General features: G+C 41.0%; 17 protein-coding genes and 1 non-coding gene across 25 annotated transcripts; 8 read left to right on the forward strand and 10 right to left on the reverse strand.

Annotated features, from left to right (window-relative positions):
- Positions 1–2,518: 2,518 nt before the first annotated feature.
- On the reverse strand, positions 2,519–4,744 carry LOC104418796 (protein JINGUBANG). The gene has a single exon (XM_010030238.3). The coding sequence runs from the start codon at positions 4,572–4,574 to the stop codon at positions 3,117–3,119; it is 1,458 nt and encodes a 485-aa protein (XP_010028540.2). The 5' UTR covers positions 4,575–4,744; the 3' UTR covers positions 2,519–3,116.
- A 6,577-nt stretch (positions 4,745–11,321) lies between these two features.
- Positions 11,322–15,494, forward strand: LOC104418797 (proteasome assembly chaperone 2). The gene is made up of 7 exons (XM_010030239.3): positions 11,322–11,471; positions 11,734–11,899; positions 12,092–12,150; positions 13,068–13,186; positions 13,294–13,531; positions 14,008–14,128; positions 15,323–15,494. The coding sequence occupies exons 1-7, from the start codon at positions 11,412–11,414 to the stop codon at positions 15,397–15,399; spliced, it is 840 nt and encodes a 279-aa protein (XP_010028541.2). The 5' UTR covers positions 11,322–11,411; the 3' UTR covers positions 15,400–15,494.
- An 846-nt stretch (positions 15,495–16,340) lies between these two features.
- LOC104418799 (cold-regulated 413 plasma membrane protein 1) lies at positions 16,341–17,976 on the forward strand. Its single transcript, XM_010030240.3, is given in 5 exon segments — positions 16,341–16,695; positions 17,203–17,273; positions 17,276–17,309; positions 17,413–17,483; positions 17,622–17,976. Coding segments are annotated over 5 exon segments (606 nt in total). The 5' UTR covers positions 16,341–16,519; the 3' UTR covers positions 17,876–17,976.
- LOC104418798 (RING-H2 finger protein ATL65) lies at positions 17,465–20,703 on the reverse strand. 4 transcript variants are annotated; one of them, XM_039302095.1, is made up of 3 exons: positions 18,615–20,703; positions 17,611–17,969; positions 17,465–17,521 (listed from the first exon to the last, which is right to left on the reverse strand). In XM_039302095.1, the coding sequence occupies exon 1, from the start codon at positions 20,552–20,554 to the stop codon at positions 19,211–19,213; it is 1,344 nt and encodes a 447-aa protein (XP_039158029.1). In that variant the 5' UTR covers positions 20,555–20,703; the 3' UTR covers positions 17,465–17,521; positions 17,611–17,969; positions 18,615–19,210. The 4 variants fall into 4 exon arrangements, with proteins under 4 accessions (XP_039158029.1, XP_039158028.1, XP_039158027.1 ...); XM_039302094.1 differs by having other exon boundaries at positions 17,611–17,989; XM_039302093.1 differs by having other exon boundaries at positions 17,611–18,535.
- A 3,388-nt stretch (positions 20,704–24,091) lies between these two features.
- Positions 24,092–24,552, forward strand: LOC120288098 (mitochondrial import receptor subunit TOM6 homolog). The gene has a single exon (XM_039301441.1). The coding sequence runs from the start codon at positions 24,171–24,173 to the stop codon at positions 24,333–24,335; it is 165 nt and encodes a 54-aa protein (XP_039157375.1). The 5' UTR covers positions 24,092–24,170; the 3' UTR covers positions 24,336–24,552.
- Positions 24,553–29,421: 4,869 nt separating this feature from the next.
- Positions 29,422–31,813, forward strand: LOC104418803 (CASP-like protein 5C1). Its single transcript, XM_010030243.3, has 3 exons — positions 29,422–29,959; positions 31,147–31,279; positions 31,355–31,813. Exons 1-3 carry the CDS (start codon positions 29,829–29,831, stop codon positions 31,547–31,549), a joined length of 459 nt encoding a protein of 152 aa, XP_010028545.1. The 5' UTR covers positions 29,422–29,828; the 3' UTR covers positions 31,550–31,813.
- Positions 31,664–34,181, reverse strand: LOC104418802 (pentatricopeptide repeat-containing protein At2g15980). Its single transcript, XM_010030242.3, has one exon. It carries the CDS (start codon positions 34,174–34,176, stop codon positions 32,716–32,718), a length of 1,461 nt encoding a protein of 486 aa, XP_010028544.3. The 5' UTR covers positions 34,177–34,181; the 3' UTR covers positions 31,664–32,715.
- A 5,200-nt stretch (positions 34,182–39,381) lies between these two features.
- On the forward strand, positions 39,382–40,511 carry LOC104418804. The gene is given in 2 exon segments (XM_018863028.2): positions 39,382–39,747; positions 39,750–40,511. Coding segments are annotated over 2 exon segments (756 nt in total). The 5' UTR covers positions 39,382–39,563; the 3' UTR covers positions 40,322–40,511.
- Positions 40,512–40,643: 132 nt separating this feature from the next.
- Positions 40,644–42,327, forward strand: LOC108955365. Its single transcript, XM_018863030.2, has one exon. The coding sequence runs from the start codon at positions 41,532–41,534 to the stop codon at positions 42,177–42,179; it is 648 nt and encodes a 215-aa protein (XP_018718575.2). The 5' UTR covers positions 40,644–41,531; the 3' UTR covers positions 42,180–42,327.
- Positions 42,328–53,572: 11,245 nt separating this feature from the next.
- LOC104418805 (hemoglobin-2) lies at positions 53,573–55,275 on the reverse strand. The gene is made up of 4 exons (XM_010030246.3): positions 55,066–55,275; positions 54,825–54,939; positions 53,968–54,084; positions 53,573–53,854 (listed from the first exon to the last, which is right to left on the reverse strand). Exons 1-4 carry the CDS (start codon positions 55,167–55,169, stop codon positions 53,723–53,725), a joined length of 468 nt encoding a protein of 155 aa, XP_010028548.1. The 5' UTR covers positions 55,170–55,275; the 3' UTR covers positions 53,573–53,722.
- Positions 55,276–57,176: 1,901 nt separating this feature from the next.
- LOC104418807 (non-symbiotic hemoglobin 1) lies at positions 57,177–58,865 on the reverse strand. Its single transcript, XM_039301837.1, has 6 exons — positions 58,616–58,865; positions 58,362–58,514; positions 58,155–58,278; positions 57,914–58,028; positions 57,677–57,793; positions 57,177–57,497 (listed from the first exon to the last, which is right to left on the reverse strand). The coding sequence occupies exons 1-6, from the start codon at positions 58,650–58,652 to the stop codon at positions 57,354–57,356; spliced, it is 690 nt and encodes a 229-aa protein (XP_039157771.1). The 5' UTR covers positions 58,653–58,865; the 3' UTR covers positions 57,177–57,353.
- Positions 58,866–59,729: 864 nt separating this feature from the next.
- Positions 59,730–62,628, reverse strand: LOC120288225 (plastid division protein PDV2). The gene is given in 3 exon segments (XM_039301836.1): positions 59,730–60,392; positions 60,394–60,468; positions 61,877–62,628. Coding segments are annotated over 3 exon segments (864 nt in total). The 5' UTR covers positions 62,108–62,628; the 3' UTR covers positions 59,730–59,834.
- Positions 62,629–63,604: 976 nt separating this feature from the next.
- LOC104418808 (probable E3 ubiquitin-protein ligase ARI1) lies at positions 63,605–69,283 on the reverse strand. Of its 5 annotated transcripts, XR_001981460.2 has the most exons (8): positions 68,893–69,283; positions 68,418–68,450; positions 68,043–68,325; positions 66,680–67,160; positions 65,638–66,186; positions 65,411–65,565; positions 64,892–64,959; positions 63,996–64,128 (listed from the first exon to the last, which is right to left on the reverse strand). XR_001981460.2 is itself a non-coding variant. In XM_039301814.1 (7 exons), the coding sequence occupies exons 1-7, from the start codon at positions 69,013–69,015 to the stop codon at positions 63,998–64,000; spliced, it is 1,746 nt and encodes a 581-aa protein (XP_039157748.1). In that variant the 5' UTR covers positions 69,016–69,283; the 3' UTR covers positions 63,605–63,997. The 5 variants fall into 5 exon arrangements, 4 of the variants coding, with proteins under 4 accessions (XP_039157748.1, XP_010028554.1, XP_010028552.1 ...); XM_039301814.1 differs by lacking the exon at positions 64,892–64,959 and having other exon boundaries at positions 63,605–64,119; XM_010030252.3 differs by lacking the exon at positions 64,892–64,959 and having other exon boundaries at positions 63,605–64,165.
- Positions 69,284–71,230: 1,947 nt separating this feature from the next.
- On the forward strand, positions 71,231–71,304 carry TRNAN-GUU. Its single transcript has one exon. It is a non-coding gene; the product is annotated as a tRNA-Asn (tRNA).
- Positions 71,305–71,885: 581 nt separating this feature from the next.
- On the reverse strand, positions 71,886–74,344 carry LOC104418809 (EEF1A lysine methyltransferase 4). Its single transcript, XM_010030260.3, has 7 exons — positions 74,194–74,344; positions 73,984–74,080; positions 73,438–73,576; positions 72,774–72,856; positions 72,515–72,649; positions 72,324–72,428; positions 71,886–72,203 (listed from the first exon to the last, which is right to left on the reverse strand). Exons 1-7 carry the CDS (start codon positions 74,277–74,279, stop codon positions 72,075–72,077), a joined length of 774 nt encoding a protein of 257 aa, XP_010028562.2. The 5' UTR covers positions 74,280–74,344; the 3' UTR covers positions 71,886–72,074.
- Positions 74,345–77,056: 2,712 nt separating this feature from the next.
- LOC104418810 (4-hydroxy-3-methylbut-2-enyl diphosphate reductase, chloroplastic) lies at positions 77,057–80,797 on the forward strand. The gene is made up of 10 exons (XM_010030261.3): positions 77,057–77,439; positions 77,902–78,098; positions 78,205–78,384; positions 78,509–78,640; positions 78,763–78,837; positions 78,915–79,020; positions 79,103–79,197; positions 79,708–79,893; positions 79,984–80,070; positions 80,468–80,797. The coding sequence occupies exons 1-10, from the start codon at positions 77,160–77,162 to the stop codon at positions 80,531–80,533; spliced, it is 1,404 nt and encodes a 467-aa protein (XP_010028563.2). The 5' UTR covers positions 77,057–77,159; the 3' UTR covers positions 80,534–80,797.
- A 477-nt stretch (positions 80,798–81,274) lies between these two features.
- On the reverse strand, positions 81,275–84,646 carry LOC104418811 (protein DETOXIFICATION 33). Its single transcript, XM_010030262.3, has 7 exons — positions 83,889–84,646; positions 82,743–83,284; positions 82,541–82,627; positions 82,386–82,442; positions 81,991–82,229; positions 81,677–81,882; positions 81,275–81,584 (listed from the first exon to the last, which is right to left on the reverse strand). Exons 1-7 carry the CDS (start codon positions 84,213–84,215, stop codon positions 81,498–81,500), a joined length of 1,545 nt encoding a protein of 514 aa, XP_010028564.2. The 5' UTR covers positions 84,216–84,646; the 3' UTR covers positions 81,275–81,497.
- Positions 84,647–86,868: 2,222 nt separating this feature from the next.
- On the reverse strand, positions 86,869–101,568 carry LOC104420540 (phospholipase A-2-activating protein). Its single transcript, XM_018862425.2, has 23 exons — positions 101,393–101,568; positions 100,870–101,198; positions 100,215–100,318; positions 99,219–99,287; positions 98,630–98,690; positions 97,595–97,734; positions 96,781–96,970; positions 96,161–96,222; positions 95,343–95,431; positions 94,160–94,232; positions 94,015–94,074; positions 92,915–93,061; positions 92,791–92,829; positions 92,657–92,694; positions 91,709–91,795; positions 91,244–91,409; positions 90,536–90,613; positions 90,223–90,359; positions 89,660–89,736; positions 88,443–88,512; positions 88,270–88,335; positions 87,650–87,800; positions 86,869–87,286 (listed from the first exon to the last, which is right to left on the reverse strand). The coding sequence occupies exons 1-22, from the start codon at positions 101,450–101,452 to the stop codon at positions 87,666–87,668; spliced, it is 2,277 nt and encodes a 758-aa protein (XP_018717970.2). The 5' UTR covers positions 101,453–101,568; the 3' UTR covers positions 86,869–87,286; positions 87,650–87,665.
- Positions 101,569–110,102: the final 8,534 nt, after the last annotated feature.

Genomic DNA, 110,102 nt, shown 5'->3' on the forward strand with positions numbered 1-110,102 from the left:
TCTTGATCTCTAAAAAAAATTGGAGCGCGAGTCGATGGATGCCAAGTCAAAAATTAAAAATGTTTCTAGAGATTATAAAATGCAATGGAAAATCAATTACGCTGACTGACCCAATTTATAAAAATTTAAAAAAAAACAAAAAAAACAAGAAGTGAAAGTGAGTGTGATGAATCAATGATCGAAAACGATTTCTAAAATCGACTCCAGAGTTGGAGGAAAGCGATGGGCATGAGGGAACGACACAACTGGCGATCATTATCTGCGTTTTATAAGGGGAAAACGACGCTGGAGTAACTAACGCGGTACGACGTAAGCCTACCTCACGGTTTGAAAACGAAGAAAATTCCCCCAGAAAATCACGGGGAAGAGCGTATGGGTACGTTCGTGGATTTCATAGCCAAAAAGTTGACTTCGACCGTTTCAAATCCTAAGCACCTTCTCCGTCCAAGGAAAAAAAAAAAAAACAAAACAAAAAAACATCATCTTTAGATTATAAGCCGACCTAATCTCATATGAGCTATGGTCTAATCCCAGACTTCGAGCATAATTCATAAAGCAATGGAATCGGTGAGAAAAGACCGAGACGTTTGTCAAGATTTAGAGTACAATGTTAGAATACCATTTAAATGCGAAATTAATCTATAAGAAGAAATCTATATGAATTGACATATGTTCATCGATTTCTATCGAGAAATGCGTTATGGCGACATGCTATAATGATAGGAATTGACATGGGGATGATATCGGAAGAAATATAAAGTCAACTTAACTAGAAGTCGCTCCCAATTAAAATGTATATATCAATATTCCTCAAGAAAAACACTCTATTGACATGCTTTATCAATACGAACCAATAAGGGACAATATAAAAAGGAAAAATCAGTGTTAGGTCTAGATAGGGATGGTCAAAGATGGAATTTGACCACTGAAATCGACTTGCTGTTGAAGTGCTGACAGGGAAGTGACTCTCGAAATTATTAAATGGCAGGACTTGAGCATGTCCTTAAACTGCTCCTGTTATCGGAGTCAACCCTAACAGTAAAATGGGATAATCATAATCGGGAGAGTTCAGACCACCTTTAACTGGGTCTCCCCGCCTTGATTCCCGTGAAGCCCTTCTCCTAGCGTATTAGGTTGGGTTTAGGAACATTATAAGTAGAAAACCTTGAAGTTCCTCGAAGTCTTTGTGAATATGTCTCGTAGCTTAACGATCATCTCAAGCTGATCTAATTGGAGTATAGTCTTTGGATATTTTCTAGTTATTTTTCTTTTGGAAAATTTAAGATGCCCATCTTCTGCTAATGTGAAAACCAGAAAAGGGTTTATGCAAAAAGAAATCCCACATACATTTATAAATCGAACAATATAGATTCCTTATATAATTCGTGAGTTGTCTAGAGACTCGAATAAACTCATAGAATATCTTACAAGTCACATGAACCAATTAAATTCGAGCGTTTAACTTATGCAGGCGGTCATGATTCAAACTCGTATATAGATGACCTCCGATTACTAAACTATAAATTTCCCTAGCCTTCAACTGGCCGCGTCAATTCAAATTTTTTCTTTTTTTTGGTCAGAAAAAGGAAACGACTTTCATTACCGGGAAAAACCCAATTTCGTGATAATTTGTTTTTGCTCTGGGCTCTAACAACCCCAATCAGCAATCATATTGGATTCTCTATTAATATGGGCTAACTTTATATGTGTGAAAAGGCCTTGAGAAGTGAGTGGGCTTGTTTGATGAGCCCTTGACCAAATGATCTGTGCTCCGCAAGTAAGTGCGTCAATTACCATGGCATTTATCAATTTTTTCCCTTTCGGCTCGAAAAACAATCTTTTCGTGGGTCAATAGCAACTGAAAAAGTTCAAACTCTAACCGGTGACTTTGATTGCGGGAGAAAAACTAGAGTCCAAAGCCCAACCAATTGCTCGCCATGGACGGGCCCAAGACGTTATCAATGTCCAATCCGACAGGTGAGCAGGAATCGATTCGGACGGCGAATCAAAGCTTGGAACCAAACCATTCGAATTGAAATTGGCTACAGTCTCTGCTAAAAAAAGAAAAAAAAAACTGGCTACGGTCAATTCACTTCCATTTCAAACCAAACCAAGTCGGATTTTAGGTTGGAATTGGACGGTATAGTCAAAGTTGCGCATGTGCCATCAATGCTTATGATAAAGGTAAAGGGGGAATTTGGAAGATAAAAAGGTTTAATTTTCGTCGGTCTAACAACTTAAATCTTATTGCGACGCCCCACAACAGTCTATACCCATGTGATGAGCAACTCAAGGTGGGCACGTGCCCATGAATAAAGCTACAATGAGAAAGCACTTATGCATTTCTTCATGTACGAAATAACATGTGCCTACTGAAAATCACTAAATTAGCAACGGATCACTTATTTATGCAAGAAATAGCGCTCGATAATTGGACAAATCTTAACACATTTTCATTTGGAACATGAATTCTAATTGATACGCAGCAAAAGAAGAAGGAAAAAAGAAAAAGAAAAGGTAAATTAAACACCACATTTTGAAAAGGGTAATGTGTATCAGTATATATGTACATTTCTATACTGTCGTCTTCTTCTTCCGCAACCTTTCCATCCGTTTGTCCGGATTAAGGAGCGAATAAAAACAAACCACAGTGGGAAAAGAAAAAAGAAAAGAACAAAACAAAACAAAAGCGCGCCAAAAGAATGGCACGGTCCCCATCTGAGCTGGATTTCTAGAAGTCTCGTCTCGTCACGTTGTTGAATGTGGTCGCGAGATCGCCTGCTTTCTCGTCCGTCGCTCCGTATGATGGAAGGACTGACTTCATCACGAAGCAAAACCTACGTGGACCCCACCCGACCGACCCCTCAACGGTCCTCCGCTGCCCCCCCCATCCTATCCTATCCTCCACGCTTTCTCTCTCCCCCTGCTGTGGGGACCACCGGATCGGCAATCGGACACGAATTCTTTTGGCCTCTCCCCTTTCGGTATGGTGTTGACCCCAGGGAAGCTTCCCCGAATTTTTATTTTATTTTAATGGCGCTAGAATCTGCAAGTATCAATTCGAGCAGACAACGTCGAATCCGCCGGATCCGAAGTGACCGTCACTGCTTTTCCGATCACTCCGGCGAGCGCCGGGGACTCGGGTACGGCCTCATCTCCGGCATCTGCTCCGACACGGTCCATATCCTCACCGACTTGTCCAGGCTCCCGCTGTACACGATCCACCGCCCGTCGTTCTCGTCGCCCTCGTCGTCGTTGTCGGACCCGGGCGGCGTCGGGTCCTGCTCCACGGCCAGGCATTTGATGGGCCCGCCGTGGCCCGTCAGGACGCTCAGCCACGAGTGGGCCCCCGTGACGGGGTCCCTCCGCCACACGGAGATGCTCTTGTCCGCGGAGCCGCTGAGCACCAAGTTCCCGGCCGCAGCCATGCACAGGACCGCCAGCTTGTGGCCCCGGAGCGCCCCGCCGTGGGACAGGTGCTTCTGGCGCGTCCAGAAGTTGACCACGCCGTCCGAGGACCCGGAGTAGACCACGCCGGAGGCCTCGCTCACGGCCAGCGACGTCACCGCGCTCTCCTGGTCCAACAGGAGCCGGATCAAGAAATGCCTCGTCCCCTTCCCGTGCAACTCCATCCTCCACACCTTCACCGTTCCATCGGCCGAGCCGGTGAAGACCAAGCCGTCAAACCCCGAGGCGATCGAGTTTATCGCATCGTCATGAGCATCGACCGATTCCAAGCACTTGGAATCGGATAGCCTCCACACCTTCATGGTCTTGTCCCAAGAGCCTGAATACAAGATGCCCGCTTCCTGGTTCAGGCTCAAGCACGACACCGCGTCGAAGTGCTTGATGCGCAAGACCTTGCTGTGTCGGCGGACCTGAACGTAGTTCTTAGGGTTTACCGAGCTCTTGATGTAGTCCTTCAACGTGGGCAAGCTGCCGATGCGCTTGTGCGGGGCCACAGACAAATTATCGAGAAGGCGATTATCTTTCGAGGGCTTTTTCCAAACTCGGATCTTGCCATCTTGGTGGCCGGTGAAAACTCTGTCGCCGGCGACGACGATGGCCTTGACCAATCCGCTGTTGGACTTGAACCCCGAGAATTCCCTGAAGTTCTTCCACACCCGGATGTTCTTGCTGTCGGAGCCCGTGTACAGCAAGTCGCCGGTGGCCGCAAGGGAGTACACATGGCCCTCCTTGCGGATGAGGGACCCGACGAGGCCGTTGTTCCCGGGGAAGCCCCCGAGGAGCGGCGACGGCATAATCCACGGGGATTTGGCGTAGGGAGACAGCTGGTTCAACGGCGACATGAGGTAAGGGCTCGGCGAGGACGTGGAGTAGCCCGCGGAGGGCGAGGCGAAGTAGTAGCGAGCCGGGCTCGGCGTGGCGGAGGCGTTGCTGAAGCGGCGGTTGCCGTTGGCTGCGGCGGCCACGGCGTGGTACTCGTTATCTTGGTCCTGAGGGAAGAGGGTGGGTTCGGAACGCAAGAACGCTCCGAAAGTCGGTCGGCGACTGGGGTTGGCGTTGCTGGCCGGCTCTTCCGACATTACCGTTCCTCCTCTATCTTTCCTCATCTGGCAACGACGACGCTGAACTCTTCGGAAAGACGAGGAATTGCGGGAACGGCCGGCGAGGAAAGGGAAATGAAAAGACGATGCAGGGAGCTTATCCAGAGGCTTGAAGGAGATTTAGAGTGGAAGAAGCAATGCTTTTCTTTGATGATTGAGAAGGTATACTTGAAAGGGCGAGCGCGAGGGAGGAGATGCGTATAAATACTGGGGAGAGGGGAGACAGGAGATGATATGTAGGTGGGGGAGGATGGGACACGTGGAGGACGGAGACGCGAGGCTTACGAAGGTAGAGAGAGACGCACCTTCTACAATCGTGGAGACCGGGAACCGGCTGTGCCAGTCAGTGGGGGAGCGTAAACGATTTTGGCAAAATTGAATTATTCAATTGAGGCAGGAGCTCCACGCGCTCACGAGTCTGGGGATTTTGCGCATGGGAAAATGTGAGGAAAAAAGGGCGCGAACCGTTTTCAGACCGGACAGCTTCACGTTGGGTAAGTCGTTGACCATTGACTTTTACTCGGTGAGGAGACTTTTCTTAAACGACGGCGCCCTTTGCGTGCCTCGCGAGAACTTCGTGGTTCACCATAATCCCCAAGGACAGGCCGGCAAGTTGCAAAGGACCCAACCACTGGGATTCGCCCCAGTGGCTACCCTTCCCACATGGAAGGGGGAGGTGAGAGGTTCAAATCCCTACCTTCTCAGGGGAGATGGGGTGGGGACGCGTAAATTTCAGGAGTGAGTTTCGACTCCCACGCCCGCACTGTGAGAGGCAGAGGCAAAGTGCGAGTGAGTGTAGAATAGGCGTAGAGTAGACTCCACGCCCGCAAGAGGCAAGGCAAAAGTCAAAAAAAAAAAAAGTTGCAAAGGACCCTTTATTTGTGTCTTTAGAGTCAGTTGAGGAGGTTATCAATTAAACACAGGGATTATTGATATTAAATAGCCGTCAAACTAGGTTATATTTATTTTACGAAACATGGATGATTTGAAAAAAAATTATATAATTGATGAATAATGTTTTCCAAATCATTCATCTTCATTGAAACGTATAAAGTTCTAATGTGATGAGTTCTTTCAGAGTTTTATCACTAGGCGCACACATGTAATCCAAGAAACGATTGGCCTCGCATAACAATTGATTGATTCCCTATCCAATTGATTAAAGTCCTGCCATTGTATACGTCAGTGCATGCAAACTAGGGTTAAAATTGTCTAAATTTAGTGAGAGTTAATTGAATTAATTTATCTGCTCGATATCACAACACGTGAGTACCTTCAAATATCTGATCCCTCGTCTATTTCTTTAATCTTGAAAACCAAAGTTGAGTTAGGTAATTTTTTTTTTCTATTGGTTGGAGAGCCAAGCACTTTTTTTGACTCGCTTCTCTCTTCTATGTAGATGTTTATAGTAGTCACGGGGATCGAACTCTAAATCTAGTTCTCTCTAGTGCCATCTCCCCAATTCCTTTACAAACAAGGCCGCATGCCTGTTGGTGGAGAGCCAAGTACTTGATATGGGGAGGTTTGCATTCATGCACCCAGTGCTATTTGTTTTGGTGAAAGAATTTGTGTTATATAGCTTGATAACAAACAAACGAGAATATAATTTCATTTGAAGAAAAAGGTTGCTATATTAGTAAGTCTATTAAGCCTTATTATTAGGGAAAATTACAAAAAAAGGAAAGTCATAAACCTATTGACTAAAAAGACTTGCAAATCGTCAAAAAAATTTAGAATTGAATTAACCATCGTTTAATATATTTTGGACTTTTTCTTTTTTTTTTTGCAATTCTTCCCCTATTATTGAAAGCCGATTGAGAATTGACCCCAACAGAGTAGGTTTCATATTCCAAGTTCCAAGTCCAAAACCTACCCCCCTATTTCCTCTACTTGTAAGTGTTCCATCATTCATCTATTTCTTCAATCTCAAAAATTGAAATTGAGCCAGGTCTTGAGACAGGAGGGTTTGCGTGCAAGTGGCGAAAGGTTCGTACAACCAGTGTAATTTTGTCTATGTAAACTCTTTGCGTGTGTGTATGTTTTGATAACAAACAAACGAGGAACATCATTTCCTCAAATATGAAAATGAAAAAGAAAAAAGTTGAGATGTTAATTAGTCAATTAAGCCCCATCATTTTCCGACCCAAAAAAGAAGAAATTAAGCCTTATCATTGAAGGCCAAAAGTAAGCACCATCATTGTCAAGGATCTCGTAGTTAAGCTGAGCAGATAGATCTGGATTGGGGAAGAAAAAATCCACGTAAAGCAACCAAAACGTTGATGTTTTCCGCTCCACGACAGGCAAATGCATGCACCATCTCGCCTCCACAATCTCATCCTGAAGACCACAGCTATGCCCTGGACGATTGGTCGTTCCTGATGTGATGGAACGATAGAAATCGTGTGTCCGGAATGGCAAAAGATAAAACGCAGAATGAAGATAAGAAAGTCGTAATCAGACGGTTGCCCCAGGATGTTTTCTTGTATGGTCCTGAATCTCGAACGAATGGATGCACGGAAACCCTCGTTTCTTTTCCACTCCAGCACCACTAGAAATGCCGTCCCTTTTCCTTCACATGCGATATGATTGAACATTCTTCTTTTGGGAATCCCATAATTTACGTGGCCAGTGAAGAAAGAAACGATTCTTGTAAGCATCTGTAAGTTTGCATCCGTGTACACATGACGGTCTTGGCCTATACCAGTTTTAGGAACCCCTAGCCCGGCATTGGGAAACCTAACTCTTTTCCTCCTAGAGTGCATCGAGTATTTTCTTTTCTTGGATATGCACTTTGTCCGTCCAACTATGTATGATCAACCGATGGGAAACGAGTGACCGAAGAATAACCAAATCTATGATGGATAAGTGGAAAAAATGTAGCCTAAAGAGAAGTGGTCTTCAACTCCATCAATCCTTTCTTGATTGTGCAATGTAGCTGGCCAATAAAGGAAGGAAGAATCAAAAGAAGAAACCTTCTTTGACCATCAATTGCTCGTTTTCAGAAGCGAAGGAAGGATCCGGTCCATCGTTTACTATATCAATTTCACATGGCATCTCTCGAATATCCGTAGCGCAATCGAAATAATATATTCACACGGGCAAAAAGACGTTTTTTGTTCTGAAGGCGGTTTACCCAGCAGCAGTCCCATTCTCTATTCTACTGCCAATCTCTGCACTCCCAGCTTTCCCATTGGCAGATTTCTTCAAGAGCTTTTACGCGCCAAATGTCAATAACCCTTAATGGCTGCCGCCTACAATTCAGCGATTCGCAGCGAATTGGGTGAGGAGTAGACTTTGCAGCGAAAGCGACGTCTGCAATTCAAATTTCACAGTTGACGACACGTATCGGTTGTCCCTTCGACGTAGAGATTAGCTACTTATCAACGACGATACCCTGCCTCTTTGACACGTAATTAAGGGTAGATCAAGATCGGCCAGTTGGCTCGAGACACGTGTCTCTGCAATGCATACAGTACGTACGCACGTTAGCATGAGGAGAGCAAGAACTCAGAAAGATTAGGGTTTTATGTGATGTGCTGTGCTTTTGAGTTCTTCGAACTCATCCTCGACAGCTTTACGGTTGCCAAACTTTCGCCTTGTCAATCACGACACGGGGTCGGTAAGAATAGTTTCGTTCTTCGTCTTCACTGATATACAAAGGTTCATTAGCCTTCAGAAGATCATCCGAGCCCTTCATATCCCTTCCAGGAAATGCTTTCTGTACATAAATGAGAAAACATCATGGAGAGAGAGAGAGAGATCTTCATGAGGTGTAATCACTAAGCGAGAACTGCTGCACACGAGGAAGACAAGTGACTAGTAGTCGAGCTAATCATCGAAATCATACGTAATAATCGGGATGCAAGCTCATTAAACATCTGTCCCGGCCCTGGACACATGGGCGAGCTTGTCGAGTGATCTCATGCACCAATCATAACCACTGTCTCCCCCTTCTTTTCAAATGATAATTTGCCCGAAATAGCTCTTCTTTCGCCACCTGAAATTATTATAAAAACCCGAGTGGATTGCGAGCAAACTACTCGTTACATCCACGCACCTAAACGCCGAACAGCTGTCCCTAATAATGGTTCAAAGCGGCACTTGTCTTCAGCTTATCGTATGCACATTCCTTGTAAAGATTAAAAACTCGAAAAAAAAATTGTTGAGTGCCCGTTTGCATCGCATCTATAATTTAATTGATTATTCCCTTGCAGTATTGATTATGCACGGGGAATCATCAGCAGGCTCGCAATGGAAAGGTCTCGTGGCTTTTGGAGTCAATGAAATGATTATCGCGGTGGGGTTTCACCTAATCGAATCGGACTTTATGTTTGTCCGACCACCATCAGGCATGCACCATCTGCACTAGTTCTTATCACACTACCGCGATAGTCAACGTAATGGGCAATACGCAAATGCAAATACATTGTATATAATCGAGGAAGTGGCGGCCCCTCGCTGGCGTTTCATTTACTAAAATGCTTTTCATGTGGAAGTGGGTGTCTTAGGATCGCCCGACACGTAGCCAGACAACGTAAAAATGAGGCTTGTTCAATGTTATTCGCTGCTAAAGAAGGGCTGACGTATAGTTGTGTACATGGGATCACATGAATCCACGATTCTTTCGTATTCGTTTTACGGTCTTATAATGCAGGAGCACGTTTAATCTGAACCTCGCCCAATCTCCACGTTGCACGCTACGGGGGAACAAATAGATAATCCCACTACATAAACTATAGTCAGCTATGCACATTATTTTATAGGTGAAAGCTATATAATGACTAGGCATGTTCATTGAAGGAAGCTTCTTTCAATTGTTTATAACTTTTAGTTTGCCACCCGTCTTCTGTTGAGAAGAAATACGATTCTGTCGTAGATTTTGCAGTTTAGCGACAAGCCAAGTGTCTCGGAGTTGGAAAGGTCTTTGTTGACAGAGAAAGCATGCTTGATTATCGGGAGTTAACTTGTTGTTAGCAACCCTAATGACGTCTTCAGACCATTAAATTTTGGAAAATTAGTGAATGACCGTACGGTCATTTCAGAAAATGGATGGTGTGATGTTAGCCACGAGTTTTATTATTGGAAATTGGCATACGGGCTTTGCCGGTTTCCTTTTTTTCTGTCAACGAATTAGTGGGATTTTTCCACTATTTTAAAAAGGAATAAAATACTTTTTTTTTGGAAAAAATCAAAGTTATTATATTTGGATAATAGTAATATGTGCAAGATTCACTTACGACTTTTAAAATGAATAGATATTGTTCTCCGGCCAAAGAAAAAAATTTGGTAGACATTGTTCCTCAATAAAAGAAATTCATGAACTCCAAAAAAAAAAAGAAAAGGAAATGCGATTATCTATTATACTTTGAACTTCGAATTATTTTGGGATTTATAAAACGATTAACACATAACTATAGAGAAAGGGTCATTAATCTCTGCCTCTTTTAATTGCAGGAAAGTAAAAGGTATTCATTATGCTAATATTTAGTTTGTATTTGTTAATATATATGTATGTATACGTAGATATATGACTTAATTTTTTACGTTAATATCATTTAAATGGATTCTAATGAAAATCGATTTATAGATGAATACAAGATGAACAATTCAATTTAAAAAATTAGTGATGAAAGAGTCATGATGCCAGAAAAAATAAAACTTGTGTCGCCTCGCTAATAATATTAACAAATTCTTTTTTAGTTAGTGATAATACTTTTCTACTCGTATTATCTCTATGTTGCTATTTAATTTTGAAATTTTAAAATCCTCTAATTTTAAATTAAGCCAAGAGAAAAATGGAGACAATGGAAAGTGAAAAAGATACAAAAATCGGTCAAAGGGTGTCCTAGTTTCCTCCTTTGAAAGTTGGGGTTGGCATTAGACGGTCAGAAAATTGAAATTACGGCACCGTCATGGTACCCAAGCCCTTAAATTTTTACCATAAAATTTCGTGAATGTTTGTCTGAACTCTTAGCTAAAAACGAGTTTGATTTCTCAAACACACACTAAGCGGGTAATGTAATTTTCCAGTTAGACCATCCATCTAGGATTTTAGCCCTCGTCTTACCTAGTTCATGAGATAGCAACGGTTCATGATAAGCCAATTTTCATACCTAAGCTAGATTTCCTCTCAATCATAATTATTATAATTAAATTATATAGGGAAAATAATACAAATGGTTTTTGAACTATGACTCAATGTGCAATGCAATGTCTGAAATTTAGCCCAATACACAATATCTTTCCCAAACTTTTAATTTGTTCAATGTGGTCCATAACATTTCGGTACATGTTCAAATTAATCCCTAAAATATATGAAAATATTTAATTTCATCCCTGAATTTAAATTAATGGAAGGATACCATTAGTTATTTTTATGTAGTTAAAGAACTAGTTTGAATAATTACCAAAAATTTAGATACTATGTCAAATGAATTAAAAGTTCGGAGACGACACTACACGTTGGGTCAAAGTGTAAGCATTACATTAAACAAATTGAGAGTTCGAGAACCACATTACATATTTGGTCAAAGTTTATAGACTACCTATGTGATTATTCCAATTATATGTCACAAAATCACAAAAATGAACAGTAAACATACAGACCCTCACACCAGTACCCGGCCTCCACCATCAGCAATGGGCTTTCAGAGCCCAGCCCACTGCCATCTCAGTCCCAAACGAAGAAGCCCACAGGCCCAAAGCTGTCTTGTTCTGCAAGTCCCTCTTTCCAAGAAGCAACCCTGCGACGTGCGAACCCTCCATTTCCAGACCTCACGACGACAACGACGACGCTGACGACGACGCTGACGGTCATCAGCAGCTGCCGTAGACAAGCCAGCAATGGAGTTCCTTCCTGGAAAGGGCAAGGCCGTCCACGGCGACTGCACCGCCCTCGTCCTGGTCAGCTCCGCGTTTCACCCTTCAAGCTCTCGACTTCTCTTTCTCGAATTCCTTTTCTGTTTCGGCTTCCTGGTCTTCGGTGCAGTCGTAGTGAACTAGGGTTTTTGCGAATCGTACCTCTTCGCTCGAGTTCTTACTTCTTCAATTGCTGCGCCGAACTTCGGTTTGCGTTAGGTTTCGCGTTGCTTTTCTTTTGCGTTTGCTTTCTCGGCAAGCTAAACGGAGTGTTGATTTGATCGGTTCCGATCTTTTCTGGAGGCAGCCTGCGCTGTCGATTGGGAACGTCGGGCAGCTCGCGGTGGACTTGCTGGTTTCGACGCTGCGGGCGGAGAGGATCGGGTTCCTGGATGATCCGAACGTCCTTCCTTGCGTCGGCAATGACGCGTACGGGCCGGTTCCGTCCGGGGAGCTCGCGCTCCCGCTCGAAGGTGATTTGTCCTCTCATCTTGTCTGCTCAAGTGTTTTCGGGCCTTTGTTATGAGAAATGGATTTAGAGACTAGAGGGCACTTGGTTGGTGAGGAGTATGGGCTTGTTCTTGGTGATTTGGTGGTACTTTAATTTTGTGGATCAGATCGATGGAACATGTCGGTGACGGTTGATATTGTTTTCCTGATTGCAGCTTATGATTCACCTTCCAATGCTGCTACTCTTGTCCAACAGAGGTCTCCAGTTGTTAAGGTATTGGAAATCGCGCGTGGTTTACGATTTGTCTTGTCTTCTGCTTTTTCTATGTTTAGTTTGTCCCGTTGATCACCTGAAGTGAAGATCTATGGGTAGGTCTTTTTCCCAATCTAAGATGCATGAGTTGTGGCCAGTTAAGATTGGCATTTTCTATATTGCTCTGCGATACTATGATACAGGTGTAGTTTTTATTAATTTGTAATATGCTCTGAATTTGTAATATGCATAAGTCGTGGCCAGTTCAGCCTTTCCAACGTGAATGTCCTTTCTTTTGTTAACTTTTTTGAGATTTTGGACAACTGTAGACATGATTTTTTTTCCTCAAAGAAGATAGACAGATGATCCTTTAATTGATAGAGCTTTTAGTAATATGGTTTGACTCTATATTTTGACTGAATAGAATAGTTGGTTATAAATATGACGACTTGGTATAGTGGAGAGATCTTCATGGAGGTAAATGCATTGACAGACATTGTGTATTCTGCTGGCCTTGATCTCTCTCATGCAAATGGCTAGCACCTTCATGTACTTAGCTTGCACGTACACACACATAAAGGGAGAGGATGGTTACCATTGGGAATTGCGTAATGAGTAAATTTCTTTATGTATTAAGATGGTATTCAACAATTTCTTTGTTTGTAATGGACAAGATTATGAACACCTGGTTCTCTTCTGCTTCATGTTTTGGATTTCACCTGAACTTTGGACAGGGCTGGAGTCATTGTGGCATCAGCCACAAAGGAGAGAAAAGAAAACTCATGAGCTATTATCCATTTCCATTTTTTGTTTGTCAAATCGAAGCAATTATAGGTGATTCATAGGTGACCTTGGTTTCACTTCCCCCTTTTCCTTGATTAACCTGTCTTGAATCTCCCATGTCCATCTGAACGTTTTGGATGTGGTCATTCAAACAGGGAATGATGATTGAGTTTGCAAAGAATTTGGCTGATTTTGCTGTTTCAAGTGGAAAGAAGCACATTGTGGTTCTATCTAGCTTAGATTTTGGGAGATGGCAAAGAATTGATACATCGAGGTAAAGCGGGAAATCGCTTCTGTAAGCTATTTCGTACTGGGAAATGGCAAATGACTCCAGAAATTTTCTGGTGACTTGATTGTTCATTGATGCTTTGATTGTTTCAGTGGCTTGCAGACATATTACCTTTCCAGCAGTAGCTCGGATGGATCAGATGATCAATGTGAACAGTTTGGTTGGAAAAGATTGCCAGAGTTTAACCCTGACCAGAGGTGTTGGAAATATCTTAGCACTTTAGCTGAAGGAGGTAATGCAGCACAAGAAGGTTTGCCTGCTGAAGATGATCTTGAAGAAGATGACTACTACCCAAGTTTGCCTTTTGCTGCTCTTTTTTCATTCTTCAAGGTGATCATTTTGCTGCACAAATATTCTTTGTTTGAATTGTTTCTGTGCATGTCTTGGGAAATTGTCATCCAATGCCTTTATCTACTAGGTGCCTGGATCTATGCATCTTACTGCAGCCAGCCTGCATTTACGCAACAGATAATGCTTCAGAATCGTTTTGCTCCACTTTTCTCAATAAAAAAGAAAAATTGATAGGCTTTCTTTGTGGAAGCAGAAACTGAATTGGGTTTACAGTTGCTGGATACTTTCCTTGGTTTCCATACTTGTAGACTAAAAGGATGAAAGTTTTAAGAGTTTAGGTTCTATTTTCTAGGGCACACTGCATTGATTATGTCAAAGTCCTCTCAAAATCTAGATGATATTTTTTTTCTCTTTTTGTCATAGAGCTTCACATTTAGAGACATCATATGAGCTGAATTAACATCTTTTTTTTGTTGACTCAAATAACTTATAAAAGGTCCATCTGTTTTGATCAGGCCAAAGGTTTAAAGGTCACTTGCTTGCTGTGTTACTGCTCTGAAGGAGACAACATGTCCGATGCTTTTCATCTTGCTGAAGCAGCACTCAAACTTTTGGGGGTGAGGACAAATTCAAGTGGTAATTTTCGCTCCATGCATTGATTTTTTTCAGCACCCTCCACTTAATCAGCTACAAAAGAACCAGTATTTCCTGTTTCCGTAGCATGCATATAAATTTCTATCATGTATGTCAGTCTAGGACTATAACTGATATTTCTTTGATCTTTGGAAATACTCTATTTTTTATCTTTGTACTTCCACTACTTTTCTACTAGATCCTTCCACTTTAATTTTCCTAATCAAGCCATTCTACTTACAAAAAATGTCTAATCAACTCTCTCTGGCTCAAAATCCACCCGAATCGACCTGACATGGCTATTGGAGGACATTGGAACATGATGTGGACTAGATACTGCTTGTGTAGACACCCACCATAGGGTGTGGATAGCTAATAGATTAATTTTTTTAGTCTGTTCTGTTATTCTCCTGCTAATTCACTGTCCATGATGGGTTTCCACGTAGACAATATTTAATCCTTGTCACACTCCAGCGGCCTCCAACAGCAACATGAACTGAATTGGGCCAGATTTTGTGCCAGAGGGATTTGATTAGATATTTTGTATGAGTAGAACTTGATCAGAAAAAAATTAAAAGTATAGGATCTTGATTAGAAAAATGGTGAAAGTTCATGGACAAAAAGTAGTATTTTTCCTTGATCTTTCTTTTTTCAAGAAAAATATGGTTTTCCATAATAAATCAAAAGCTGTCTGATGAGATAATTTGGAATCAATCTTCAGATTCTTTATGTTTTAAACTACTCGTATGTCATAAAAGTTTCTTTTAAGTGTTGCCAAACAATTCGTTTCTGGCTGTCTCTTATTTCTGAATATCATAAAATGTCGAAGAGACAGTCACAGGTTATGCTTATATGCTATCTTTTTGGGTTATTTCAAGCAGAATTGCCAGACATCTTAGTCACCTTATATATTCATATTCTGGTCATTAATCAACTGGACTTAGAGTGTACTTTTGTTATACTGAACGAGTTCAAAGACTTAAACAGCACTCCTAAAATTTTCGTGGGTGGTATCAAATGGCAAAACCATTTGTTCCATTAGATTTTGCTAATTAAGCCCAACTGTAGTAGTTTTTTGAGGTCAAGAATGCCTCTTTCAATACAACCTGTAGTTGGTTCAATTTGAGTAAGTTTGAACTAGGAAATATAGATGCTGATGATGATTCGTTTGTGGCAATGGCTTCGGCCTTTGGGCAGGTCACGGAGGCGACTGGATCATCCCATATTCTTGGAAGACTCTGTATGGACCTCCCCCCGATATATCCATCTTTTAGGTCTGTAATGACTGGTGTAAGATCGATGCTTATGCATTCAGTTTCTGTAATGCTGTTGAGGATTCTTATGGCAAGTTTCATTTGGTCCGGCATTTTTTCTCGTGCGTGTCCAAATTGCTTGCTTTATCCAGTTCAACATGCCTCAGTGCTTTCCATACCAAAGTGATACGCCAGAAGAACCCCTAAGCAAAATGTTAATGAAACTTTCAAGCTGAAACAGAGAACGGACATCTGCAATAACTTGACTTTGGACCCCGATTCTTGATACTAATCAATGATGATAAAAGATGGGCTTCAGGTTTCTTACCGAACGAGAAGGGGAGGATTCAAGATCAGCATAAGGGCGAATCCTCGCGTTCGCAAGATGAACCTCTTAGACTTGCATGCAAACTCATGACCACGCGCAACGTCGTGATTGTACTTTGCCCAAGGACCGACGACGGAAGACCATTCGCTCACTCATAACGCAAAGTAAGAAAGAGAACGCATGTCATCGATCTGCTGTAATCATTATCGGATCAAGAAGAAAGAGAACGAATGTCAACGATCTGCTGTAATCATTATCGGATCAAGTATTAATATAGTAAAAGCAAGGTAGCCGACAAACACGAAATACGAACTGGCACGCTTCATCCAAAAGAAAATGCCAGAGGCAATGAGTCGGGCTAATGGAATGCAGACCAGTGGCCAGGCCATGCTTGGGGACCCAATGCTCATTCGAGAACGAGAGAGCACGCGACGTGGCAATGCGTGGATGGATCCAAAACCGCAATCCATCGAACGTAGATCAAATTTATCCATTTAGTTTTCAAATACCGTCAGATCCTTCCCACATAAGTCTTGACTCTCCACCGACCAAAAAAAAAAAGTCTTGACTCTCCACCAAATCTGGCAAACTGGCGGAATTCAAACATAAAGAAAGTCCCCCAAAACCACCCGTTGAGGCCACGTAGCGAAAATGACAGGGCGATCCCAATTGCAATAATGCTACGAGATCAACTACTGCGATCTCACTAGCTTCTCGTAAGCTCCGCCTTCTCTATAATAGACCATAAGAGTTGTTGCGTTGGGAACTTTGTGCGGGGGCGTCTGCTTGTGTTGCTTTTGTGGGAGGAGAAAGATGGGCAAGTCTGGTCACTTGGCGATGAGGACGGACCGAGTAGCGAGCGATTCGATAGCTTCGGATCTGAAAGAGATGGGGGACGCCGCCAAGAAGCTCGCGAATCATGCGATCGAGATGGTGAGCTCCGGACTGGGGACTACCATTCTCGAGTGGGTCGCTTCTTTTGCCGCCATGTATGTACTCCTCAACCCGCTCTTCAAACCTTTTTTCTGTTCCAATGATAGGTTATATCGCTCTAGCGTCTGTGCTTTGTGACATAAAATGCATGTGCCTAGTAGCTCGGTAACCTCGAACATCGGACGCCATTACACGACCGAATTCATGCGTTAGGAAGCATTTCTTCTAAAATGATGCACCCTGATTTTCCCCCCACCTGAGCATCAGCATACTCCGGCGATTTGCATGAGAGAAATTTAATCCCACCCTAGGGGAGAAAATCGCTAGGTCAACTCTCAATACTATTATTCAGTCAAAAAAGGAAAAGAAATGTCAAATTCACTTAATGGGCCGAGGCGATCCAGACCGCGCCTCGCGAGATGGGCCGGCCCGGCTGTGCCCTGCTCGAACATGCGATTCCATCAAACATGTTTCGGCAAAACACGATGCGATCTCGAACATCACCATGTTGTGAGCAGAAAAGAGAGTTCGTTCCTTCACTTTAATCTTGTGCATAATGGCAGCTACTTGCTGGTCTTGGATCGGACGCACTGGAGGACGAACATGCTCACGTCCCTGTTGATCCCCTACATCTTTTGACCCTCCCTTCGTGGCTGTTCACCATACTCAGGTGATTCTTCGCCACATGAACGTACACATCTGCTGTCCTCTCTAACTACTAAACCGGACTGCAATAGTAATTGCTTGAAATACTTTGCAACCCCGTGATGCAGGGGAGAGATCGGCAAGTGGATCGCTTTCGTCGCCGTCGTCCTCCGCCTTTTCTTTCCCCGGCACTTCCCAGGTATGTATAGGCTTCGAGCCATCGATCCTTCAATCATCCTGCACGTCCGCACATATTTATTACACGTCCACCATATGGTCATATCCCTGAGCGGACCAAAGAACTTTGATATAATTGATGTCATTACCGTTTTGACAGATTGGCTGGAGATGCCCGGCGCTCTGATTCTCCTGATAGTGGTGGCCCCGAGCCTGTTCGCCAGCACCGTAAAGGGGGACTGGATTGGGGTGGTGATCTGCCTTGCCATCGCGTGTTACTTGCTGCAGGAGCACATCCGGGCTGCTGGCGGGTTCCGCAACGCGTTCACGAAAGCCAACGGCATCTCCAACACCGTCGGGCTGATCATCTTGTTCGTCTACCCGGCGTACGCACTGGTGCTCGACATACTGTAGATTGAATTTTTTTTAGTCCGCCCGATCCCACCGTGGTGGTTGCCGACTCGTGTTGCTCTTTTGATGTCATTTTCCAAAGTGCCTCGTTTGACCACTGTTCATATTCAATTTGTTCTGTAAAAAACGTGTGGACCGGTGATTCAGGAAAGGGACGTTGGTTTTTACGTGGGGGTGGGTGGCTGTGTCGCACTGAAACAAAGGCGTTGAATTTTTCGGGACTAATAAGCTGATCAAGCCCAAACGCCAAGTTTCATTAGTTGGAAAATTCAAGTTAGTTATAAAATTTAATAATAATAATAATAATAAAAAAAGAAACTGAGAGAAAGAGTGATGAGTTTGGGAATTCCAAGGTTGTCCGAACTGAGATCTTTGACTAGCCCAAAAGATTCCAACAGTAGTTTTGTTCTCCCCCCAAACGTAATGATTATGAGCTGATGGAGTTGTGTAACACATGAGCTGATAATGATGATGATTATGATGATGGGTTTTAACACAACAGGTGCAACAAGGACAATAAATCCAAGAACGTAACAACACAGAGCACATAGAAGCAATCAAATCCCCTCCCCTTTTTTTACCGACAGGAATCTAACACCACGACCCCTTAACAATTTTCCAACTCGAAAGAACTTTTGCAAAATTCATCTCGAGGCCGGGCGGCTGGCCAAAGCAAAAGCGAGAACTTTAGTAAACTCACTGTCCATTAATTTCTACAAAAGACGGAAAGAAAGGACTTCACCTTGTGCCGTTCGTTTCCTCCTTTAATTCCTCCCGCCAATTGCCCTTCGCCCTTTGGCCCCAAGGAAAATGCGCATCTCGTCGCGACTTCACAAACCACAATTCTCAATCTCAATTTCGATTTCGATTTCTATTTCGATTTCGTCTTCAAAAAGGACCAAAAACCCAGTAATAATCAATGCACCAATCGCCCTCCCCCTCATTGATTACCTCCCCACCTCCCTCCTCTGTCCCCCACCCTCTCCACCTCCCCGCCATTTAATGCTTCCCCATTAATTCGACTCTCTTCTCAAAAAAACAAAAAAAAAAAAAAAAAAATTCAATTCAATATAAGTTAAAATTTTATAAAAATTAAATTCTTTTGCAGACACCCCCATTTTCATCTCCCTCAGTCGTGTCCATTGAAAGCACTTCGTTGACCCCATTTCCCACTTCCCCCGCACTCCCCCCGGTCCATCACCCGCCGTCCCTCCCACCCCGCACTCCCCACAGCATCGCATCCTGGCCGTCCACGTGTCGGCCGGGCTTGAAAACCTCCGCTCCGGTCGCCGGTCTAAAATTTGAAGTTCCTCCCCAGTCCCCAGTCCCCCGTCCCCACTACCTCCTGCTGAACCGCTCCGGCGACAGCAGCGCCTCGGGATCGCCGCACCTCAGCCGGCTCGACGAGAACGCCGCCGACGGCCTCGCGAACATGGGGCTCGTGATCGACTTGCTCCGCCGCGACGATCCCCCTCCTCCTCCTCCGCTGGCGCCTCCCGAGAACCTCACGCTCGACTCCGACAGCGGGTAGAAGCCGCCCCCTCCTCCTCCTCCTCCGCCTCCTCCGCCTCCTACTCCTCCTCCTACTCCTCCTCTCCGCTTGAAGAACGGCGACTTCATTCCCCTGTAGTATCGGAACGAGAACACCCTGGGCTTCGGCAAGGACCCGAACGGCGACAGCCTCTTGCTCCAGAACGCCCCGGCGCCCCCCCGTCGGTACCTCCACGGCGAGGCCGTCACCGGCTCCAGCACCAGCCTCTCCGACGCCAGGCTCCTCTCGAAGCCGAACGAATAGGATCGCTTCAGCAGGAAGTCCCTCGTGTTGCTCGCCCGGTCCTCCGATAACGGGGTCATCCTTCGAGGCGGAGGCGATTGCTCTTCGACGATCTCCGTGACCGTCGTCCCGTTCGCGTTGTTGCTGGGGTGGCCGTTCGGGTTGTTTGGGCTCGCTTCCGTCGCGGCGGCGAGCGGTTCCTCGAAGATGATGTCGCGGAGGATCGCGTCCTCGTCGAGGCTCGGCCGAATCCTCGCCGCCATCAGAGGCACAAACGGAGAAGCCGGCGGGAGGAATATCCCGGCGCGGCAGAGGGGGCAGTTGGCGTGCGATCGGAGCCACATGTCGATGCAGTCCACGTGGAACGCGTGGGCGCACGCCGGCAGGGTCCGCACGTAGTCGCCCTCCTCGAACTCCAGCAAGCAAACCGCGCAGTCCCGGGCCCGGTGGTCGTGGCCCTTGGCGGTGAACAGGGAGAGCGGGATCGTCTTGATGACCGCGTCGTCGAGGCCGTACGGCGAGTACACGTGGAAGGCCCCGCCGCCGCCGCCGTCGCCGTCGGGCGAGTCGAAGAAGGGCGGGGGGGAGCTGAGGTCGAAGGAGGAGGCGGACGACGGGAGGTAGAGCCGCCGCCGCCGCCGCCGCCGCCGGCGTGAGGAGAGGCGGCGGTGGAGGCGGAGGAGGTGGCGGGAGATGAGGCGGGAGTAGGAGACGACGAGGAAGGCGGCGGCGACCACCGCGACCATCGCGATCAGCGGGGGGCTGAAGCTCACGGCGGACCTCGACGGCGAGGGGGACTGCTGCAGGAGGGTGACGGTCCTGGGGGCGGGGGCGGGGACGGGGGCGGCCGCGGCGGCCAGGGACGGGGACGGGGACGGGGACGGCGAGATCGCGATCGACGAGGCCATGGTGGCGGCGGTTATGGAGGGAAAGTGGAGGAGCGGCTCTGGTTTTGGTTTTGGTTTTGGTTTTGGTTTCGGAGTGGAAGTGGTGGTGGTGGTGGTGGTGGTGGTGAAGAATGCAGGCGGGGGCGGGGGGTTGACTGCGGGCACTGTGCTGGGCTCCGATTTGTCGACCCAGTTGGTGGGTCGGTCGACACGTCAACGTTTGTGAATTTAAGGCGACCCCCGGGGAGGGTTTCGTTCCCCTGCTCCGCCATCCCACCTGGTCCCGCCCGCCCGGGTCCGCCACGTGCACGCGCCGCAAACGCATCCCGGCCGTTGCGCCGCGCGGGCCCCCGACGCCATTCGACGGCGCGCACCGACCGGTCTCCGGTGCTCGGGTCCCCATGGGATCGTCGCTCACGTAGGGCGACGGAACTCCTTGTGGTACTGTTTTGAAAGTGGGGGCTTTCCATGACGTGGCGGGAGGGCATTGGCGGGGAGGTAGAATTGGGCGGTGGGCCCCCGGGGGAGGCTTTTGCAATTGGGTTTGTTTTTTTCTTATACAAAGTCTTGCCGCGTGGGAATGTAAGGATTTCTTTTCCCTACTCTTGATGTGGGGGTCCGCAATGGGAAAGATAGGTGCTAGACGGCTCGAAGCATTTGGTTTGAAACTTAGGTTATAACTGTTCATCGGCCACCACATGGAATCGACCTTGTGTGAGTTCTAGATGATGACGATTTGTCAAATTCAATCGATCCATAAATTCAAATTCGTATAAAGCACTTCACACGTATTATTGAGCCGGTCAAGCCTTGTTTAATGAAGTCGAGTGATCTGTTGATAATTGAAAATTATGATAACAATTCTCAATTCCATCTAATATTTGTTAGGTTTTCAATAGAGTATTGAGAGCAACTTTATAAACTAGTATCGTTAGATATCAATCGAGGGAAATGATATGCTTTTAAGCTTGTGTTTTCAAGACACCTTGATGAATAATATGCAATGAATTTGCGCACATAGCCCTCTGGAGCTAGGATAATTAACGGGAGAGGTCGGGGAATTCCCTTGTCCTTTTATATAGAGCTCCCCAAATGTATGCAAACTAAAAGGATCACGGGCACATGCTGAAGTCTTGAATTTATCAGTCTTTGTGTTCATTACTCCTAAATTGTCATCATTAAAAAATCGACACGCGTCGAAACTTATGCAGCAGCACATTTGTTTTTTTTTTTCTTTCGGGGAGGGGGACACAAAACTTACCTTATTATATATTTTCAAACCATATTTTATCTATGGCTCTCGTGGTGCGGGAAGCACCACAGCTAACAAGATCATCCTAGAATGCACAGGAAGACAAACGAGTCCTGATGTCGGAATTTGGACTCTTGGAACATTCGACGCCGAAATAATTTCCACTGCAATATAAAGTAACAAAAAATAAAAATGAAGAAAAATCAACGGAAAAGAAAAATCGAGAAAAACGAACCAAAGTGGGGTGTCCCTCTTTTTCTTTTTCTGTTTCTTTTCTTCCCCGCATTGGCACATGATTGACACGTAAGGGGCTCGCCACGCTTGCGTCAGCAAGCGTACTTCGATTTTTCATTGCACGGCACTGCGATGTGGATTGCGGGGGGATTAGATTAGTTCTTGCCTTTCGTTAATTGGTCGTCGCTAGTTCGCGGAAATGCTGATTAGTACGCGTAATCGACGTGATTTGTTTCTACGGCATGATGTCGTTTTTCGTGCGACTGATGTGTCGATGCCAAAGGTAAAAGATTTCTTTAAATGCCTACCGGTGCAAGAATAATTATAAGAACAAGACTTCACTGTGAAGATTGAACTCTACGTGATCGAATGCGGGGAAAACGCTTTTGCATATGGTGTTATGAATATTAAAGATAGATGATTACAAGAACTTTCCATCTTGTCCCATATCTCGATGAGCAATTAGTAGGTACGAAATTTCTATTATTGTGTCATCTTAGATTTGCTAAATATGTATTGGTATTTATAGTTTAATTGCACAATGATGTATTGTCGATTGATGTATAATTTGAATTTGTAGGTTTACTTTTTTAGGAAGTATAAAAAATAAGACGAAAAAATTATCGATCGGTCCCTAAGGATTGGCCTGGAACCCGACCGAACCCATTGGGTCGGTCCGGTCCTTGGTCCCAGACTCAATAGGGTCGGTCATCGGTCCTAAAAATTGAGGACCGACACTGTACGGGTTGGTCCTAGGGTTAAGGGGTGGCCCGGACCAACCCGGACCATGCTCACCCCTAATTGGGAAGATGTAAAACTGTATTGTACTCGAATGAATTTTTTTCACACATTTGATTTCTGTTTTTACAGCTTCTATTTATGAGAAATTGTGCAATATTCCTAGGGCTCCTGATGTGGAAGGTATATACAAAAATTGGAGCAACTAAAGTTAGGGATGTAAACTAATCAAGAATAAATCATAATAAACCAACGAGTGATTGTTAGAAATCTGTTAAATATCATGTTCCAGTCAATGAGTGATTGCTAGAATCTGTTGAATATCCACTTCCAAATTTGGTATCCTTTGATATTCATAACATGTTCGTGAAATTTGTTTCGGATCATGTTCGAGGAAATGCTCAATTATCTCTAGTGTATCGACTCATGGTCTTTGTTTTTATGGTAAATTAGCAAACTTTAATAAAAGCATATGGCTATGAGACTCTAGTTGATACCAAATAAAGATGGTTGTTCAACTGATGTGGGGAGCATCAAGATTTAATTTCTACATGTTATTTGGTATGCTTAGGATCTCATTATATTATGTGATATTTCTTCATGTAGATTGATTCTCATAAGGTTTAATGGGTTAGATTTTCTTATTAGTTTATCTATTTCTTATTTTAAATTTCGAATTTCAGTAGAATTATATAAAATTATATGTAAAAATTATGTTATCTTATAATTGACATGGGATATATCCAGAGATAATTCTCATTCACTATTTGACAGATTTAGGATGACATCATGTGATGTAAGCTTTCTTTATGTAACATAACTTCATAATTAGATCAGATTAGATTGAAATCTTAGTAATCCGCCATGTGAACTGTGGAAAAGACCCTTAATTTAGATTCACCTTTTTCTCGCCATAAACGGTAACCCTAATTTCCTCTCCCGTTTTTATTATCCTTTCGGTACGAGATATGATGATTAATGCCCCCACCAAGTTTGGAGCTTTGGAAGTTCGATCCTAGTGTGTCTCTCAACGGAATAAAAAAAAGGACTCAATTGCTAATCTCGAGATCTTTTCGGCACTCTTTATGTCCATTCACCGTCCACTTAATTCGTCGATTTGTCCCTATCTCGGTGCCAAAACGAGAGGAATTTAGGTAAAACGAAAAAAAATCTCGACGTGGGCCCTAGCGTCTAAATTTGGGCCGACAGAAAATTCTTTGGGCTCAGTGAAAATGGGCTTTCAATTTGGGCTCTAAGATTAGGCCCAGTAACATCTTTTCGGGTCTCTGTTCCGTTCCGTTCCGCCCCTTTCCATGGCTATAAACCCTAAACCCCAAATCAACTCAGAGGGATCAACCGCAAGAAGAAGAAGAAGAAGGAAGAGAAGCGAGTCGATCGATCCGCCGACCAGACATGTTTCCCGGAATGTTCATGAGGAAGCCGGACAAGGCGGAGGCCTTGAAGCAGCTGAGGGCGCACGCGGCCATGTTCGGCGTCTGGGTCGCCGTGGTCCGGGTCGCGCCGTTCGTCCTCCATTACTTCTCCGACGAGAAGGAGGAGCTCAAGCTCGAGTTCTAGACGATCCTTCTCTCTCTGCATAGAATTTTAGGTAATCGATGCGTCGCCCTGTGGATCATCTGTTCTTTCCGAAGTGTTTTCGCGGATTCGTTTCTGTTTGGCGTTTGTTTTCGCCGGATTTCCAGTACATCCGTCTTTACATTAGTGAATTGAGATGATGGATCGAAGTGCAACCTAATCTTTCCTCTCATTTCTGGGTTCAATTTCTCTTGCATCATCGACGCGGGCCTTTGCATTTGAATGACCGACGATTAGATTTTACCTTGTTTTTCTAATGTCTCGGGGACTGTCGATTTGCTGCATACATTTGAGTTCATTGGAATAGTGCAGCTCCTGGTGTAGAACTTGTTTCGGCGATGCCAGTGAGGAATGGTAGAGCTCTCGCTCTTGACCTCCTTGCATCAGTTTGCATCTTCCTTTAGGACTGACTTGCCCAGGAAGTGCTTACTGCCTATGTTGAGACTCGATAATCGAGAGCAGACATGGAAGTTGCATCCTCAATTGCTACCCTTTCTGTCCTTTCTGTCCTCATGGCCAGATAACATAGTAGATTGGGAAGAATATCCGGTTTTGTTGCGGCGTATTTCATTCTCTGGTTGATCAATTTTCACCAATCTGAATGGGAAGATGCATTAATGAACCTATGGGAATCATCTCTGCCTATTTCATGCTCTAGTTGATCAATTTTCACACTTCCGAATGGGAAGAGTTAGTTAGGATTAATTGACCCTATGGGAATCATCTCTGCCTCGTGTTCTCTCCAATTGAATCGGGGGTTGTGTTTGCACATTAAATACTAGAGGCTTCATACCCGAGTGGTCCAAAATTTCCCTATAGATCAGGATCCTAGGTTTGTGAAATTGTGTTTCAGCTATTGGCAGCTACATTATGCTTTTCTGTTAAATGTAGGAGCACATTTTTAGTACTCGTTTGTTTATCAGATGCCCTTTTCTGGTGATCCAATGGATTATCACTCAAATGGGGGTTGTTGGGTGAGGAAAGCAAGAGTCGTTTTGGGTTTTGGTAGCCAAGTTGCTGCAAGTCTTGTTTTGATGATGTTTTGGTCTATTGTCTTTTGAGTATGTGGAAGTTGAAATTGTTTATTGAAAATGAGAAAGAAAAGGCCCAGAGTTGTGGTTGAGCGTTATGGCTAATGAATTAAGTGTGCTCTTTGGATGTGCTTTTCATCCTAAAACAGACTGAATAAGTGAACTGAATCCATGACAGGACGGGCTACCTTTATGAGTTGTTTCTCGAGGTTTTAAATGACAACAGGAACTCTTCGATCCTTAGAATTCCATCCTTAAAGAAATGAGAGAAGCTGGTTTTAACTTGGCTTGTTTGGTCCGTAGTTCTTTCATATTCTACCCCTTCCTTTCACCTTTTTTCTACTTACTATTATCGTCCTCCGGAATCTGATGTTCCCTCACCACATAATGATTGGTATCTTTGGAAACTTTGAGAAAAAAATTCATCATCATGGCTTTCGATGGAGATTTTTGTAAAATCTTTGAAGAGATGGGTGAAAGCGAACTGACTTATGATATAGTCGGCCACATGAAGTTTAGAACATGGTAGCTGAACACCCTCACAATTTGGCACAAGGCTAATCAGGTTGAAGTACATGTCCAGTCCAGGCTCACGCTATCTGTGTATGCCTCCGTTGATCAATCAATCGTTCATCTGCAGAGTCTGTTGCTTTAATTCAAACCCTTCGTCTTGAAAATCATCGCCTGTATCTGTCCAAGTGCCAAGTGCGTCATCTCGGCATCCTAAGGTTGCTGGCTGTTGCTTTCTCTGCTCGATCGAGTGTACGATGCTGACATATATTCTGGTTTATCTTTTGGTCTCCGTTGCTGTTGGTTTTGAGCTTTTCCATCGCCATAGCAACCAAGGAACTCAGCTCATGTCAAGGGCTCACATACAAAATCCCTTTGAATACGCAGTGAGACTTAAAGGTTTTCTCGTATCAGTTCAATTTGCCGGAGGATACATGTGGAGGATGCTTGGTGATCAAGACTGACGGCGATTCCCATGATTTTCCTTGGAGGGAGAGGCATTACGGGCCTCCAAAAAAGTGCACGTGCCTTTTTTTTTTTTTTTTTTTTTTTAAGACTAAATCGAAAAACTGGGAGCCGCCATTGAGTCCTGCCGACAGAGTGTTAGGTGAGATGTCCTTATACGTGGGTGTAATGTAAAATTTGAGCTACTGTTGTTTCTTTCCTTTCCCTTTTTCCCTTTATGATCGATCATACATGAGCTCTTAATAAATTTTTCCAGGCCGCCGCTCCCCCACCCAAGGAAAAATTAATTTATTCCACTTATACCAATTCGTCATAAATCTTTTAATTCAATTAATTTAATTCTGACACGTTAACAATTTGTTAATGTGATCCATCGGATCAAATTTAGCTTGGAATTGAGGGTAGGAATGTGATGATCTTACATGAGATGATCAATATTACCATGACTTTTTAAAAAAATTGAATTATTTGCTTACTTTATTTATTTTCTTCTTATTGTTAAGGGCAAGGGGTTGTCAGCCACGACTAAATTCTAACAAGGGTTACAACCCTCGCACAATGACTAGTGAGGACTCGTTGCCTTTACACACAATTGGCAAGGGCTTGTGGTGGGGCCCTCACCTAGTGGCTAGCAAAGGTCATGAGTCTTCATCTAGGGCTAGCAAGGGTGGCGATTGTCGCTGGCGAATGACGAGGGCTTGCAGTCCCTCATCCAGTAGTTGCCAGGGGTCATTGGGCCTCACTTAATGGCTGACGATCCCTACCAGCCCTTAACAATAAAAAAAGAAAAGAAAAAATTAATTAAAATTAAAAAAAATTAAAAAATTTCAACTTCAACATTGATTGTATTACATAGAATAGTTAGCATTCACATCATAAATTTTTAACTTAATTTAGCCGGATTGATTACATTGATAAATTATAAAAAGTTTAGGATTAAATTTGTCATTAAAAATTTAAAAGTGAATTAACATAATTGATTGAAGATCTTTGGGTAATTTTTCCCCACCTAGGCACCCCATCTCCAATCTTGAACTCGACACAAAATCAAGGTTGGGTGATCCGACCCTGACCAGATGTGGTCTTGGAGGCGGCATCGGGGTCGGGGATAAATGTGTTTTTTTTTTTAATCTTTTTCAAGCTTTGAGGGTATGGAAACTGATGACGAACGGTTTTCAACAAGTAAGAATGAATTTTAAGATCCTTTTGCGATCTTCCCATCACATGAACAATAAAAACGGTGGTTGCATCTTTTTGGAGATGCTCTGAGATGCTCCCCCACTACCTCGGGAGCACCTCACTGCCCGGCACGTGCCGATTCCTTATCCCTCCCTTGAAAAGCAGTCCATTTCCTTAATTCGTCGATTCTGGGGATCGATTCCATTTGGTAAATAACGATGGATTACAAATTTTTTTAGTGCTGTGTTCAAACCACCATCGAATCGGAGTGAAGCGTCTCGCTTTATTTCTAAACCATTAGTAATGGCGAAAGTGCTGGCGGGAGGGGAAGCATCTTATCTTTTGAGACTAGCTCTGTGGTCCACGCTCTCCCGCTTTTTGGCCCCACCTTTGATGCATGTCTTCTTCAATAATATCTATCGAAAAGGAAAAGGAAAATCAACCTTGTTCTTGTTCTCCTTTTATCACATGTAGAATTTCATTGTGAACAGTCGATCTTCCTTGCATGCTCGATTGCATTGATTTGATAATGATCGATCAATTTTTATGTCGATAATGCAGAATGATTCGTACTCTCACTTGTCAACTTGAATATGGAATTCTAACACGCTGACCTTTTTTTTTCCTTATAACTTGGAATTGTGTTATCACTCACGAATTTTCTAGTCACGAATCCACTTATTTCGCAAAAAAATTTGTTGTTTTTAATTCGGATTATTGAGTGTAATGAGTCAACGGAAAATCTTTTCACGGTTATCAGAAAATCAATATTGACGTTTAAGAAAATAAATCCCTCTTTCAAATATCATATTTCATAACACAATGGCTTTGACAATTGAACCCAATACCTCAATACTTAGACCACGTTTGGGATCTTGCTTTCATTCCATGCAAATGCACCTAGATCCCTGATGGCCGGGTCAGGGGATTATCACTATGCCCTAGCTTGGACCACAATGCCCGAACTCGGGACTTCATTTAAGATTTTTCCTTTAGATACACATATCATAATTTTTATACAATCAACATCGGAAAATAACTACTCTCTCTCGTGAAAAATACAGTCAAATATAAAAGACAAATAAAATCAATTTTCTAAGATAATTTTATGAAAAATGTTTTTCCAGTAAAATTTTGATCTTCCCTGAAAAATGGGGATGAGTAGATGCCAATGAAAGTGACCAAGGCAGCGACGGCTTATTTGGTGGATAGCGAAAGGTAGGATGGCCAGCCACATTGATTGACCCCTCGACACATCAGCGATCGGCGAAACATGTCATGAGACCAACCAATGCAAAAGCCGCAAGGTGCGGCGACACGTGTCGTGAAGCCGAAACTTCGGCGTGGATTTATTGCGTCATCCATCGGTCCTCCAAATGTACCTATCTACTACGCATTGAAGCCCCGCTGTCATGCACACCTGGTGCAGGTGCAGGTGCAGGTGCAGGTGCAGGCGCGGTTGACCCCGATCCGGCGAGGGCGTTTCCATGCTTCGGTTAATCACGCTCGACATAGTCTCTCGGCCCTTAATCAAGCGCGTTAATCTCGGATGACCAAAGCTTAAGCTAAAATCAGACAGCGGAATCTTTTATTTTAAGGGGGATATTTCAGCACAAGAAATACTAAAAGAGGGTCGTGTCGGAAAGGGAATGTCTTCGGTAAAACATCCCCACGTTTTCTCCGCAGCCGTAGAACAGATCAAATGTTCAAGTCGGCCACAACAGCAACAATCTCTCTCTCTAGAAGGGGGAGAGAGAGAGAGAGAGAGAGAATAAAAATGGTTTCTTTTTTCTTTTCGTGGGGCACCAAGGACGTGCCACCAAGAAATGAGAGAGTCCCAAATGTCAATTCCCACATAATTAAAACCAATTGAATCCGCAAACCACTGTAGATCCCTTCCACGGGTCCCAACCCCCTCCTCAAAATTTGCCCCCCCAAGAAACTGCAATCGCAGAGAGAGAGAGAGAGAGAGAGAGAGAGAGTTTTTGTCAGAGGCTGACAGTTCCCTCTCCACAGGGCTCCGGTTTCTTGCCATTCCTTTCATGGCCGTATAGGATTCTTGGGAGGAAGAGAGCGCACCCTTATGCTTGTTTTGGCCATCTGTCAGCAGTTGGGTTGGTGGGTCTGTCTTCTTTATCATATAATTTGATCGAGGAGGAGTTGAATTCTGTGATGGCTTGCGGGTGGTTACGATGAATGGCCATCGTCGTGCTGATGATGAGGCAGGAGGCGAGAGAAGTCGTTCCGCAATAGCGAGGGGGTTGCGAATCTATGCGAGAAGGAGGAGGGGATGGATGAAGTGCCTGGCTCGGTGGGGACGAGCGCGAGTTTCGCTCTGAGATTGGGCCAGACCATCTTCTCTTCTGCTTCTCTCCTCTTCATGTCCCTTGGCGTTCAGTTCTACAGCTACACCGCTTTCTGGTAGGTGGTTCCTCTCTCTCTCTCTCTCTCTCCGTTCTCCCATGATCTCAATCAAACTTTTGCTGCTGAATTCTCTTCGGGATCCAACCAGTCGGTCCGTTGTATCCATCACGTGCATCTTTACGTGATAAACTTGGTGTTACCATTTCTGTCGGATCCAACCAGTCGGTCTGTTGTATCCATCATGTGCATCTTTACGTGAGAAACTTGGTATTACCATTTCTGTCTCCTTGTCTGTCTTGAGGTTACCCCAAAAAAGGGAAAAAGAAAAAAGACTAGGGAGAAGATCAGCCTTCTTGTCGGGTGACCAAATCTGTTTCTGGGATTGTAGCGTTTCTCTTCTTGCGTTCTCTCCTAATTTTGATCTGGCGATCCATTAGAAACCAGATTTCGGAAGGGTTGTAAAGCTCTCTGTCTCTGAGCTGAGAGATTGTGCATCGCTCTTTCGCGATGAGAAATATGATTAGCAACTAGTCGTGTCAAGTTCAAAGGGTTATTTCAAGAGCTCATTCGGCAGCGTCAAAGAGGATCATACAAATTTATGCTTCACTACCATCTGGCAAAGACCGAACGAAAAGATGTAGCCCAGCGGTCTGACTCAATATGGCTTTTGACTTGTACCGCTGCTTGGAGTTTGGCATCTGCAGACCAACGCTGTGTGTCTATGCCGTGTGCGCCTTTGACTAATAGATGATTTTCTCCGATGTTTCTTTTTTGACGGTTCTTCCGGTACGTTTGCTCCATGGGTGACGCATCAACTTTTGTCACATTGGACTTTTCTTTGCTTGCCGTGTCTTTCTTTAGCTAGTTGGTCACGCCCAGTTGGTTAAGTCCACGGATTATCCCCCGCAATATTTAAAGCCAGAAAGGTAGTTAAGACACAACATCAAGAAAAGAGTTCTCCGACAAGTTTCCTCCTTTGACAATATTAACAACTTTCTGCGTGTTGGTTACATGGCTAATCACCTGGCTAATCCGGACCAGGTTCGAGAGGGGAAGGTAAAAGTGGAAGACAAATTGCTGACATTGATGCAATCTTGCCAGAAACATAATGATTAGCTGAAATTGTTGGTCATGTCAATTTAATGATTTAATGAGCCTGAATTGATATTATGTGGTAATATTTGCATCCATCTGACTACTTTTGAACTCTCTGCAATTAGCTGAAATCGTCGTTACTGATGCAGCTACTTGGTCACAATCATGGGTTTAAACATACCGTGGAGTTTTACCTTGGCATTGGTGGATGGATACTCCGTCCTGTTTAAGTGCCCGCTCCGACAACCTGGAGTTCTCCTCATCATCGTAATTGGAGACTTGGTGTGCACTGCATACTCTCTGCATAATTAGACAGTCAAAATGTTGGGTTAATAAACATGAAGCTCTTTGTTACAGGTGCTGTCTACTCTCACACTAGCGGCAGCTAGCTCAACAGCTAGCGTCGTGGATCTGCTGGTGCATGCCAACGGGCCTTACATCCCTCCAAAGTTCTGCAGTAGATATCAAATATCGGCGGCCATGGCTTTCTTGTCGTGGTTTTTGTCCCTCGCTTCGTCGCTGTTCAACCTCTGGTTGCTTCCAGCTTTGTGAATTCTCTGGCTCTCAAGATTTTGCAGTGTTCAGTGGAAATGTTCCGTGACAATCTCACAACTGAACGGTGTTTAGCATTCACGTTTACAGAAAAAAAGATCTCTGGCTATACTGTAATGGAAATTATAGCATTGAGCGTGCAATTGTAGATCAGAAAGTTACACTCGGAGCATAATACTCTCCAGATCATTGTGCAAAATATACATAATTCTTCCTAGTTTTATCATCAGGAATCGCAAATGCAATTCTTTCATTGTCTACAAAGGTTATAATGTAGAGTGTCTATAAAAACTGACCACCTTGGATCTTTGTGCTGGCTTTCTTGTACCTCGCCATGAGGATTAAGATTCCTTCTTCTGAAATGTGTAGCTTTGCCAAGCTCTGAGCCCTCGTATATCGGAATCTCTGGGAGATTAGTCTTGCATATTTCAAGCTGTTCAATTATTTCAGTATGGTCTCTCACTTCCGCAAACAACGTAACACCTGAGAACAGTTGTTTCCATCTTTGCAGTCCTATGTACTCAACAACCCATATCTCTCCTTCCTTTAAACTCAACACTCATATAAGTATTTTGGTGGCCACAGTCGTCTCTGGAGAGAGCATTACAATGAGAGATGACCATCAACCTCAATTTGTTGCACTTTACAGAGTTCACATCTACAAACAATCTTCTCATTGTCTAAAGATCGCCAACCAATAATAAAATGTGGATCCATCAAAAGAAATGCTTCCCTTGTTTTACAAAACGGACCCGTGGGAACACAGTACTGCGGTCACCTTTTAACGTACTTGCACACAAGTTCATATCAACCTGAGCCAAGTACTTTCTTACCTTGACTTGCCCCAAAACCAAACCAATCCTTCCAATGTGTATTCTTCTCCTAGGACCAAAAAACCTAGCCAAAACCATGGTAACGTCAACTCCTCCACTCCACTCAGCTCCCCAGCGATATCAACTTTCCTTCTGAAGCCAATTCCAAACAAAAGAGAACGTAGAGCACATAAACCATTGTTTAAGATTGCTATGCCACAAGTTGTCACAAAACAGTTAGCAGAGGCTCTGGCGATGATTCCACTACTTATGAAAGCATGAAATCTTGCATTAGCAGATGCGGATCCCAGAATCAGAACTTCTCCAGAAAGTGGCTCAACCAACTAATACCCTCTAATCCACTTTCTGCTGCATGTCCAGCATTTCTTTTCTCAGCTTCTCCACCATTTCCCTGTTCCCTTTCTTCTTGTAACCATCTATAAAAGCAGTGTAAATCTCCAAATTCGTTTCAAAACCTTTACCTACCATCTCTGCCTGGAGCCTCAAAGCTTCTTCCATCTTCCCCTCCAAGCACAGCCTAATTATCAAAACCTCATAACTCTTCCCTTTTGGCAAAAAACAAGAATTATCTCCTGCACCTCTCAAAATATCCAGAGCTTCAAAAACCCTACTCTGACCACACAGCGCTACGGTCATTGCATGTATTGTTGATGGCTCTGGCCCGAACTTTTTTCTGCACATGTCCTTATAAACCAGCAAAGCCGAATTGACATCTCCTACATTACAGTACCCCTTTATAAGGTGCTCATAAGTGACGCCAGTACTCTCCAATCCATTCAATTCCATTTCTCTCGCCAATTCCTCAGCCCTCTCGATCTGTCCACTCTCGGAAAACCCGGCAATGATGGTATTGTAGGCCAAAACATCAGCCTCGATCCCCTTAACTCTCATCTCATCCCAAATTTTCTCGGCTTCTACAACCTTTCCATCCTCGCAATACACGGCCATCAACACACTATAGCTGTGCACATTCGGCGTGCAACTCGACCTCACCATTTCGTCCCAAATCTCCTCAACTCTCTCCGCAGCGCCGTCCCGATAGAAGCAGGTCATCAATGTATTAAAAGTATGCACATTCGGGCTGATTCTGACAGCCCCTTTCGGATTCCCCACATTTCCACCATTAAGCACCCCGAAAACCTCCTTATAAATCTCATAACCCGCCAATGCACCTCTACACCTAGAAACCGAGCAAATTAACGAATTCAAGGTAGCGACTTTAGGGCTCAGACCACGCGACCTCAACAGCCTCGCGATTTCCAGAGCCGCGTCGACCTTCTTCGCTTCCAAGCAGCACTCGATCAACAAATCGAACACGAAGGGCGCGGAATCGCACTCCCGGTACGTCCGGACAAGCACCTCGAAAACCCCGACGGGCTTCGTGTCGGGGGAGATCCTGAGGGCTTCTCTGATCAAGCCCTGAGCGTGGCGCTTGAGGCGGGCCCTGGAGAGGACGTGGATGGTCGTGGCGTAGGAGCGCAGGTCGTGGTCGCAGAGGGCGCGCCGCCGCGTGAAGAGGAAGAAGCGGAGGGCGAGGTGGGCGTTGTTCCGGAGGCGGAGGGCGATTTGGGAGAACGCCGCCGGGGGGAGCCCGTCGGGGCACATGGAGCGGAGGTGGCTCCATCGCGACTTGGAGCGGTGGTGGGTCAGGAGCGAGACCACGTCGGAGACGAGCACTTCGCCGGAGCTCGCGGCGGCGGCGGCGGCGGAGGAGGAGAACGGAGAGCAGGGACGGCGGCGGAGGTCGAGGAGCGCAAACCGAGCGGCGATCGCCATTGCCATGAGAGGGACCATTCCGCGCAAGCGAAGGCGGGGGAGGGAAGACACCCGACCCGATTTTTTTTGGGTTCGGGTCGGTTCGATTGACGGGAAAAAAAAGATTTTTGGGCTTTAGAGCTTAATTGTGGCCCAGTACCCGTACCCGAGTCCCTGCGCTTCTTGAGTGCTAGTATCCCGCGTTTGATTTGAGTGGATTTGGGCACAAGTGCGAGGGTCTTGGGCCTCGAGTTCTATGGACCTGGGCTCGAGAGCAAGGAATCTAGACATGGGGATTAGGGTCTCAAGCTCGAGTATGGGCATTAGTCTCGAGCCCGACCTCGGCCTCTATGGACTTAGGCCCTGATGTTGAGGACCTTGGCTTGGTGGTCGGGGATTCGAGCATAGGCTTTGTGGAACTAGGCTCGAGTATCGGGGATCCTGGCATGAGCATTGGGGCATCAAGCTCAGCCTCTATGGATCAAGTCTGGGTGTGAGGGAGCGAGCATGGGCACTAGGTATCATGCCTCGCTTTTGTGGACTCAGGATCGGTGCCTGTGTTCATATACCTAGGATTACATGCTCATGGTGCTTGGTACCTAAGTGGGGATCCATTGAGTCCACGACTTAGAATCCCCTTGCTTTTGGCCAGTTTTCAACTATCCATCAGCAAGTTACTAACGCTTGAATTATATATGTCTACTTAGAAAAATTAAATTAGATTTTCCTCTTGAAATAATTGAGACTACTTTTTGGTTCTTTTCAAAGTTTACATTTTTTTTTTGTCGGTTTAGATTTAAATTGAATATCGAAAAATGTTGTCAATTTTAATGAAAAATAACTTTATGAAAAACATTTTAAAAAAATGTAACATTTTTTGTGAAATGATCGGAGTCTATGCTAAAAACATTAAAAAAATTCGTTTGCTCGTATCCATCTTAATTTCTACGCCAACAATTCTTTTTTTGCCCCTCTCTTCTAAGGGTGAGTATGGTCTAAGTTGGGCCGGTCTGTCCCCTAACCCTAGGACCAACCCATACAGTACTGGTCCTCAATTTTTGGGACCGAGAACTGATCCTATTGAGCTTGGGACCGAGGACCGGACCGACCCAATGGATTCGGTCCGATTCCAAGATCAATTCAGGACCAATCGATAATTTTTTATTTCATTTTTTGTACTTCTTAAAAAAGTGATTGAGGACCGAACTGACCCATTGGGTTTAGTCCAGTTTCAGGGTCAATCCAAGACCAACCAATAATTTTTTATTTCATTTTTTGTACTCCTTAAAAAAATGATTAAGGACCGAACTGACCTAATGAGTTCGATTCGGTTTCAGAGTCAATCCAAGACCAATCAATAATTTTTTATTTCATTTTTTATAATCCTTAAAAGGGCAACCGAAGACCATATCGACTCAATGGGTTCGATAATGAGCGAGATTAGTTAAAAAAGGCAAGCGGTGAGGATCAAGTGGGGTGAGCATTGAAAATAATGAGCATCAAATGTCGAACGGGAAGTAACAAGCCAAGCAAGCATTGAGCGGCAAGTGGCATGAGTGACCTAAAGCGAGTGAGGCGAGTGTCAAGTGGTGAGTGGAGAAATTGTTTCTTTCAATTTTGGTAAATTGAAGACTAAGAGGACAAATAAGACAAAAGGAAAACGAATACTAGAGGATAATGCCATAAGGAGCTGTTTATACCTTTTTGGACGCCGTAAGAACTCCTCACAAAAACATTTTTCTAATTGGTAAATTATAACTATCGACACCGTAAAATATATTAAAATCTAAATTATTAAAGAAAAATATAAAATTACTTAAACTTTTCACTAAAGAGCTGTTTAATATTATTGACGCCGTTTATTTTAAGGTTTTCTCTATATAAAAACTTATAAGTAATATATTAGATATATATATATATAGTCAGGATTGGTCCGGGTTGAACCGACCTAGAATTTTCAGGATCGAGGTCCAACCCGCACAGTGCTGGTCCAGGAATTCTAGGACCAAGGACCAACCTAATCTCCTTAGAAATCGGACCAGGATTGGTAGGGTTAGGCTGATCCAAAGTCGTTCCGGGTTGACTCTAGACCAATGCTCACCCCTACTCTCTTCTATAGTGTTAGTAGAAGAACACATACTTTTTTTTTTTTTTTGTGACCCAGTAACCTCGTACAACCGGCAGCCGGCAAGTAAACCTTGGGGGACACGTAAGTGAAAGGACCCACTACCCCGGCGTCTCACTTAAGACCCCAAGCGACCGTGAGAGGATTTGAACTCCTCCCTTTTGTGAGGGGGAGATAGCTCAAACCATCGCGGCCACCAAGGCGGTGGTGAAGAACACATACTTTGTATGTGGAAAGATATAAATTTCGGTCGATTTAGGATAATTGTTACAAATTTAAAAATTGAGGAAAATTGTCAATGTAAATTGTCATAAAATTTTGGTATTGAAATAAGAAACAATGAACTCGAATTTTTTACGACTTACCATGAAAAAACTAAGTATGATCAGATGCAATAGGAAGTATCTAACTTATCATTGTTAAGAAATAATACACATATTCCAAAATTTCTAGAAAAAAAAACAAATATGTTTCACATAACGACGAATACAGGCTTTTCATGAAATTGCGGTAGAATTAGTTGGAGGTGCAAGGCATTTTTTGAGTTTGCTTTAGTGTAGAGAGAGACAGAGAGATTAAAGCAGCATACATTAGTACGAATCACATTAAAAGAAATTCTTTCACCCCAATGGACGCAAAGTTCCCAAGGACCTAAGCTCTAAAGATAAAGGCAGGGTTGATTTAGCCACTTTTTCGTCTCGTTCCCTATCAAAACCAAGCCATATATGTTGAATTCCCGAGTGCATGCACATCATAACTCTGCATTAAAAGTGCAAAAGATGGATTTGAAGAACTGATCTCACAGCACTAACATTCCACTCTACAGCAAACACAACTATGAATAAAAAAAATAATGGAAAATGGTATAAACGATCTCTGAAATTTGGTCCAGTATGTAATGTTATATTTGAACTTTAGTTTAATATTCAATGTGATCTATGAACTTTTAAACATTTTCAATGGTTTAGAGATTACACTGAACAAATTATAAGTTTAGAGACAATATTGTACATTGGGTCAAAGTTTATGAATAACATTATATAAATTAAAAATTTAGGGATGTCATAATATATTAGATTAAAGTTCATGAAATCTTGATGTTATTACAGTAAAAAAGAGAAGCAAAATACTATTCATTGCACAATCTCTTTCCCACTTTTGCAAGTACAATACAATAATTCCAAGATAAAAGGAAAGTGGAGAACTAGGAGTGATGTTCACTTCAGCCAAGCAGGAACATTTCAGACGTTTCATGTGGCTTCCCAAAGAGCCAAAAAAGAGAAAAAAGAGAGATAAGTACAAAGCATTGTTGTTGACTGAATGCTATTGATGCCTCTCCGTATATTTTAAACCATTGAACAGTCACCCCTTTTCTTTTCTAGTGACAACCATTGAACGCTAGCTAGTGAACAAAAAAAGACGAGACAAAAAAAATGAAATGCAAGAACAGCATCATGAATTATTGATGAAAATGCGCATGGCATACGATGCTTCCTAAGGATAATAAGCCATGCTTGTCAAGCAACTATATTAACCTTAGTGTTCAACCAAGTTAGGGACTTTGTTGCAAGGATTGAACAGGAATCGATTCGTATATGTGATTCAATGCCAAGTTGGTACCGTAAGACGCTGCATCAATTGGAAAAAACCAGATCAAATGGGGAGATTCGCACACCATGGGTCATAAGAAAGATACGTGGGGATAACACACTCATGAAAATGCCCTAAAATGCTAGTAATAAAACTTTATATTATATAGGGTGGATATAATATGGAGCCCACGAAATTAGATGGGTGATGGGGTTGGAAATTGGAATATGTTCCGTCCTATGGATTGAGATTGAGATTGAGATTGAGTGGTTGCTAGTTGAAGCAATTTGGATTTCTTTCTTTTCCTTGTCAAACCATTTTAGAATTTGATTGCATCAACAGAAGTTAAAGCATATGACAAAAAGCAAACATGTACGCTTAAGGTACGGTCCAAGAGAATACGTTAATTACATTCTAAGCCTTGGGAAATAGAAAAAGAAGGTGATTTCTGTGCATACGTCACCGATGGTGACTACAAAATTTTAATCAATTAAACCATGCTCAACGGGCAATTTTTTTTTTTAATAAAAAAAAAGGTCACCATGCTCGCTATGTAAATATCGATGATCTTTTTCCACTATATTGTAGAAAGAAAAATAAAAGAAGATAAATGTGCACTCAAAGTAAAGTCTCTGATTTTCTTTTTCCATAGAGGAATTCCAAAAAGTAATTTTATATGACGTACGGATATATGACGACATGATATATTAAGCATATGTATGGATAGGTTATTTTAATTCTAAGAGGACATTATTACAATAGAAGGGAGGGATATTTTATCTATAAATACGTGAACTGAGGACTATTCGCCGTCGCGTTTAAGTTATGTTTTTCTTGGATCAAGTAATTATAATCTTGAAAGGCAAAAATATTCTCTGACCATTAAGGCAATCACATATTCTTAACTTATCGATAAGATGCCACATACCTTAGTCACTCGAGCCATATTAAACAACGATTGATTGCCGGATACAGCGCACAGCAACATTATTGTCTTATTATTCTGTTCAAGATCAGCGAATATTAAACCAAGAATATTACCATGCTGAACTCTCATTCGCTTGAAAAAGCTCCTTGATTTAAGCATTGATCCCTGAGAAAAATGCCCGAACGACGAGCACTGTATTCTAAAGTTCAATATGCTCCGGCGAATAAACGTACTCAATTATTCTAAACTTTTTTTGTATGTTCCTGTGTGCCATAACTTTACGGCTTTAAAAAATTGATTTTTTCCATTAATCATGGATTTCGAAGAAATAATGCTATCTTATCATATCTAGGCTAAAGTATTGCTAGAGATCCGCTAGCACGACCGCTACAACATGTTGTCTCATTTTGGAAACATCTCGATATGTTTTTGCATCTGTACATGCATCAGGAGCTGATTGATATGCAAAGTGAAAGTTCCAATTCTTCATGTGGGGCACGACCAAAAAAATTTATGCCTTGTGTCCGCACTTTCCCTTCTTGACGCAACTTATTCTCTTGTGTACACTCAATTTACAACCATCACCACCATCCCCGAAAGCATAATTCCCTCCCTTCCTTCAACAGCAAGCCAGGATAAAGAGAGATCAACCTGGTTAAAATCCCTAATCAGCCCTGGTCTTTCCACGACCGGCTAACGAGGAAATTCTCATCTCAAAGCAACCGCTATAAGTAACCATTTCCAGGGTTCTTTCCGCATTGCTAGAATCCAAATCTCTCTACCATGAAGTACAATGAGATCTCCCACTTCAGCCACCCCCAACACATCCTGAAGTTCGAGTACACCGAGTTCCCGTTCAAATGCGACGGATGCAAGGAGATCGGCATCGGGTCACGCTACAGCTGCGCCGCGTGCAACTTTGATCTCCATTCCCACTGCGCCATCCCGTCCGCGACGATATCTCACCCTTTTACCCCAAGTGCTCCTTCCAGTTCATGTCGAGGCCTCCGACGGAGGATGGGCCCCGCTACTGCAATGCATGCGAGAAGGACGTGACGGGCTTCGTCTACCACTGCCGGGCCTGCGGGTTCGACCTCCACCCGTGCTGTGCAAAGCTGCCGATGGTGCTGGACGACGGCGAGGTGAAGCTCTACTTGTATAGGAAGGTGAGTGCGTCTTGCCATAAGTGTGGGAAGAAAGGGAGGAGCTGGTGCTATAGGTCCAGCTGCAAGAGGTACAATTTGCATGTGGCTTGTGTGAGGGAGATGCTGGTGGAGAGTTGGCATGATATATATGTTGGGCTTGGGAAAGGCGGTGGCAGCAGCGGTGGCAGCGGCGGCGGCGGCGCTAGGAGAGGGCTTCCGACTAGAATCCCCAGCTTGAAGGACACGCTTCAGACACCACATAACAGGGGCAAGAGCAAGAAGAAGAAGTGTTGTGAGATGGCCGGTTTGGCTCTTCAATTCGTGATATCCGCGGTGCTAGGTGACCCGACAACCCTCATCGCCGGCGTTATCGGCTCACTTATGTCTCGAGCATGACCGGCGATGTGTTGATCAGGGGTGGATGCTGAATTTACTTTTTAAGGATATAAAGAACATGCATGCGAAACGATTTGGACGTGTTTAGATGGTGCGTGCATGCATGCCTGCCTGCTAATATGGTCTTTATTTGGTTATGATCAAGTGTCCGTACACTCCTCCGTTGTAAAAAGACCTGTTCACCGCTTTAGTTTTTCATTCATGTTCTCTCCCAAAAGGTCTTCTTTCAAGACATTCTCGAAATATTTAAATTGAAAAACTCCTGAAAGAAAAAAAGAGAGTGAACGAATCCGGTCCAACTTGAGTGAGGTGAGGTGGCCGAATAGCCCGAATCTAATAACTTTTTATCAAACCTCTTCGTAGCATGCTATGATTTATTAAAAATTATGGGGGACCTGCTCACATGTTTTTCCACCGTATAGCAAGATATTATTTTATTGTTTGGACAAAAAAATGAGAAATTTGTTGATCTTGAGGCCATTATTTCATTGGATAACCCTATGCATCTGAAATTCCTACGACGGCCTTTGTCCGAAAACAAGAAAAGAAAACGCCAATAACTGTCACGATACTTGCGGTTGATGGAAAGTTGATCTTTATATGTCTTTATCGTGGGAAGTGACATAAGAGATGGTTTGCATGGCGTGAAGATATTACATATCTTGATGTGCTGAAACGAATGGAAGAATCGTTCTTTGGATTTATTCCATATAGTTGGCGTGGCATGCGTACAAGCCAGAATTTGAAGGAACCTCATCATCAATTTGCATTTTTCATTTATTATATTATTCTTATATATAAGCTCCGTTTTTACCTATTTTGTTTGTTTTTCTAGTTCTTGTCCTTGATTAATAAAGAAAATAGATATTGTCTCTAGACTCTTTCTAATAGACCAAGCTAAATCAGATATGTCCAAAGTAGTCATGATATCCCCGTCGGTCCGCACTCGAAATTGTATAAACTCTTTCTGCGCTATGAATAGCTTAGTTTATATCAATCGTTGTTCAGAAGAAGAATGATAATGTACGATCTTCTTCTTCTTCTTTTCTTTTTTCTTTTTAATTTTTATCTTCGGGACTATGTAATGACAAATAAAGGCGAGAAATCCAATGTGGCTTCTAAGGAAAGGTACCCAAATATATCCACGTCAAGCAATTAATCAAACCAACGACAGTGGAGACGAACAAATTACATCGTTGTCCGACTGACGATGTCACAAAGGGCACGGCATTCCTCCTCTAACATTTCACATCCTCGCCGGATCAAACTAAGCAAAATCCTAGAAAAAACCATGGGGATCTGCAGCTCCAGCGAGTCGACGTCCGTGGCCACCGTGAAGCTCGTCCTCCACGATGGCCGGCTTCAGGAGTTCTCGTACCCGGTGAAGGCGTCGCACGTGCTTCAGAAGAACCCCACGTGCTTCATATGCGACTCGGACGACATGGACTTCGATGACGTCGTCGTGGCCGTCGATTCCGAGGAGGATCTCCTACCAGGGCAGCTCTACTTCGCGCTGCCGATGAGCTGGCTGGATAGCCCGCTCCGGCCAGCCGAGATGGCGGATTTGGCCGTGAAAGCGAACTGGGCTCTGAAGACGAGGAAAGATCAAGAGGAGCGGGCGTATGGTGCACGTGGATGCGGGTGTGATAGGACAAGAGTAGTCGAGCCGGTGGTGCTGGCAAGCCCAAAACATGCGAGAACGAGACGCCGCAATAGAATTTCTGGCGTTGGCCGCGCCGGCGACGGAAGATTGTTGCTGGAGAAAAGAGGGAGAAGCGGGAGTCGGGGCGGGAGTCGCGGCGGAAGTCGTGGACGCGGTTTCAAGGCAAAGCTAAATATCATTCTGGAGGAAGACTAGTAGTTTCGATTAGCACTTCTCATTTTTGGGTCAAAGTCCTGATTGCAGTATAGCTGTAACTTTTTGGTACATATGGCAACACCTGAGCCATATCTTTTTTAGGCCATGAAATGCAATACCTAAGGAATGCAACTTAACATGCACGCTAGCTGCTAGTCTTTTCTCATTTTCCTTGTAAATTAGCAAATCTATTATAACTGGCAAAGAGAAAAGAAAAGGCTCATCTAAGAGGGGACACCAGACGCAACTTTAGATCTTGCGTTGGTTGATTTTTGCTTTTATACGACATCCCACGTAGGTTACTTTACATTCTCAATTTTTGTCGAAAATGGACGGTAAAATGAGAGGACTTTCGTGAGTTTTGTGTCCAGAACAACTTCTTGAAAAACCCTTCCTCGTCCCCAAAAACAAAAAGAAGAAAAACCCTTCATTATTTCATGTTAATCCCGACATGATTTTCAATATAGTATAGTTCTTGGGATAGAGTCTGAAATCCGAGCTTGATCGAGGATGAACAGGAGAGAATGAGAAGGTTAAGCAGGAGAAGAAATGGAAAGTTAGCAGCAGACTATTTTGACATGTGAAGAGAAGGTACGAACCGCAATAATTAAGATAAGGAAAGGGTACACGAAGAGAGAGGACGAAGCATCGTCAAACCTTTTTTTTCCTTCATTTTTTTTTTTATATATATATAAATTAAAGCATTGTGGAACTTACTGGTTACTCCAAAGTAACATCTAACCCTCGGTTTTACATCATAATTATTAAGAGCTAGCAGCCAAAAAGAGGGAGAGAGAAAGAAAGGCAGCCTTCAACAAATGAGAGCCACGCGATGAAACCTTCAATTAGGTAGAACTGAGCACGACGCCTTCGGCTAGATGAGTAAAGTTCCACTTCTTCTTCACGCGATAAGACGTGGAGGAAGGTGACTGATATTGACACGGGTAATAGTTTCAAAGACTCTGTCAACTGTCACTGTTGCTTATTGACTCATAAATCAATTAATTTTCTTATTCATTAGTCAATATGGTATCGAATTATTGACGAATATTCTTTATTTTAAGTGACTTTAAGAAATATCAAAAAGTCATAAATTTATTATATTTATGTTAATTCGGTCATAATCCTTTCAATAATTATTCATGAATTTTTCATCAGCAAAATGTTATAAATATCAAGCGTCATTTATCAATAACTTAAACTTTCGAACAAGCAATTGCGTACTCGACTTGTTAGATCCAAAACTAAAAGGTTGTGTGTGTTTGCAGGTGGTGATCGTGGTTAGTTCTACCTTGTCATCGGGTTTGAAACTTATTCCGATGATTATATTAATGAATTGACTACTATTAGTGGTTTCTAGTTAGGTATTTTGGTTTGCCTTTGATTTTGAGAAAGCCTAGTGAGAGAGATTGTAAATCTTTAGTTGATGTAGTGATGTTTAAGATGAAGTTTTATCTTCGATAAGGAGGCACCTCATATATGCTAGGGGATTCCAAATGATTTGGTCTATTAATCACAACCTGAGAAGCTATTGGTGTCAAATTTTCACAATGCTCAAGAAAGTAATTGAGTTGATTAAGATCTAGTGTAATTTTTATTTTATTAATTTGTTGCATGGAATGACAAACCTAAATCAGCTAAAGGTACAAGAGTCGCTTGGGAAGATACTTATAAAATCGAAGGTATTGTCTGGATCTTTGGTGTCTGATTATTGGGTAACCTCATTAGATAACACATGACTTGCATCACCATGTTAGGGCCGCTCTGTCTGCTAGGTAACCCTCGTGGGTTGAGAGGACTACGTTTCTTATTTTTACGTGTCGGTGCCCGCATACCCAGCACCTCACAATTTATGTTTGTATATTTGTCTTCTTCAAGAAAATGGAATACTCTCTTGTTGTTTTACATCTTAAATCTCTCATGGTCTAGTCTACCTCAAAGTGAAGGTGGTTTGGGGCTTAGAAGACTTGGTCTTTGAATAAATCACTCAATGGATGAAGAGAGAAAGAATGGCTCACGTTTTAAGTAGGAATCACATTTTTTTCTTTCGCAATAGTTGGCAATTTCAATAAATATCCTTTCTAAATCCATGCTAGAAAATGAAAAGAAAAGAAAAAGAAAAGAAAGGAAAGATCACAGGCAAGGATTTGATGAGTGAGACCGTTTATACTTATTAATCTATAAGCGAAGCTTAACAAAGATTTGTTTAATTAATTAAGCTTTTTCCGTGATAATTGTGCTTTTAATGATTTTTTTTTTGTACATGTTTAATAATTTTGAGCATAGATAATGAAGGAATAATGAGATATTTTTGACAAGGGAGCAATTTACAGGTGAGGATCTTTGTCGGATTTCACACTACAACTGAAACTTCATCTCTAGCTCTCTCTCCCTCTCTCTCCTCTCTCCTCCGCTTTTGGCTCCATCCTATATATATATATAGGCTGTATTACACGTAGTTGGCGCCGATCATCGCGATACCAAGGCAATTCTCTCTCTACCTCGCGAAGGATAGTGGAGATGATGATGGCTGAAGTAGCTAGGAACGCGGTCGGCATCGTCGGTAAATCGCATCTTAACTCATCGATAGGTTTAGCAATAAAAGCAATAAATGAGCTCATTGTTACATGTTTACGCTACGGTGATTGTATCCATTATTTTTATTACTGTCATCTTGACTGTTCTGAAGAGATTGCGAAGAGCTTACTCGGATAGCTAGCTAAGATTGTTTTCAAAATAACCTGTCTTACATGGGTTGAGTAAGGGGCAAACGCCATTAATGCTTGATCCAAGAGATACGTGTAGAAATCAGAGTTTCGAGTCCCACTATTATTTTGGGCATGAAACAACCAGATTTTGAAACGAGTTATTTTGAATATTTGTGATAAAAATTCATGGGTTTCATTCCAATAATTTTTTCTTGGAGATAATTTATTTACTTTGTCTTTGCTTTTTCATTAAACAAGGAGCGTTATACCTTTTGGCATCAACCTCTCCCTATAGTAAACTTCGCTCATCCTCTTGTTATTATTTTTAACATGCAATACTATACATAGAGCCATCTCAATTCGTGAGTGTGGCATATCACGATTTTTTTTTTTTTTTTTTGCTTTTGGATCTTATATGTAAATGTGGTTGGCCTTACTAGATTTATTGATGTTGATGCCTGATATTGGCATGGGTGATAATTCCAATGCCTTTGTCACTGTTACTTATTTACTCATAAATCTATCAATTTTCTTGTTCATTAGTCAATATGGTATGGAATTATTGGCGAATATTCTTTATTTCAAGCGACTTTGAGGAAACATCGAAAAGTCATAAATTTATTGTATTTATGTCAATTAGGTCATAATCCTTTCAATAACTATTTAATAATTTTTCATCAAGAATGTTATAAATGTCGAGCGTTATTTCTCAATAACTTAAGCTTTAAAACAAACGGTTGCGTACTCAACTTGTTAGGACCAAAACTAAAAGGTTGTGTGTGTTTGCAGGTGGTGATTGTGGTTATTTCCACCTTGTCATCGGGTTTGAAACTTATTCCGATGCTTATGAATGAATTGACTACTATGAGTGGTTTCCAGTTAGGTATCTTGGCTTGCCTTTGATTTCTGAAAAGCATAATTAAGGAGATTGTAAACCTTTAGTTGATGCGGTGATGTCTAAGATGAAGTTTTTTCTTAGACAAAGAAGATTTGGTCTATTAATCATAGCGTGATCAACTACTGAGGCCAAATTTGCATATTGCCCAAGAAAGTAATCGAGTTGATTGAGATCAAGTGTAATTTTTATTTTATTTTATTAATTTGTTGTGTGGAATGATAAATCTAAATCAGCTAAAGATGCAAGAGTTGCATGGGAAGATACTTATAAAATTGAAAGCATTGCTTGGATCTTTGGTGTTTGGTTACTAGTAACCTCATCAGATAGCACATGATTCACATCATCATGTTGGGGCCACCCTGCCTGTTAGGTAACTGTCATGTGCCGATAAGACTAAGTTTCTTATTTTTATGTGCAGGTGCTTGCACTCCCAACACCACCCAGTTTCCTTCTATATATTTGTCTTCTTTAGGAAGAGGGAATACTCTCTTGGTATTTTGCATCCCGGAAGTCTCGAGGTCTAGTCTACCTCAAAGTGAAGGTGGTTTAAGGCTTAGAAGACTTTGTTCTTGGATAAATTACTCAATGGATAAAGAGAGAAAGAAGGGCTCATGTTTTAAGTAGGAATCACATTTTTTCTTTCGTAATAGTTGGCAATTTCAATAAATACCCTTCTAAATCCATGCTAGAAAATGAAAAAAAAAAAAGAAAAAAAAGAAAGATCATGGGCAAGGATTTGATGAGTGAGACCATGTACACTTAGGGTGCGTTTGGTAACGTTTACATTTAAAAATTGTTTTAAACGAGAAATAAAAAAAAGTGTTTACCGCCTTCAGGAACAATTTTGAACAAAAACGCGTTTGGTAAATGTTTCCCGAAATATAATAAGAATAGAAACACGTTTGGTAGGTTTGTATAATTTTTTATTTCTTTTAATTTTTTAATATTTTAATTTTAATTTTTATTTTCTTTCTTATTTTTCCTTTTTCTTTTTTTCTTTTTCCTTTTTCCTTTTTTTCTACTTTTGGCAGGTCGCCGGCTCGGCCATGGCCGGCCCGACCGACGAGGGCCGGCGGCCTCGTCCCGACCACGGCGAGCTCGGCGTCGCCGGCCCCAGCCCGATGCTCGGCGTCGCCGTGCCGCCTCAGCGTGTCGCCGGATCTGGCGAGATCGAGCTCGCCCGGCCCAGGGGCGTGAGGTCGGCCTCGCCGCGCGGCCGACGACCTGACCCGAGCCACACCGTCGTCTCCCTCCACCGCATCGGCGACCGCGCTTGACGCTCCTCGCCGCCACCGCATCGGATCGCCCCTCCGCCTCACGCCCGATCGCGCATCTCGTCTCGAGCCTCCGTTCGCCACCGCCGCATCGGATCTCACCGCGCCATGACCCACGACTTAGAGATCCGCTCGATCGTCGACCCCGCGCCGGCCCACGACTCGGCCGGCCGTCCTCGCCGCTCCGCTCCTAGGCGTCCGCCGCTCGAGACCCACGGCCGAGCCACGCACCGGCCGCCGCCGCCGCCCGGCGACCGCGACCAGCTCCGTCACCCGCTCGCGGTGGAGACGCTCGCCGGCGGCGTCGGCGTCGGAGAGGGCAGACGGTGGAGAAGCCGGATGGTCTCGAGACAGGCGGCCGTCGGCGCCGGAGAGTGGGAGGCGCCGGAGAAGACGACGGTGGAGACGCTTGCACGAGGAGAGGCTCGGAGGAGACATGTTCCCTTTTTGTTCCTTTTTTGTTTCTGATTTGTGTTTCAGAAACAAGAAACACAAAATTTGTGTTTCTTGTTTTACATTTTCTTTTTGTTCGCGGGGAACAAAAGAACAAAAAAAAGCAGAAAAAGTGTTTAAAAACAAAAAAAAAGAAATACAAACAAACGCAGCCTTATTAATCTATAAGCGAAGCTTAACAAAGATCTGTTTAATTAATTAAGCTTTCTTCCGTGATAATTGTGCTTTAATGATTTTTTTTTGTGCGTGTTTAATAATTTTGAGGTTAGATAATGAAGGAATAATGAGATACTTTTTATGGGGGAGCAATTTACAGGTGAGGATCTCCGTCGGATTTCACACTATAATTGAAACGCTATCTCTAGCTCTCTCTCCCTCTCCCGCTCCTCCGCTTTCCCTCCTTATATATAGGCTGCATTACACATGGCTGGCACCGATCATCACGATACCGAGGCGCTTCTCTCTTTAGCTCGCGAAAGATAGTGGAGACGGTGATGACTGAAGCAACTAGGAACGCGATTGGCATCCTTGGTAAATCGCATCTCACCTCATCGATAGTTTTAGCAATAAAAGCAATAAATGAGCTCGTTGTTGTGTGTAAATCTCCGACGATCCAATGCTGGATCATGCTCTTCATTCGTGCTACTGTTACATGTTTAAGTTACGGTGATCGTATCTGTTGTTCTTGTTACTGCTGTTTTGACTGTTTTGAAGAGATTGCGAAGAGCTCACTTGAATAGCTAGCTAAGCTTGTTTCCAAAATAACCTGTCTTACATGGGTTGAGTAAGGGATGAACGCCATTAATGCTTGATTCGAGAGATACGAGTAGAAATCGGAGTTTCGAGTCCCACTCTTGTTTTAGGCATGAAACAACCAGATTTTGAAATGAGTTATCTGGACTCTTTGTGATAGAAATTCATGGATTTCGTTCCGATAATTTCTCTATTGGAGAGAGTTTATTTACTTTGTTCTTGCATCTTCATTAAATAGGGAATGTTATATCTTTCGGCCTCTACCTCTCTCCATAGTAAACTTCGCTCACCTCTTGTTATTATTTTTTACATGCAATACTCATGAAGAGTCATCTCAATTCGTGAGTGTGGCATATCACGATTTTTTTTTTTTTTTTTGGGATCTTATATATAAATGTGGTTGGACGTACTAGATCTATTGATGTTGATGACTGATATTGGCACGGGTGATAATTCCAATGTCTTTGTCATTTTTGCTTGTTTTACTCATAAATCAATCAATTTTCTTGTTCATTAGTCAATATGGTATGGAATTATTGGCGAATATTCTTTATTTCAAGCAACTTTGAAGAAAAATCAAAAAGTCATAAATTTATTGTATTTATGTCAATTTGATCATAATCCTTTCAATAACTATTTAATAATTTTCCATTTGCAGAATGTTATAAATGTTGAGCGTTATTCTCAATAACTTAAATTTTCTGAACAAACAGTTGCATACTCAACTTGTTAGAACCAAAACTAAAAGGTTGTGTGCGTTTGCAGGTGGTAATCGTGGTAAGTTCTACCTTGTCATCGGATTTGAAACTTATTCTGATGATTATATGAATAAATTGACTACTATGAGTTTTCCAATTAGGTAACTTGGCTTACCTTTGATTTCTGGAAAGTTTAGTGAGAGAGATTGTAAAACTTGAGTTGATGCAGTGTTGTCGAAGATGAAGTTTTATCTTAGACAAGGAGGCATCTCACGTATGCAAGGGGATTCCAGTTGATTTGGTCTATTAATCATAGCCTGATTAGCTACTGGTGCAAAATTTTCATATTGCCCAATAAAGTAATCGAGTTGATTGAGATCAAGTGTAATTTTTATTTTATTTTATTAACTTGTTGCGTGGAATAGTAAACCTGAATCAGCTAAAAGTATAAGAGTTGCATGGGAAGAAACCTATAAAATGGAAGGTGTTGCTTGGATATTTGATGTGTGGTTACTGGGTAACCTCATCAGATAAAACGTGAATTGCATCACCATGTTGGGGCCACCCTACCTGTTAGGTAACCCTTGTGGGCCGATAAGACTACATTTCTTATTTTTACATGCCGATATCCGCACACCCAACTTTCCCAGTTTGCCTCTGTATATTTGTCTTCTTTAGAAAGAGGGAATACTCTCTTGGTGTTTTACATCTCGGAAGTCTCGAGGTCCAATCTACCTGAAAGCAAAGGTGGTTTGGGGCTTGAAAGATTTGGTTCTTAGATAAATTACTCCATATATGAAGAGAGAAAGAAGGGCTCACGTTTTAAGTAGGAGTCACATTTTTTCTTTCGTAATAGTTGGCAATTTCAATAAATACCCCTTCTAAATCCACACTAGAAAATGAAAAAAAAAAAAAGAAGAAAAGAAAGATCATGGGCAAGGATTTGATGAGTGAGACCATGTACACTTATTAATCTCTAAGCAAAGCTTAACACAAATCTGTTTAATTAATTAAGCTTTTTTCCGTGATAATTGTGCTTTTAATGATTTTTTCTGTGCATGTTTAATAATTTTGAGCGTAGATAATGAAGGAATAATGAGATATTTTTGATAAATCGCATCTCAACTCATCGATAGGTTTTCGCAATAAAAGCAATAAATGAGCTCATTGTTGTGCTTAAATCTCTGATAATCCAACGTTGGATCGCGTTCTTCATTCGTGCTACTATTATATGTTCAGGCTATGGTGATCTTATTTGTTGTTTTTATTACTGCCATTTTGACTGTTATGAAGAGATTCCGAAGAGCTCACTCGGATAGCTAACGAAGCTTGTTTCCAAAATAACTTGTCTTACATAGGTTGATCCGAGAGATACGTGTACAAATTGGAGTTTCGAATCTCACTCTTCTTTTGGGCATGAAACAACTATATTTTAAAACGAGTTATTTCGACTCTTTGTGATGGAAATTCATGGATTTCATTCCGATTATTTCTCTCTTGAAGACAGTTTATTTACTTTATCTTTGCTTTTTCATTGAACATGGAACGTTATATTTTTGCGCCTCTACCTCTTCCCATTGTAAACTTTGCTCACCCTCTTGTTATTATTTTTAACATGGAGAGCCATCTCAATTCATTTGTCGTATCACGATAAAAAAAAAACTAATTTAATATGTTAATGTTCATGACTTATTATCCGATTGATGTGATTATACGTGTCACCCATAAATGTATTGAATGCCTTTGTCGATAGGAAAAAAAAAAACTAATTTAGAATGTTTTATCCAGGTTAATGTAATGCATTGAACTGTAGATAGGATCCTGTAAATACTAAGATTTCTTCCGACGTTTTATAAAATCATTAAAGAATAAGTCGGTGGGGAATTTAAGGTAGATTTTTACCTTGCTACTGTGATGAACCACATCTTCTAGCTTATCTATGGCTTGCTCTTTGTGCATCCTAATAGAATCCTTATCCTCACCATCAACCCCATCGCCCTTGCGGTAGAGCTCATCTACATAGGCATTTTCTTTTACTATGCTCCAAACTAGGGAAGGGTATGTGCTCAACATGTCTTTGAACTTTATTGATTCATTATTTTTTATCTAGGTTTTTCGAGATTTACCTTCAAAATTGTCATACATTAGCTTTTCTACTAATACCATGCTATCTGAATGAAGTCCACTAATAAAAGTTCCTTTTACAAGTTTTTGTACAATAATTGTATACATTTTGTCACAAAATTCAAATTTATTCACATATAACATTGTTGGCATACAGTAATCATAGATGCATAGTAGTTAGTCTTGTTCTTTTTATTTTCCCTAAATTTGACATTTATTTAGTTTGCTGCTCCTATAAAGGTTTTCTAGTCAAACGTCCGTGATCATGTTATGTCCAATTTATGTAACACTCATCCAATAAACTATAATTTCGCTTAGCACACAGTTCCTTCTTATGTCTCATGGTAGGATTGATGCTATGTCTTGCCCCTTCTGCAATGAGGTGCCAGACTCGGTCGATCACCTCTTTTTTGGTTGTTGCATTACCTTCTTTTGGACGACTAGATGTGGTCTTCCTTGGAGTAATAAGCCTTGGGAGGATATGCTTAGTTGGGCTTCGGCCTTGCTCTCGAGCAAGGAGTTTTATAAATGCATTGTCCGATTATCTTTTGGAGCACTTTGCCACATCATTTGGAAGAATAGAAACGATATTCTCTTCAGGGGTGTGTAGATTTCTACTTTGGCTATGAAGAAGCACCTTCTAAAGGTTGTTAAAGATAAGGCTTGCACATTCAAGAATGTGGGGGATTCCCCAAGAAATAGAAGAGTGCAACGTTCCTGGGAAGTGGACCCTGCTATCTTCGATGTCTGAGTTGGCCTTGCCTGGTTAGACACTTGATGTTGCTTTGTGTCCTTCCTTTGGCGTGTTGTCTTGTTTTGGTGTTGTTGGCCGATTGGTCTTTTTCGACTTCCTTTCACTCATCATGAGCTTGTTCATCTTGAATGACAGCTTTTTGAAGCCATTTGTCTGTACATTTTGACCTTCCCCTACTTACCTTACCCCAAAAAAAAAAAATTGTAATTTATTACATATCTTAGTTTTCCGTCAGTACACACTTACCTAGACACAATGCCCATTTTGTAATGTGCAAACACTCAAAGGCACTTTGACAAACTTCAGAACATTGGACTTTCTTTTGATATGCTTGCATCAAGCTCGGCATCTTCATTTTGGTAATTGAAATGGGATTTAAATTAGTTTCAACCCTTTTTTCTTTTGACGTCAAGAGGCATAAGAGTTCAAAGAAACCACCACAACGCAAATCTGTTTGATCTAACAATCACGCATAACTTGGGAATAACCTGGCGCTGTCGCAGCTCATACTCTACGGATGCTACTTTAGGTCCACGCCAAGAGATGAGAAGGTGATCGACGTGAAGGCTTCTCAATTCCAATTCTCTGTTCCTGGTGGACCAGCTATAGTGTGATCAAGGAACATTACCCCAACTCCACGATACACCTAGCTCTCAATCTGGGCAATAATGCCTAAACATGACCGCACTTATGCTTGGAGAAGGGTTCTCAAAGCTCGACCTCTTTTAAAACTCTATGTTGAGCACTTGATTGGAGATGGGGAAAACACTTCATTATGGCAAGATAACTGGCATCCCTTTTGGTGTTTTATCTGAAGTTTATCCTCCAAGGGTTATCTATGATTCCTCCTTGCCTCTGCGTGCTAAGGTGCCTTCGGTTATCTGTGGAGAGGAGTGGACGTGGCCTGCTGCTAGGTCTGATTCTTTAGTTGAGATTCAGGTTGCACTTTGTGACAAGTTTCAGCCATGTTCTGTACACAAACGGAGAGTTATCTTTGCTGGCTCTAGCTCAAGCGCTTTTACTAAAGCTGAGGGTTGGAATTTAGTCAGAGAAAGGAGGCAGAAAGTTTCTTGTCATAGGTTGTTGTGGTTCAACCGACTTTACCTAAATTTGCCCTCAGAGCTTTGATGGCCATTCTCAATAGATTTTTGACTCTTGATAGATTAAGTGGAAGGCTGTCGATACTTCTCGTGCATTGTGTGGTTCTTCCACAGAATCCAGACGACGCTTATTTTCTCACTGTTCTTTCTTTAAGGAGATTTGGGGCAAACTTTTGAACTCAACGTGGTGTACAAATATCCATTGGAGGATGGCAAGTCGAGTTCAATTGGGTCATTCATCGCTTGAAAGGCAGAGCATTTGCCAAAACTCTTTTGAGATTAGTACAGAATGGATCCATCTACCACCTCTGGAGGGAATGAAATGAGCTTATTCGCAATGGTTTCTCTCCTCATGCGGACAGAGTTTTGCATTATGTTTTTGCTCTGTGAGAATCAAGATGGCTGTGCTTCTTGAGGGAAGGGAAACTGTGTTGGGACCATCTATCTGATAAGACCCTATATGCATGGCTTGAAGCACTGATCATCAGTAGCTTGTTTTTTCCTATGTGATGTCCAAACACGATCTTCTTGTCGATACTGGGATTGTTCCTTCGTTTTTGTCTTTCTTGGTTGTATTGGGATTTTGGGATGATGATGGATTTGTATGGCTCTGATCCTCCTTTTCTTCATATTAAACTAATAAAAGTAACTCACTTGAGAAAAAAGAAATGGACGTAACATAATGTCTCAACAAAAGCATGCAATGCAAATCACAACCTTATTTTCTTCGTCGATACCTATTTTGCCTTCAGATCTTACAAAAGGAACAATGGAAAAAGTTTTAAGGCTTCATTTCAGATTTGATAGCAGCAACAAGCTGGTCATAAGCTTCGCCCCATGCACTCTTCATTTCTGGGCACCACATCTCTGGAACCGCTTCTTTTATGGTCTCCATCAGTGCATATTTCGTCACCTGACCCATTTTCCATACATGGTCACAATTTCTTTCCACACCACACTCGAACAAGCTTCCGAAATTGAAACAAGAAAAGGGTTAATCGTAGGGATGCATTCGCATTACTATACCTCGAAATGTTCGTCGACAACGCCGCTCTTGTGGTGGACAGAGCCCAGTTTCTTCAGGCTAGACTCTCTCACCGTGACTTTGCCCGCTTTCCGGAGCTGCGCCGCCGACTCACAGGTCTAGAAGAGGAAGAGCGGCAAGGGGAGTTGGTTGATCAAGAGAAGAGCAAAGTGATGCGATGCATTGGATGGAAAGTAACGAATACACAAATATCGAACCAAAATCAATTTCAAATCACAGGCAAAGGGCCTGAGCAACTCGCTGCTGGGCTTGGCCCAACTCGAAGCTTCTACAGAAAACCGTCTGATTTAGCAATATAGTTAGGCCTAATTCCCCATAAAATCCCGATTCAGTTCTAATTAATGTCCCGAACTCTTTTTTTCTTGTCTAAAAAAAATCCTAAACTTTAGGTTTAGTCCCAAATGTCCCTAAAATATTTTGTTGTCTCAGAAAAAACCCCAAACTTTAGGTTTAGTCCCAATTTTACCATGAATTTTGTTTTATCTATAAAAAAAAAAAACACAAACTTTTAATCTGTTCTCAAATCTATCTCGTGGTCTAGTCTCAACTTGGTGTTGCATTTCCACATCAATAAGAATTCTACATTGGCAAGGCGACATGGAAAATTATCTTCAAAATAAAACCGTTCTAGAATATAAAAATCAGAGATGACTAACCGCAACTTTTAGACAGACAGCTAACATGGGCAAATTTAGGACTATAGTTTAAAAAAAAAAAAGTTTGGGGTAGATCTAGCATTAAACCTAAAGTATGTAGTTTTTTTTTATAGTGGATATTTTAGGAAATTAGGTTTATATAGTCATGAGAATGACGAAACTGAGGGGGAATTTGCTTTTACCATGATAAAAACAGACATGGCATGGGTCTTGAGCTTAGGATTCTGCTCTAGTGGAACATTTGAGTCCCTCAGGAATGGGAACATCTTCCTGGCTGATGGGGCAATCTCAAATATCCTGCACATTTAATACCCAATCAATATCTTACTCTCCATCCAGAACACAATATAAATAAAACATTGATGAAAAATTTACAAATCGTTCAAGTTTGTCATGCGCAGACAGACACAAAGATAGCTTTACTTCAAGAAGAATTTGAGACCCAGATCTGCCGCATTCTTCTTCATCACACCCCATGACTTTACCACCAAAGCTTCCTGCTCTTCTGTGAAAACTGTTCCTTCCATTTGGTTCTTTTACTTCTCTTTTCTCAATGGAAAGTGGGTTTTTGAAAAACTGAGCAAATGGTACTCTACCAATTGAGAGGTTGGATTTGAGATGGTTTGGGTTCTTGAAGCAATCTTGAAATGGAGTGCACGTATAAATAGGGTGAGGCCATGCAGACGGAGAGCGGCTCTTCATGGCAATGAGAAGCCATGTTCAGTTTAATTTGTTTAATCCTTTTGCTGATAATGTTTCATTCGGCAGAAGTGATGAGCCATCGCGTGGAAGAAAACCAGGGGCTGCCTGCTGCCCAAAGGAACACAGTTTTCAAGATTTTGACCAAGGATTGGCCAAGGCTGACAGTTTCAATCCTGATCTTTTTCTGTTGATAATAGGGAAAATGTGATATATCGCTCCTGAACTTTCATCCAATGTTTGATTTCATTCCCGAGCTTTTGATTTGCTCAATTTTGTCCTTAAACTTTCATCCAATATTCAATTTCATCCATGAACTTTCGATTTACTCAATTTGATCCATGAACTTTCATCTAATGTTCATTTTCATTCTTGAACTTTTAATTTGCTCAATTTGGTCCTCAAACAATTAACAAATGTTTCATCTAGTCCTTCCGTTTGTTCAAACCGTTAAATGATGACGTGGAGCATTAATTGATGACATTGAACTAAGTTGGATTACTAGAATTATGAGTCACTATATATTTTTAAAAATGAAAACAAATTAGGGGTTAGTTAGAGATGAGAGCACTAATCACAAAAGTAGAGAAAATAAGTGATTTTGTATTTCTTTTTTGGATGGTGGCCACAATTTGACTTATTTTAAAGGTAATTTCCATGTGGATATTTCACATGTCCTTTTTTATTTTATATTTAAAAGACTAAAAGCCATGTAAGCCAATTTTGTTAACTTTAACTAACCGAATGACTAAATTGATCAATTTTTAAATAGTCGGGGACTAGATAGAACATTTGTTAATAGTTCATGAACCAAATTGAGCAAATTGAAAGTTCAGAGATGAAATTAAACATTAGATGAAAGTTTATGGATCAAATTAAGCAAATCAAAAGCTCAATGATGAAATTGAACATTATATGAAAGTTCATGGACCATTTGTAACATTTTCCCTTGATAATATTGATAAAGAAGGTCCCTTTCCTTGTATTTATTTATTTTTTTTAAATTATGTTTCCCTTGGAATCGACAAACTTAATGTGTGAGTAAAGACAGAATGACTCCAACCCAGATGAGCAAAATCAATTGGGGAGTTAATTTTTGACGTTACGGCTACATTTGTATGCGTCATTTTCATGCACAAAATCAAGTTTCATCTTCAACGAAAACCAAAGGCACATTCGTGAAGGACTAGAAAATTCTTGATATATTATTTTCTGTCGTGACAGTATCTCGAAAAATTGCATCAATCAACCATCAAATTCGAGGTCTCGTCAGTCTTGAGACTGAGGTACATGTACTTTGTACCAAAAGGCAGAAACTCATGTAAGTGTCTCATGTCTACTCCAAGCAAATACAAACCATCTTTTTCTAATGTCACATTCTTCTACATCTTTATACTAAAACATATCACGACACCACCTATGGATCGATAGACTTTTTTTTATTAAAGCTACTGAGAGGGAGAGATTAGGACAATCCGGCTACTTTAGATGACTTCGTTTTAGTTTCTGGTTTGATTAATTAGAAGGTTGGGGTCCAATAATTAAGCATAAAATATTAAGACAGCCGCCATGCCCTCAGTAGAAGCAACATTCACTTTAACCATGATCTGTTTTCTTCTCTGCAAACATTTAAAGTTATGACTGTTTGGATCGACTATAAGCCATCTGAATTCACGAATCTGCTCTAAAAATGGATTTTTCTAGTGCAAAGATCAACAATTGGATGATCGGTGTGTCCCTGTCATCATGTTCCGTCCTATGTCGTGGACAGAGGCTGTCGTTCCTACTCTTTTGCTGCTCTTCCTTCCGGTTCAATTAATCAAGTCTACATTATCTTCATCAGAAACATGAAATTGCTGCTATTTCATTATTGATGAAACTGTATAATGGGAAGAAATTATACAGCACCATGCAGGATTATTGAAGACAACTCCACACATTACTTCTACATCTCATCAAGTTTTAGTAGAACTCTCTCTCTCTCTCATGGAGTGTCTGTGGGTGGATATATATCAGGTGGAAACCTGAGGTTTCATTTCACTCTTGATTGCGGCTGCCAACTGATCGTAAGCTTCTCCCCATGCACTCTTCATTTCGGGCGACCACATCTCCGGCACTGCATCTTTGATGATTTCCAACAATGCAAACTTCACAACCTTCACAGTGCAAACCACCATTAAACATTGCTCTATGGGTGCAAGATGATCAAAATCAATATCTATCTTTGAGTTCACTGGATTTTGACAAGACCCATTTTCGCCTTCAATATTTTTCACATGAGCACCTTCATCAAATTAAAACTATAGAAGACAGATAAAAATGATTGGAATCTTGCCTCAAAATGTTCGTCCACCACATTATATTGGAAATGAGTAGCACCCAAATCTTTTAAGTTGGACTCTCTCACGCTAGGTTTTCCGACTTTACGAAGTTGTACTGCCGATTCACAAGTCTGTCGAGCAGCATAAATGACCATATCAGAATCACTGAAGCATTGAGGAATGCCGAAAAGGATATACAATTCACGATTATCCCTAACACAACAATCAGTGGGGGAAAAATGAGCTCTGACCATAACAAATACAGTCATGGCATGGGCCTTGAGCTTCGGGTTTTGCTCCAGAGGAACATCTGAATCTCTCAGGAACGAAAATAGCTTCTTGGCTGATGGTGCAATCTCAAAGACTCTGCTCAATTCATGCGAAATCAAACCACATTACGGTCGATCATTAGTTTAAATACAACTTCGCTTGCATGTTGGCAAGGTACTAAAGAAAGGAAGCGTTGTCATGCTTAGCAGCTGTAGTCATCACCTGAGGAAAACTTTGAGACCCAGTTCAGCAGCATTCTTTTTCATTGAATTCCATGACTTGAGGACTAGAGCTTCCTGTTCCTCTGTGAAGGCTCTAACTTCCAACTTTTTAGTCCTCTCCACACCTTTTACAAGTGAAGATATAATCTTGAAGGCCGGAAATACGACATCACATCTGCAAAGAAGATAAAGACCTTATTTTCCTTACCTCTAAGAGGCTGCGAATTTCTACATCTGAGCCGGCCCAACGATCCATCTCTTTTGATCCATGACAGCTCGTTCGACTGACCCTGACGCACGGGTCTTGACCAAGACTTGGGCATTGAAATAGTCCCACAAGCGAAGGCATGAACTTCAGTTCCTACATCATGAAAAATAATCCGCTAAAGCAAAGGGAGAGGGTATGCATGAGAAATAATCAAAGACAGAAGCAGGAAAAGAAGACGGACGAGGAGACAATACCATTGGAGACGTGAGCCTTGATGTTGATGAGATTCATGGTTTATGGTTGCTGATCCGGTAGATTAGAGAGACTGAAGAACTGAACCGAAGGTGTGCTGATTGTCAGCTGTTTTTATTGAGTAGCAGTGGTTCTGTTTTTCCCTTTGTTTGACCTGGAACCTTGTAAGGGAGACTGCTCTTCTGTGTCTGGTCTGAGGTTGACTGTATTATCGCCAGTAGGGTTCTCTTCGAGAAACTGGAGAGGTGGCTTGTCCTTATGAGGCTGCCTAAAGCCCCGCCCTTTCGAGCTTAGGAAGAGCCAAATCACATCGTTTATTTTTTGCGAGTGAGCGATCGAGATGCCCTTTGCCCCCACCCCCACCTAATACATTGGGGCTTGCGTGCAAACCCAACTTTTTCTTCTTTCCATGTTGGTTGTGAGCTTTTGAATTCATCATGCAATTTTTGTAGATTTATTTTAGTAGTATAACATAATTTCATTAATATTTACTGTTAGATATATCTCAAATTTAAGCCCGAAAAGGAAAGTTTCCTAATTTAAGAATAGGTTTTCTAATTGAATAGTTTTTCTTGCTAGAGAAGGTTTGCTAAAAACAGGTTTTCTACTTTGAATTTGATTTTTGCTATATATAAGAAGTTGAGATAAAAAAAAGTCTTAAACTTTTCAGAGCTACCTTTTATAATCATTGATTTCTACAGTGAATTTTACTTCTTCTCTCCCCATGTTTTTTTTCACAAGAGTTTTCACGTTAAATCTAGAGTTCTTTTGTTCCACTTGATTTCAATTTTATTATAATTTCCACATCTGACATAACATTTACATAGTGATAGGCTCCTGCCCTCGTCAAAGTGCAGAGACTGCTCATTGCAAATTAAAAAGACCATAGACAAAACCATCCCGGATCAGGCCCTTACATACTGATGGTAACTGTAAATCACCACCTAAACCTCGGGTTCAAACACAGGTCAAAAGGGGTTCGTGCAGGAGGGGAGAGAGAGAGAGAGAGAGAGAGACTTATCGAAGCAAGAAATATTTGCAAGTTTCGTAACAGATCAATCATCAGGCGAAAAGAACACATGCACTATAGATCAACTAGAATCAAGATGAGGGAAATAATAAGGAAATCGGACAAAATCGTGCACCAGCATGCCATTATCGATCTTACTTCTAAGTGTCACATAGAACAAAGATGTACAAAAAGATGCGATACAACCAAAACTAACCACACCCGTAGTTTACATCAGATGTTGCAACAACAGACTCAAATGGAACTTCAACTCTCTCCTTAACAAGGCATCTAGGTTGCCCGTTCTCCACAACTAACACTTTTCCGGGAGGACACTGAACACCTCGTTCGCTGCTTCTAACTACTTGTCTCAAAAACAGACCCAGATGTTTTAAGGGGCCGTTGCTTGTCTCAGACTTAGTGCCAAAACCAGCCAAGCTCAGTATTGATATCATACCGACAAGAGTAGCCACCGTCTTGGCGGCTGAACCAATGAAATGACCCAGTCGAAGGCCCTGGTTTCTTGAACCGCTTTGCCCCTGATTCTTCTCGATCCCATTCACATTCTTCTTTAATTCATTTGTCAGATCAGATGAGATCAACCCATTTCGGACAGACTTGCGTGGGGAAAAGCTTGAAAGATGAAGTGGAGGGCGGCTAGGGTATGGTGGAAGCAGGAGGTCGTAGTCATGCTCCACCGTTTCTCCAGCAAAAGCAGAGGCCTCTTGAATCACTGCCAATTCTTCCCCTTTGTACTCCTTGAGCTTATCGAAGAAGCATCTTACGGCTGTATTCAATCTCAGCAAGGGCAGCTTCCCTCTCATACCGGTGGTTTTGTTGCATAGCCTGGCCATTGAAATCAACCTTTTAGATTATATAAATTAGAAAGCTAAATAAATTTTTTGCACTAGTATGTATGAACACAGACATATAGGATGGCTAAAAGAAGAAAATGTGGAGGGAAATGTGGAGGTCAAGCTTGTTGGTATGTAGTAACCAAAAGAGCAAGCCTATTGATTTTGATAGACCAACACCACGACTCTCATTCCACTGAGGAATAACAAGAGATGATATTTTAAAAGTATGCCACAGTGAAGCCCTGAGATACCTCGCTTGTCAGAATAGACCACTGAGGGGTCAAAGAAAGCAAGAAGCTCAGCTGCATGCTCACATGACAATTTTAAAAATATGGTTGAGTAAACCACAGAAGAACAAACACAAGTTCCGCATTGCATTGGTTAATAAATAAAAACATCTGCTGCACCTAGTCATGAATGACTGTCATAGCTCATGCACGTAAGCCCGTGCAAAGCAATAGAGTGATAAAAGAGAAGCTTTAGCTAAAAAATTGAAAACCTTGACCTCTCATTTCCTCTTGTCTCCAGCGGAAGGACAGGCAAGTCTACAAGAGTATGCCACCAGTAGAATAGACAAATGACCAAGATATTTCAGTATATTCTCTCCGTTTAGAAGGGCTGGAAGCATCACACAAGAAAAAAAGACTAACTGTGCCTGACTATGCGTTCAATTATGTAAACATTTGAAACTATTTGCATATGCAATGGAAAAGTAGAAAGATTATCATGTTGCATGAGAAAAAAATGCCAACAAAATGCTCTAATGTCACTGCACGCTAGAGAGTTCCTTTACCATCCAGTATTAACTAAAGGCTATTAAGAAGCTCCTAGGCTAACTGACAGATGGAAGTGATTATTTGAATTCATCAGTTCAAGCGCATTTCTGTAATGCTAGCCAAATGAGTTTTACACTGACCATTTCAAGTTGCTGCTGCAATGCAATGGCATCAGTACCTTCGGAAAACAACTTTGACGAATCTTAGGGCAGAACATTCAACTGAGCTGTTGATTAGGACTAGCAAAACGGGGGGTTTCTAAACATCTCGCGCACGCCAATCCCACAAAAAGATAGGACCCGATTCTTCAAAAACTCGTAACGAGAAAATAAGACCTAACACGTAAATCAACAGCACAATGCCATTCAGTAAAGTTACACACAAAACCACCAATACTCCAATCAAGGCTCACCAGGCTGAACAGGAAAGTAGAATCCCTACAACACAACCCACAACAGCAAATAGTTTAAAAAATGATCCCACGGATGCATTCCGGAATACGCAGCTAACAATAGTTCCAACATTCGCAAAATCCAAGGGGAAAGAACAAATCCTAGAGAAGAAAAAAAGGCAGGATTTTGCAATGGAAAAAACCAGAATGCGAAGCGAAGGAGCTTCTACCTGCAAAGACGAGAGCTGGGACTCGAGGGTCTCGAGCGCGTCGCATATGCTGAAGAGCCTCTCTGCCTCTTCTCCTTCCTCCCCTTCGTTGACCTCGCCGCCATCCTCCTGCTTCTCGCCCGGCGGCTGCGGCGGCGCGGCGGGGTCGGTGGCCTTGTGGACGCAGTTGCTGATCTTCAACCTCAGCTCCGTGGCCCTCGCCAGCACCAACCCAATTCCCTCTTCCTCCATTCCCGTCCGGCCCTTCCCTCAAAATCCCACCTTTCTCTTCCCGAGCGCTCGTCTGCGCGTTCGGTGGTTTTCAATTGTCGAACGGAGGAGCCATCATTAGGGTTTGGTGAATAGGAAAAGGAAAGGGTTTTTCTTGATTTGGGTTGTTGGGGAGTTTGTCAAAAAGGGTGGGGGCAGATTTTGCAAACGGAAACTGCCAAACGGGACGCGAATTGGACCCGCTTTGGCATTCAAGTGATCCTGGTGCCTTCTCAGCAGATGACTCCTGTTGGCTCCTTTCGCTTGCTGGCCAGACACGGCCGCTCCAGACGCTGAATGAATTTCTTCTTCTTTTTTGCCCTTTTTGGCCGGAAGACTGGAGGAGAAATGTCAATGTACTTAGCTCAAGACCGATACTACGATTACTCTCGATCTCGAAACCAGTTCAGTCCAGGGAAAATGTCGAAACGTCTGTGGTTAGGATCGACAGATCGTGGCACGTGAGAAGGGTAATCATTTAATGAATCTGTGTTGTCTGATCATGTGAAGTGTAGAGTTTCTCATCCAATCTCTTCAGTTCCCCCAAAGCCTTCCGGCAATTTTAATGCCGGAACAGACGAGGCTAAAAGCGATCCTTAGAGCGAGTCAAGTAATACAATTTTTTTTCACTGTTCCTGCCTAGTATTTGGAGGAGAGGAAATGGAAGTTTTCATTAAGAATGAACATGATTTGAACATGATTTGAAGATAGAACCTATAAATTTTAGATTCCAAAATATATAGAATAGGTTCCAAATTTCATAAAATGATGAACGTATCTTGACGGATAAGTAGGTTTTAAAATATATAGAGTAGATTTCATGTTCTCATTGCTCTATATAATGAGAGATCTATTTTGATAGATAAATTCTGGATTCTTAAATGGAGGAAAAGAACCTGAAACTTATAATCTAGAACTTGAAAGACATTTTAATATTTTTCTTGATCCATGCCTTAATGTGATTCTACGATTTTCCATGCCGTTTGATGATAAGTATATAATCTAACATTACTAATCCGAACTTCCATCTTATAACCGAGACTTTCCTTCATTAATATTCATATTTTTCATATGCTTAAATAGAAGCTACAGTCGACATTCAAGTCTCAAACAAAATAATACCTCTGGAGCTGGAACGTAACAGATTGATTTCTCGACAATACAATGGATCAAAAGGACTGACGCTAACAACTGGTCCAGCACTGGAACATCTCGAATCTCTCTTTCATCAGGGTACGCATAATTGGAACATTCATCGCCACGCTCGCACCTTTGCTTAAATCAGCCTCATGCCGAGGTCCAGTACCCAACTGGAGGACCAGAGGAATGTGGAAGGATGAAATGTGAAAGCCGGTTCCTGTGGAAGACGGGGGGATAATCACAGACGGCAAAATGAAAACGCGCAGCATCCATGCAGGCCTCTCTTATAGGGACCTTGGATCGCCGAAGTCACAATCGGCCAAGTCTAATACGCGATGATGTCTGAAATATATATTTGATATCATATCGCATAAGTATGTGCAATGATAAAAAGGACATGCCAACTCAGGCGACACTCCTCTTAATATATCTATAGACTATACCCCCATAAAATCCAAATAACTCCGACTCTGTACAGGAGTTTTATGGAGAAAAGATAAATATAAAGTTAAAGCAACGGGGAATCCAGATTCCTACTTCCCTCCAAGGAAAGGTTGGGAAAATCAAGGACAAAAATAGATTAGGAAAAGACCAAAAAAAAAAAAAAAATTGCATTTGGAGACTGCCATGATGATGTCCAATCGAAGGAGAAGAGGCTCTTTCAGTTAGACTAGACTGTACAACCTGCACGCGGCCAAAATATATGCAAATTCCACCCATCATAAATTTCGATCAGTATCCTCCTGCTGGCACGTTAAGATCGATTAGCGCCCCAACTAAACCCTCCGTCCTGGCACGCTTTGTTGGGCGTCCACTGTCATCCAAACTCCCAGAGCCCGAGGGTCGATCAAGTTCTGATGCTCCTAGTATGTAATTTCAACATATCAGCCATGCTACATTCTGAAATCCATTGGTTAAGATGATGAACCTATGATCATAAGGATAAAAACAATGACACCTATAGGGGTGTAATAGCAGAATAAAGCTTAGCAAACAACAGTTATCCATGTCCAACATAGGGAAGCCAACCAAAATAGAAAACTCAACAAAGGAGAGGGGAGGCAGAGCCATCACATGGAGAACCCTGGATGACAACTAGGAACCAGGCTCTTGATGAACACAAGCCCTGATAAAATAGGAACCAGGTCCTCATGGATGAATACTAGAAAAAACTACAACTGGCAAGACGCAAGTGCAAATTTAGCAATTTCGTAGGGAGAATTATATGACACTGAGTCTGCAAGGGTAATGCATCACATTTTTTATGTCACGTTGTTTTTCCTCTTTCTTTCAATTTCAAATAAACAAATCCTAGCAAAATAGGATGGAAAATCACTCAAGCCATAAGTTCAGAGTTGAACGTTTAATACCAATTAAAATTATTGACCAGATTCACAAAAGTATCAGATAGAATAAAGGGCAAAGAAGAAAAATTCTTAACAGGTTGAGAGACTACCAAACAGTTCATTAGCTTGTTCCAATCTCAAAGCAAAAAATTATGACATTGAAAGGTCTCAGATCGTTGGGGATAATGGACAGCAAATAGAAACAAAGTATCCTTGGCCAAAGAGGAATGAACTAATACTCAACTAAAACTAAAAATAGAAAAGTGGATATATGACCAACCATAAGGTATGTGTGATATGCTGCACAAGAAGAGAGGAAAGCCAAAGACATAATTTCTCAGACCAGATCTGAAAGGATGATCAGAAGAAAATACAAAAGGAGGGAAGTTAGGAAGATCAAAAGAAAATCAAAGGCACGAGCTGATTAGAAGAAAATTTCAGTGATGGACATCTACCAGGGCATCACATGAGTACATCAAACAAATGAAGGACATCAAAGTAAAGTTTGCTAGATGAGAGAAACAGTTAGATGAAACAAGGTAAAAGCCTGAAACATATATAACGATTGTCAATGCCAATGCCCCATGGCCAAAATCAATGCCCCACAAGTACTGATCAAGAAATTCAAACGTTATTTTATTCTGAACTAGTTATGGTCTTATGAATCTAAGGATAGTCAATTCTCAGAATTGAGCAATGAAAAGAGCTCAGAGATAGTTGCATCGGTTGTTATTTAACTTTATGCATGTGTGTGCCAATATAAAATTGGAATTGGTGAAGAAAATTCAACCGATCTTACCAGCTTTACCAAAATCCAAGGGCAGATATTTATCTGACTCATCAGCTTTTGCATTTAAAGCAGCAGCTCGCTCAATGCCCTTTGACTTGTAAGGAGCTATGTTGTGGGTGCCCAGTGCGAGACAACCCAGTAAATCAGTCTCAATGCATTCGTACCTGTATGAACATTCCAAATAAATAAAACCAATCTATCATTAGCTGCAAAAGATATTGACCAGCAATACTCACATTTTTCTACAAAGGGTATCAGTAACCACAGATAGATTGATCACGTGCATCCTTACATCCATCACTTTTTTCTCATCATATTCATCAAATGGCTCTTCTAGAAACTTGGATAGTCTCTCCACATTAGCCTCAAGCTGCTGCTGCTGGTCTTCAAATAAGTGTTGTTTTATTTCTCTTTGCTCATCAGTCATTTCATCCGTAAATAATTCCTCTCCAAACATATAGAATGCAAATGGGTATGAGTACAAAAGAACCCGCCTAGACCTGAAAAGTCTGTAGAGCCCATTTGTTACCCAAGTGAAATCCCTGAGGGCTGATTCCTTCTCTTCAGATGCAGATACTTTCTCTTGAATAGTTTCCCTCAGTTTGTTCTCAAGCTTAAATGAGTCTAAATGAGCCTTGTAGCGGTTATGATAGTGCATGTACCGATACAGATCCCGCTTTGCACGCTCGGACTTTTGCTCTTGGTCTTCTTTGTAGCGACCACAACTATGACCAGCAATATTTGACCAAGTATGGTCTCGCCCCGTAGCACCACCACACAGCCAACTGCATTAAGCAGGATCACATGAAGGTTTAAGATCAGGAAGTGCACATTCCACATGAAAAGGCTAAGTAAGGTCACCAACCAGGAAGAAGAAAGACTGGAAGGATAGATATGTTTTAACAAAATAAAAATAAACCACAATAATAAATTGCTCAACTTTAATCCTTGATGATCTTAAATGGGAAAAAAGCTAAATTAGTAAACAGAAGAAATCAGATATCCTCTTCAAGATTACAATAAGATGAATGCCATTATCATGGTTTCAAAGAAATCCAGTTTGCATCATGAATAAAATTATAAATATAACAATGCTTATGCTAGAACCTTTTTTCTTATTAGTAAAAAGCTTATGCTGGATTTATGCCAAAGGGAAGAATTGATGCTTCGCAGAAAGCAATTAATTCAGAGATTATTCACCAACTTTTCTCAAAAAAAAAAAAAAAAAGAATCCAAAGAAAATGTAAATGATAGCAAAGAAGAAAAGATGATAATCACCAAAATGCCTGCCCACAGATACAGCTCACTAGATTGCATCCTCCGTTTTTCTCCACTGGTTTGTGGCACTTTGGACAGGGCTTCGTGTGGACTGTAATCCAATTGACAGTTTCCGATTCATCTCGACACTTTTTACTCCAAAGCTCCCACATCAAGCACGAGCAAGGTGAATGTGGTTCTGATAAGCAACTGAAACAAAACTGTAAGCCACACGAACATTCTACCTCACAGCATTCATCTTCCTCAATGCGTATTGCATTCCCACAATGGGGAGTACTGGGACACCACTTCACCATTTTATTATCCTCAATGTAAGACTCAAGGAGGAATCGGTCGAATTTGTTAGCTAGATCAGGATGCCTTCTTCTGACTAGATCTCTAACAGTGGCTTCATCACAAATGGCATTGCATTTGTGTGCCATGCACTTTATCCGCTTGCTTTGACCTTCATTTATCTTCACAATAAAATGCTCAGTCCAACCTATAGAAAAGATCAACCATCATATTTTGAGTGAATCCAAAAGTGGCACGAATATATGGTTGGTGGGCTTTGCAAATGAGCTTCGGGGTTCTAAAAGCCCTTGGGCAATTACGAGTAGTGTTTGGCAAACCTTTTGAAGAGCTTTGGGGAGATGCAATTGCATTTACAAGTGTAGTTTTGTTCTTTATTTTTTTTTTTCCAAACAGCATTTTAACGAAGTTGCTTCTCAATGAACTTTTATATTACACCTTACCAAACACTGTTTGCATTTCAGAAAAACTCTTTAACTAAGTTCTTTGCATTTCCCTATAGGTTTTCTCTAAAAGCCGAACCAAATGCAGCCATAATTTAGAAACAATCAAGCTTGAGTCGTCTATGTATGATATACAAGTAACTATAATAATCTTGGCCCTATAGCAATAACTATGAGCAAGGGTGGTCTACATCTCGTTCAAATGACTAGATACTCCAAACCGTTCAACATCAACTAACAATGAAACTCAGACTCCATAGCAGAGGATCATCACATCATGACAATTGGCATGAGGTTCTGATACAAACAGACAGTTGGGACAGTGGATAAGCTGTAGCATTATGCAGGGAGACCAAGAATTCATGTACAGCTTAAGCTAGTTAAAGTTGCACAACAATTATTGACATTTGCACACGCGCATCAATTGCACAGGCATTTGCATGCCTGAAGCACAAAAAATGGTTCTGGGCAGAGAAGATGAGAAGTTGGGGTTTCGAGATGGGGATGGTCCTATTCTGGCACTACATGCTGATTTTACAGGACCGCTGCCCATCCTATAAAAAGCGGCCTATGTAACTCAACTGTGTCCATAACTGGCCATATGAAAAACAAGAGAAAGAATTGCTTACAATCGTTGCAATAGCAATGACTACAGTCCATTCTCGTCGTAATTTGACCAGGTATGTCTTCCATGCATATATCGCACATAACTGTAGAAGTCGAATGCCTGGGCAAACTGAGATCTTGGTCCTCAGTCAGAGGCACACCCGCATCCGCAAATAAACAAGCTTTACCCCTCTCGACAAGCACCGCAAGCAACTTCTCGACGTCCCATCGGTGATGGATAAGCAAAGTGCGCGCATGGTGCTCTCTCAGTGACAACAATTCCATCACCCTTCGCAAATCCCCTCTCTTTAACAATGAGGCCGAGTCAGAGAAATAATTCATCAACCAAACAATAACTTTCGCAAAATAAAAACCATAAATTTTAACGGAATTCTTACCTGCGCACACAAAAGCGATTCTTTTGTGATGACCTGAAAAAGGGTAAGGGTCAAAAATCCATTATTGGAGCTTCGATTAAAAAAGACACTATCTTTCAACCATATGCACCGGTAATCACACAGTCCAGTTCACAAAACCGAACCCTATCAACTACCGTATCAACCGAAAATAAGAATTTCAGGGAGCAAAGTAACTGAACCGAAATTCCAATCAGCAGCGCTCCCAACACGACTCAATTGCTCGCGGCCGTGGCCGAGGCAATTTCGTACGTTACCCGTCAAACAAAACCTCCACGAAGGAAACTCGTTCCAACAATAGCACGAGATCACCCCGGGCACTTCAAAAGGGAACAAGGAAACGCACGGGATCATACCCTCCGTTTCCCAGATTAAGCCGAACAGAAGAGGGCGAAAAGGAAGAACATTGACCGAATTAGCGGGGGAATCCCAGCACAGAAGAAGAAAAAGGTTTTACCTTGGTGGAGGGGCCTTTGGGAGGGACCCAGTCGTAGTCGGGGTCATCGTTCTCGAGCCCGTCGAGGGCGTCCCTGTCCGAGCAGTACTCCTCCTCCTCCTCGCTGCTGAAGTAATCGTCCATCGCCCGCGGTTCCCCGATGCCGGCCGACCACAATTCCTCACCTTGGGGTCAATCGGGCGCGCCGATCAATCGGCCGACGGAATCGCGCAATCGAACGGGAACGCGGCGCCGGCGCTCCGATCGGGAGGGGATTTCCCGGCGAGATCGAGGAGAATTCAGGTGAGATATCGCCGGCCGGCGAGGGGAGTGAAGCTTAAGGAAGAAGCAGTGGGAACAATATAACAAACAGGCTGTGTGTAAGAGAGACCCAGAGAGGAAAAGAGATATAGAGAGAGAGAGAGAGAGAGAGATTATTTTGCGTAGCAAAACTTCATACTACGCCGTTTTTGGGGGAAGGTGCTTTTTATTTCTTATTCCCTTTATACGCTCTTTTTGTTCATGCGTCGCATGGTTGCATACCACAAAATAGTCAAACGGATTCAAATTAGCAGAAGGAAATTGAGTGCAATGTGAAGATTTCGCCCCCATTTTTGGGAATATGATTTCTGATAGAGCAATTGCCATATCGGTTCTCGACTCATCGTATTGAACAGTGAATTTTTCAATTTTATCGCTTTACTTTTAAAATGGTGTACGAAATTCCGATGTCATTGTTTAATTATCGTCGTTTTTATGTGGCATGCCGATGTGGACACCTTTATAGCATCCCAAACTTTCGGTGGTAATTATTTATAATAATTATATTAAATTTTAGTGTAAAGGTTTGAATTATATTGGTAAAATTAGATAGTTTAGAAATGAATTGTGTATAATAAGTTTAGCTTAGAATTAGGAAATTTACTGTTCTAAAATTACAAATAGGAAAAACATTGGTGGATTATCACAATTAATTACCTTGCCCATGGAAAATGAAGATTATCTTTAGTTAGGCACGGTCAATGTTTGGTTCACGTGTAGGAATGCATTTTCACCTTAGACTTTTCGAAAAGTTCAAAAGTGAACTTTCCATCTGATTCACTCAATCAGTAGCTGAGATGATTTCGAATACGAGGAGTAGTTCGTTTTTGATTTGAAAACCGATGGCTTGGATACGACACTCCCCCATCCCTTTTCATAGATAAAAACGGGAGGCTGAAACTTTGATCTTTTCTTTTCTTTTCTTTTTTGAGGTGTTTGGAAAATCTTGATTGCTGAAAATGAAAGCTAGAGAAGACATTTGTCTTGCAACTGAAAAGTTAAATGTGAGATGCCGATGCCATAAATTAATTAATTAATAAAATATTAGTAATGGGGTGTACTATAGGGCAAGCTTCAGTAGCATCATTGAATTGCATTCAATGTCATGGGTGTCCCTCAAAAAACTCCTTCCCTTCCCTTACCAGCCGGTTTCATATTCCCTACCTGCGAGGGAAATTATTCTGCAAAAGGGAAATTCTGGAAATGGTCAGAATTACCGGAGTTGTCCACTCGTCGATCTCTGGTCATTTGCAAATAAGGGAAAGGACCTTTGTTTTGGCGGTTTTCCTTTTGGTCAAGGAAAGAGCTCTCGATTCCTGCTGCTAGATGAGCAGAACTTAGGGGATGTTGATAACGATCCATAAGTCTTCCAAATTCTTGTTTGATCGTGAAAGGTAGCCATATTAAGCGATGCATACTAAGGATGTAAATGGTTTGGTTCGATTCGATTTTCGATTTGGTTTTTGACACCCTTAATGCATACTTACTTTTAATCAACATCTTGTTGCCCAACAAATTTAAAGAATAATTTCTTTTTTTTGCTATGGATCCATTTGTTTCAAGAAAATTTACTATGGGAAAACATCATTTTCATTCTCCAATATTTGACTCGCTTAGAAAAATTTCTATGTAAACCTTATAGTTAATTTTTGGATAGAAGCTCTCCCTTATGAAAATTGGAAATCGCTTTCTAAAGTCACAACTGAATCCTCATGTGAAAGCCTAAGATCACAAGAAGTATTCTTGGAGCTAGGATTCTCGGCAGCCGTTCTTGGGTCTTTAATGCTCATGCCTAGGAAACCTACGACCAGGTTTAAGTACTCTACTTTTGTGCCTATGCCTATGTCCCCTTTGACCGAGACCAAGACCCCGTGCCCGTGTCCAAGTCAATAGCGGTCGGGGAAGAGGTCCCCACTGGCGGGCCAAAAACCCTGGCAGTCAAGCTTGGGTCCCCAAGAACAGGCCTAGTTCTCTTACTGAAAATTAGCTACACGTTAAAATCATCAAATAGAGTGGAATGAGCCCGTGGAAACCAAAAGCTGGAGTAGCTCAGTTGGTTAGAGCGTGTGGCTGTTAACCACAAGGTCGAAGGTTCAAGCCCTTCCTCTAGCGAATGCTTCTCCATTCTTCCCTTTATTTTTGGGGGGCAATTCCGAAGAGAATTACTTTTCCTACGCCTTTTCTTTCCTCTCTTTTTTCGGGGCATTTTATAATATTAGCTGAAGTCGAAGATGTAATACGAGAGAAAACGCCCCTTCTGTCGTCTCTTTTTTTGGCTGGACATATATTTTGCCAAAGACATCACTTCAACCATATCCTGAAGCAAAGTGTCGCTTGCATTGCATGCCGCATACACAACTTCAAAGGATCCGAGCCGTCAATCCTTTCCTGATTCAAGTTTCCGCAAATCCCACCTTGAAAAGCTCTTACGTTTCGCTAGTTCCTCATCGACGCTTGCCAATTACAAGGCGATGATTCATTACCACTTTGCCTACAATATCCTGAACACCACACGGCTACCAATGGATTTACTTGCCCGATTCGTTTCGTCAGGGAGCTGCATCCTGAATTTCTACTCCACACAAAGATCAGGTTTTCTTGCCCTAGTTTTGCAGAGATGCACGGCACATCAGCTCGAACCGAGGGAATTTGCTTATCCAAGATTTGAAAGAAACAAAGAGTAGGGTTCGACGAATGAATTAGCTTTGCAAAAATTACCCATTATAAATGTTGTGCTTCTTGCCCGATACATGATCAATCTCAGAAGTGAAACCGCGATTTTCAACATCCGTTTCTTCATCTGAGTTATCAATTCAGGTCAAAAATTTTGTGAGATTGTGATGATAAATTATGGACCAGAAAGAGAATTGCCGAGGTCTGTTTTAGCAGTCCATCTCATCAATAAGATTCCGGAAAAGATAATCTTCACTCTCCAGTTCCTCATGAAGCAAGTTAATGGATGGCACCGGCAGCTTGTTTCCAGGCTTCTCGCCATCTATTGATCGCTGTCCCTGCAAAATGGCAAAAACATAAACTTCAAGTTATATGGGTCTGGATATGGTAAATAATGCAACATTTAACCCACTGTTTCAGAAGAGCATGATGGGGTTGTCGGTATTTTTTAGACCAACCTTTTTCAAGATGTAGAAAAAGTAGTGGAATCCATCACCGAATGTGTTCCACTCCACAGACCATGTAAACTCTGGAGAATCAAATAAAGGACGTCTGAAATGCGGCTGCCAGACCAAATAGAAAAGGTTAGCAAAGGTAGGCCATCATGAATCACAACGTAGGAAGAGTTCCTTGAAAAATTGGGTCTCACCTGACCAAAAGCAATAGATATAAATATTCCATCCGGTTTTAAGACACGGTGTACACCTTGAAGCATCAGCATGACTCTAGCTACTGTTGCAGGTCGAGGGTTCCATGGGTCGCCACTGTCCACGAACAATACATCCTTTCAAGAGAATCATTTCAATGCCGTCTCAGGAAAGGTAGAATCTCAGATAAAAGATACAGTTATTTACTACGACTAAAAAAAAATAGAGCAAGGAAATGGAAAAAAAATTCAAGACATTTACCATCGTTCCTTTCTCAATTACCACATCAAAGCACTCATCACCAAAGGGCAGGTCTAGCATGTCAGCTTCTAGCACTTTAATTTCTGATAACCAGGAAATGTAAGAAGTATATATCTTAGGCCTTAGATTCTTTCATCGAAACAGATGTTCATGCCACGGTAGGAAAGATGCCATTCTGTTGAACAAAGTTGTGTTTTTCTGTTTTAAACATGGTCAATCCAATGAAGTTCAACAAGGAAGGCTGACTAGAGTCAGAGACAGCATAATTGACCCTTCACTGGAACTCTTAAAAAGTCAAGTGAATACAAGTTTCAAGCCTTGGCAAAATCCACTACATGTTCCCTCCCTGCAACAAAAAATGCATAAGCTCATGCAGCATCATAGAAGTTCAGCCTCCCAATTTCATGCTGGAAGCTATTTTTTCCCACTTGATTTTGCACTATGCAAAGAAAGCACGGAGTGACACAGACGCATAATCTCCAGGTAGGCTTTGGATTGGCACGGTCAAGGTAGGAAGAGAAATAAACTCAAAGGTTCCATAAAAAAGAATACAGTCCTCAGTATCCAGATTCAAAACTAGTCAAAAAGCCTCAAATGATTAATACGAAAGTGAAGTGTAAGGTGTGGAGTGTAATCATTTCTGCAAAGATGAAAGCGTATATACCTTTATATCCCTTGGACTGTACCCGTTTTTGCATCCTTTCCACAGCCACAGCCGACAGATCAATGCATGTTACATCCGTAACCCCGTCGTCATAGAGATTTTCGCATAGCTGCGAGTTTCCACAACCAAGCTCCAGAACCTTCATTACAAAGTTCCCTCATCAGGAAAACCAGCAATTAAATTGGAATCCAAGAAAATCTAAAAATAGGGTAAACATGGCCACAACAAAAATGGAAACAAGATCACTGGACAATTCAATATTTTCGCATCTACTTCCACAGAAAATTCAGGACCAACACCAAAACTGAAGTAATTCTTATAAGACGGCCAAAATACAAACAAGCCCCCGTTGCTGATAATCTATACACGATATAAGCTCACTGCCAAACTAGTCACATCAGCATATCTATCAATGCCAGCACGCGAAATAAACCATAGAAGACCGCAACGCCAATTTCTTGAACTGAGCTTCGACAACACCAGGTCTGAAGACCAGATACAGAGCGCCAGGGAATCGAAAAGGCATTGAGAGGACACGGTGCTCACGGAAGAACCGGGCTTGACATTCTGCTGCATCAGGTGGCGGAAATGAGAGTAGTCCTTGAACCACTCGTAGTGCTCCTCGCGAGAGAACCTCTCGTCCCTAAAGCAATATGGACAACAACAACAACAACGTGAGAACTGCAATGGACTGTAATCGGGTGCCCCCTTCGGCAAGCAAAAATGGCGAAACGCGATTCTGGCGAGCGCACGTACCAGTAGGAAGGATCGAGGTACTCCAGGGCCGTGGAGGGAGCAACATCTCTCTTCTCCGCCTGGTTCGATCCCTCCGATTCCACCATTACCAAAGACTTCGCTGCCTGCTCTTCTCCTTCTCCTTCTCCTTCATCAATCGTTCGAACGCGCGAAACCCTAATCCCCAAACTTGGCGGTCCTGGGCCTGGGCCTGGGCCTTGGAAGATGGGGCTTTGACTTTTCAATGGGCTCGACCCAAGGACCACCTTCTTGCCCATGAAATCAAAGTTCGGGCCCACAGAACACGTTGGAGAAAACGCTGACCCGAGGGTGAAAGCGAGAGGGCAGCGCAGCCAGCAGCTGCTGCGTCGGGCGCTCATTAATGGCGGTGCATGCTTGAAACACGAATTCAGAAATGGTTATCAGCCACCTAGGCTGTTCTCCTGGTGGTCCGGCCGTCTCTCCTACTCTCCTCCTCCATAGGGGGTTGGGGGCTTTGGGGGCGTGATAGGTTACCAGATGGGGTTAAATTATCATCCTATATAGATCTGCCGAAACGAATCTTTAATCCGTATTTGATTCATAATTTAGTTTAGAATGATAAGACCCGAAATAATATCGAGTGTCGAATGAGTTCAAAGTTTACTTTAACTCGACTTACCTTTATGACTCGTTCTTCACTTATTCTTAATCTTATTTTTTCTTATGCTTGCTTACTCCGCACTCTTGACTTAATTTGGGTATCGTTTTCCTAAACTAATAATTTGGGTCAAGTCAAATATGGGTTGGATCATTATAGATCACTAGATTTGTATTGTCTGAAAACATATTAAAAAATGAGTTAAACGGGTCAATTTGCATCGGAATATTATTCAACTCGGCCTAAATCCGATCCGACCTAACTATTCGACGAGTTTAACTTTACATGACAAAGTAATTAGAACTAATCTCGTTTGCGAGTGCTCGGGCCTCGTACCTTCTAGACGGAGAGAACGTGGATCTCATTCGATTGGACAGGCCGTGCGTCGTTTACTTAGGTTCCCATCAATTAGCTCCCAAACTTTGTGAAGCAGAATTCAAGCTCAGCCCAGATTTTTTAGGACAGCGACACTGAACTCGTGGAACACGACAAGGACTTGTCCATTGGAGTCGAACGTGACGTTCATGGTACTGGTCGGGAGCGAGCGATATGAGGCCATGACTGTTAGGCTCGTTGGAATTGTGTTTTGCGCGGGGCACAGTTTTTCTTCGTAGTTTTCGTGAATCTCGTGGTCGTTTGGCCTCTAACTTTCCTTTTCATGCGTGACCGGAATCATCCACGTGGCCCGGTTTTGTTGCCTCTTTTTTCCTTGCCCCAAACCCCAAAAATTTAAAACTCTTGATCAAATTTCCAAAACACTCGATTTTTCATGGATCATAACATTTCCCCTTTTTTCTCAGCATCCTTTTCCAATTTATTCATTGAGAAATTGATAGTACATAGTGATTTATTTTGTTGGGCACTGCGCATGATAAACTTCCCCAGCCCAACAATTTATATTTTTCTCTTCCCCAGAACAAAAAAGAATAAACCTTGTTTGATAACGACAGTTAATTTTTTTCTTAAAAAAAAAGTTAGCCTCGGAATGGTTTTGAATAGAAATGAAAGTAAAAAAGTTGCTTCTTGTTCCTAAACAAGTTTAAGAAATAAGTGATTTTTTTTTTTTATTCTTCTCTTGCTGACCGCCATTGATTGCCCTTTGTCCGCCGCCCGCCGTGGCTCGCCGCCGCCGATCGCCGCCCGCGCCGCCGCCGTTGCCGAACGGCCACCCGCCGCCGCCGGCCGACCGTTGCCGCTGGGACGACCGCCAAAAAAAAGGCCAACCGACCGCCGACGGCGGCGGCGGCGGCGGCGGTCTACCGGCAAAAAATAAAAATAAATAAATATAAAAAAGAAACTATTTTTTATCAAACGCATTTCTATTCTTTTTTTTTTTATAGTAAAAATTTTGTGTAGTTATCAAACGGGTTTTTACATAGAAATTGTTCCCCATAATAGAAATAAAAAAGAACTATTTCTGAAAAAAATTTGTTCCCCCCAAGAAAATGTTATCATGCGCAACCTAAATTTCCCGATTTTCATAGTATTTTTTTCATGACAAGGTGAGCAAAAAAGCAAATGATGTTCGCTTGTACTTTCTCTGCAGATTAACTGCATTTTGTACTATTCTGCTTCCCACTATTCTTAGAAAGTTTAAATCATTGTAACAACCTCATGAGATGCTAGCTAGCTACCTAAGATAAGTATATGTGAAAAGTAATTAAGGCAGAGGTTTTGTTTAAGATATTTTTCAATCCATTAATTTTCCACGAAGCAAATGGACCCTTAATAAATCAAATTTAATAAGTGTATAATTAGAATATCCAATATAAAAGCTTAAATTTTATATGTTTTGAAGACAATAAATGTGGGACTTAATAATGTTGTAATGTGAAATAAACTGATTAAAACCCGATTCTAATACTATGGTAAAAATATGCGGGAGAGAACTAAATAATAACCGTATTTAGTTTAAGAGATTAAATTTATAAATAAAATGATGACTTGAGATTTTTTTTTTTTTTTTTTTTTTGGGTGTAAGATGCTCTTAACGCCGAATCGAATACCTTTACATTTAGCACGAAAATAGCAAAATGACACACTTTTATGTGCGTTGGGTTGGTAAAATCGGAAAGGGACGTCGGAATCGCCCCCAAGAAAAAGCCGCCGATCCTCCCTACACAAAAATCCATATCGATTGCAAAAAAAAGAAATAATAATAATAATAATAATATTTTAAAAAAAGTTTATAAAAATAAATTAAGCCAGAAAAAACATGGGACACGAGTCACTAGCCGATAAATTCCCCCCCACCACCACCACCACAAAGCCATTCGCAACCTCCGCCTTCGCCACCGTCTCTCCGCCCTCCGCCACCGTCGCTCCGCTCCTGACCAGCGCGCGCGACATGGCGATCACCCTCCACTCCTGCCGCATCCCCGGCGCCCGCCCCGACCTCTCCCTGCCGGAGAGCCTCGCCGGCCCCGGGGCCTCCCGTTCCCGCCGGCTCCTCTCCGTCCGGTGCTCCGGCGAGTCCTCATCATCCTCCGCCTCCGCCTCCGCGGCCGTCGACGGCGACTTCGACGCCAAGGTGTTCCGGCATAACCTCACCAGGAGCAAGAACTATAATCGGAAAGGCTTCGGCTACAAGGACGAGACTCTGCAGCTCATGAATCGCGAGTACACCAGTACGCTCCTCGCCTTCGTTCAGTTCTCTCCTCTCGATTATGCGTTTTCTTCAGTTCAGTGCGCTGTTTAGAGCTTGGATGCAGGTGAAGACTTTTGATTTTTGGCCTCAGCTCGGATTGAAGGAGAAAGTTCGGCTTTTTAGAAGCGGTTCCAGTTTACTGATTAGTTATTGGTTGGCTAGAAAATATGGTAGTTGTGTCAGAAAAAAACGTTTTTTTGTATCATAATTAACGAGCTTTTGGATCTTTAGGTACTCTGCTGAAGTATATTACGTGTATGTAGATCGTATGCTTCATGTACTGGCGTTGTTGATTCCGTTTCTAGCATTTCTAGATGTCAAATCTATGTTGGCATGATGTCTGGATGATGTTTTTGCCGTGATGATACTTGTCCAGACATCGATTACCGGCGTTTCTGAATAATTGTGAGATGTAATGATGTTGTTTTTTTCCAAATACCAGGTGATATTATTAAAACTCTGAGGGAAAATGGAAACGTGTATACCTGGGGAAACGTTACTGTTAAGCTTGCTGAATCCTATGGTTTCTGCTGGGGCGTCGAGCGGGCTGTCCAGATTGCCTATGAAGCAAGAAAGCAGTTCCCCGAGGAGAAGCTCTGGATCACTAATGAAATTATCCACAACCCGACTGTCAACAAGGTCAGACACATAACAGCATATTTGCTGTCGTGGCCGATTTGCTTGAACGTTGTGAATACTGCGTCATGTGCTTTTATTTACTGATAATTTTTCATCACACTGACAGCGCTTGGAGGAAATGGAAGTGGAGAATATCCCCCTCGAAGAAGGCCAAAAACAGTTTGATGTTGTCAATAAAGGCGATGTTGTCATTCTTCCAGCTTTTGGAGCAGCAGTGGATGAGATGTTGACTTTGAGCGAGAAAAACGTACAAATTGTGGATACAACTTGCCCATGGGTATCCAAGGTATGGTTCCCAGACAGGATAATATAGCATGTTATTTCCTCTGGTTGTGGCTTTAAACTTTGTTTGTGACGCATCCTTATTCCTTCATTTCCCTTCTTAAATCTTTCTGATCTTTGCACTGAAGGTATGGAACACCGTGGAGAAGCACAAGAAAGGAGACTACACTTCAATTATTCATGGTAAATACTCTCATGAAGAAACTGTAGCTACTGCATCGTTTGCTGGAAAGTACATTATTGTGAAGAATATGAAGGAGGTATGGCTTAGATAAGCTCTCTATTAATTTGCTTTGCAGTGTAATATCGACACTTATCTATCTTTCTGTCAAATAGTGGAATGGAGATGTCTTATCTGTTACTACTTTTGCCGTTTGTCCAGGCAATGTATGTGTGTGATTACATTCTTGGGGGTGAGCTCGACGGTTCTAGCTCCACTAAAGAGGCATTTCTAGAGGTACTGGTAGATTGTTAATTTGTCCTATTTTTTATTAAGAGAAAACTTGTTCTCATTGTAATCATGCTTTGGTACAGAAATTCAAGTATGCTGTTTCCCCGGGATTTGACCCTGAGAATGATCTTATTAAAGTTGGCATTGCAAATCAAACCACAATGCTTAAGGGAGAGACTGAAGAGATTGGTAAATAGCAATCAAATCTTTACAAATTTTTGTCCCTCTGTCCGACTTGCTATTCAAGTTGAATGTTTTGTCACATTTTCAGGGAAGTTGGCGGAGAGGACTATGATGCGCAAGTTTGGAGTGGAAAATGTCAATCAGCACTTCATAAGCTTTAACACAATTTGTGATGCTACCCAAGTAATTTCGCCTTCCTCAACCTCCAAGCCTTTTCAGGTCTTCTGTATATCAAACCTTCTAGCGAGATAACTAGAGCTTGACATGGCTATTGGCCTGTTGCCAAAAAGAAAAAGGGGAGCCATAGTTGAGATGTCTTATGACTCTCAATGTCAAAATAGGAAGGCCCATTGCTTGTTAGTAGTCGATGCCAATTTTCATATGAAGACCTCGGGTGCTAGCTCTCTTCTGTAAGTACTCTAGAGATTGAACTAGAGGGATGAGGTCTTAAATGCAGAGTGCCGCCTAAAAGGCAGGGAGGTAGTTTTCCTAATTGTATTTTTTCCATGACAAGTTTTATATGTGAAAGGAGCATAATACAAATCCTGTAGCCAAAACTCTGATGAGATACTACAGAAAGGAAGAATAGAGAACAGTCGAAAGAAGAACGAAGTTTGAGTCGATTGCTAACTCATGACTTCTGCTGTGTCTTTAAGATGCTGATGCAATTTTGTCAACATTGGCCTTCTTCAGGAACGGCAAGATGCTATGTACAAGTTAGTTGAGGAGAAGTTGGATCTTATGCTAGTCGTTGGTGGGTGGAACTCAAGCAACACATCTCACCTTCAAGAGATTGCTGAAGAACGTGGCATACCCTCTTATTGGATTGACAGTGAGCAGAGAATAGGTCCTGGAAACAGAGTAGCCTACAAATTGAACGTAAGTCTGTACTTCAAAGTCGCACTCTTTCAGCAGATTTTAGCGTTCATGCCTTCTTTTACTGACTTTTGTACTTTGCTGTTGCAATAGCATGGGGAATTAGTTGAGAAAGAAAATTGGCTTCCAAAGGGTCCCATAACAATTGGAGTAACATCAGGAGCTTCTACCCCAGATAAGGTAAGCTTCTAACCTGGTGAAATTCTATTACAAGAACAGCTTTTCTTCTTCACAAGTCCTTTCCTTTGGCTGCTTTCCCATTGACCTCCCATCTGTCTATGGTCCCCTGTACATTATGGGCGTGACTGAGTTTTCCTCGAGATACTATTGTTATGCATGATTTACTAGATCAGGATAAGAGGTTACTATCAAACTTTTCATTTGTATATCTGTTATCACGTTGGGCCCATTGTCGAATTATTATGCACTGAAAATTTGGTCTCCTTAGCACTGTCGTTCAATGCAGTTAGATGATAACTATATGAGGCTCTAAAGATTCATATGTTGCATATTTACTGGTACTTTGTTCTGAAATTCAATCCTTCAGAAATAGTAATGATGCTTTGTTCCTTACCAGGTCGTTGAGGATGCTTTAGTGAAGGTCTTCGACATTAAAAGGGAAGAGGCCTTGCAACTGGCTTGATATAATATCAGACTATAAGACTGTGGCTTAGTTATCGGCCGGTTCTTGCATGAATAAAAATGAGAAGCTCCGCATATTTGATGTATAAAGGTCGAATACCCTGCATATTTTGATGTGTCATAACCTATATGCCACTTGAACTTTAGTCTGCTCTTGTAGATCTAATGATGTGATGTAAGGCTTCAATTTGACTGGATTTTACAACAGGGTGTAAAACATATGTTCATCTCTGAGCTTCAACAAAGTGATATCTATTTGTGCAGACTTGACATGCTTACGGATATACAAAAGAATGAGATGCCATAGCTCCCTATTCCAACTAATTCCATTTGGGTGCTCAGCAGTCTGTGTGTGTTTTAATTCTTTGAATTTGTCTTTCCCGGGGGCATTCTTAACTGAAACGACGGCATGATATAATAATTCTTGAACACTCGCTCGCTTGTCTGTGATATGTCACATTCAGAACGGTACAAAATATGAATAGGAAGGAATGGATCTTTAGCTGCGAGGACATAGTAACAACAATTGTTGGGTCCGACAAGACTAATGATCGGGTATATTGTCAGTCTCTTTTTGGAATGAACCCCGAGAGAAAGAGATGAGTAATGTGGTACCCTCCATAATATCTGAAAATTTAGATGTGCTTTCTTCTCATGCTTCATTATATCACAGTTCTACAATGGACCTCACGGTGAGTTTATGCTGTTGCTGCTTTCAGATTTTGCCTTTTGGAGCTATTACTTCAATAAATAACCCAAGGGCTCTGTTATGATGGTATAACATTACTGCTGTCGTAATTAAATACAATTGACTAGATCACGGATATAATTATCTCGTATCAACTTACTTGTCTTCATCTGCACAATTCTATTTGTGATTCGGACTCAGAAAAAAATGAAGAAAATTGACAGCAAGGTTTTATTGCAAAATCGCTGTTGTATCAATGTGGTTATTATGTATTCAGTCAGCTTGTTTCATGGGGTTCTGATGTAGCCTCCGGAGGTTCCGATGGCCCGCCCCATGTTCTCATGCGTATCTCGGTCTTCAGAGCCTGCACATCATTTTCCAGCGACTTTTTAAGTATGTTGGAACTAAGGAATGCCAAAGTAGTCAAGTAGGAGAAGAAGATTATGCACATGGTACCTCCTTTTGCCAATTCGCTCGAAAGATAATAAAGAGAAGCACGACAGTCTGCAATAGACAGCCAATCAGCATCCCGATCCAAATGCCAAGTGCACCGAGCTTGAACTTGAATCCAAGCAAGGCTCCAATTGGAAGCCCCAAAGCATAGTAGCATCCAACGTTCACTATGGCAACGAAGAATTGCCATCCTGCACCAACCGCCACCCCTGTACAAGTATATATGGTTCACCTAAATGCTTGATCAAGTTCTACATAGACAAATCTTATCATTGTGACATTTCAGGTCGTGCATGTAAGACAAAATGAGAGAGTACCATGAAGAACTGGTTGGATACTATTGAGGAAGATTGTAGCTGCGAGATAGTAACCGAGCTTTGATGTCTCTGTCATGACTTCTTGTTGGTTGGTAAATATCCTGGGGAAATCATTCGTAGTTGCAGCTACTGCTGCTGTAAAGATAATTCCTATTACCGTGGATGTGAAAACGTTGATTACCACCGAGAACTTTGCTGCTTTGGCATCTCCGGCACCTAGTTCATTGGACACTCGCACACTGCAGGAATGCAAAAGGATGAGTGAAGCTAACAGGAGAAAGTGAAGAAGACCGGTAAGCTAAAACTTGTGCTGCTTTAGGGAAACATGCTCCGTTCTAGATGTTATGTCGAAAGTTTTTTGGAGAAAAGGTAGATTGGAAAGTGAAGAAGCTAACCTCACAGAAGCGTTGAAGCCTAGGGCAATCATCAGAGCCCACATTTGTATATTCATGCTGCCATAGGCAGGAATCAAATTAAGTACGGAACATTCAAAAAAGGGAGAAAAACATAGGTATGATCTCAGTAAAAGGAGGAAAAATTAATGTCTAACCAGATCGAAATGGCATCAACTGCTATTTCTGGATGCTTCAAAGTTCCCACCAATAGAATAACAGCCGTGTAATACCATAGCTCCAAGCTGCCACAATGAGCACGGAAATGCCATTAGTATGGTAAATGCTTCCCACAATAGAATAAGAAGAAAAGTAGTATATTATATATGTGAGCCTGTAGATTTTAATGTAAAATCTAACCATAACATAATGGCTGACGCCAGCGACAGCTTCACGAAGCCAGCTAGTGACTTGAAAGCAAGCATAGAGAAACCAGTCCATGTTTCAGGGAAGAAACCACCAACCACATATATCACTTGAGCCACGACCAAGAACCACCATGATATATTTCCAGCTATGGCAGCACCTAAAAGTCCATATTGAAGCTTTGGCAGAAACACCCAATTCAAAAGACAATGTAATGCCAGAGCCACTAAGGAGATGATGGTCATAACCCAAACTTTACTTTGAGACTGCAGAAACTTTTGAATGGGAAAGTTCAAGGCATAAGCATATAATTGTGGAATCACCCACATAGAGTACTTCCCAGCAAGATCAGAAATATGCTTGTCTTGACGAAGGATTTGAAGTATTGGCGATACAAAGATATAAACTGGGGTTAGAAGCAAGGCTGTGATGCCAGTGATGATGCATGATCTTTGCATATAGATACCCAACATGTGCAGTTTCCCTGCACCAACAGCTTGACCGCAGAGCGTCTCGAGTGCGCTTCCCATCCCTAGCTATTAGAAAAAGTTCAACAACACATCATATTGGGACAAAGGGAAATGTTATAATTCTAAATATTGTAATTATTGGAATCTCAGGATTGACTCTTCTTTTAGGCCAAAAATCAATAGGATACAAGAAGGATGCAGTACATGCATGATGAAATACAAGCTTAAAGGATAAGGCTGCAGCAATGAGGAGACTGATTCGCTTAAATACAGTAAATTTAGGCTTCAGTCTCACTAGTGAGAATTCCAAGTTTGTCAAGCACAAGAATTCGCGGTCACAATGAAATTTGTTCAAAGAAGGCGAATGTTGATGTTTTCCGAGAGAAAGGGAATGATCGAAACAGATTACATGGACATCAAAACAGATCATATATCCTTGAAAAACAAAAGTCTCATGATCAAAAGCCAAACTTTTCTCAAATGTCCCCCACCATGCTGCCGCGATATCTGAAATCGGACATATTCTCTTTGTCGAAGCCCAAAGGTTCATTAGTAATGGATGGTTGATGACAATCGATATTTATCGAATCAAATTTCGAGCCTCTAACTCCTATACCACCTACGAACACGAAAAATTTACATAGGAAAAGCAGGGGAAAAAGGGACTCACCATTACTCCATAGACAAAGCCTTCAAGCACATTCTGGACAACAGAAACAGCAGCAAATTCTACATCACCCACATACCCAACAAAAGCAGAAGTTACAACCCCAATTGAGAACTGCGCAACTGCTGAAAGAATAGCAGGCGCAGCTATCTGCCATGTCTTCTTGGACTCCTTCATGCATTTCTTGGTCACCTTACCACCACCCAGACACCCCGCCATCTTCCTCCGGAACTCAGAGGATTCCTCTCCTTCTACAGCGTACGCTCTTGCCTTCAGTTTTCTCTCATTTAGCAGCGTCGTCATTTGTATGTCGTCCTCACTGACCCCCATACTAGCTCCTGCCGCACAAGGACAAGTTTTCGGTTCTGTTCGCACTTACGGACACGGAAAAAATGTTTCGCAGGCGTTATCTGAGGGAAGTACTTTTCAACAACCGCCTGTTCTTGTCCTCGCCTAGTCGGTTTATTTCTTTTTCTTTCGAAGCATTGATTGAACCCCCAAAAACAAGGATGCTCTTTCGAATACAATGTTTTGGTAAACGCAGGCATTTTAATAATTATGAAATTCGTGTGAACCTACAATATCCTCAAAATGTGAGACCCACTATGTATGCCTGCTCACCCTCCTCTTTTCTCGATGGACGGAGTGGACTTTTGGGACCTGTCCCAGGAACAGGATGGGTGGTAGCCATAAAGAAGCAATTTTTTCTGGTGTGAAAGTATATCAATTCACCAAATTCCTTTGAATTTATGGAAGGTTATGTTAGGTTGGTTTGTGGTTGGTGTACTCTTGAGTTCTCCTGAATGATCTTTGCTTCTCCTTATATGTTTATTGATTTGCATTGAGCAAGTTGGCGTTTCATAATCCTCATCATTGAAAATAGAAATGTTCGGCGGCTTTTAGTCTAATGGCAACTCACCAACCTTCTAATGCAACCTTCTAACTACATTCGACTTTATGCCAATATGCTACTTTCGAAATGGGACTGCTCGAAACGTGTTGAGAAGCGAAAGTGGGGCTGGGTGTCGGCCAGAGATTTCCAAGTCAAAAAGGAAGCTCGACAAGGCAAACGTCCCCCACCATGCTGCCGCGATATCCGAAATCGGACATATTCTCTTTGTGGAAGCCCAAAGGTTCATCCACTAATGGATGGTTGATGACAATCGATATTTATCGAATCAAATTTCGAGCCTCTTAACTCCTATACCACCTACGAATAAGAAAAATTTTGTTAAGAGAATGAGATAGCCTGGTAATGATTAGATATATGGCATCTCAGATTCTTTCACGTTCTGGGTTTGAGAGAGAGAGAGAGAGAGAGAGAGAGAGAGGGGGTGAAAAAATATTTAGTATTTTGTTAGTACCACAACAAATGATGAGGCGGTATGCATTTTTTACTCAAATCACATAATTGGCTTTTGTGTGCTGACGTTGAATAGAATTATATAAAACAAAAAAATCAAAGATTTGTTCGGTCACGCAAGCTTCCTCTCTGTTCTGCTTTGTGGTCGGCACCGTCGTACCTCGTGATCGGATTGTCCATGGCCGAGCCCCCCTTCCATCGCCATGACAGCTCACAGTCGTTGCCCGTCCAGATTTGGACTGGAGTCGTGCCTCCAGATCTAGTCTCGTCTATGGCTCTAAAGCTGGCTCATCCACATTTCTAGCGACCACAGCTAATCCATGGCCGTGAGCCTTGACGGCAAGCTTGAGATCTTGACGACCATGGATTGCAAGCTCAAACAGCAAAAAAAAATAAAAATAAATAAAAATAGAGACGAACAGAGGAATAAATGTCAGGGAAGATGGCAAGAGCTTGAACGTGGCCTTGGACACGCGGAGTCATGGACGGGCAAATGTTGAGATATGGAGAATGACGAGATGGAGAAAATAGAGGAAGATTGGGTATGGCACAACTTAGACAACAGTGATCAAACTAAACAACACCTAAATGTGTTCGTCACGACATCTGTTCGTCATAAACATGACATGCGTCCATCGTAAATAACACCTAAGTATGTTCGTCAGTTCGTCATAAACATGACATGCGTCCGTCGTAAATAACACCTAAGTATGTTCGTCATGACGTGTTCGTCAAGACGCCGACGATGGCTATGTACGAGCAGAACCGACGATGGCTATGTACGAGCAGAACCGACGATTTCAGCCATGAATGGCCAGATCTCAAGAATGATGAGATGGAGAAAAACAGAGGAAGCCGATTGGACGCAGTGATTGTCGGCCTAATCACAACGCCGGCGACTTTTCCAGTGGCGGCAACCGGTGGGGTGGGGGGAGCAGAGATCAGATGGCCGTGGACGAAGGCGGAGAAAGAGAACTTAGAAATGAAGAGATTAGATTTTTTAATTTTTCACTTAGATTACTTGACTGTTGACGTGGATTGGCGGACAATATTTTAGTGGATATGAGTAAAATATACACGTCACGCGTGACGCCAATTTAGTGGTATCAAATCATTTGAGAGAGAGAGAGAGAGAGAGAGAGAGAGAGACCCTGTTTGAAAGTTGACTGTCTATCCCGAAAAAAGAATCAACCTAACTCTGAAAAACCTGTCCATTTGGCGTCGCACATCTTCACTTCCACATTCATTTCCATGGATATGTTAAAGAATGGACAATAGCAGCAGTGATTGTCGGCCTAATCACAACGCCGGCGACTTTTCCAGTGGCGGCGACCGGTGTGTGGGGGGGGAGTAGAAATCAGATGGCCGTGGACGAAGGCGGAGAAAGAGAACTTAGAAATGAAGAGATTAGATTTTTTAATTTTTCACTTAGATTCCTTGACTGTTGACGTGGATTGGCGGACAATATTTTAGTGGATATGAGTAAAAAATACACGTCACGCGTGACGCCAATTTAGTGGTATCAAATCATTTGAGATACAGAGAGAGAGATCGACCCTGTTTGACAGTTGACTGTCTATCCCGAAAAAAGAATCAACCCAACTCTGAAAAACCTGTCCATTTGGCGTCGCACATCTTCACTTCCACATTCATTTCTCTGGATATGTTAAAGAATGGACAATAGCAACAGTGAAAGACGTATGCATTGCAGGGCACACGGCACTGGTTTTCCGCCCCCCCGCGTTTCCATGCTTCTTATGGCGAGTTTTTAGTCCATACAAAAGTCTCAGCTTTTGCTGGCAGAAAGAAAATCGTAGACCTGTGCAATCTCAATCTGTTATCATGTAATCTCCTACACAGTATACGATTCCCAACAGATGATACTTTAAGGCCAATCAATGCCTTCCAAATGTGGCCATCTCTCAATCCAAGTGACCCATTGTTCCTCCACGGTAGCATGAATGCTGTTCTGAAAGACTTCTGTATAACAGGTGTGCAGTCCCACGACGGAATCACGAGCGGTTGAATATTTGCACAGCTGACAGGAGAAGACAGCGACAGAGAGCAGCCAAATAAGTTCAATATTTTACGTAGAGTTCAATGAATTGAAGAGGAAACATGCTTCACGGCCTACAGGAGAAGTTGCGTATCATTTTCTTCGAGAGAATAAAAGATTAATGTCTGATGCTTAGGACTTGATCAGAGTACCGGGGGTATTAAGCATTTACTGATACGTATCTATATGATGCATGTAAATTCAGGATCTGATTCTCTACGTTTGTAAGAAATGCAGTAGTAGCCTAGAGATAGAATGGTCATATGCTTTCACCCAGAAAAATCTCATGCAAATTGCTAGTGCCATGTTTAATATCGATAGGAACCACAAAAATTTGTCACTTACCTCAAATAACAGTCATTCAACTCTGCTTTATAAGGAGTTCGATATCTGCTCCTACTTCAGCAATCTTGGCTTCTTTAGAAGTCCTTGCAGCTTTGGCAATGTGCTCAACATCAAAATCCAAAGCGATTCTTTTAACAAGACCATCAAGCATCTGTTCAAGGAAATTAACAAAATCATGACCAAGGCTCCACAACAATGAATACTGCCATATAGATTCACCTGGCATTAAAAAATCTGATTCCTAAGTCAAGCACTAGATCATCATTTATAAATATCTTCGTCTGTTTCACTTTATATAGAACCAAGCTGCATCCTGCCCGTTCACTATAGTGTATGTTTCAGTTTTATTCTAAGCCCCACACATCATAAGGAAGCACCCATAGATGTAAAACACATAAAAATTTCAAGAGCCACTCAGCATTATTAATGAACCCATTGAATTAACTTGAATTCATTAAAAGATGCACACCACAAGGTAACAACATATTTTTTTTTTTTTTTTGGGACAGTCTGATGGACAGCCCTAGAAAACTCCTTCCTATTCTTATTGCAGAAACAAAGGGAAGTATCTGGATGAAGATAACTTGTAAATCAGGGTTGAAAAGAGGGTCTGTTAGTACCAATGATCCAATAGCTACTAAAGCTCGATATCTGGCATCAACTTCTAAAGATTCATTTTCTGCAAGCTGGAAAAAGACGGCAGCAAATTATCAAAATGAGGTACTTCAGCCGCAAAACGAAAAACAAAAATAAATGCTTATAAGCAATCCAGAAGTGAAAAATCAAATCCTACCTCAAGTGCTGCTGAAAGAACTTGAGATTGACCTTCTTCATCCTTCTTCTCAATCAATAGCACAGCATAACTGTGAATGGTAGTATTGAAGTCTAAGTAAAGGAGGAAATAACAAGTCCATTGAGCCACCTTGATAAAAAGGTAGAAAGTTGGAGCTATATATATCTTAAACAAGATGAGCCTGGTATACTGTATAACAATAACAAACTAAGCCTCAATAGACTAAGTAGGGGTAAACTATAGGGATCCTTTCATGCCAATTTTCACTCAATTCAGCATCAAACTTTTTCTAAGACATACATGTAATTTTCCTATTATTGTCTCCTTTCATGTCTTTCCAACTCTTCTCTTGCCTTTGTTAGCCCAAGTCTCCATCCTATAACCACATCTCCTCACTAATGTACTTATAGCTAACAAAAAAAGAGAGAAATCATATTGCCGGGGTCTTGAGAGGGCAAATAAGATCTCAAGGGCTAGTAGTGTATGCACACTTTCGATTATGATCGATGATCCAACTATTGCAATTCCATTATCTCTTGGCCATAAGTACAGGCATACTGATTCTCTATGCAGATGATACTGACCTGCTTAATAATGATAGTATCCAACTTATAGAGTCAAAACACAGTTTTTTCCAAACATTCCATGTCAAGTTTTCATGACAAATGACAAACTTCTCATCAACTCTACCAGCTTAAACAACAGCCATGAAAAAGGGAAAGCGCTACTCTTTGGTTATGAGTCTCAGGATAGCACAGGTGCTTTATCTTCTTCAAGGATAGTCTTATGTATTTTCAACAAATAATCATAAGAGCATAATCATACGAGTTCCAGTTTGGAAAGGCATTATGATCTTAAGTAAGAAAATATTTGAGAACGACATGCTAAAGTAGTACCCCTTAGATTATTGGCAACGCAATTGACATCTACTACCATACTCAAGAAATGGCAAAACAAACAACCTTTAAAGTATATGTACATGAATAAAAAAAGAGATATTAAACTAGTTATCGATCCTTTTCAATTTAAAATCAAATTAACATTGAAAAATAGGTTCCTCTAAACAAAAGGCAAAGAGAAAATGAAGAAATAATTGTAAAGATGGTTATAAGTAAGGAGATTACAAGTAAAATTTTGAGAAAAATTATCAAGAACATGAATTATTAAAAGGAGAATGAAAAAGTGCATGCCCTTAACAGCAGTTAGAATATACTCACTTGAGTAATAGAGTAGCATAAGACAACTGTAGATTCTTGTTTGAAGAAGAAGAGCAGCTCGAAAACGCATCAAGCATCTGCGTCGTAATATCAAACAATAAAAAAATTAAAGAAAAATCAATCATATCCTAGTACCTGCATCTAACTCAATAATGTCCAATAAACATGTAATATCCCATGATATACCAGGTTACAAGCTCAACTATTTAATTAAGTCACTAATCTGTCAAGGAGTTCCCAAATATTGAAGATAACAATGCTTGAACACCTATAATTTCAGTACCAACAAGTTATTTGTAACTCAATTATCGAAGCTTTGTATTGTATCACGAGAATACATCAAGAACAAAAGTTTGACCAGATTTTATAGATTAAATTGAAGAACACTAAAAATTTTCTTTAGACTAAGAGAAAGGACTCATGAATGGCACACTTTTATCAGCTTCTCAAGAAATAAATACTTTTGTCAGCTCCTTCCTTCTCACTACATGCGTGTATGCATGCCTGTATGCACGATATCTAGTTTAACATCTAAAAAGAAACAGGACAAAAGGGGCAATAACCTCACTACGATGCTTCTGCAACCAGCTGTAGTATGCTGAATTCTTGAATAGATTAGTCACAGCCCGGATGCTAGTTAAGAAATTTGCAGGAACTGAAGGATTTCCAGTAGCTCTCTTGATTGATTCCATAAGAACATCTATCACAGTGCAAAATCAACATCCCATCAGAATGAAATATTCTTGAATTTCCAAGAGCTAGTAAAGTGTTTTGCAACAAAATAGGCCTGAATTCCTAGGTAATCTGGTCTGAGAAATCATCGACTCTACAACATGTCTAATAATTACATCCAAGTTTAAAAGAAATTGACAATACCCTTCTTGTCCTCTTGATGCCTCAGAAGTCCATCTGCCCCATCTGGATGCAGGATTACCATCCTGAAAATATCAATAACTGCAAAAGAATGAGCACAATAAATCAACTAATCGTGATGCATTAAATCCACAATGCATTAAATCAACACATATATAAGATGCTACAGACTACAGAGTGCAAACACAGTAAAATTCATCTGGATATATCAGCAAATTGATGACAATGGAGCAAAGTGTCAGTTGTTGAAGCACATCATCATATCCGGTGAAGTGACCAAAGTCTTACAGTTCATCTACTCATTGTGTCAAAATCATCCATAAAGTTGATTAGTTCAATATGACAACTTTCTCACTGGTTTTCCAGAACTATTTCTCCCGTTTGTTCAAATTCATTTTGTTTTTTTTGTTTTTCCTTCTTGGCAAGTCTTTGCTTGGGTTGAAACAATCACTGTGGAGCACTAATCATTAACTTCTTTTTTTATCAATTTAACTCTGTAATTAGTAACTCCCCTTCAGCTGGCCCCACAAGCTAATATCTCGGTCCCACATCCAAAATTCCAAGAGGCATCTTTCTGAAAGATTTGTTGTTGTACACACCAGATGAAAGATCAAATTGTGCAACTTGAAAAAAATAGAATGAAATTTACTAAGTCATCAGTATCAGCACCAGAATTAAACGTGCATGAAGGACACAGGTTAAGGAACCAACCAGGAAACATCATTTCATATGGCCATGATTCTAGCAACTTCAACATCAAATCAAAGTCAGCATCGGCAAATTTGCTAGAATGATAATGTGACGTGTCCTTTAAAATTTTGACAACTGCTCCCAATCTGGAAATCTCTATATCTGTCAATGATAAGTTCTTCTTTTCCTTCAAAAGAGTGGGATAAAAATCAATCAGCACAGTAATGATATAAGAACAAAAAGTTATGTACAAGGAATAATGTCAAGAATTTTCCCATAATGCAATAAGCAAGGCAATTCTATCTCGAGAATAGCACTTCAGAATTCAACATTTGGTCTAAGCTGATCTTTAAAAGAGTACAGAAGAAAATAAATAGATCTAAGAAAGTTGTGGTAAGAGAAATACAATAGAGCTGACATCAAAGGGTAATCTGAAACAAACTGCAGCAAAGTAATGGTTGAAAAGCAAAGAAAGAACTTGAATACCTGATTAGAGAGCAAAGTATTATTAAACTCATTGATCTTTTTAAGAATTCCATCAAACTGAGCCGCATCAAAGACCAGCATTCCTTTCTGGAAAAGAAATTGTGGAGAATGGATGAGAAAGTTATATTAGGGATTGTAAAATCTTGTGAAACGACAGCCAACTGTTCTAAAAGCTTAAGTTGTTAGCTGAAGGCATGATTTAATATTTAATTACTCTAACACTCCCCCTCACGCGTAGATTGGATTTTGGCCTAAGCCAAAGCATGGAAATATATACTGGGGAGGCAAATTAGCGCCTGAAAAGATTTGAACTGAGGATCTCCTGTTCTAATACCATGTAAGATTTTGTGAGATCACATCCAACTGTTTTAAAAACTTAAGCTGTTAGATAAAGGCATGGTTTAATATTTAATTACTCTAACAAGGAGATATTACTCAACTAATTAGAAAATTAAAGAGTCAATAACTGGAAGAGAAAGTATTAGGGAGATATCACTAAAGTAATTATAATTAAAGGGTCAATAACTGGTTTTCCAATGAAATTCAAATGCAGCATATGGTCCCTTTGGGGTGTCCATACCATTAACTTAACAATAACCACTGCGCTCGAGCTAACATATGAAAAAGTTGGAGGGCACACAGAAAGGAACAAGTGATTGTCGGAGCCACCAAAATGATTTTGGAAGTTTAATTAGTTCTATTTTTCATTTTTGTAGACATAAGAATGTACATGTTTTATTTGTTTTCTGGAATTATCAAAAGCAGATACTAAATTTTGATATTATTCTTATCTGCTCTTTCCCTTACTTAGGTGGTCTTTTTAGCTATCTCTATATATCCCTTCATATATCTCCCGATGCTGCCATGCCCTTTAGCAGGCCAAGCACACGTCTTCCCAATAGCTCATACCAAATGTAAAATCACAAAGAAAAATCTGTCCGAAAATACCTTGGGTATATGCTTGAAAGTAGGTCTCGCTTGTTTAGCTGACATATAACAAGAACTTGCATAGTATTAGAACTAAAATAGTCTTCAATAGACGAGAGATTAGAGCAAACACAAAGTTTGTTTCAACAGCATACCTGCCAGCTGTGAAGGTGCGCCGGGAACATATGCACTGGCTGAGAAAGAGAGAGACCAATGAAAATGGAGCCTTGATAATTGCAACATTAATATGTCACAGCACCGTCAACAAAATATACTCACAACCAGTATAGGGATCACGAAATGATGGATCAAGATTGAAGTCCCTCTGCCCAGAATTTGCAAGTATAAACTCCACTATCTGTTGGCGATAGGAAAGAGGAAGGTTCTCCTTGAGAAGCCACTTATCGGCAGTGTCGTATGGATTATCTGGAAAAATCTCACATTCTATAAACTAACATATTTCTAAAGAAATGCATCAATCAACAATATGCAATAGATCATATTACAAAGAACACCAAAAATTACAGGAAGTGATCCACATACAGATATGTTTTTCTAGATTAATATAAATTATGCAAGATGTTCCAGTGGAAAGGTATTAAAGGGGTGGTCATCTGAATTCATGACTCGGGTGCTACAGTTATCAGAATTGACTAATGAAACAATTGTCTATCCCTTCCTATAATGCTGCTGTCAATGTTCTTCCTGGCTGAGTAGGCGTACAATAAAGACACAAAAGTGCAGGCATTATGGAGTTTCTTTCAGTAAGATTATTTTAGATGCTATTAATTAACACAAAAACAGCAGCATATAATACCAATTGACAGCGAGGGCGATATGACCATCAAATAATCATTTTTTCATTAAGCTTCACTCTTTAAGGCCAAAATGAGGATCTTTGCAAGAATAAATATTAGGAACGGATCATATTTCCAAAACTGAAACTTATCTCTGCCTTTATCATCAGCTCAACAGTTTTAATTTTCTGTTATTTTGAAAAACGTTATGCATCTTCATTTCCCATTTCTTATAAAAAAACAAAAAAGTTGTTTTCCGTAGTTCATGGTACTTTCATATCTTCTACCCTAATTTTGGTCGGAGGTCCTTATAGTGAAAAATTATTTCTCAAAATTCAGTTTTTTTGGCATTTACATTGGAAATATTGGAAAGAAAAGAAACTCACCCTGACTTCCAGATATCAAGACATGATTCTGCATTTTCAGGAAATTGAAATGGCAACCACAGGCATTTTCTAGTAGGTTTGACTTAACTGATATAGATAACAAAAAACTAGAGAATTTTTTGAAACAAAACAACCCGTCCTTGACCAAAGTTATATTTGCAAAGAAGAAATCTCAATGTATTAGAGATGGGGATACCTGATCGATTGTAGGGCAACTTACGTGTAGGCTCACCATCTCCAATATCAACATCAAATACTGCACAATCAAATCCATTGATTTTACTCAATCTACACACATAATACCAAAGCACTCATCTGGAATCAGAGGAGAAGCAACATACCATAATCATATTGAACACCATCTAAGGCTGGGCGGTTCATGCTATCTTCTGGTCCATCAACTACTTCACCAATCTATAGAAGTAATAGAAGGAAATATTTAACTCAAAATCAAAATAAAGCATCAAGATTGATGAATATCAAAATACACACACACATATGGTCGCATAAAGGACATGCACATAAACTTTATCTTGTTAAACTAAATGCCGAACAAAAAAAAAAAAAAAAAAAAAAAAGAGGAAAAAATTCTTCGATGCACGTGGAAGACAGAAGATCAATTTATCTAAGACATTTAATAAGTGCAAAGTACACATAAGCATTGTTAATAGAGACACAGCAACTCTTCTGTATACATGCCACATTTTCTATAGGATATAGCTAAAAAATTATAGTTACTTGCATGCCTGAACTGCAATAAAAGAAATGAGCTTTCAGAAGGCAACCTGTCTAAGCAGATGTTGCTTGGGCTTTCTTCCTTAAAATCACATAGCTAATTAGACTCCAAGAATGTATTGCACATGAAAAATAATAGGAAAAAGGAACTATCTCTAACGACAAGCAATTTAAAGAGAACAAGATAATGCTCACTCATTGATAACATTTTCTCAAACATTTGTTTTAAAGAGGAGACAACTTTTGTCCATTTCCAAGAATCTTGCACCCAATTATAAATTAGTCAATGCCAATATATGTAACACCAAGACATATATAACTACAGCCAGTTATTCAAATTTAATGAGTATATGTAAGGCTTGCCTGGATTAACTTTTACTTTTTGCTAATCTACATCTTGCTAAGCATGCAGTTTTACTTTTTTTACCCTAAACACATGAAGCTTTCGCAACATATAAAGTGTTGACACATAGATTTGCATCTAACAATTTTGTAATTTTATGAAAAATTTTGGATGTCATTATAAATTTTGGTGACAAAGCACAAAGAAAGAATTGTTATAGTTATTTTGAGAAGCATAAACAAACAGGCCCCTAGTTGTCAGCACAGTTAATTGACCACAAGTGGTGGAAATTCTGCAGTAGTCAAAGCCCACGCACTTAGAAAGTCACTTGACAAAATGTTTCTGTAACCACAATGATCTAACACTGCACCAGGAAGATTAAGTGTGCTGCAGTGCTATCAAGTATGTAGAAGCAGTTACAAAAACAAACTTTAATTTGAAATTACCTTATCCCATTTTAGTTCAGTTGAATTCCATGCATATGCCACTCCATTGTCTCCTTCTCTGATTACTTTTGTCTGGCCATCACTAGTTCCTATACACAATATAAATAGAGCACTATAACAATTAATGATGGTTGCAACTTGATATAGCAATCCGCCCTTGACAGCTTAACAATTACTTAGGTCGCATTTGGTCGCCGGTATATAAAAACCTAATAAGAGAGGATTAGATAGGATGACAAAACCCCTGTATTTTCCTCATTATCTCATCTTAATTTGGTAAAATTCAGGATATATGGATATCTTCATGTAAAGTAATTAGCGAAACTAGGGCAGAACCAGATAAAAATCTTAAACAGTTAAAAAATCAAAGAACCCTACATCTACTGTCAAGGACGGCCACCGGACACCAATGTGGTAGTTTCTTGAGACCACCATGACTTAGGCCACTAACCATATTGGCAACTCATGAAATCGAATATGCAATTACAGTAAGAGTCAAAGCAAGGATCTCCTTAGGAAGATCAATCCACCTTAACGACTCATTCCTAAAGATATGTGTTTTAAGATGAATGCATTTTAACTAAATAGTTATGACTTCAATCCAATTTATTAACTATTTCTCTACTTAATTAAGTAATAAACAGAAGATAGTGTTACAACCGAATAAAAACTGGTTAAAAAACGCATGTCACCCTAGACTTATAGCTTCTCTAGCTTGATGACCATATTTAAGTGCACAAATTCAACAGTAATTTCTAGAAAATAGAGAAGATAAATAACTGAAGGACCATACTGGAATTAGATGTCTAGAATCCTACCTGGCACTTGTAAAGCCTCTAACCCGGGCAACTCTTCCAATTTCAGTCCTCCAACCCTTTTCCTGTAAAACACATAATAGAGAGAAAAATGCAAAAAGAAGTGTCCACATACATTAGGTTCTTAAGTGTATTAATCTGTCTTAATCTGAACTTTAGAAAAGCAAGGTGAACTATACCCTAACCCTTCAGCTGAAAAAAATCCACTACCTAACCAAAAGAAATGATTTACCACAACCTCTCTTGAGGAGCAACAAGATCAGACTATTTTGCGATACAGATCTATATGGTAACTGAATGTTTGTGGTCATAAAAAGAAATAAATAACAAATAAAACACTTTCAAATTACTGAAAATTGAAGACCTTGCAATCATTCACTCTGCAAATCATGAGTACCAGCCAAAAAAAGTTTAATCTCATCTCATCTATACAGCCTAGAAAGAGATAGAGACAAAAACCTCCCCAACGTCCAGAGTTCAGAGAAAAAAGTGGAAGAGGAATGAGAAAGAACAGACACATACTCAAAGTCAGTGATCTTCCTCTTAATCATCACTTCATGATGCACAAATCACCTTAGGGAACTGGTATACATAAGATATTGGTGTCTAATTAATTATAATACCTGCTTCTCTTGTAAGAAGATAGTTCTAAATCAAATAACTCGAGCTCAGTTGAGTTAGCCATCCTATCTTCTTGATTTGTCCATATACGTATGGTCCCATCAGAACATGCTGTCACGATGTCTCCATCTTCCAAAAATTTGACGTCCCACACACAACCAGGATGCTCAATGCTCTGAAAGCAAACTCCATCTGAAAGATCAAAAGCTCCCAATATCCATAAGATAATTTGCGATGAAAATTAGATTCCGATGCAAGGACAAAGACTCTCAATTTAAAAAATCGTCATCTTTCAAGTCGCCTTGCTGAACCATTTCTATAATTGCTATCAATCAGGCACATTTGACCAGCTCCTATACATGTTAGAAAGGTGGAGGACAAATAAGTGGCTGACAGCATTGAGAGAGCATCCACATAAAATCCAAGAAGGAATTATTGCATTTGAAGAAATGCTTAAGAGTTTTTACGAATGAAGTCATTTTCATTTCAAAGCAAGCTATAAAGAGTGGAAACCATGTTCAAAAACAGCTGCACACTGTTACACTCCAAACGCTATGTTCAACAGAAGCAATGTGCAACCTAGTTGGTACCAAACAGAAGCTTCCAACCGCAATGGACAACAACACTTTCAGCCAGAAGCATAAAGGACCCAAGCCATGATGCACGAGAAGCTATGTAACTCTACTATAATGTAGTTATTCTAACATAACTAAAAGAACCAGCAATAAACAGGTAGAAAAAGAAAATTAGAGAAATAAGTGATTGGTTAAAAGCTCATTGCAACCCCAGTGGGAAGTGAAAATCAAAAGCAACTACCTTTCCATATTTTGGCAAAACGATCTTCACTACCACTGACTATGAGGCCCGAAGCATGTGAATCAACAGAATAGACTATAGAAGTATGATCAACCATCTCCATTAGACATTCACCGCTCACTGCCCATAACCTGATAGACCTGTTATCAGGGGATAAAAACTATTCACCAACAGCAAGCAGCAAATTATAGAACTCTGTAAACATAATTAGACAAAATAGAATGAGAAAATTAGACTAGAAAGTAAATATAATAAGCTTAGCAGTATGCATACTTATATGCTATATTCAAAGACAAAACAGACCAAATACAGGCTCCCTTTTAGCCATGATCAGAAGCTCAGACCTGCTCTGCCAGGCTTTACCTATGAATGATAAGATAACTTCTCAATGGTAAACATTGGATGAGGCATCATCGAAATGCTTAAGCATTTCACTTGGCATTCTCTTGGTATGTAAGTTTCCAAGCCCGTGCAAGATTGGTCAGACCAGCCACAAAGAGTCAGCACAAACATACATCTTGAAGCACTTAGTATTATTATAAGCAGATCCGGACAAACTTCATTTGTTTGCTGCAATTTTTCTCAAAGGTTATTTGATCTGAGCAATCCATGATTTCGACTGGGTCCTCCTTTCCACATTTACTTCTCCTCTTATCTCCTGCATCACTTTAGGTTTCCAAGCAAACTTGTACAGGAGACCGCTTCTCTTGTTCTCAATTGTTGAAATGTTGGCATAACTGCAAGTTTGTTTCTACTCTCAGCTAACCTTTCTGTCAGCCAGTAAGGTATTTGTGAAGTCCTCATTTGAGTAAGAAGGCATCTTAAGGGCTAAAGCATTATTGGACTTGAAAATTTAAACGTGACTTTTTTCTGTTGTATCAATTAATCCCACAGAAACTTCAAAACTTGCAAAGAAGCAAGAGCATATACTAACTACTTTTATGGACTTTAGACATAGTGAGTACTAACAGATGAATCTTTCTATACCATAAACTTAATTTAATGAATACCAGTAAAAAAAAAAAATGAACCCACCCATCATGTGATGCAGATAGAATGCCCAGATCAGGCATCACTGCCAAGCCTCGAACGGTATCTGCACCATCCTTCAGTTAATAAGTACATGGAACAAAACAATAGCCATCAACCTAGTTCATTTCTGTCAAAAAACAGAATGCACTAAAGAAAAAAAAAAGAACAGCACAATGGAAGGAACTTCCATCATTTCAAATGAATTAACATCAATACAGTAACAGCAGAGGCCCAAAATGTTCAGCTTCAAAAAATTGAATAATAGCTTATACAAATTCATAAGGACTCCATGAAATTCAGTCTTCATAAACCCAATTGAGAACCGGTAGTCTCCAGTCAATAAAGAGAGGCAACAAGAACTGCTTCAATTTTTAAACAGTTAAGATGAAAAGTAACAACATAACAGGGGGTTTCTCTCAAACTGCTTATTATCAAGTTCAACAGCTACATAGCAGATTTTGGAGCATTATAAACTACCAAACTGCTATTGACTATTTAAGATAGTACACTCAGCTAGCTCTAGCAGTTCTTTATTTTTGGTTAAATTGGTAAGTCGAAGCAATTAGAAACAGAACAAAAGAGAAAGGTTAACCTGTATGCCCAACAAAAGTCTGAGTGCACGTCTTTCCTCTCCAGAGTTTTAAGGTTGTGTCACTTGAACCTGGACAAAGTAGAGAAAGAGCTTATCAATAAGATTCTTCTTGATCTACTTTGCATGTCAATACATCTATAGATGAGTCTGACGGCAAAACTGCTGCTAATTACGAGTTAAAAAAAAAAAAAAAATCCATCATGTTTTATGCAAGGAAAGTATTGAGGACATGACTCTATGACCACAGATCACAGAATCATTTGTAAACAAAATTGTAACAGACCAAGAAGCACTTAAATCAAAGGAAACTTGACATTTAAACGGAAAATTGGAAAACAACAAGGCCTCCCCAAAATGCTGAAGTCCAGGCTGGAGTTGAGTGCACTTCTGGAACTTTCACAAAATTTGTTGATGATTCGTTGGGAGAATGACCCAGTAAACAAGGTTATTAGGAACATCTTCTCTTGCAAACTCTAAAATCTAAACCATGATTTGTGGAAAAAAAAAAATTGAGGACGTGAGCCTATGATCACAGATCACAGAATCATTTGTAAACAAAATTAGATCAGACCAAGAAGCACCTAAATCAAAAGAAACTTGAAATTTAAACGGAAAAACAGAAAACAACGAGACTCCCCCTAAATGTTGAAATCCGGTCTCGAGTGGAGGGCACTTCTGGAGCTTTCACAAAATCCGTTGATGATTCATTGGGAGAATGACCCACTAAACAAGGTTTAGAAACATCTCCTCTTGCAAACTCTAAAACCTAAATCATGTGGAGGAACATGTTTTTGACTGAAATTTGGCCAAATTGATCAAAGAAAGTAATCATCACTTCTAACAATGAAAAATAGCAGATAGTTGGTGGGAAACATAACAAAAAAGGGAAGGATATGCTAAACCATTCCGATTCCTTAAGCTCCCAAAGGTTAGAAGAACAATCCTTATTCTTTTGAAGTTACATAAAATAAAGACCTCAAGCAGAGAGAACCCAACCTGTAACAAGCTCCCCGGAGGGCAACCTTATGACTGCTTGTATGGGGGCCTTATGAGCCTCCCAGTGCTCTGTAAGCTGGCCATTCCTCCATCTTATTAAGGTACTGCAAATAAGCATGAGATCATCAGGCAATATGTCATGTGCAAGCAGGCAAAATACTTGAAACCAAGCCAAACGCCATTTTATTCAGCTTGTCTAAGAAAGTCAAACGTAGCAAAACTTGGGATAGAAGTGCCAATGGAAAACTTAAAGTGAACTAAATTGACTATGCGTCAGAGCATGCTGAACCATTGCAAATGAAGGCCATTTGGTAGGCCTCTGATATTTCTTGCAATACAAATGCAGAGATTCAAGAAGAAAATTTAAACTTTGCATTACACAATTAAAAACCAGTAAAGATAGATTACTCTACTCTTCCAATACTTTTGATCCATGAAATTAACAATGGGCACTAGATAGTAGATATATCCAACACCTCCAGGTCGCAATTAATTAAATAAATAAAATCAGCAGGTAAGAATTCTCCCAAATGGATTGAACCACATACTAGCAAAATTACAATGTTAATCACTTAATCTCACGACATATAGACATATACCAACAACGCACAGTTTCTCTACGATACCGGAAACATTATCATCCACTTCGGCTCACCAATCAACAGAGGCAGAAACAATGTCGCCGCCGTCCAACACGATGCCGGTGACCTGCAACTGATGGCCCTTCAACGTCCGCGCCTCTCCATTCCTCAAATCCCAAGCCATCACGAGAGTGTCCATCCCGCCGGACACGATCCCGCCCTCCGGAAGCTCCTCGCTGGGCGGAACCCACGCCAGGGGGCCCACGAAGCTCTTGTGCCCTAACAGCACCCTCGCCACCTCGTACTTGCGCCTCTCGCCGGCGCTCGGAGCCCACAGCCTCACCGTCCGATCCCGCGACGAGGTCCCGATGCTGCCGTCCCCGCACACGCATACGCCCCGGACCTAAGCACACGACAGAGCACATGAAATTCGAAGCGCTCGACACGTAAAAATGTCCGCCGCGACGCGACGAACGCGCGCCGCCGGGGAATCGAAGATCGCGAACGCGGGACGCGAGATCGCTTCGCCGCGGGAATGCGGCGCGATTCCATCGATGGAGGAATAGCGAAGAGAGGGAGATCATTGCATGAACTTACATCGTCCTCGTGGCCGCGCAGCTCGCAGCGAAGTCGGTACTCCTTGAAGTCGATGTCCATGGCGCACGGAGAGAGAGAGAGAGAGAGAGAGAGAGAGAAGGAGAGAGTTGATGAGTGAGGGAAACGGAGCTGACCAAAAACCAGCGTCGAGGCTTTACTTCTTGTCCAAGCTCCCTGAAATTCTTCTTCCAGCGCAGGGATTGTGGCGTTGGATGCTGAGCAAGTACTCGGTTCGAACCGCCGGTGGGGCCCGAGAACGGCCTATATCGAGCGAACCGCCGGTCGAGTATCGGACGAACCGAATCGAGGCGCGATGCGAACGATCCGCTGCCGACCGACCGGGGCGCTGCGGGCCCCGCCCCGTCTCCACTTGATCTGACCCAACTAATTAGGACAATCGGGCAGTCCAACATGATTACAAGCCCAAGAAAATTCTCTCTTCCATGAAACTTAGGCTTGGTTAATAATCATATTATTTTTTAGAATAATTTCTACTCAAAAATAATTTTTTTATTCCATTTCCTAAATGAGTTTCCAAATTTTTGAGCACGTTTGGTAATTATCCAAAAAATTGTTTTCGGATAAAATTGCGTTTGATAAGATTTTAAAATTTTTTGTAATTTAATTTAATTTAATTTTTTAATGATTTTATTATATTCTCCTCTTTTTCTTTTTTTTTCCTTCTTCTCTTCTCTTTCTTTCTTTGGTTGGCGAGGCTTGCCTTCGTCGTAGTGTCGCCGCAACGAGATCATCGGCAGAGCCTCGTCCAGCTACCGGTGAGGCTTGCCTTCACTAGGCCACCGCGAGATTAGCCTCGCTCGTCCTTGGTAAGGTTGATCTGGAATGATGGAGACTATGATGACATATGCACATGCTTTCCTGTGATAATCTAGTCTTTTGCTTCTTCCTTTGATCCTTAGGAATTAATTCCAGTAAAAGCACCTTCCATTGTGTTGTGCTATGCTTATAAAATCACTATTATTTTCTATATAAATTGTTACGGAACAGTGAAAGCTCTTTCCCTGGTTCCTTCTAGGGCAAGTATTAAGATAACGTGCTCATGAAGTAGACCTAATTATAATGATAAAGTTTGAACCGCTTCTTTTTTTTCCCCAAAGTATACCACTTCATCAATTTGACCTCATCGCCACATTCATCACGTTTCACTTACCAGCTGGAAACGATGGTATGGAAGCGGGGAAACTACCGGATCTTGATCAACTTAAACATGAAATCAAGATAGAAGAATCATCAGAAAAAAACAAAGAAAGAAAGAAGAAAAGATTAGACGAGGTGTTATATAATGGTCAATAAGGTAAAATCGAGCAGCTCGACTTTGGGGCTGAGCACCACCCATTTTTGAATTGCCTATTAACAGAATCAAAGTGAACTGAAATTTATTGAGTTTAATTCACTTCAGAGAGTGCGGAAATCGAGTTCGCAAACCAAATTGAACCGAATCAAGCCATATTATGATAGGGTGAGACATGTGGCTTGATAAGACATTGCAATCGCTTCTGGATCATGGGTTCAACCTAGATTTAGGGATTGCATTTAATGTTAAAGCGGAGACGTGGAGAAATCGAGAAATTTGAGATAGAATTGGATGTCGCATGCATCGTTAATTTAATTGAACACTCTCTTCTCTTGACGCACATCCACATGCGGCGCTTATCGACAATTGTAAGTCACTTCTAGAAACATTTCAGGAGAAGTAACTTATACGCTCCTTTCTCAAGGGGAACCAGCAAGCTGACTGAGTTTACGCTTTGGAACAGCACGAATTGTCTTGCAATGAAGACATTGTCTTTCTCATAGTTATTGTTATTTTATCATATGGACCTCTTGGGAGCTAGTTTCCCTTATCATGTTTTTGGTATATGAAGTATTTACGTGTTATATTAGGTTCCAGAACGGGAGAACTGAAATTTACTTTCATTTACTTTACTTTTTCCCTTTTCAGTTTTCTGTGACGAGACGATGGTAGATGAGTTTCTAAAGTGACTAGTTCAATCGAAGTTAAAGAGGGGAATTCAAAATACATTTCCTGAGTCTCGAGATTTGTTGTTCTAATCTTCTCTTCGCAATTTGTTATTAATTCCCAGCTATTTTGAGCCGTCTCGCAAATTTCAATGTTCAATTTATTTTCATTATGTTCTGTGATTATTATGGGCTAGCTTTTGATATTGCGAAGTTGAATATTCATAAAATTCTTAGTCAAAACTAAATTTCCACACACGAGTCTAAATCATCGAAAGTAGATGATTGCTCGTTTGATTGCTCGTTCTTGCTTGTCTAGTAGATGATTCCGAGCAACAATTTGCTCGACATTATGTGAAGGTAGGGAAGGCAGCTACGGGATCTTCAAACAAACTACTAATCCAAAACGACAATTTACATGTTATTAACAATTAAGAGATGCCTTTGTTTTAAATGCTCTTTCATCCACATGACGCATCGCCCATTCAGCAGTCTCTTCCTCTTTTTCTCATCCTCTTCCTTTTGGGGAGTCTGAAGAGAAATGGCGTGTATGCATGTGTCACGGCCCGAAAGAAGGTCGACCCGAGAGGTTCTAGGGAACGACTGTGACTCACCCGTGGACCTTTTGTGCTCACTTGGGTTCCCATCAAGACTTCTCCCGGAGATTTTCAAGGGTGGACATCACCATCATTACGCCTGATTCTAAAAGTCTCCATTTTCATTAATGTCGATAGCTGGTAGTTAAACATTTATGTCGGTAGTTGAAACGGTGCGATCTTGTTCGCTGGTTAAATTCTAGATCAATAGTTGTAAGCCGAGGCCCTCAACTATAAGAAGGGTGTCCCCTCTCATTTGTAAGCATCCACTACTTCCGCAATACAAAGCATACTTTTTTTAGAGCTCTTCTCTCTAGATACTTTCTCTCTCTATGATCCGATAAACGAGCGAGTGAGCGTTTAATCGAACAAGGCTTGGCTTAGATGCTTTGGCGATCCAAATCGATCCTAAAGTGCCCGAGTCGCCGCGCGGTCACAATCCCAATCGATCGGCCTGTGACACATGCGTGTTTGGGAGTGGATTGTGTGTGTGCGGTGCAATGAAAATGGAGGGAGACTAAGAAATAATTTAATTGTTGAGAAAGATGAAGAGCTTTGTCAGATGTGCATGGGTTTAACTAGGAGATAGACCTGTAGATGGATTGATGGATTAGATCGAGCAAAAATTTGTCCAATCCAAATTGATCAATTAACATATTTTATAATCTATTTATTCGTAATGTATATTTCTCGATACATACCTAACCCAATCCATACTAAATCAAACTCGTATTGCTAAAACACTTTCATATTTAATTAAATCTAAAAAATAAAAATAAAAACTTGTTTCTTATGATTATAAAAAAATTATATTGTTAAAACACTTCCATACAATTACAAATTTAATGGATAAAATTTATAATTTTTTTAAGCCGAGGCCCCTTTATTTCACAAAAAAGTGATATTTTTCAAAAATGAAAATATTTTTCAATGTTTGGTTGAAATTTGAAAATGAATTAGAAAATATTTTCCATTTTATATAGAAAATCTAATTGAATTTTCCGTGCTTTTTTGTTTTAATTTTTTGAAAATATTTATTATAAATAATTTTATATTTTTTAAAAAAATATAAATTTATTTATTTAAAAAAAAAAAATTCTTTCTCTTTTCATTCTTTTTCACCCCGTCGTCGCCCACAAGAAATTGTGGGCGGCAACAGGCAAGCTAAAGCCTTGCCATAGCCCGATAGGGCTCAACCTTGCCCAATTCTCACGAAGTCAAGCTCGCTCCAACGCAAATGAGCTCGAGTCTTGTTAGATTGGGGAGGCCTCGGCCTCACTAGTGCTGAGGTCAACAAGCTTAGCCTCACCGGATCGAGCGAGCTCAAGTCTTGCCAGATTGAGGAGGCCCAATCTCACCGCGTCGAGGCCGACGAGGGTTGGTCAATAGACTTCATTAGTGAAAAAAAAAAAGAGTAAAAGAAAGAAACATTATTATAAAATATTGGAAATTTTTTTAAAATAAAAATATAAAAACTGCTAAAAAGGATAATATGTTATTAATGAATTGACTCAACTAATAACCTTAGGGTAAAAGGGTTTCTCGAAATGATTTAGTATTTGGCAAATTATAATTTAAAGTGCATTGAAAAGTGATTTTGGCGTAAATATCATTTGGTAAACCCTACATTTACAAAGGGCTTTTATTAATTTAAAAAAAATTAATATCAAGTCCGATGAAACGTTGTCACCAACCATTGGCTGACCACCCACCGATGACCAAATTTGGCTATTGTTGAGGCTACCTAAAATGAGGCGAACTTAGATCTGGCCGCCAATGAGGCTGCCTAAGGTTGCGTGACCTTAGGTAGTGCCACTTAGGCTTCGCCGACGGCCAGATCTAGGTTCGCGAGACCCAAGCAACGCCTCTTGGGTCATGGCATAACTTGAGGTCCCACAAACCCATATCTGGTTGTTGGCGAGGCCCAGGTGGCACCGCCTAAGGTCGCGTGACCTTAGGCAGCCTCATCGGCGACTAGATTTGGGTTTGCCTTTGTCGGCCGTTGGCCAACCTCTAGCAGGAATGGGAAGATGAACATTCGAGGGAAAAAAAAAAAGTTAATGGATGATAGTAGAAGGTAGGCTTGTATTTCCAAAATGCTGAAAGCTCAAAGTAGGTTAGAACCTATTTTGAACTTTCAATATTCCTAATGCCGATATTTGACTAAGGGACTTAAAAAAAGGCTTGCCAAACACCTAATATTTTCCCCAAGGGGTTTTGGGGGCCAAAGACCATTGGGAAAGCTGAACAAACGGGCCTATGTAGGAGGTCATCCTACTGCTGTAAATTAAGTGCTGAAGTTGTAGACTACTAGTAGTCACTTCTACCGATGATTTAAATGGAATAACTCCTAAATTTCATTGCACCATACAACTTTTCCAATGAAAGCAATTACTTTCTATCCATCATCAATTATGATATAAGGCAAAGCACCCTAAAATAACGTACATTTGAAAATTTTGATTGTCTTCCTGCACCCACATGTCTGGCACAATCTTGGAAACTTGCCTCTTCAATTGGAGGAAGTTCAACTCTAGTAGATTCATATTAATACACAAATTGATTGCATCCGCCACTTTAACAAAGTGAATTTAGGAATGTGGAGTCGAGAGTGAGAGATTTCCCATTTGGTAATTTGTAGAAGTAGAACGGGTAGAAAGTACAATAACACTTTTTTGACATTTATTTACTTGAATATATGCACTTCATCTTATTTTCATTGAGCAACGGCACAAGAAATAAAAGTTTGGAACGGATTGCCTTGATCTTACATTTATTTAAGGTAACTTAAAGCTAGTAATGACTTGGATTGCCTTGACATGGCATTAACTAATTGCAGTTGTTGATTTTTTAAATAGGAATTGAATTGGAAGAATTGATAGATTTCAGGCTAAATTGGAACCCGGTTTGTTTCAAATGGACTGCTTGTAAATCTTGTGCAAATCTCGTGCTGCGTTGGGCATCGGCCATCAGCCTGAATCTTGTCGGAATATGGGCCACTTTGACTATAAATATGGGTCTTTGGACTTTAACCGATATTTGGAGGTACGGTTTCTTACTTTTTTTTTTTAATTTTCTAGGTGAACTCTTTCATTTCTATCTTATGACAAGAATTAAATATATAAGATCCATGATGGTCGTTAAGCGTCCACATAGTCTGTTGGTGCAACTCTTTTATAACCCTTTTGAGCAATTCTAATTTGGTTTTCAATTTCGTAAAATAGATTTGTTTAACTGGTTGAATTATTTGAAATATGAAGGTTCAATTGCTTGTATATATGGTAAACTCACCAAGTCAACATGTCAAATATAAATCTTACTAGCAATATCTAGACAAAAGTAATAGATGAACTTCTTCTTCTTCTTTTTAAATCCACCCATTATGGACATTAATTGGAGTAAAATTGGAATTTGGAGAAAAGAAATATGAAATCTTTTACATTTTTTTTACCAAACTCACCACATGGTAATTAGTTACCTGTTTTTTGCGTTGAAAATAAAATTGAGAAGAGAGAGAGAGGGAGAGAGGGACAATGACTTTGGAGTTCTTGGTCAATGGGTTTGACTGGAAAATGCTTCTTGAACATGGAAAAGAAGACTTACTGTGTTCTTGAATTTTTAAATTCGAGAGAGAGAAGGGAAAATGTAGTGAAGAAGTAGAACAAGAAACAACAAGTGTGGAAAACGAGCAGATGGTTCGTGTTCTTCAGGGCAAAGGAAGGAAATTTCCTCCATTTTCCCTCCCCTCACTTTCTTTCCAGCGAGGTTTGTTATGGGATTATATATGTCCACATAAAGTTTTTAGATAGGGATTGAATTGGAACAATTGACAGATTTCAAGCTAAATTGGAACCCGTTTCGTTTCAAAATGGATTGCGTGCAAATCTCGTGCTAAGTCGGCCATCGGCCTGCATCTTGTTGGAATATGGGCCGCTTTGACTATACATATGGGTCTTCGGACTTTAGCTGGTATTTGAAAGTATGGTTTCTTACTTTTTTGAAATTTTCCAAGTGAACTCTTTCGTTTCTATCTTATGACAATAATCAAATACATAAGATCCATGATGGTCGTCAAGCGTCCACATAGTCTGCTGGTGCAACTCTTTTATAACCCTTTTGAGCAACTCTAATTTGGTTTTCAATATCGTAAAATAGATTTGTTTAACTGGTTGAATTATTTGAAATATGAATGTTCAATTGCTTGTCACACATTATATATATGGTAAACTCACCAAGTCAACATGTCAAATATAAATCTTAATCTAGACAAAAGTAATAGATGAACTTCTTCTTCTTAAATCCACTCATTATGGACATTAATTGGAGTAAAATTGGAATAAAATTGGAATTTGGAAAAAAGAAATACGAAATCTTTTACATTTTTCTTTTTACCAAACTCACTGCATGGTAATTAGTTACCTGTTTTTTGTGTTGAAAATAAAATTGAGAAGAGAGAGAGGGAGAGAGGGACAGTAACTTTGGAGTTGGTCAATGGATTTGATTGGAAAAGGCTTCTTGAACACGGAAAAGAAGAGTTCCTGAATTTTAAAATTTGAGAGAGAAAGGAAAAGGCAGTGAAGAAGTAGAACAAGAAATAGCAAATGTGGAAAATGAGATGGTTCGTGTTAGTCGGGACAAAGGAAGGAAATTTCCTCCATTTTCCCTCTCCTCACTTTCTTTCTAGCGAGGTTCGTTATGGGTCCTCGCTTTCACACTTATACTACGCTCTTCTTCTTTTATAGCATTTGATTTAGATACTAGGTAGGATCGCATTCGTTGTTGCTTCTCAATTTAGAATCTTGATTCTATATCTTCTCTCTACTTCTGTGTGATTCATTTTGGATCTTACTCCTTTTTTATATGCTCTAGTGGGATTATGTATGTCAGACAAAGTTGCTCATTTTTTTTATCTATTTTAGTTTTTTGTTGCTTCGTGTTCATTGATTTCTTCCTATTTTTAGTCTCTATCAAGAGGTGAGTGCAAAGATCCATGATGGTCGTCAAGCGTCCATATAGTATGTTGGTGCAACTCTAATTTAGTTTTCAATATTGTAAAATATATGTGTTTAACTGGTTGAATTATTTGAAATATGAAAGTTCAATTGCTTGTCACACATTGCATATATGGTAAACTCATTAGGTCAACATGTCAAATATAAATCTTACTAGCAATATCTAGACAAAAGTAATAGATGAACGACTTCTTCTTCTTAAATCTACCCATTATGGACATTTATTGGAGTAAAATTGGAAAAAAATTGGAATTTGGAGAAAAGAAATACGAAATTTTTTACATTTTTTTTACCAAACTCACCGCATGGTAATTAGTTACCTATTTTCTTCGTTGAAAATAAAATTGATTTTTTTTCAAATTTTTTTACCTCATCTCACCAATTTGAATCTACCACATTAGTATTCTCCACCTCACATGCAAATATCGATTAAAAACTATGCCATGCACATTATATCAATAGATTTCCTTGACATTGCATTAACTAACATTCAACTTGAGAATCTAGTACGGTATATTTAAGGTCACTTAAAGGTAGCAATAACTTAGATTGCCTTGACATTGCATTAACTAATAACAGTTATTGCTTTTTTGGATAGGAATTGAATTGGAACAATTGACAGATTTCGGGCTAAATTGGAACCTATTTCATTTCAAAATGTACTGCGTGCAAATCTCATGCAAATCTCGTGTTAAGTCGGCCATCGGCCTGCATCTTGTTGGAATATGGGCTGCTTTGACTATACATATGGGTCTTCAGGCTTTAGTTGGTATTTGGAGGTATGATTTTTTGCTTTTTTGACATTTTCCGGGTGAACTCTTTCATTTCTATCTCATTAACCATTTTGCCTCATATTTGTTGTGAAAAAGTTTAAGTTGCTTTTTCTTTTATTTCTTTCTTTATTTCTTCATTTGTGTACGATTTGGGCATTCACCGCTAGCATGCTCTTTATATGATGCAGTTGAAATCCAGAGAAGATGCTTAACCTGTGTTGTTGTGTTAAAGTTCGCAAATCAATCGTAGCAATCCATAAAAAATTTGGGAGGCATCACAAAAATTTGGATGCTGGATGCCTTGGGTTCCTTGGATTTGGGGATATCAAGTTGCTGGTGAGCTTTCACT

The sequence above is a fragment of the Eucalyptus grandis genome, chromosome 9, assembly GCF_016545825.1.
Source record: "Eucalyptus grandis isolate ANBG69807.140 chromosome 9, ASM1654582v1, whole genome shotgun sequence".
Lineage (NCBI taxonomy): Eukaryota > Viridiplantae > Streptophyta > Magnoliopsida > Myrtales > Myrtaceae > Eucalyptus > Eucalyptus grandis.

What these genes read in the sequence shown, in the direction of transcription:
- LOC104418802 (XM_010030242.3), bottom strand. Translation starts at nt 34,176, where the DNA reads ATGGTCCCTCTCATGGCAATGGCGATCGCCGCTCGGTTTGCGCTCCTC.
- LOC104418811 (XM_010030262.3), bottom strand. Translation starts at nt 84,215, where the DNA reads ATGGGGGTCAGTGAGGACGACATACAAATGACGACGCTGCTAAATGAG. An exon ending in GCTTTGTCTATGGAGTAATG is followed by an intron (nt 83,285 to 83,888) that starts GTGAGTCCCTTT and finishes TTTTTCTAATAG; the next exon opens with CTAGGGATGGGAAGCGCACT. An exon ending in TATCCAACCAGTTCTTCATG is followed by an intron (nt 81,883 to 81,990) that starts GTACTCTCTCAT and finishes ATACTTGTACAG; the next exon opens with GGGTGGCGGTTGGTGCAGGA.
- LOC104418796 (XM_010030238.3), bottom strand. Translation starts at nt 4,574, where the DNA reads ATGAGGAAAGATAGAGGAGGAACGGTAATGTCGGAAGAGCCGGCCAGC.
- LOC104418809 (XM_010030260.3), bottom strand. Translation starts at nt 74,279, where the DNA reads ATGGTGGAATCGGAGGGATCGAACCAGGCGGAGAAGAGAGATGTTGCT. An exon ending in TAATTGAGAAAGGAACGATG is followed by an intron (nt 72,650 to 72,773) that starts GTAAATGTCTTG and finishes TTCTCTTGAAAG; the next exon opens with GATGTATTGTTCGTGGACAG. An exon ending in TATCTATTGCTTTTGGTCAG is followed by an intron (nt 72,429 to 72,514) that starts GTGAGACCCAAT and finishes TTGGTCTGGCAG; the next exon opens with CCGCATTTCAGACGTCCTTT.
- LOC104418797 (XM_010030239.3), top strand. Translation starts at nt 11,412, where the DNA reads ATGGAGTTCCTTCCTGGAAAGGGCAAGGCCGTCCACGGCGACTGCACC. An exon ending in AGAGGTCTCCAGTTGTTAAG is followed by an intron (nt 12,151 to 13,067) that starts GTATTGGAAATC and finishes TCATTCAAACAG; the next exon opens with GGAATGATGATTGAGTTTGC. An exon ending in CTCTTTTTTCATTCTTCAAG is followed by an intron (nt 13,532 to 14,007) that starts GTGATCATTTTG and finishes TGTTTTGATCAG; the next exon opens with GCCAAAGGTTTAAAGGTCAC.
- LOC120288098 (XM_039301441.1), top strand. Translation starts at nt 24,171, where the DNA reads ATGTTTCCCGGAATGTTCATGAGGAAGCCGGACAAGGCGGAGGCCTTG.
- LOC104418803 (XM_010030243.3), top strand. Translation starts at nt 29,829, where the DNA reads ATGGATGAAGTGCCTGGCTCGGTGGGGACGAGCGCGAGTTTCGCTCTG. An exon ending in TACAGCTACACCGCTTTCTG is followed by an intron (nt 29,960 to 31,146) that starts GTAGGTGGTTCC and finishes TTACTGATGCAG; the next exon opens with CTACTTGGTCACAATCATGG. An exon ending in TCATCGTAATTGGAGACTTG is followed by an intron (nt 31,280 to 31,354) that starts GTGTGCACTGCA and finishes TCTTTGTTACAG; the next exon opens with GTGCTGTCTACTCTCACACT.
- LOC104420540 (XM_018862425.2), bottom strand. Translation starts at nt 101,452, where the DNA reads ATGGACATCGACTTCAAGGAGTACCGACTTCGCTGCGAGCTGCGCGGC. An exon ending in TGGTGTTCAATATGATTATG is followed by an intron (nt 94,075 to 94,159) that starts GTATGTTGCTTC and finishes TTGATTGTGCAG; the next exon opens with TATTTGATGTTGATATTGGA. An exon ending in CTTTCAAGCATATACCCAAG is followed by an intron (nt 91,796 to 92,656) that starts GTATTTTCGGAC and finishes TTTCTTTTCCAG; the next exon opens with AAAGGAATGCTGGTCTTTGA.
- LOC104418807 (XM_039301837.1), bottom strand. Translation starts at nt 58,652, where the DNA reads ATGAATCTCATCAACATCAAGGCTCACGTCTCCAATG. An exon ending in CAAGGCTCACGTCTCCAATG is followed by an intron (nt 58,515 to 58,615) that starts GTATTGTCTCCT and finishes TTCATGATGTAG; the next exon opens with GAACTGAAGTTCATGCCTTC. An exon ending in CCATGACTGTATTTGTTATG is followed by an intron (nt 57,794 to 57,913) that starts GTCAGAGCTCAT and finishes GCTGCTCGACAG; the next exon opens with ACTTGTGAATCGGCAGTACA.
- LOC108955365 (XM_018863030.2), top strand. Translation starts at nt 41,532, where the DNA reads ATGTCACAAAGGGCACGGCATTCCTCCTCTAACATTTCACATCCTCGC.
- LOC104418810 (XM_010030261.3), top strand. Translation starts at nt 77,160, where the DNA reads ATGGCGATCACCCTCCACTCCTGCCGCATCCCCGGCGCCCGCCCCGAC. An exon ending in CATGAATCGCGAGTACACCA is followed by an intron (nt 77,440 to 77,901) that starts GTACGCTCCTCG and finishes TCCAAATACCAG; the next exon opens with GTGATATTATTAAAACTCTG. An exon ending in GAGTAGCCTACAAATTGAAC is followed by an intron (nt 79,894 to 79,983) that starts GTAAGTCTGTAC and finishes CTGTTGCAATAG; the next exon opens with CATGGGGAATTAGTTGAGAA.
- LOC104418805 (XM_010030246.3), bottom strand. Translation starts at nt 55,169, where the DNA reads ATGGAAGGAACAGTTTTCACAGAAGAGCAGGAAGCTTTGGTGGTAAAG. An exon ending in GGTCTCAAATTCTTCTTGAA is followed by an intron (nt 54,940 to 55,065) that starts GTAAAGCTATCT and finishes TTAAATGTGCAG; the next exon opens with GATATTTGAGATTGCCCCAT. An exon ending in CCATGTCTGTTTTTATCATG is followed by an intron (nt 54,085 to 54,824) that starts GTAAAAGCAAAT and finishes TTCCTCTTCTAG; the next exon opens with ACCTGTGAGTCGGCGGCGCA.
- LOC104418808 (XM_010030250.3), bottom strand. Translation starts at nt 69,015, where the DNA reads ATGGACGATTACTTCAGCAGCGAGGAGGAGGAGGAGTACTGCTCGGAC. An exon ending in TCATTGCTATTGCAACGATT is followed by an intron (nt 67,161 to 68,042) that starts GTAAGCAATTCT and finishes TCTTTTCTATAG; the next exon opens with GTTGGACTGAGCATTTTATT. An exon ending in ATCTGTGGGCAGGCATTTTG is followed by an intron (nt 66,187 to 66,679) that starts GTGATTATCATC and finishes TGCTTAATGCAG; the next exon opens with TTGGCTGTGTGGTGGTGCTA.
- LOC104418798 (XM_039302095.1), bottom strand. Translation starts at nt 20,554, where the DNA reads ATGGCCTCGTCGATCGCGATCTCGCCGTCCCCGTCCCCGTCCCCGTCC.